The sequence below is a fragment of the Archocentrus centrarchus genome, chromosome 21 (genome assembly GCF_007364275.1).
Source record: "Archocentrus centrarchus isolate MPI-CPG fArcCen1 chromosome 21, fArcCen1, whole genome shotgun sequence".
Lineage (NCBI taxonomy): Eukaryota > Metazoa > Chordata > Actinopteri > Cichliformes > Cichlidae > Archocentrus > Archocentrus centrarchus.
The window spans coordinates 32,466,087-32,610,265 of NC_044366.1; the positions used below are offsets into that span (position 1 = coordinate 32,466,087).

A 144,179-nucleotide genomic window follows, 5' to 3' on the forward strand; every position below is an offset into this window, starting at 1 on the left:
TAACAAATTTGGAGCATTTATAGCAGGCATTTAGTTAGCATTTATTTAGTTTATAGTTCTCAGCAGTCTGCTGTGTTATATTGTGGTTGTGATTATGTGTCATACTGTAATGGGCAGTGTGGCAGGCAGAGAGTGGACCCAACTGCCGTGAACTCACAAATACAGCTTTATTGCTGATTTCCCACAAAACATACAGAAGCAAGGGGAGCTTCTACAAGACCTAACAAACTGGTAGACTCAGGAAACTAGACCAAAACCACACTACCGTGAGGGAGGACATGACACAGAACAAAAAATAAAAAAACTGAGGGCTTAAATATACACAGGAGGTGATTAGAGAGAAAGGAAACAGCTGGAGAAAACGGGGCACAGGTGAACAGAATCTGACTAATTATACCCTCCTGAGACCCTGCATCCTCATATGGAGACACTACATTTGACTTTGCTGCACCTTCAGTGTTTTATACTTTAAGCCATGTTGACTGTGTTGTGCTGTGCTGTAAAATAATCTCATTGTCCCCATCTGAGGACTTTTTTTTTTTTTTTTTTTTTACAAAAGTATGTAATAACCATGTAACAAAATAAACTTCCTGCTTGAAGAGGAAACTTAGTTTCTATACATATTGGGTCCATCTAATCACAAATATCTAGGAGAAATTAACAATGCATGGCAAACAAAGGCTCAGGTCTCTGGGGGATACAAGGGAAGCAAAACCAAACAATGCACGCAGGACATCAGCTTAATAACAAAAATTGGGAGACATTAATTAACATTTTTCTCTGATTTTGTAATGAAATCAAAGTGCTGCATCTGGACTCTACAATGGTTTTAATAAGGAGAAGTGAATATCCTTTTGTTTCCTTTTGTCTTATGTATGGGAATTAATACAAGGCTATCTTTTGAAAGTCCTGTAATCTTCAATTATGATGACACGGGTAGTTGAGATTTTAGAATTTTTTTTTACATAGCAAAATAGTCAAAACTATTACAGTACCAGTCAAAAGGTTGGACACACTCACCATTCATATCAACGGGTGTCCAAACTTTTGACTTGCACTGTACTTCCACAAGTTCTTTCTGACTAGTGAAAATAAATTTTTCAAATACATCTTTTTCTACATATTTTTAGTTGTTCACTGTTATCAAATTAAGTGTCTTCAGTAAGACAATACCTTATCTACATCTCTGTTTTTGGGACTCTGTATAAAATGTAAATAAAATTATAATGAATCTCATAATCCCATATTATATTCACAATAGAACCTAGAAAACATAAATGAGAAATTGTGGCATAAAGATTGAATTTTGAACATTTTGAATTTCATGGCAACAACATGTCTCAATAAAGTTGGGACAAGGCCATGTTCATCAATCCGTAGCACCCCCTCTCCTTTTAACAATAGTCCGTAAACCTCTGGGAACTGAGGAAACCAGTTGCTGGACCTTCAGGAGTGGGTTGTTGTCCCACTCTTGTGTGATTCTAGCTAATGAGCCAAATCATTTGTCAGCAGGCAGGGTACTTCAGCATCCAGATTCTTCTACTATGAAGCCATACCCTTGCAATAGATGCAGTATGTGGTTTAGCATTGGCCATCCATCCATTCACTTCCGCTTATCGCGGGGGGGCTGGAGCCTATCTCAGCTGTCATAGGGAGAGAGGTAGGGCCAACACAGACAGACAAACAACCTTTCACACTCACATTCATGCTCTCATTCACACCTATGGGCAATTTAGAGTAGCCCATTAACCTAACCCCAGTAAGTGCATGTCTTTGGAATGGGGGAGGAAACCCACGCAAGCACAGGGAGAACATGCAAACTCCACACAGAGAGAGGGAGACGCCTGGACCAAGGTGGAATCGAACCCAGGCCTTCCAGATGGTGCTAACCACTGCGCCACCATGCTGCCCAGTTTAGCATTGCCTTGCTGAAATATGCAAGGCCTTTCTTGAAAAAGACATCATATGGATGGGATAATAGTTTTCCACTTTGCCTCAGTCTGTTTTACATGTTTTACAGCTGTTTTAAAAAAGCTTTTTTACAGCTTCGGTTTAGCTTTGATCATGTTCACACATGGCTTCTTAGCTCAACAGAGCTGTAACTGGTATTTTTGAATGCCAGGGTGAACTGTGTTCACAAACACTGATTTCTGGAACTGTTCCTGACCCCTGGCAGTGATTTCCATGACAGAATCTTGTCTGGGTTTTCTGTTTGTTTGTTTTTTATGTAGTGCTGAGGGCTCAAAAATCATGACCATGCAATATTTCAGCCTTGTTCCTGTCATGTTGAGATTTCTGCAGATTCTCAGAATTTCAGTGGATATTATGTATTACAGTATATAGATATTCAAAGTCTGTGTTGAGGAACATCATCCTGAAATTCATCCAAAAATTGGTTAGCCTCTGCCCATCTTTACTTTTGAGAAACTTCTTTAAGATGTTACTGACCTGTTGCCAATTAATCTAATTAGTTGCCTCCAGTTTCGTCCAGCTGTTTCTTGAGTTCCACTTACTTTTCCAGCCTTTTGTTTCCTCTGAATCAGTTTTTTCAAGCCTTGTTGCCATCAAATTAAACGAGGTCATATTTTTCATGAAATAGTAAAATGTGTCAGTTTAAACAAGTCTCAAAGTGAATTCTGTTTCTATTTACTTTTTACATGGTTTCCTAGACTCTTACTATTACTCGGGGGGGGGGGGGGGGGGGGGGGGGGGGCTTTACACCCTCATTATCAAGTACATTTCTTGACAAACACACAAAACATTGTATGTTTGTTTGTAAAAATGTATGAAAAAGTATGTTTTTTTCTCTTTGTACTATTAGCTTTTTGACTGTATTTATTTGCAGCAGTTGTGACCTGTTGTGGTCATTCTCTTTTTTATCTTTATTTACACAATACCTGCATTAACGTGAATAATGGAAAAAAAAAAATTAAAAAGAAATTGACTAACAAGAGTTTATAGAGCTCCTCCTTTCAAAGCAAATGTGTTTCACACAGCAGGACATTCAGTGAAGGATTCTACTTGCTAAAGATGCCGGACAGCACAGGTTTAAAAAAGTCAGTTTTGTTGAGATACCTTTACAGGCTGAGGTATTTCTTTTTTTTAATATAAAAGTGTACAGAACTTTGGACATAAAAGAAGTTTATGAAGGTGAAGCTTGATAATGGGAGAACACTACATCAACCCCTGTGACTGCTGTTAGGGTAGACGGGCCATTTCTAGGAAAACACATTCTCTGATTTTCTAATGCTCCATTACATTACTGCTCCATTACTGGCCTCTACTGGACAGGACACCACACTGAAACAGAATTCAACAGAAAAAAATGAACAACATGAATACACTATATTGTTTATTTTCCTTGGAGTTCTTCCTGTGTGGAGTGCTGTCATTAAAATAAATTAGTGTACCATTTACAATATGCCACACTTTTATCTTTCATTTTATGTAATTACTGTTTAACCTAAAAGGAGTAAGAGTAAGCCAGATAGGGAGATAGAAAGGGAGAGTGAGAGAGTGAGAGAGGGATGACTGCATAAACAATAATGACAAGCTACAGTAGTGTTACAAGTCAGTGAGTTAATGAGTACAGATTTTTTGCATTCACACCTGACTCATATTTAAAGTTGTACACATTTGCACAATAATTGATAAATATGCAAATTTGCAACTTTTGACCACAGTAACTGCAGACCATAATCCTTCTTATAATAATTTTACATTCTATCCACTGTGACCTCAGGAGCTTTTGAGTGTCAACATTTTATCAACTAATTTCTTCCTAACAGCTGTTTGAGTTGTTTTTGTTCTACATAACCGAGGGCTTGCTGGGTTAATTGCCATGGACCCCACGGCCTAGTATCTACTGTTCCTTTTTTTTTTTTAAACCTTTATTTATACAGGTAGTCCCAATGAGACTCAGCATCTCATTTGCAAGAGAGACCTGTTTCCAAAACATAATAAATTTACTACAGTAAAACAATACAATAAATAGTAAGTAAAATAACAAATGTTTACATAGTCATATTAACAAGAACAAGGTCCCAGTGATGATGTAACAAAATTGTTTATAAGTATTTTAAAGTCAGTGGGTGAGATCCTTTGCGAGAGCTCCAAGTCCATCTGTAATGTGCTCCATGAAGATGGAGCAGAAAAGGAGAAAGCCCTTTTTCCAAGCTCTGTACGAACTGATGGAACAACGAAGGTAATAAGTTTCTGAGAATGCAGATTTTGACTACTTTGTTTACATAGCATGTATTTTGATAAATAGGAAAGGACTAAACCAAAAACAGATTTATAGATAAAATAAAACCAATGAACCATCCTGTGTGAGGTCAATGAGGACCAGTTGACCAGTGAATATAAGGTACAGTGGTGTGTAAGGGGTTTACAACCAGTTATGAATCTTAATGCCCCATGATAAACTGAGTCCAGCTGGCGGAGAGAATGAGCAGGGGCATTCATATAAATTATATCACCATAGTCCAGGTGGGGTAAAAAAGTGGCAGCAACATCTTTTCCTTGCAGCAAAAGGGAAACATGATCTGTTTCTAAACAAGAACCCCAGTTTCAGCCTCATTTTCTTTAACAGGCGGTCAGTATGTGATTTGAAGCAAAGACTATTATCAATCACAATACCTAAGTATTTATATGAGGTCACGGCTTCAATAATAGTACCCTGCAATGATACGAGAGAGGGAAGTACTGCTGGCACCCTGTTTGAAAACAACATGACCTTGGTTTTCTCTGTGTTTAAAACCATCCTGAGGTGAAAGAGCTCAGCATTTAGATTTTGTCCCACACCATTGAGATAAATGGTAAATAATGTAGGCCCTAAGATGGAACCCTGCGGAACCCCATTTGTGACATTTAAAAATCCAGAAGAGGAACCATTAAACTGTACACACTATTTACGATCAGAAAGGTAATTAGAAAATCAACCAACTGTTTGGTCTGAAACAGTGTTAATTTCGTTGACGAAATATTTTCGTCATCGTTTTCATCGATGAATCTTTTTTTCATAACAATAACGAGACGATAACTAAAAAAAAACTACCTAAAATGATAAAAACGATAAAGAAATTAATTGACACTTTCGTCAAGGAACGAAAACGAGACGAAACTGCTTGGCGGGGACGAAATCCAATCAGAACTTATTTAATTTTGTGAACGGGTGGGACAAGTTAGAAAAACATCCAATCAGAACTAATTTAATGTGTGACCGGGCGGGACAAGTTAGGAAAGCATCCAATCAAACACACAGATGCACAAATTTGCTCTAAACCCAGGAAGGACAAACTAGCCTGTGATCTGTCGTTCCTTCTGATAGAACTAAGTTATGTAAACAATGTCATCAGGGAGAGAGAGAAGAGCCGATGTATGGACACGTTTGTCCTTTGATACATGACAAACAAAACGATGTGTAAACCATGTGGGGCGACTATCTCGGGTAAAAACATGACAAATCTGAAACGACATTTGCAAACCAGTCACCCAGATCTCCATGCAAAGGTAAGCATTTTAATGTCATGCAGGGGAAAGTGTTTTTCCCAGTTTAGTGTTTGTGCTACACTGCCCTGTACCTTTCAGAGCGTGTCCTGCTGTAAAACGCTCGTATTATCTCGTTAAGGTGGTGTTAATGATCAGGTGTGTGGGAAGCAGGTGAAACACTATTGTTAATATTATTAATAATATTGCATAACTTTAAAAAAAATGTTTAATTTTGTGTAAGTGTGTATCATGACTAATTCAAGGGAACTGAAGAAAAAGCATTTACATTTTACACCCTTTATATCTTAGTCGACTAAATCGACTGTAGATTTTTATGCGACTATATTCTTATCATAATTTCGTCGACTAAAACTAGACTAAAACTAAAACTATTCAGATGACTAAATCATGACTAAACTAAATTACATTTTCGTCAAAAGACTATGACTAAAACTAAATCAAAATTTGCTGTCAAAATGAACACTGGTCTGAAAGACCTATTTCCAACAACCTCTGACATAGCATGCCATGGTCAATAGTGTCAAAGGCTTTTGATAGATCAATAAAAAGAGCAGCACAGTATTCTTTTGCATCCAGTGCTTCATAAATGTCGTTGAGAACTTTTAATGAAACAGTTACAGTACTGTGCATTTTCCGAAAACCGGATTGAAAGGGTGAGAAAATATTATTTTGATCCAAATAGCTCTTAAGTTGGTTATTCACCAACTTTTCCAGAACCTTGGCTAAAATACAGTTTTGAGATTGGTCTGTAATTATTGACCACTGAGGAATCACCACCTTTCAGCAGGGGCGCACTTTCAAATCTCTAGTAAAACATTCTGTTGTGGTGCCTGGGTGGCTTAGTGGTGAAGCCGGCGACCACATGCATATACCGCGTTGCGGTGTGGGTGGCGCAGGTTCGCGTCCCGGCCTGTCGCCAATTTGCCCGCGTGTCTTCCCCTGTACCTTTCCCCCATTTCCTGTCTCTCTCCACTGCCAACAAAAGCTGCTGTGGCCAAAAACGCAAAAAAAAAAAACATTCTGTTGTATTGACAGATTAAAAACGCAAGACACTGGCTCTGCAATGATATTTGCAGCCAGGCGCAAGAAGACGGGACACAGATTGTCCAGTCCTGCCAACTTTGTCCAGGCTTTTTAAAGCCTTACAGACCTCTCCCACCGTGAAAAGTCTGAAAGAAAAAGCATTAATAACCGAGGGACTATTAACAGAGTTGTATGCAAAAGGTTTACCATCAGATACTGTGTCGAACAAAGAACAGGAAGTGGCAAAATGTTTGTTAAAACAATTAAGCATTTCGGTTTTGTCTGTCACAGGAGTAGAGTCAATAATTAAATGGGGTGGTTGTTCAGAGGAATGTGAGCTGGCAGAAAGAGAATTTATAGTTTGCCAAAACCTCCTAGGGTCTTTCAGACTGACTGAGGTTGAGGCCAAAAAGTAATCGTGTTTCGCCTTCCTAACAGACGCAGTGAATCGATTACGCAACTGACGAAAACGTAGCCAGTCAGTATCAGAGTTGGACTTCCTCACGGCTACCCAGGCCTGGTTCCTCTCATGTAGGAGACCTGCCAGATCAGAACTGAACCAGGGGCTGTCCCGACCTTTCGCTCTGATCTGTCGAAAAGGAGCATGTTTGTCCACAAGGTATATAAAACTCTCATAAAAATATTCCCAAGCTAAAGCAACATTGTCACACAGTAACACGACCCCAGTTATAATCCATCAAATCATAAAGAAATGCTTGCTCACTAAAAAGCTTTAGGTTTCTTTTTATGACAATGCGGGGCTTAAAGTGTGAAAGTTTTGTGTTCCTCACAGCACCAACCACGCAGTGATCACTCATATCATTGGCAAAAACTGCTGATGTGGAAAATTTATGTGGCATATTGGTTAAAAAAAGATCAATAAGAGTTGATTTATCTGGGGATTTGGGATTCAGGCGGGTTGTACTTTTAATAATTTGGGTTAGATTAACAAGACCTGAACAGCCCGATAAGCCTTCACATAAACTGCCATTCCTGGGGCGGTCTGAGTGATAAATGTTAAATCCTTCAATTGTCATATCTTTGTCCAGTACAGATGCAGCCACCTAAAGTCGCCGCATCCAGCCAGACGTCGGCCAGCTGAAGTCCAGCCCACAGCTGGCCGACGTCCGGCTGTCGTAGGGCTGGAAGTCCCCCTCCTTCTCCTGGGTGTATCTACTTTCCAGCATGAACACACCCCTTTCCCTCAATTGTAGACTGTCACCAAAAGGTGGCGCCTTCTTAACAAAAACATTGAGTTCTGTGATTCACAAATGTTTTGGTGACGTTTTGAAGACCTAAAATAGATGCATAAATTTTTTGTCAGTATGACCTTTCACACATTTCCATTGTGAATCACCAAAAGATTCCTTTGTTTCACTTCATCTTTTAACTAAATAAGTAAATAAATACAGTAGGTTAAAAAAGAAGCGGTGCTGCGCTGAGCCAACCCGGTCTCACGGCAATAGTCACGAAATTTAATCTATTGATTCGTGCTCATGAACTCGAATTCCCTCTTTTTTTAATGTTACTCGGCACGACTTCTAACCTGCCTGAAATGCGGTGGGATAAAATTCGTGCCTCTGAGCACGACTTCTAAGCTACAGTATAAGCCAAATTTTTTTTTTTTTTTTTTGCCCCTGTCCCCCTTTTCTTTTGAACTGGAAGCTCAGACGCTGAATTATGCCTTTAATTGCGATCCTTAACCGCCACTTTTCCTTTTGACATGAATTTCTCCTTGTTTCATTTAATCTGGGGTGCTTATTATGGTTGTAATGACGACATTTGTGGGACTTTTTAGGTCTAAATTTATATTTTCGTGTTTATGGTTAGTGCTATATTCGGTGTCCAATTTTTCTGTGAGTTCGGTGAAGCCATTTTTTCCTCTGTGTTAAATGCATGAACTAACGATGAATAAATAAATGAACTACAGTACCCATGACCCCCATCGGCCGTGACCATGGTCACGCGTATTCCCGTTACTGTCCAGGTAAATTGCATGACTGCCAGTTCACCCGCTTCGGATGTTATCAGGTAATTACTGACTTTATTAGCAGTTTTCAGGCCTGTAGATAGGCCAGCAAGGCCAGCAAGGGCCGTCTCCACCTCATAGTCAGTCAAGAAGGTAGTTATCGTTCTAACGGAGGATCACTGACAGAGGGATGAAGGACTACAGAAGCCATGCTCGCTGACTTCCGGCGAATGCTGCAGTGTTCAGGTAAGAGGATTTCAATGGACAGCGTATATATAGTGGTATTATTAAGACAGTGAGTGTTAATAAGCACTTGAAATTAGATTAATGTGGTGTAAGAGAGCACTGATATCCCAAGACATTACCACCATTTTCCCCAAATGCTGCTTAGGGGCGTTCCCACCAGTGGCCGGAATGACTACGTCATTAGCGGGGGATCACGTTTAGGCCAAGGTGCAGCCACGAATCGGCCAAGGTCCCGTTACGGATCGGCCGGCCATTTTCGTTGGCTGCATCTGTACCATGAACCAATACAGCCTGGTTTGCTGGTAGCATGTCCAGTACATCCGGAGGCAAAACAGAGGGCTACAAACAAAAGCCTGGCAACAGCCGGAAAGGGAATCAGCCCCCTTAATGAACATGGTGTCAGGCTTCACAGCAAAAAACAGCAGCCCTTTGGCGCGAACCCCAACGGAACTAACGACACCCGGCACAAACTCCGGAACAACTGACAGCTGAATGGATGGTGACAGTTCGCCTCCCAGTCACTGATGTTTGTAGGTCTGGCAGCAGTGCAGTGGCGCAGCTGTTGCTCTTCCTTGCCATGGTCAGGAGCGTCGCGGGCTCACCTGGATGTTGTTGTAGCTGCTGCAGGGCCTGGTGTTAGCTGCTACTATTCTGTTATTGTTAAAATAAATGTGCTACCATTTTGTGTCATTGTGGTTGTGCTGTGTGAATCTATGTAGAAATCTTTTTATTATATTTATATTTTATTATCTAATATTTGGGCCTTTTGTCTTCATTCACACTGGGCAGAGGACAGAGTGAAGATTTAGCTGGGAGGTAAATTACTAAGTTTACATTTTTAAAGCAAAGGCACCTCACCACTGCCTGCAAAATGAAATTACTGAACATTATCATAAGATCCAAAAAAACATGTTCTTTTAAAAGAAAAGTGTCCAGGCAGATTTAGAGGGGTTTTGCATCTGAACTCTTCATGTTCCTATATTCATTTTTTAAATCAACAAGAAAAATGCCTTCGGAAAAGTAGATTGCGTATAGATAAACTCAGTGCTCTCATTTAACATTTTATTGTTTCCCATGCTCATGGCCCACTGTTGGCCCACACAGGGCCAACAGCAGTTCTGCACTTTTGGGCACCTATATGGGTTTTCTAGGGGTAAATGGGCTTACCCACAGAAAACCCACGTGGACCCTGTGAAGGCTAGTCCATGTGAGTAACATACATTTGGCTTGTTTACAGAAAAAATATGTGGGGCCTATAGTAGTTTTGCCTTTTGGGTCCCTGTGAGGGACCTGTGCAACAAAGAGTGCACAGAAAACCCACATTGTGCCCCTGTGGGTTAGCACATGCAAGTACCACAGTAGTTTTAACCCGTGTGGCCCCCGTCATCAGTATTCAGTTCTCAATTTTACTAAAGGAAAAAATAATGGATATATTGGCCCAGAGGAATGGAAGGGGGGAATCAATGTCCAACAGACTGAGAGAAAGGCAAGGGGAGGAGTTAAGAGAAGGAGTGAGTATCTGTTATATAATTAATTCTGTTTATTATGCTGCCAGAGCTGCAGCTCTCTGCAGGTCTGTGAAGATGGATACACAGGATGGAGCAGAGCTCTGCTTTCCACAACTCTTCAACACCTCCTGCAAGAAGCCTACAACTCTTTTGTCTCAAGTCTTGCTCCCTTACATTGTGGTGTTCTCAATCTGTCTGCTCACTGTGGCTCTCAACCTGCTCGTCATCATCGCAGTCTCCCACTTCAGGCAGAGTTTCAGTTTTTTTAAGACCTACTGTAGTTTCATAAGTCTGAGTCAGTTAATGTTTAATGATTATTCTCCTGGGTACACCAGACTTACATTTTAATTGGGAGATTATTTTTGCACAGTGATGGGCAACTCCCAACTTTGACACCTGAGACTTGATACCAAATTCTTTCTCCTACCAATGACCTTTACCTTCTAAGTGTCTACACTTGCACATATGACACCCATAACTACTTTTATATGTAACAGCTCTTTTTCTTTTTTATTTCAGGCAGCTCCACACACCCACTAACATCCTCCTCCTCTCTCTGGCTGTCTCGGACTTTCTTGTTGGTCTGTTGTTGATGCCTGCAGAAATCCTACGAGATACAGCCTGTTGGTTTCTTGGTCAGCTCACATGTTTTCTGTATAGTTATGTATCCTTCACTGTTACCTCTGCCTCAGTGGGTGTTATGGTGCTGATATCAGTCGACCTCTATGTGGCTATTTGTCACCCTCTGCATTACCCCACCAGAATCACTGACAAAAGAGTTAAACTCTGTGTCTGTCTGTGTTGGCTCTGCTCTGTTTTCTACAATATTCTTCTCATAAAGCATGACCTGCTTCAACCAATCCAACGTAATTCCTGCTATGGAGAATGTATATATGTCACTGACCTCATTGCAGGGACTACTGATCTCATTTTAACCTTTATTGTTCCAGTTTCTGTCATCATAGTTCTGTATATGAGAGTGTTTGTAGTGGCCGTGTCTCAGGCCCGGGCCATGCGCTCTCATGTTACAGCTGTCACACTGCAGCTCTCAGTGAGTCGAACACCAAAGAAATCTGAGTTAAAAGCAGCCAGGACTCTTGGTGTTCTTGTTCTTGTGTTTCTGATATGTTTCTGCCCTTATTACTGTGTTTCTCTTTTAGGAGAGGAGTTGGCCAATAGTGCAACTGCATCCATTGTTGTCCATTTATTTTTTTTTAACTCCTGTTTAAACCCTGTGATCTATGCTATGTTCTACCCCTGGTTTAGAAAAGCTGTGAAACTAATTGTCACTCTGCAGATACTGCAGCCTGGCTCCTGTGAGGTCAGCATGCTGTAGAAGAAAGAAATCTGCTCTAATCTGCTGTTCGTGATCACAACTGAAAATGCAGAAGTGAAAATCATTCAGTCTCTTTAAGGAAACATTGCATTGTGCTGTGTTTCACCCATATTATAAAGATTGCAATTATTACATATATTTATGGTTAACCAGGTCAGTGACTATTTTCCTCAGTTTTTTTAAGTAATTGTGTGTTTTTCGATGATTTTTGTAATGAAATAACAGTTTTACTCAGAAGGCCAGGATAGCTCAGGGCATGCACAGGCGCTCCTATATGCCACTTGGCTGTGCGGGCAGCGCAGGTTCAAGCCCCGACCTGTTTCCATTTGCTGCATGTCTAAACTTTAGTTGATTGAATTTTAATGACCATATTTGCATTCAGCACCCCCAAATCACCCAAATTATTGCTAAATTGTGTTCAATTTCAAAATTAGAAAATCTTACACTTGTGTGAGAAGCGCCAGTACAGCAATATATTAGCTAAATATTGACATGTGCATAACTCAAGAACCTGATGTGCTATAGAAATTCTGATTATAGATTTGGAATCAGCAAACGTGAAAAGCCTTATATCAGGTATTTTTCTCCAGGTAGCAAAATCATTGTTGACTAGTGTTATTGATGATAGAGAAAGGAAAGTAAAAAGTAAAAAATTTCTTATATTATTTAATTGGTCAGTAATTTAAGAAAAACGTCAAGTGGGTCATGTGTTTTTTTTAAATAATACTGTCTGTTAAACTATTTTCTTTACATATTGCCAGAAATATTCAAGAATGTGGCAGCAGGAGGGACTCTGCCTGGGTTGAATATAGCACCAGATTCTTCAAATCAAACTGTCTTTTTCTACTTTTACTACTTGTGTAAAAATTAAGTTTTAGGTAATATTTCTTCCAGAAATCTAGAAAAGATTTACAGATACAACAGATAAATTAGAAACAAAAGCAACAGATAAAAAAAATGCTGCCTTCTCCCAAAGCAGAAAAAATTATATATATTTTTAATAGATTAATATTTTTAATTGTTATATAAACTGTGTTACATTTGATTTGTGGGGTATAATATTAACCTAGTTAAAATCAAACATGTTAGACTTGATTATAAATGGTCTTCAAACTACAACATAAATGCAACGAATTCAGTTTTATCTGTGACCACAACATCAAAAGAGTTTGATTTCATCTATTAGTGCTACAAACTTTCTATTAAAAAATAATAACAAAAAAACTCAGTTTTGCCTAATTTTATTTCAATGCAACATTGTAACGTTTTAATGTTTAAAGCTTCAGAAAGATATTAATGGTAAGATAAAACACAACTGCAGCAGATATTGGGATAGAGCACAAACGTCATACTCTGAAAACCTTGGCCACTGGGAGATTGAACAGTTGGCCCCACAATATGAACGTTAGGGTTAGAATTAACACAAGAGTACTTGTTTTATGCTTAGAGTTTACTATGTGAAAGTAAATTTTTAGCAACTTCTGAATAGTAAGGCGTTACATATGTGTTGGCAAGCAACAGTTAACTAAGGCACATGCAAAAGAAATGTGACACAGCTTTCTGAAAAATTCACATTCCTCTATTAGACAAGTCACACGCTGCTCAGCTTATATAATGATGATGATACTTTATTGATCCCACAATGGGGAAATTATAGTTAATAGAACACCCATCCAAGAAAACACAAACAACCAGACAAACATAGGGAGATGTTTGTCTGACCTCACTGTGATGGCTTTGTTGCCATCACAGAGAGGTGCTGCCGTTACAAGATAAGAGGGAAACAAAGCATACACAATAGGATAGGTGAGGATAAAAAAGCCGGAGACATTTTTTTAAACGCACTTTCGTCTACGACCACTAGATGTTGCTTTTTTCCCCTTCCAAAACGTAAATATTGGTCATAATTCGAAATGATAAATACCTACATTTTCACTCTGAGGACAGGCTGAAAAAATACAATTTTACAAATTTTTTGGTTCATTCCCTCGCTGTGCAGAAACAGATACGTCTCCAAGATCTAATTCCTTCCAATTCAGCTCCAGATATAATGAGTCTGAGCAGTGTTAATTTCGTTGACGAAATATTTTCGTCATAGTTTTTGTCAACGACCCTTTTTTTTCATGACGATAACGATGTCATCAGGGAGAGAGAGAAGAGCCGATGTATGGACACGTTTGTCCTTTGATACCATGACAAACAAAACGATGTGTAAACCATGTGGGGCGACTATCTCGGGTAAAAACATGACAAATCTGAAACGACATCTGCAAACCAGTCACCCAGATCTCCATGCAAAGGTAAGCATTTTAATGTCATGCAGGGTAAAGTGTTTTTCCCAGTTTAGCGTTTGTGTTTAGAGAAAATCTCCACACCGCGGTGGATTAGCCTTTCCTAATCGTAGTCCTGAACACTGCCCCATACCTTTTAGAGCATGTCTCGCTGTAAAACGCTTGTATTATCTCAGTAAGGTGGTGTTAATGATCAGGTGTGTGGGAAGCAGGTGAATTGCTAATATTAATAATATTCCATAACTTTTAATAAATGTTTAATTTTGTGTAAGTGGGTATAATTACTAATTCAAGGGAACTGAAGAAAAAGCATTTACATTTTACACCCTTTATATTTTAGTTGAATAAATCGACTGTAGATTTAGTTGACTATATTCTTAGGATAATTTCGTCGACTAAAACTAAATTACATTTTCGTCAAAGGACTTTGACTAAAACTAAATCAAAATTTGCTGTCAAAATTAACACTGAGTCTGAGTTTGGGTCTGTCCTGTTCTGCATTCCCGTCACAAGCAGCCTTACCAAGGCCCAAACAGCTGCCCAGACTTGCCGAATTTCACGATAAGCCAGGTATCCCCAAGTCCAATCAGGAGAAATCCTGGTATCAATAAGCCAAATATATATGCCATGTCCTCAATCGATAGTACAGCCAGGCACGTCATCTTCCACCCTCCACAGGAATCCATAACGTAGCTAGCCAGGTATGTCAATCAGATAAGATGAAAGAGAGTTCTCCTTTCCCCAGTCAATTCATGGTGAAAATTTGATAAATCAATAGGGTTGAGACCAGCTGACCAGATCCAGAATTTTAATTTCCAGTTCGGAGCATGTGTGAAGAGAGGCTCTAAAGCAGAAAAGCAGGGTAAAAAGGAACCATTGGGGAGAGAAGAAAAATCAGGGTTTCCGCGGGGTAGTAAAAGGTAGTAAATTAAATGAGGTCAAATTAAGGCTAGTAAAAGGTAGTAAAAGGTAGTAAACAGAATTTGACTTGGTAGTAAATTTTTCATCACCCCTTCAATATTTTTTGACTTTTCCATTGATGCAAACTTTTTGTTTTAAGTTCGTTTAACTATAAGATCTGTATCGAAATATAACTACTCAGCAGGACCTGAGCTGATGTTGATAGACGAGCGGTTCCACTGTCCGATCTGCTGTGCGCATGCGCGGAGTCATTTTGCGCCTCGTCATGGGAAAATGTCTTTTTCACAACTTTGGCTTGATGACCCGGCAAAGACTGGCTTAACCATCCGGAGTGCACGGACGCGCTGGCGCGTCAAAATGACATCACCGATTTTAGATGACGTAGCATCGGGACGCTGATGCCATGAATCGAAAGTGCAGACTTCAAACTATGTACCAGTTTTTTTACGTTGACAGGCCAAGTAAAACCAGAGTTATGCCCAATAATTTACGCCATACTTTTTCCTGTATATTGTCCTCACCTTTGATGCGCATTTTGTGCAGAAAGAAACTGCGAAAATGTGAGTTTCACTAACAGGAAGTGCTTGCTAATAAAAACAACAAAACAAAATTCCCGACAACCCCTTTCCTATTGGTGGGAAAATCAACCAATCAGAAAATTATGCGGTAACATGATGCATTTGGGTGCATTTGACTGCTGAGGAGCAGGTGAAAAAGTGGTAAAAGAGACAACATTAATGGCAAGTTTTGCCTGTGATGGGCCCCTCAGTCTTGTGGAGGACAGAAACTGTTTTTTGAGGTGGCATAAATAATTTGTGTAGCATCTTAATGTGAGTCCTGATTGCTCTGCCAATAGTTGTACACAAAAACGCCTGAGGCCTTTCCTGCATTTTAATGTGAATAGTTGTATTTAACTTTATTTACTATATTTTTACACAAGTTTTGCAAATTTACAAATTATATTTGCATTTTAATTGTAAAAATAATTCATTAAGCATGTTTGTGATTTTTAACTTTTTTCTACTCTGATTTTATGTTTTTATGTGATTGTAAGTCCAATGTCTTAATACAGTATGTCAAAATGAAAGAATAACTATACAGTCACACACATGAGGTTGTGCTGAAAAAAAAAATGATACCAGACAAGGCAAGGTAAACAGATTCTAAGGTCAACTATGAAGCTAAAAACAAAACAACAAACAAAAAAAGTCAAAAATGGCCAAATATACCCCGGACCCCAGAGGGTTAAGCCGGTCATGGGGAATGATCAAGAGGCGTTTTCTAAAGTGTGCAGAAAAAATATAAATTTGACCTGAAACGGTGTGACGGTGATCAAATCACACCGAGCATCCACCATTCACCAGCAGTGGATTTGTGCGCGTGTTGAGCAGATCCCTATTTTGTTTTTTGGTGCTACACAAAGCACTGCGACTGCAACCTCAAGGTCAGCTACGAGCACAAGTATTGCTGTCACACCTCAGCAGCAAACCAGTATTTCAAGATTTTATTGAAAAATAAATAATCGGCTTGTGAAACTTGAATTTCATTGCATTTTGTTTATATTCTTAAAAAAACAAATTTAGATAGACAGATTCAACTCATTGTCATTGTGCGCCACGATGAAATGATTGTTCCAGATCACTCATCCAGAGACGAGCATCTGCGGTCATGCACTACCTTTAGGCAATGTGGTTTAAGTGTCTTGCCCAAGGACACAACGCAGCACAGGGACTCAAACCGGCAACCCACTGGCTGCAAGACAGGCGCCTATCTACTGCGCCACTTTTTGAAATGTGTTCAGAATATTAATGTGTATAAGGTCTTAGTCAAGACAAGGTCACAGTTACACCTTCAAGTAAGTGGGATAAAGTTTTATCTTTGGTGAGAGATGGGCGATCATCTTACATGGCTTAGTGCTGTGAATCCACCGCTACCCCAAAAAAGTCTGCTGCTCGATTTCGTCCTGGTAGTAAAAATATTTTAGAGGTAGTAAAAACAGGTAGTAAAAGGTAGTAAATTTAACTCTAGGATTCCTGTATTAACCCTGAAAATGCGTCCGTCTCTGCTGAGAGCAAGAGAGAAATAATTTTCTCTGGGATGATGGCGCTTATCCCAGCTATTATAGGGTGAGAGGAGGGTGTCAAGTGAGTTGAGATCTTGGTTACCTGATAGCCTAAGCCCAGTACTATGTGTACAATCATAATTCAGATTTATGGAATTGTTAAAGGTGATTTAGATGGTGTAGAATAAAATAATAAGAGTGTGCGTAACACAGAGATGATCTGTATGCAATAAGGAAATTGTGAACTCACTGAGCTGAGGGTAAAATGAGGAACTTGAAATTGTTGCCTGGGGATAAGTAGGAGCAAAGGGGGGAAAAAACAAGCTGAAAATAGTCTTAAATGGAAAGTACCTAACAAACCCATGTATTAACGAGATGTCTAATGTCTAAGCCAATGTCTAAGCCAAACACCATAATTGGAAATGGACAGTGGAGTGATAGTTTGTCATGATGATGTATGAAAACTAGGTTGTGTCCTAGACTTAAACTATAAAAGACGGTGCACCGAAGCATCAAACAAGAATTTCAGGAGCTTCTTCCCCACGCCAGGACTACTCTGCAGAGGAGACAAGCCCAACCCTTCTGTGGAATACCATTTCGACTTTGAGCAGTTCTGTGTGCTTTCTCCCTGCCAATTCTGGTGAAGATTTGAGGTACTTTTGCTGCATATTTCCATCTGTTGGACTTTGTATCAAGTCGCAGTGGATTTCTGAGGAACAGCAGAGATTGTAAAAGGGACAGTTAACAGAAGGACAGAATATCTTCCCTTTTGGACTTCTCTTTTTTCCCCGTTTCACTGAGGCAGTAACGGACTAGACTTTGGGTGTGGTCGCTTCTAGCCAGGCACCCGCTCGAAGTCTTTTCTTCCAAAAAGGATTAATGGACAATTGGACATTTCCATTTCCCCCCTTCTTCAATAACCCAGCTCATAAGTATGCCATCATGACGGTGATCTAGTAATCTTGAGAATTATACTCTATGATTGACTTATATTGATTTTGAGTTCTGAATTTTAAGAATTGTCTGAGAATTGATTTTGAGCTAATTGCAAACTGCTTGAGCTGAAACCTGCAAAATAAAATTGACTCTACAAAGTCAGTATAGTTCTTTTGAGAATTATTTCCTCTATTAACGGTACACTCATGATAGTAAAACACTAGGCAAGTAGCTTCAACACCTAGCTCTGTTTTGATCACACTAGTCTATCTAGTCTAAACTATAGATAGATTTACTTATGTCCCTAGGGCTTCCGGCCTAGCCTTTAAATAATTCCTGGCACGTACCAAATGCACAGATCGATAAGGGGTTAGCCACTAAAACTAACGGGACTGTACTTCTGGGTCAGCTGTGTAAGCCTTCCTGACTGGCGGCATCGGAGTGCAGAGAAGCCAGGCGAGTCACCCCGCTACAGCTTTAAGTAACGCCACATGGTATCAGTCGGGGTAATACTCCGCTGACTTGTGCGGCCAGGACCCTATGAAACGGAGAAGCTGTCACAGATATACCTGTGGGATCTAACACAGGGTATACCCTGCACAGTTCACCAGCCAGTTGCAGGGCTAACACAGAGACAGACAACCATTCACATTCACACCTATGGGCAATTAATTACCAATTAACCTAACCCCACTAATTGCATGTCTTTGGATTGTGGGAGGAAACTGGAAAACCTGGATAAACCCATGCAAACTCCACACAGAAAGGCCCTAGCCTAGGTGGATTCGAACCCAGAACTCGCTGTGAGGCAACAGTGCTAACCACTTTTTTTTCTGTCTGTTTTTTCACAGCACATTGAATTGACAAAGAGGCTCATGCACAAAGTTACTTGAGTATGAATTATCTTCCCCTCTGGTGTGGACAGGACCTAAATGTGTTCTGCCTCTATAGGGAAAACAATCTCTGCAAGTGTTAAAAAGATACTTGAGACGTTCTATCCCATCAGCAATTTTTTAAACAGCAAGTCTTATCAGAAGCTTTTATTTTCTACACTGCTGTCCTTAGAGTACTAACAGAGACTTTATAAGAGACAGACATGAAATCCAAAGACTCCTACAGGGAAAACGATCCAACCATAAAGATAGCAGAAGTATAAAGGGAAAAAGAGCAATTCATCCATGCATTTTTCTTGCAGGCCACCTTCTTTCAATATGGAGGAGTGGCTCTGCTCTGAGCTCTTCCAAAATGACTGGACTCCTACCCACCCTTTTCAGAAAACATATTTCCACCACTTGTATATGTGATCTCATTTTTTCAGTCACTTCACAAAGCTTGTGGCCATAGGTGAGCATAGGGACGTAGATCAACTATGTTATGTATGCGTTTTCTGCTTGGTCCTCCCATGGGAGTGTGTGGGCGTGTGTTGGCTGTGATTGTTGGAGCCTGTGGATTGGCCGGGCTAAGGAAGTGCATGCTGATTGGATGGACAGTTGCCTCATATGCTCCAGCTGACAGCCACCTCACCCATCTCCTTTGTCTCCTTCAGGCCCAACAACAGCCAGCACTGTGTCAGTGTTTAGAGTAAGAGCAGGGGTCATCAACTACATTTGTCCAAGGGACAGAATTTTTCTCTGCACACACTGTGAGGGCCAGTTGGCCGCATAAAATTAATATTGTATCCTAAGTAATATATTATCATTTGATATATCAATTTTTCTTTCAAATTTATATTATTTTTAATGATATGATGTGGAAGTCTTGCACTTACATGCGCTTCTCTGTTGATGGTTGTTGTTCTCATTATAGATATAATGAGCACGGGAAATTGTAAAATGTTACATGAGAGCAACGAGTTTATCTATGGGCAATAGGAAGTGGTGTTTAGTCTGAATCATCAAAAGTCTCCAGTCAGAGACAGGTATTTAACAGGTTATGATGCGACAACAATTCCACATGATGTCCTGTCATTTAGGAATCACCAAGACCTACAATCCTGTCCTCCATTACTTTTTCTTGCTTGGTCTTAACTCTGAGGTGGTTAAATAATGTCGCTCGTGCCATACATGCCAGATCGCAGTTAAACCAAATCAGGTGATTCCAATTGCTCCCCTAAATCCCAACCCAGTTATTGATGAGCCCCTCAAGCATGTTATTGACTATGTAGGTCTGCTTCAAAAAACTCGAAAATTGATGACTTTGTTTTCGCGCTGAGCTCTCTTGACCATAATGAATGGTGCAGCATCCACATCACTGCAGATGTGGCCCCAATCCGTCTGTCAATATCCCACTCTCCTCACTCACTCATAAACAAGACCCCAACATACTTAAGCTCCTCAACTGGGGCAACAACTCGTCCCTGGCATGCTGAGAACCATGGTCTCAGACTTGGTAATTCTCATTCCTGCTGTGCTGTCCACTGCAAGCTGGCGGCCAAAACCTGATGAAGCCAACAGAACCATGTCAACCGCAAAAAAGCAGCCCTGGGAATAAGTCCGACCAAGCTCTCTCAATGGTTGTACAGGGACCAACGGACAAACTCTTGTAGTACTCTGACACAGACCCTTCCAAAGGGGGCTGAGTAGTGTGATCCCCATATAGTTTGAGCACACTCTCCAGTCCCACTTCTTAAAGATGGGCACCCTTCACCTCCAGTGTCTACCATCTTGTTCAGGGGTTACCACCACAGACACCAACCATGTTGCAGCCACAGCTCAGTACAGCAGCCTTATCAATGGAGGTGTGGAACATGGTCCATTTGGATTCGGTGTTCCTCACAATGCTGCCAAAGTTCTGCTAGAGGTGACAGTTAAAGATCAAGAGGATCAGAGCCTCTTCTAGATGCTCCCTCACTATACATTTAGGTGTACCAGGCCTGTTCAGCAACCTCCCTCGCCACCTGATCCAACTTACCACCAGGTGGTGATCAATTGACAGATCAGGTCAGAAATTTATGTTGGGAATATTTTATAAGAAATCCATAATGCCAATAATATTCTCAGTCAAATAAAATTGTGCACAAAGGAGTGCCACAGGTGTTACTGATCATGAAGTAGGACTATGTGGTATAAACTGTAGATAATCCAGCATTTGGTACCACATCATTCCTTGGGTTGTCCATCATATTATCTGCATATAAAAATACTGTTAAAGAGATTTGTAATTTTGTCACTACTTTCTCTCAGTGAGGTTTTTAAAGGGAAAGGTGTTGAGCCAACGCAGCTGGGTTGGGCTCACCTCACTCCTTTGGAGAGACAATAATTTGGGGGTAGAACAACGCTTCCTTGACCAAGGTGTGGCAGAGGAACTACACCTTCCACTGGAACAGCTGCCATAATCAATCCAGGTTTCGGCTTTCGATGGATCTCAATTATCAGATATCAGAACTCACAGAACTCATCCAGTCACGATTTCTCTCTCAGGTAACCACACAGAACTCATTCAACTTTACATTTTCAAAGCTCTAAGCACTCATCTGGTTCTGTAGTACCCTTGGCTTAGTCAAAACAATTCAGACATCAACTGGAATCAGACCAGTGTTACTGCCTGAAATGTGTTTTGTAATCAGAACTGTTTAAAATCAGCAATCAATAAATTTAAGTCAACTGCTAAATCTGCGGAAACCCCCAATTTGTCTTCCATTCCTGAAGTGACCTATCTGAGGTTTTTCATGAAGTTCTGGCCCTGTCTCTCCCCCAGGACCATCCCTATAACTGTGCTATTGATCTGTTGCCCGGCACTCCACTCCCCAAAAGTAATTTATACAGTCTCACCCAACCAGACTGAAACCCAAAGGAAAAGTGCATCACACAATCACTAGATGCAGGAATCATTCAGCCCTCCTCTTCACCTCCTGGTACTGGGTTTATTTTTCATTAAGAAAAAAGATAAGACCCTCAGACTTTGCATTGACTTCCAGGGATTTTAATCCTACACTTCAATAACTGTCAAAAATAAATATTCTTTGCCTCTCTTGTCTTCCACTTTCGAGTAATTACAGGGAGCCACTATCTTTAGTAAGCTGTACCTGCACAACACCTACCATCTGGTTCACATTAGGAACAGAGATGAATGGAACATGGCTTTCAACAAGCACCTCGGACATTTTGAGTATCTGGTTATGCCATTTGGTCTTACCAACGCTCCAGCAGTATTCCAAGCTCTGGTCAACCATGTCCTTTCATTCCTAGGTTATATTATCCAAAAAGATCAGATTAAAGCAGACCCAGCCATGGTGTAAGCAGTGGTGGATTGGCCCATTCCCTCCACTCAGAAATATCTCCAGCACTTTGGATATGTTGGATACAGGGGATGGTCTTGTTGAAGTGCACCATACTGAAAGACTATATGTTGAAATCCCTGTGAGCAACACAACCAAACATGACATTATTCTGGGTAGCCGCACAGCATTGGGCAGCATACAACCCATTGATAGAATAGTTGAATCGGCACAAATAAACAGTGTGCAAGTAAATGAAGTTGGGACATCCTACCCCACCAATGAGGGTAACAAAGCAAATCCAGAAATGCTATGGCATCCACCAGTAAACATTAGTCACCTGGGTGAGAAAGAGCAAGCGGTAGTGAAACAGCTACTGTATTAAGAGTCTAATGCCTTTGCTCGTGACAATGACGACCTTGGCTGCATACCAAATCTTCAAATGACCATCACAGTGAAGTATGACATCCCTATGCAACATTCCTATGCAGCCATACCCAAACCGCTTTATAAGGAGGTGAAGGAATATATTCAAGACTTGCTTGCCAGAAAGTGGATAGTGAAATCCAAGTCATCTTATGCTGCCCTGGTGGTATGCGTACGTAAAAAGGATGGGACTTTGAGGCTCTGTATTGATTACCGGCTCTTAAATCGCAAAACCGTCCCAGACAGGCACCCACTCCCATGCATCCAGGACCTCATGAACATGCTTTGAGGGTATCGCTGGTTCTCCATATTGGACCAAGGGAAAGCATACCACCAAGGTTACATTGCAGAGGGATCCAGACATCTTACAACATTCATCACCCCCTGGGGCCTGTATTAGTGGGTCCACATCCCCTTTGGCCTTTCAAATGCCCCAGCCGCATTCCAGAGATGTATGGAGGAAATGTTGGATTCCCTGCGAGATGAATACTGCATTGCTTACCTTGATGATATACTCTGCTATGCTAAGACATTTGAGGACCATGTTGAGGGTTTGAGGTGGGTCTTGAGGGCTCTTCAATATCATGGCATCAAACTCAGGCCCACCAAGTGTGAGCTGTTCAGGGAGGTAGTGCGCTATGTTGGGAGGCCTGTCTCAACAGATGGAGTCCGTGTCAACACCAAAGACATAGCAGCTATCCAGGCATTGAGGGATAGAATCCCAAACACTGCTGGTGACATCAGAAGACTGCTGGGATTTCTAAGCTACTACAGGGCTCATGTGCAGGACTTCACAGAACTGCAAATCCACTCTATGACCTCCTGCAAGTCAAAAGCAACCCTGCAGTACCCTCTCAGATCAAAAGTAGTAAGGAAAAAAAAAGGCCAGCTGTCCTCAAGAGCTTCAATAGAGTGGACGCAGGAACATCAAGGAGTCCTTGACTGACTAATAAACATCTTGTCTAGCCCACCAGTGTTGGCCTACCTCAACTTTGACCTACCATTTGTGTTGCACACCAATGCATCAGCAAAAGGCCTTGGAGCGGTGTTGTTCGGATGCCAGGAGGGAAAACTAAGGGTTATTGCCTATGGATCAAGGACGCTGTCACCTGCAGAGAAGAATTATCACATGCACTCAGGAAAGCTAGAGTTCCTAGCTCTAAAGTGGGCTGTGTGTGAGAAATTTCGGGACTGTCTGTACTATGCCCCCCATTTTACAGTGTATACAGATAACAACCCCCTGATTTATGTAATGAGCACTGCCAAACTAAATGCAGTGGGCCACAGGTAGGTGGGAGAGTTGGCAGACTTTCATTTTGACATCAGGTACAGGCCTGGTAAAGCCAACCCTGATGCCGACACCCTTTCCAGACTGCCACTTGATATCACTGAGTATGTTACTGCCTGCACAGAGGAACTTTCAAAAGACACAATCAAGGCAACATGGGAAGGTAGCCAGGCTGCCAAGGAGAATGCCCATGTTGCTGTCTTAAACTTGGCACAGGAAAGCTCTACGCTCTGTGCACACTGACCACTGTCAACTCTAAGCCATGAAGAGCTTGAGCAAGCACAGAGAGATGATGTGGTAACAAGTGAAGTAATTAGACTAAAGAAAAAAAATACACCAGCCTAACAAGTCAAATCTGAAAAAGTGCCAGCAGCCCTGTGAGGAGACTCCTGCATGAGTGGGAAAGGCTTCAGCTTGAGAACGGACTACTTTACAGAAAAACAATGCAGAGACGACAACTAGTCTTGCCCGAAAGGTTCGGATCTGTTGTGCTGAAGTATCTTCATGATGACATGGATCATGTAGGCACAGAGAGGGTCATCAGTTTGGCTCGAGATAGATTCTATTGGCCTATGTGACCGGGAAATATTTGTGTATCAAGCACAAGAAACCTGTGTCTCCCATGGAGTCTTTTACCACCACAGCACCCCTTGAACTGGTTTTGATTGATTATATGCATTTGGAGCCAAGCGCAGGTTTTGAGTATATCTTGGTTGTTGTGGACCATTTTACTCGGTTTGCCCAAGCCTATCCCACCAGGAATAAATCAGGGAAAACAGCTGCAGAGAAGCTGTTGGATGATTTTATTCCCCAGTTTGGCTACCCAAAGAAACTTCATCACGACCAGGACCATGAGTTTGAAAATAGCCTTTTCCGGACCTTATAACAACTCTCTGGAGTTGGACACTCCCGAACCATACCCTACCATCCTCAGGAAAACCCAGCAGAAAGGCTCAATAGAACCATCTTGCAACTACTTTGAACCCTGATGGATAAGGAAAAGAGAAAGTGGAAAAAGCACTTGCCCCAGATGGTCCATGCCTACAATTGTACAAGGTATGAGGCAATGGGGTATTTACCATTCTACTTACTGTATGGATGCCATCCTCGGTTGCCTGTAGAGCTACTATTTGACTTGGCAGAGGAGGAAGAACCCATGTCTCCAAGGGGATATGTGGAAAAGTGGGCAGCAAGGATGAAAGAGGCATATAAGCTTGCTTCTGAGAACAGCTGTCATTCAAGCGCTAGAGGAAAACAATACTACAATCGTCATGTGAAAGGAGTTAATCTTCAGCCAGGTGACCATGTGCTAGTCCGTAACCTGAGTGAGAGGGGAAGCCCAGGAAAACTAAGGTCTTATTGGGAAGACACTGTCTACATCGTTAAGGAGCAGGTGAATAATGGACCCGTGTACAAAGTGTGTCGAGAAAGTGGTGATAGCAGAACCCGCACCCTACATTGAAACCTGTTACATCTAGATAACAACTTACCTGTCGACTTACCTGCAAAGAAAGGAAACCTCCCTCTCAACTCGCCTGCACCAACTGACATCAGTTTACCTGGAAAGGGGAAAAAACAAGGCAGAAACAGTCAAACAATGGTCATCAGACTGAGTTGTTTGCAGACAGCGATTCGTCAGGAACGGATGATGATGGATACTGGTTCCAGGTCAGGAGAGGCTCCATCCATGATCCCCTAAGACCAGAGCCCGAGGAAGAGCCATTCATTGCCCTACAGGACGACCCAGAGGACTTAGCATATGGCCCCGTGCCAGTGCCTGTGATAGAGTCTGCCTCAGAATTTGAGGAAATGGAGTTGCTGGAGGAGGATAGGCCTCTTTTGCCCTCATCACCTAGTAACCAGGCAGGGTATATGCCTAGTCCTGTAGCACTTCAGACAGAAAGTATCCTGCCAGGTCATCAGGCTGGGATCCAGCAGACAGTCAAACCCAGTAGTGCAACCAGAAAATCCAGTCGTGAGAGGAAACCTGCTCAAATGTTAACATATGAGTCTTTAGGCGAACCCTCTTATCAGCCAGAAACCACAGTGAATACTATAGGGGCCTATGGGGTAGTGCACACGCCAGTATGGGGAATACAACCACTTCAGTTTCACCCAAACTTGATCCTATATCAATCACCCCATTTTGCTTTACCATACCAGTATTGCCCTGTGTTCCCTGTATGCTGCATGTAACCCCTACACAGGTGTATTGAGGGGAATGTAAACTGTTTTATTTAGTGTTTATGCATCAGCTGAGTGTCAAATGTTAACAAGTATGGAATTGGTTATGTGCAATGTCAGGAGCCATTTTTCATTGAGGGAGTATGTGACACACAAAAGATGTAGCCCCATATTTTTTCATGTCATTACATACCATAAGGGTCAATAGTTTCAGGATAATTATTCCAGCTCTTGCTGATATATGTATATATTAAAAAACCTTAAGGGACTTTAGTCTTTATGGACTTTTCTCTGGGACAATACCCAAAACCTTGAGTAGGTGGCAGCTGGGCATCAGGCAGCTGTCTGATACACTGTTTTGCTTTTGTGCTATTCTGCTAGGAGAGAGCAATGCAGCAACAGCCAAATGTTGTCCTGTCTGCTCATTTCTTCCTTTGTATCAGGTTTGTACAATGTTTAACCAGGTAAAACACAGAGGAATGAATTGTGAGAACATATGAATGTAGTTGTAGGGGTCTGTGAGTAAGTTCAGTCACCTTTTGATTACTTTTTTGTCTCTGGATTGTAAATGTTAGACCCACCGAGCTTGCTAGCAAGGTAGCTTAGCATGTTGATATTGTGTATACCTGTAAAGTCAAATGTTCTGATACCCAAACTCACATTGCATATTAAGTTGAATACAAACATGCACAGATATAGTTATTTTACACCCCGTCTGCTGATGCTTGAGATGTTCATAGGATAGTATTTAAACGGTTAACTGTATTTGTTGTTCTGGCTACTATAGTTGCTAAAGAAAATTATTCCAACAGATGGTTTAATATTGTTGATCTGGTTAAAAGAACAATTGTGTGACTGTCTGAAGTATGAAAATATGTAAGTAAAATTCAACAACAGCCAAATGTTGTCCTGTCTGCTCATTTCTTCCTTTGTATCAGATAACTGTGGTCGCATGCCTGGGACCTGCAACACCTCTTATAAAGTTCAATGTCTGTGTTACGGTGCATATGGCATGTTCTGTCTTCAGGACTTGGCTGCGCAGCATTTCCTGCTGTGTGACGCAGTGATGCACTGTCAGCTCACCTGCACAGGTCTCCCTCTGCATCTTCTCCCACATGTGTTCCACCAATCCAGTTTACCTCCGATGTCAGCGATCAGGTCCTCTGACTCCCACCTGTTTGGAAAATCCCTGTTTTCCACTTTTCATTTGGACATTTTTGGGGGGTCAGACTAGCTTAAATGTCACTGTAAAAAGAGCTGACTGCTGTTTTTATCTGCTGATAACTGATCAATGTATCATTGGCAACGTGGAAAAAGGGTTGGAGCACAAGTCATGGCCTTCGCGGCAGCTGTTGCAGCACATTGTGGGATTTGTAGAATAAGTGGTGGAGTGCTATATCTATTAATAATAGCTATATGAAATCATATAAAGCCATATAAAATTATATGGCGGGCCGGATGTTCCCAGCGGGCCTTGAGTGTGACACATGTTCTTTAATCACGGATGGACCAAGGCAGATGCTGGACGTTGCACGAAGTTTATTTAAAGTTTAATTTAAGAAAGTTTGTGGTGAACCAAGATTTGATTTCAGACAAACAGGTGGTGAGGGAGGAGGGTGGGAATGACAAGTTAGGTTTGGTGGATAAATAGAGCTGGGTGTCATCTGAGAAGCAATAAAAATTAGAACTAAATTTACAAAGGATATTGCCAAAGGGAATAAGATAAGTAATAAAGAGGAGCGGACCCAGGACAGGAACCTTGAGGCACACCTGTGGTAACAGGGGAGGGGTGGGATTTGAAAGATTTAAGTTGGATGAACTGAGTACGGCTTGTGAGATAACATTGAAACCGGTCAAGAGGGGTGTGGGTGATGCCAGTGGAAGATAATCTATTGAGGAGGATATTGTGGGAGATGGTGTCAAAGGCCGCACTCAGATCAAGGAGGATGAGGATGGAGATTCTTATGGCAGAATCAGCTGCCATAAGAAGGTCATTGGTGATTTTTAGTAGAGCAGTTTCTGTGCTATGGTGGGGGCGGAAACCAGACTGGTATTGTTCATTGAGACTGTTTTGGGTTAAATGGGAGTGACCTTGAATAACAATGTTTTTTTCAAGTATTTTGGAAATGAAAGTTAGATTAGAAATGGGGTGAAAATTATTGTAATTATCTGGATCAGAATCAGGCTTTTTCAGAATTGGAGTACAGCTGCAGTTTTGAAAAGAGTGGGAATGATTCCAGTGGTAAGAGAAGAGTGAATAATGGCAGATATGAAGAGGAGGAGAGAGGGGAGGCAGGATTTGTAGCTGTGGGAGCTGTAGGAAGAGGATCAAGGAGACGTGGAAGGCTTGGATTTACAGATGTGGTCAGTGACTTCAGAGGAAGTTGGTAGTTGAAAACTGGAAAATGACTGACGGGGGGGAGAATTCAGGAAATAAGGTGAGAATAGTAGACAGATTTGGTGATAGATTGAGTCCTTATATAGTAGTACATGAGATAAATACATGTCTTTGTGGATAGTGAGACCAGTTTTTAAAATTTTATTATATTATTTTTTATAGAGATGCTCCAATCGTCGCCCTTTAGCTTTCATGGACTGTTCAGGGGGAAACGAGGGGGAAGGATTTGTGAAGGAAACAGACTGTGTTTTTCACTGGGGTGGGACATCAGGGGTGGAAGAATGATCAGGAATCAGACGGCGGGCAATATTTACAGACAGAATATCCAAATCAATATCCTCAGTGTTCCTGAATGTAATAGACCGTGACGCTTTAGTTTGAGAATGATAGAGTAACACATCAAAGGAAATAAAAAGATGGTCTGTAAAAGGAAGTTCATCTGTGGAGCAGCTGGCAGGGGTGAGGCCAGAACAACAAAATAAGTCCAAAGTGTGTCCTTTGATGTGAGTAGGGGAAATTGGATAACTGATGAAAACCGAAACTCTCAAGGCAAGATGAAACGTCCTTGGTGAGAGTAACACCCTCCATGTTAATATTGATGTCCCCCAGTTAGGCGAAGATAAGAGAGGAAAGCAGCAAAATCATCCAGGAAATCCCTGTGTGGCTTTGGGGGGGGTGAAACTGTGGCAATGATGGTGGGAGTGGGTCCCGACAGTTTACACACGATGCACTCGAACAAGCTGATGGTGGGTATTGACACAGGCAGGACTTTCCACTTCTCACAATGACCACCACCGTGACCTGAGCCATGGAGTTGACAGACGTAAACAAAGCCAGGTGGAACTGTTAAGTTGTGAAAAGTCCATGGGTTGTTGCCAGGTTTCAGTCAAACACAGAAAATCAAGCTTATGGTCAGTGAGGAGATCCTGAGTGAGATGTCAGCAGACCGGATGGCATTCTTGTGAGGCTAACGAGTGGGGGACCAGATGGAGTTGATGGGTTTTGGCCTGTCGAGCTGGAAGTTTTGGCGAGACTTGCGGTTAATTATATCTCCAGCAAGGCAGGAGAGTGATGTCTGGGTGGAGACACAGCGTCACTGGTGGAGGTACGGACAGGTGCCAGTGGAGTCGAAAGAGCTATGCAGCTCTAAATTGGAGGATACCTGACACTGGTTGAGTGAAGAGCTGTTGCTTGCCTGACTGAAAACTGAACTGATGAGTAACGGAGAACAGGATAGCTCATATATACAAAAAAAAAAAAAATTCCAATCGGCCAAATGAACACAAATCTTAAACACATTAGGCAAGTAGCAGCTGCAAAACATGCCAGCGTGCACTCAACTGGAAGTCCAGCTCCCAATGAATAATGAATTGTAATGCATCAAGGAAGGTTTGTCCCTTTTGATTTGTTGTTAAAATGCAGGGATGTCTTAAAGACGTAAATACCTGGATAACTTCTAATTTCCTGCTTCTAAATTCAGAGTCATGGGGCAAAAGCAACCGGGGAAAAAATTCATGTGGAACTAATATTTAACATCAGAATAATTTTCACGGCAGAACAAAGAAATTCACTTCTTTTTTCTGGCGTGTTAGCGGCAGAACAAAGGGGGCAGAACGGGGGGGGTTGGGGGGGATAGCAGTGACTACCCCCACTTCCCCCCGGGGGTCATGACTCTCCAGCTTTTGTAGCTGTCCAGTGGAGTATATTAGAAAGTAAAATGTTTTTTTCTTAAATCACAAAATAGTCAGGTTAAATTTCCTAAAAAGTATTTTTCCATAGTTGTAGGGTATAATGTGAAAAGTAGTTTAACCCTTTAATAGCCAGCTGTCAAAGCCGACATGCCCCAAACCGCCTAGAAGTTGCGCTCACAGCCAACATAGGGTTATTACGGCACTGTTGCAGGAAGCCTGCAAATGGCAGGCCCGTGCTGAATAAAGGGTTAAGGCAGTTTAAAACAAACAAATATCAGTTTAAGCTAACTGTATTTCTACAGAAGATCCTTTAAACACCACATCATTGTTTTACACAAGTTTTGTCTAATGCAGCACTTCTCAATTTTTTGCTGTGACTATAAATAGTCATGCTCTACGCTGTGAGTAGGCAAAAAAAAGTACACCATAGAGCTGTTACTTACTGCGCACACTGTGACAGTGAGAGCGCCACTGCCACCTACTGTAGTGGATGTGCAATTACACTTGATTCTAGTGCTGCAAAAAAAAAAAAAAAAAAAAAAAAGCATGTTTCCCGGGGTCAGACGTGCTCCCCGGTAGCGCACCGCGCCCCCACTATTTGAGAAGCACCAGTCTAATGCAGCATTGTGACACTTCAAAGATGCAGTAGAGTATGAAAGCATCAACAGACATAGTTATCGTAAGCTGCAGCAGGTATAGCGGCAGAATATGACAATATGTCTTCATCCCACAAGAAACATCTGAGTGTTAGAGTGCAAAAAAACCCCCAAAAAATACCTGCAGCTGGAAACAAATACTAGCTTTTATGTTGTCAAAGCAAAACTGGCACCCTGCTATAGTTAACTAACGTGGTTGAGGACATAATTTTGCTCCCAGCTTTCTAAAATGATCTGCATTCCTCTAATAAACAAGTCAATATATACAAGAATTGGTGCATCTCAATTCAGAAACTTCTTTTATAAGAGAGAAAAATTTTATAAATCTTTCCTTAGATTTCCTATAGAATAAAGGGTTTTAGAACTATACTTTGGGACAAAGTAAGCTAACCTTTAAAGTCTTTTATTATGTTTGCTTTTTGTTTGTTTTGTTTTTCTCAGATTTGACTGGTTGTTGTACACAAATAATTATTGTGCCTCAGCAACCATTGGAATTGCACATAGGGGATCATCAGATCATTGGCTCTTGGGGGTTCTTGCTATAATATTGTAGGAGCTTTACCCTACATATAAAATGACTTAGGGCAATTGCTGTTGTGAAATAGTGTTCAGTAAAGCCCCAGTCGACACAGGTCTGGAGACTGGTTGACCACCCCCTGGCAACCTAGCAAAAAATGTATAATTTGTATTCCCTAACAAGTGGTTGCTGACTATAAAACTGGTCATAAACAGGGTGCTGCACCAAAAACCTCCTTGTGATTGTGTTGGTCATCGACAGATTGTTGTGGCGACCCATATGGAAGACTCCAACTTGTCTGCAAACACTAACTAACCACCAAGTGAAACTTGAAAGAGTGTTTGCCTTCAACATAAAAATTGTGTCATACTGCAGAAACCATCACATTTCAAGAAGCACAACTTATAGTGAAGGACAGCATTCTTCATTTTCATGTTGTGGTGCACTTTTTATTGCTTCGCAAGTAGTTGGTGAGTGTTAGCATCCTCATGCAAATTACAGGCTACTGTGAAAATCTGTTAGTTACCAAATAAATTGCAAGGAGGTTTTTGGTGCAGCTCCAAATACCTTGTTGCAAACAATTTAACCTAGCAACTGTCAACAACCTCCTGCAAACACTCAACAGTCTTTTTTTTTTCTAGTGCCCAGTGGTTGCCAGGCAGTTGCCAATCAGTCTCTAGGCCTGTGTTACTGAGGCCTTAATTTAATATAGTAATTTATTATTTATTAATTTAAATTTAATTTATTTTCTTAGGGATTCTTTTGAGCGGAGTGGAGTCAATGAAATAAACAAAGGTACCCATTTCTGACCTAAAAAAGTATAGAAATTGAGAAATTGAGATATAATAAAAGAACTACAGGTATACCAGAAATGGAGGTAGACAAAGAAAAAACATGAGGTAGACTGCAGGAAAGCATAATGAACATATTTGTCCAGAGGAAGTGAAGGAGGGAATCCGTGTCCAACAGTCATGGAAAGATGATGGGAGGAGTTAGGAGAAGGTGTGAGCATCCATTATATAACTAATTTTCTTTATTGCGCTGTCAGAGCTGTAGCTCTCTGCAGGTCTGTGAAGATGGATACACAGCATGGAGCAGAGCTCTGCTTTCCACAACTCTTCAACACCTCCTGCAAGAAGCCGGCAGCTCCTCTGTCTCAAATTTGGCTGTTTCAAATTCTGATGCCACCAGTTTCTCTGCTCACTGTGGTTCTCAACTTGCTAGTCATCATATCAATCTCCCACTTCAGGCAGAGTTTCACTTTCTCTTTTTAACTACTTCACAAGTCTGAGTCGGTTTGAGCCAATAATTAATGACTTTGCTGCTAGAAATTAATCATATTTTAACTTGTATACTGTTGCACAATGATGGAAAAATGTCAGAACAGAAACCACAAATTGTATTTCTCCTACCAAAATCATCTTCATATTATTTCGACTGCAACCTCAGTAGCACTTAGGTACTTAAGTAATTCAATTCAATTTAATTTTAATTCAATTTTGGTTATATAATACCAGATCACAAGAGTTGCCTTTAGGCACTTTAAAATATTGCACATTTTCTTTGTAATAGTTGCTTCAATATTTTTGTTTGGGTGATTTTTGGATGAATTAAATTCTCCTTTTTCTTTGCAGGCAGCTTCACACCCCCACTAACATCCTCCTCCTCTCTCTGGCGGTCACAGACTTCCTTGTTGGGTTCATGTTTATGCCAGGAGAAATCCTCCGAAACACAGCCTGCTGGTTTCTCGGTCAGCTCACATGTTCTCTGTATAATTATGTATCCTTCACTGTTACCTTTGTCTCAGTGGGAGACGTAGTGCTGATATCATTCGACCGCTATGTGGCTATTTGTGACCCTCTGCATTACCCCACCAGAATCACTGACAGAAGAGTTAAACTCTGTGTCTGTCTGTGTTGGCTCTGCTCTGTTTTCTACTGCTATTTCATAGTAGGAAATGATCTGATTCAACCAGGTAGCTATTATTCCTGCTATGGAGAATGTATAATTTTTGTTGGCTTCATTGCAGGAGTTGTTGATCTTGTTTTATCCTTTATTGTTCCAGTTTCTGTCATCATAGTTCTGTATATGAGAGTGTTTGTGGTGGCTGTGTCTCAGGCCCGGGCCATGCGCTCTCATGTTACAGCTGTCACACTGCAGCTCTCAGTGAGTCGAACACCAAAGAAATCTGAGTTAAAAGCAGCCAGGACTCTTGGTGTTCTTGTAGCTGTGTTTCTGATATGTTTCTGCCCTTATTACTGTGTTTCTCTTTTAGGGGAAGAGTTGCTCAATAGTGCATCTGCATCTATTGTATTCTGTCTGTTTTATTTTAACTCCTTTCTCAACCCATTGATCTATGCTATGTTCTACCCCTGGTTTAGAAAAGCAGTGAAACTAATTGTCACTCTGCAGATACTGCAGCCTGGCTCCTGTGAGGTCAGCATGCTGTAAAACCATCTGTTCTAAAAAGGATTTAAACTTCAACACTGAACACGTAGATGTGATCATCCTTTTGGTCTCTATAAATAAAGTTGAAGGGATTGGCTGTGTGTTTTGTGAGTAAAATCATGTTCCCCACAATTGTTGCATTTCCTTATTTTATTTATTTATTTTTTTGGCCCACAGCATATTTTGCTGTTTTTTAATGCCTTGTGTAGTGAGAAATTCACAGTGGGAAAAATTTTATAAGCAACATCCATAATGTCAATGATATTCTCAATCAAGGAGAGGATAAGGATGTGGCACAAGTGAGGGCCACTGCAGCTTCTGTTACTGATCATGAACTGTAGTTAGTGGAGCATTTACTGCCACATCGTACATTTTAGGTTCATGTTAAAGAGACTTTAGTCGCTGCTTCCTGTCAGTGAGGAGGTTTTTAAGAGAAATAAGAATGTGGCACAACAGGGACCTCTGCTGGGGCTGTGTAAGTCAGGAGCTTCTTCTAATTGGCTTGTATTTTTCTGCTTTTATGACTTCTGGCAAAAATCCTATTCTGGATAACAGAGTTGTATAGGTATATCCTTCTTAGTCATAATTAAAAAATAAATGGGCTAGACTACATGGGTCTCAAGTTTACCTGTCTCACATTAAACATGAAAACTTGCACCCCAAACTTGCAACATCTGACTGCAATTGTTGCCTCTGACCACACAGTACAAAATTATACTGAAGCAAAAGTGACAATTTAACATGTGTACACCATAAACAACACCACAGCATCTGTAATAGTTTTATCTGCAATACCTAAATAAAATCAGGCCCCATTAGCTAGAGCCCATGGCAATGTGTCCTGCTTCAATAATTCAATGAATACAAGATGGTTGTCACAAGTACAACATCTGTTCCTTGCACAGCACTTCATGTAACTGTATTTTATAGTTTGAACCACTTGTTGACTCAAAATGGCAAGTGTAAGTTTGGCAGTACGTGATTTGAGACATAACTTCAGTGTCAGCATGACATTTTCCCCATCCTCCCTGGTGATGCGTCCTGTCTCATTGCAGCTATCCCCTTTTTATCCAGAAAGGCTCCATTTTTCAGTTCAAAACTTCATAAAAACATAATTAAGGGTTTAGTCTGTTGACAGGATACCCCACCACAAAACATTTAGTCAGTTTTTCAATTTTTGGATAACAAATGGAACTGACAAGCATGCAACTTCATGAAGTATAGAGATGCATTAAATTATTATTTCTATTGAAAAATTAACAAGACAGTGATATGTAATGTTGAAAGTGGTTGAGAATGAGCTTCACATTTCCAGATGCTTAAGTATAATTAGACAACTGAATATATGGGACGTGTTCATAATCTTTCAAGCTGCCCAGTGGAGAATATTAGAAAGTAAAATATTTTTCTCACATCACAAAAAAAAAGAAGTTTAATTTCCTAAATTTGACTTTGCCCGCAGTACTTTAGTTAAATTCAGTTTTATTTATATAGCAGCAAATCACAACAAACAGTTGTTACGCCCCAGTCTAGGGGAAAGGGGCGCAACACGAGGTACGGAAAGGTGTCCCCGCCCCAGCCCCCAGAACCACAAACGCAATCTCACTAGGCAAGGCCAAGCCAGTTTTATTACCACCTTTGCACATGTGGTGGATCATGGACACCAAACAGGGAACAAAAAGAAGAAAAAACTAGAAGCTTAGGCTTCGGGGTGAGCCAAGGCCAAAACAAGAAATAAAACGGCCAAAATAAAGCACCTCAAGGCGCACCTCTGATGCAACATTGTGACACTTTGAAGACACAGTAGGGTATGAAAGCATCAATAGGCTATTTTATAATAAGTTGCAGCACATATAGCAGCAGAATATGACAATATGTATTCATCCCACAACAAATATCCAAGTGTTTGAACACTGGAAAAAAAAAAAAAAAAGTTAGGTTTTACAATGTCAAAGCAAAACGTTAGTCCCCTCTGAACACTTAGCTGTTAGCTCATGAGCCTGCAAACAATCCTTCTAATATACAATTTGGACACTGAAAAATGCTTTAGCTCATCTTACTGTAATATAGTAGCTTAAAACTAGCATTTAGAATTTTGACTGGTTTGTCTCAATTCAGAGCAGCACATCAGAGCAGCTGCCAGCTGCTCCAGGGATCTGTAAAATGCTTCTGCATCCTAAACCCTGCTGACGATGCTGTAACAGCCAAATTCTCTTTTTATTTTTGTGGGTTAGTCCAGTCTGAGATAAAATGAATCCATCCATCCTCTTATCCTGTTGAGGGTCACTGGAGCCTATCCCAGCTGACATAGGGTGAGAGGCAGGGTACACCCTGTACAGGTCGCCAGCCTGTCGCAGGGCCAATACAGAGAGACAGACACGCCTATTCACACTCACACCATTCACACTCACACCTATGGGCAATTTAGAGTGACCAATTAACCTAACCCCAGTAACTGTGGGAGGAAACCCACACGGACATGGGGAGAACACGCAAACTCCACACTTCTAGATGTCATTCTAGCTGTGAGGCAGCAGCACCACCATGCTGCTGATAAAATTAATGGTTAATTAAATTTTGTATTGCTTTCTCATTTTTGCTGTGGGCTTGTACAAATATTAAATAATGGATGTAACCTATAATTAAAATATATATATATATATATATATATATATATATATATATATATATATATTGCTGATTGTTGGAGACACTGAAATGAGCACTCTGTTGGTTAGTAAATACACTACTCAAAAAATCAATAAATAAAGGAACACTTTGAAAACACATCAAATCTCAATGTGGAAAAAAAATCTTGCTGATATCTATACTGATATGGACTGGGTAATGTGTTAGGAATGAAAGGATGCCACATCGATTGATGGAAATGAAAATGATGCAGCAGGCTAGTCAATTTTGCCACAATTTCATTGCAGCAACTCAAAAATGGTACTCAGTAGTTTGGATGGCCCCCATGTGCTTGTATACATGCCTGACAGTGTTGGGGCATGTTTCTAATGAGATGCCAGATAGTATCCTGGGGCATCTCCTCCCAGATCTGGACCAGAGTATCACTGAGCTCCTGGACACCCTGAGGTGCAACCTGGCAGTATTGGACCAAAATATAATGAGGTGTTCTATTGGATTTAGGTTAGACGAGCATGGGGGCCAGTCAATGGTATCAGTTCCTTCATTCTCCAGGAACTGTCTGCATACTCTGAGTGGAGATGTGTGCAGGCGGGCTTAGAATGGAGGGAGAAAAGGGACTCCAGTGGTGGAGGAGGTGAATAGGGCTCCAGGGGTGGTGTGGAGAGCAGGCAGAGAGGTGGGCATTGGGGGGGTGAGACTGGGCTGCGGTCTCCACAAACACTTCCACTCGACGGGGAGCGCAAAGAAGACACAGGTAAGTCAAGGCGGAGATAACAACAGAGACTGACGAAAGGTGGCCGAAATAAACTGGTTCACAGTCAACAATCCAGCGACGGTTGAAAGCCGACTGCCAGCTTAAGAAGAGCAGGATGACGAGCTGCTCAGAACCAGGTGTGGAAACAGCTTCTACGAAGGCCGGCCCAGGAGGGAGGAGACTCACAACCACCGCTCCAGAGAGACGCGCCCACCAACACACACACACACACACACACACCACTGGAGATAACCGCCACATTTTTCCAACTCACCAGAGAAGACTTCGGGTGTAGGCAAGGGTCTTTCAGTGGTGTCTGGGGGTGCCAGGAGGGCAGCAGCTCCAGGCTGTGACTCTGACGCTGGAGGAGACAGGGGAGAGAGATGGGGTGGCGTAGGGGATGTGGTGGCTTCCAGCATACCTTTCAGATCCGCAAGTTGCTGTGTGGTGGCTCCCAACTGGCTGGTAATCAGTCGGAGCATATGGTTGTGTCGTTGAAGCATATCCTCCTGAATCACCAATGTCTGCCTCAAGGGATCGGTGTCTGCCGAGTCCATGTTGGTGGCTGGATCGTTCCATCAAGGTTTAGGTGCTGTGGTCTCAAAGCAGACACAGAGTAATAGGTTCAGTACAAGGTGTAAATGTGGGTTAAACCTAAACGCACTCTGACTCTATGGGGGGAAAAAAATCCCAAAAAGTGCTAAAATCAAAAGACTCTTGAAATATTCTGTATCATCACTCACTTTAAACACAATATATTACTTTACAGTACAATCTGAACAGTGCTAAGAGAAACATAGACTAGAGAGAGACATAGCAAGCAAAGAATTCTGAATTAAAAGTGATATAAAAGAAAAAAGGCTTTTGTAATAATTTATTTTGGGGCATCTGTGTCTACAAACTTTGACTTTGGGGGAGGGCATTTGTTATTCAAAAAGAAACACAAAACACAACAGGGGGGGCTACATACAGTGATAGTGGCCTAGAAGAAGGAAAAGGGGGCACAATGACCAACAGACACTGGGAGAAAGTCAAGGGGGAGGAGTTAAGAGCAGGAGTGAGCATCAGTTATATAATTAATTCTATTTATTATGCTGCCAGAGCTGCAGCTCTCTGCAGGTCTGTGAAGATGGATACACAGGATGGAGCAGAGCTCTGCTTTCCACAACTCTTCAACACCTCCTGCAAGAAGCCTACAACTCTTCTGTCTCAAGTCTTGCTCCCTTACATTGTGGTGTTCTCAATCTGTCTGCTCACTGTGGCTCTCAACCTGCTCGTCATCATCGCAGTCTCCCACTTCAGGCAGAGTTTCAGTTTTTTTAAGACCTACTGTAGTTTCACAAGTCTGAGTCAGTTAATGTTTAATGATTTTTCTCCTCTGTGCACCAGACTTACATTTCAATTGGGAGATGATTTTTGCACAATGATGGGCAACTCTCAACTTTATTTGTAACAACTATTTTTCCTGTCTTCTTTCAGGCAGCTCCACACACCCACTAACATCCTCCTCCTCTCTCTGGCTGTCTCGGACTTTCTTGTTGGTCTGTTGTTGATGCCTGCAAAAATCCTACGAGATACAGCCTGTTGGTTTGTTGGTCAGCTCACATGTTTTCTGTATAATTATGTATGCTTCATTGTTACCTCTGCCTCAGTAGGAAACATGGTGCTGATATCAGTTGACCGCTATGTGGCTATTTGTGACCCTCTGCATTACCCCACCAGAATCACTGACAGAAGAATTAAACTCTGTGTCTGTCTGTGTTGGCTCTGCTCTTTGTTCTACAACATTCTGCTCATAAAGCATGACCTGCTTCAACCAATCCAACATAACTCCTGTTATGGAGAATGTATATTTGCCACTGACCTCATTGCAGGAACCACTGATCTCATTTTAACTTTTATTGTTCCAGTTTCTGTCATTGTAGTTCTGTATCTGAGAGTGTTTGTGGTGGCTGTGTCTCAGGCCCGGGCCATGCGCTCTCATGTTACAGCTGTCACACTGCAGCTCTCAGTGAGCCGAACACCAAAGAAATCTGAGTTAAAAGCAGCCAGGACTCTTGGTGTTCTTGTTCTTGTGTTTCTAACATGTTTCTGCCCTTATTACTGTGTTTCTCTTTTAGGAGATGAATTGTTCAATAGCTCATCTGCATCCATTGTTGTCTATCTATTCTATTTTAACTCCTGTTTAAACCCTGTGATCTATGCTATGTTCTACCCCTGGTTTAGAAAAGCTGTGAAACTAATTGTCACTCTGCAGATACTGCAGCCTGCTTCCTGTGAGGTCAGCATGCTGTAGAAAAAAAGAAATCTGCTCTAATCTGCTGTTCGTGATCAAAACTGAAAATGCAGAAGTAAAAATCATTCAGTGTCTTTAAGGAAACATTGCACTGTGCTGTGTTTCACCCATATTATAAAGATTGCAAATGATTACATATATTTATGGTTAACCAGGTCAATAACTATTTTCCTCCTCAGTTTTTTTAGTAATTGTGTGTTTTCTCTGATTTTGTAATGAAATAACAATCCTCCTTAGAGGGCATCTTTAGTGCTAAGCAACAGAACATACATGAGATAAACACCTGATCACATCTGCACATTAACAGTGGAGGGCAATATTATTGATGGTAAAGGAAAGGAAGTTTAGTTTTTTGTTTTTTTTTTTATTTTCATATATTATTTAATTGGCATATTAAGAAAAGGGTGGGTCATGTGTTTTTATAATAACATCATTGTCTGTTAAACTCTTTGCCTCACATATTGCCAGAAATATTAAGGATAAGAATGTGGCAGCCTGGGTTGTGTAAATCAGCAGCTTTTTCTGATCAAGTCTTTTTCTACTTTTACTACTTGTGTGAAATAGCAACAGGTAAGACAATAATACTGACCTCTCCGACAGCAGGAAAAAACAAAGATTTTAAAAAGATTAATATTTTTAATTGCTGTAATCCAACAATATATATATAACCTCAGTTTTGCCTGATTTTATTTGAATGCGACATTGTAACATTTTAAAGTTGAAAGAATCAGAAGAATATTAATGGCATGTCACACTCTGAAAACCTTGGTCACTGGGAGGTTAAACAGTTTGCCCCACAATATGAAACTCAGAGTTATAGAATCATAACAAAAAGTTTGGTTTAAAATCTTAGATTTTACTATGTGAAAGGAAATTTTAGCAACCTCTGAATCATAAAGTGTTACATATGTGTTGACAAGCTACAGTTAGCTTAGGCACATGCAAAAGAAATATGGGCAAGCACACTTTGCATTACCATAAATACACAACTTGTCCCTTTTGAAAAATCCAAATGGTTCCTGAAAGCTGAGAAGTTGCGCTCACAGCCAACATATAGTAGGGTTATTACAGCACTGTTGCAGGAATCCTGCGAATGGCAGGCCTGTGCTAAATAAAGGGTTAAAGCAGTTTAAAACAAACAAATATCAGTTTAAGCTAACTGTATTTCTACAGAAGATCCTTTAAACACCACATAATTGTTTTACCCAAGTTTTGGCTTATGCAACATTGTGACACTTTAAAGATGCAGTAGAGTATGAAAGCATCAACAGACTAATCATCGTAAGCTGCAGCAGGTAAAGTGGCAGAATATGACAATATGTATTCATCCCACAACAAACATCTGAGTGTTAGAGTGCTAAAAAAAAAAATACCTGAAGCTGGAAAAAAATTCTAGCTTTTATGATGTCAAAGCAAAACCTTAGCTGTTAGCTCTGTGTTGGCACCCTGCTATACTTAACTAATGCGGTTGAGGACATAATTTTGCTCCCAGCTTTCTAAATGATCTGCATCCCTCTAATATACAAGTCAATATATACAAGAAATTTGACTGGTGCGTCTCAATTCAGAAACTTTTTTTATAAGAGAGAGAAATGTGATAAATCTTCCCATAGATTTCCTATAGAATAAAGGGTTTTAGCACTATACTTTAGGACAAAGTCAGCAAACCTTTAAAGACTTTTATTTTGTTTGTTTGCTGTTTGCTGTTTTTTTCTCAGATTTGACTCCTTGTTCTATACATGTAATTATTCCCTGGTGACCATTCAAATTGCACATAGAAGATAATTAGCTCTTGGAATTTTTGCTCTAATATTGAAGGAGCCTGACCCCATATATGACGCACCTTAGGGCAAGTGTTGCTGTGAAACAGGGCTCAGTAAGGCCTTAGTCGACACAGTTCTGGAGACTGATTGACCACCCCCCCCAGAAGCCTATCAAAAAATGTATAATGTGTATTCCCTAACAAGTGGTTGCTGACTATAAAACTGGTCACACACAGGGTGCTGCACCAAAACAGACACAGTCCAACAGACACAGAAAAGATGAGGGGAGGAGTTAAGAGAAAACATGAGCATCAGTTTTGTAATTAATTCTGTTAATTTCAGTGGCAGAGCTGTAGGTCTCTGCAGGTCAGTGAAGATGGATACACAGCATGGAGCAGAGCTCTGCTTTCCACAACTCTTCAACACCTCCTGCAAGAAACCGGCAGCTCCTCTGTTTCAAGTTTGGCTGCTTCGAATTCTGATGCCACCAGTTTCTCTGCTCACTGTGGTTCTCAACTTGCTAGTCATCATATCAATCTCCCACTTCAGGCAGAGTTTCACTTTCTCTTTTTAACTACTTAACAAGTCTGAGTCAGTTTGAGCCAATAATTAATGATCATATTTTAACTTGTATACTGTTGCACAATGATGGACAAATGTCAGACCAGAAACCACAAATTGTATTGTTTCTCCTACCAAAAATCTTCAGATTCTTTCAACTGCAACCTCAGTAACACTTAAGTACTTAATTAATTCAATTTTGTTTATTTAACACCAAATCACAACTGTTGACTGAAGGCAATTTAAAAGTTTGCATATCTTCTTTGTAATGCTTGCTTGAATATTTTTGTTTGGGTGATTTTTGGATTAATTACATTCTATTTCTTTCCAGGCAGCTCCACACACCCACTAACATCCTCCTCCTCTCTCTGGCTGTCTCGGACTTTCTTGTTGGTCTGTTGTTGATGCCTGCAAAAATCCTACGAGATACAGCCTGTTGGTTTCTTGGTCAGCTCACGTGTTTTCTGTACAATTATGTATGCTTCATTGTTACCTCTGCCTCAGTGGGTGTTATGATGCTGATATCAGTCGACCGCTATGTGGCTATTTGTGACCCTCTGCATTACCCCACCAGAATCACTGACAGAAGAATTAAACTCTGTGTCTGTCTGTGTTGGCTCTGCTCTGTTTTCTATAACATTCTGCTCATAAAGAATGACCTGCTTCAACCATTCCAACATAATTCCTGTTATGGAGAATGTATATATGTCACTGACCTCATTGCAGGAACTACTGATATCGTTCTAACTTTTATTGTTCCAGTTTTTGTCATCATAGTTCTGTATATGAGAGTGTTTGTGGTGGCTGTGTCTCAGGCCCGGGCCATGCGCTCTCATGTTACAGCTGTCACACTGCAGCTCTCAGTAACACCAAAGAAATCTGAGTTAAAAGCAGCCAGGACTCTTGGTGTTCTTGTTCTTGTGTTTCTAACATGTTTCTGCCCTTATTACTGTGTTTCTCTTTTAGGAGACGAATTGTTCAATAGTTCATCTGCATCTTTTGTGTTCTATCTATTCTATTTTAACTCCTGTCTAAACCCTGTGATCTATGCTATGTTCTACCCCTGGTTTAGAAAAGCTGTGAAACTAATTGTCACTCTGCAGATACTGCAGCCTGGCTCCTGTGAGGTCAGCATGCTGTAGAAGAAAGAAATCTGCTCTAAAAACATGTTCATGATCAAAATTGAAAATGCAAAAAAAAATTTGTCTCTTTAAGTGAACTTTGAATTGTGCTGTTTTTCATTCATATATCTGTTTAAGGTTAACCTGGTCAATATTATTACTATTTTCCTCATCAGTTTTTTTTATGTACATTAAATAGACACCTCGTCACATCTGCGCATTAACATTCATGCGCTTGTGGACGGCAATATTATTGATGACAGAAAAAGGAAAGTTTTTTTTTTTTTAATTTTTACATATTTAATTGGTCAGTGTTTTAAAACAAAGCTCCAGTGGGTCGTGTGTTTTTTTTTTAACAATATCATTGTCTGTTAAAATACTTTTCTCACATATTGCCAGAAATATTCTCAATCATAGTCAAAGGATAAGAATGTGGCAACAGTAACAGGACTGAGTAAATCAGCAGCTTCTTCTAATATAGGTGTCTTTTTCTACTTTTAGTACTTCTGTGAAAATTGTGTTTTACGCCATATTTCTTCAAATACAATAGGTAAGAAAGAATACTGCCCTCTCCCAAAGCACAAAAAAACATGCAATATTTTTGTGTTACATTTAATTTGTTGGGTATAATATTAACCTAGTTAAAATCAAACAGGTTAAACTACAACATAAATGCGAATTGAACAGATAACTGAACAAATTCAGTTTCTGTGACCACAACATCAAAGCAGTTTGATTTTATTTATTAGTGCTACAAACCTTCCATTAAAAAAAAAAGCGTCATTGTAACATTTTAAAGTTGAAGGCATCAGAAGGAATTAATGGTAACATAAAACACAACTGCAGCAGGTATTGGGATATTGCACAAACATGTCATATTATGAAACCTTGGCCAACTTAGAGTTAGAATTATAACAAATGCTTGGTTTAAAATCTTGGATTTTACTATGTGAGAGGAAATTTTTAACAACTTCTGAATAGTAAAGTGTGTGTTGGCAAGCTTCAGTTAGCTAAGGCACTCGCAAAAGAAATTTGACTCAAAGCTCTCTGAAAGATCACATTTGTCTTTTAGACAAGTTGCAGAGTCCTCTTATCTGGAGCTGGGTTGCAGGGGCAATGAAGCCCAGACTTCCATTTCCCCAGCCAGCTCCTCCAGCTCATCTGGGGGACCACCAAGGAGTTCCCAGGCCAGCCGAGAAATCTAATCTCCCTAGCTTGTTCTGGGTCTTACCCGGGGCCTCCTCCAAGTAGGACATGCCTGAAACATCTCACCCAGGAGGCATCCTTGTCAGATGCCTGCACCACCTCAGCAAGCCACCTCCTTTTGATATGGAGCAGTGACTCTATTCTGAGCTCTTCCCAAATGACTGAACTCCAACTGATTCTAGGGAGAAAGCTCATTTCCACCGCTTGTATCTGTGCTCTCATTCTTTCAGTCACTACCCAAAGCTTGTGACCATAGGTGAGCATAGGGATGTAGATCGACCAGTAAATTGCTAACTTTGCTTTCATGCTAAGTCCTCTTGACCACGATGGACCGGTGCAGCGTCCATCACTGCAGATGCAGCCCCCATCCGTCTGTCAAGATCCTACTCTCCTCAACAACTCGTCCCTGGAACACTGAGAACCACGGCCTCAGACTTGCTAATTTTCATTCCTGTTGCTTCACACCCATCTGCAAACTACTCTAGTGCAAACTGGAGGCCAAAGCCCGATGAAGCCAAAGAACCATGTCATCTGCAAAAAGCAGAGATGAGATCTTCAGACCACCACAGTTGAAGCCTTCTGCCACTTGGCTCTGTTTAAAAATTCTGCCCATAAAAAATATGAACAAGGGCATCATGGTGGCTCAGTGGATGAGTAGGCAACCATGTATGTCTCTCTACACTGCTTACTATCAAAAATAAAGCTGTAAAAAAGGTCAAAAAATATAATAAAAATAAATAAATAAAACTATGAACAGAATCACTAACAAATGACAGCCCTTGTAGGTCCAACGCCTGCTGAGAACAAGTAAATGGTAAATGGACTAGTTCTTATATACCGCTTTTCTACTCTGAGCACTCAAAGCCCTTGTACAACACATTTATATTTACCCATTCATGCAAGCTCTTCCATGTGTAACTAAGTTCTTTTTATTGCCTAACATTCACACACATTCATACTTCAATTCTTGCATTGGAGAGCAGCTTGGGGTTCTGTATCTTGCCCAAGGACACTTTGGCATGCAGCCTGGAGCAGCCAGGAATCAAGCCACCAACCTTTCGTTTAGTAGATGACCTTCTCTATCTCCTGAGCTACAGCCACCCCAAGGGTCTGAGGTGCTCTCTGGAGCTCTCGCAACAGTTGTACAGGGACCAGATAGCTCACAGCAATGACCCTGATAGCCCATACTCCTGAAGCACCTCTCACAGTACACCACCAAGGGATGTGATCTAATGCTTTCTCCGAGACAACAAAATACATGTAGGCTGGATGGGCAAACTCCCATGGACTCTTGAATATCTTAGAGAGGATAAAGAGCTGGTCCAGCATTCTGCAACTAGGGCGAAAACCGTATTGTTCCTTCTGAATCCAAGCTTTGACTAGCGTACAAACTCTTCTTTTGAGTACCCTGGAGTAGTGTGATCCCCATATATTTAGAGCACACCCTCCAGACCCCCTTCTTAAAAAAGGGGCACACTTCACCTCCAGTGTCTACCACCTAGTTAAAGAAATTTTTAATTTTGTCACTACTTCCTCTCAGTGAGGTTTTTAAAGGAAAGGTGTCAAGCCAATGCAGCAAGGGAAATTTTTATTAGAATCTGTCTGTGAAAGCCAAAAGACGGGGCCCAGCAGTAAGGGTGGGGATACTGGTGGACCATATAATAAATTCTTCTCTACCAAGATTATTATGCAAGATGGCTTTCAACATCACCTAAGGTTCCTTTCAGATCGGATGTTGCCACTAATTGTGCTTTCAGTACTCTTAAAGACCAGTTTGCATCTGCATCTGTCCTTATTCAACCAGACAACAGTTTATGGTTGAAATGGATCCCGCAGACACTGGAGTGGGTGCCATCCTGTCACAACAAAAAGAGGGTAAGCTACATCCTTGTGCTTACTATTCTCGTTGGCTCTCTTCCACAGAAAGGAACAATAACATCGGGGATCTGGAGCTCTTAGCTGTCAAACTCTCACTAGAAGAATTGAGACACTGCCTGGAAGGAGCAGAACATCCGTTCATTGTCTGGATAGACCATAAAAACTTCCCTCCGCACTGCTTAACAGCTGAATGCTCATCAGTCCAGTCAGGCATTGTTTTTCTCTCGTTTCAACTTTGTTATATAGGCCCAGTTCCAGTGAATTTTAAGCCAGCTGCTCTCTCCCTGCAATTTATTACTTCTGAGTCAGCCGCTGAAGACATTCCCATCATGCCTCCCACATGCATCACTGGCTCCCCCACGTGGGAGATTGAATCCAGTATCCACAGTGCTCAGCAGGATGAACCTGATCTTCGGGGAGGTCCGCCCAACCACCTGTTTGTCCCTTCTAGCAATTCACTGGGTTCACTCAGACAAGTTCACCTGCCACCCTGAAATAAATAAAACTAACACTTTTCTGCAAGGCTTGTTTAGGTGGCCCACTCTTGATAAAGATGTGCATGATTATGTATCTGCCTGTCCAATATGTGCCCAAAACAAGTCGGTTAGTTCACCCCCTGCAGGACTTCTAAGACCCCTCCCCACACCTGGATGTCCATAGTCCCACATAGCCCTGGACTTCGTTACTGAATTACCCCCATCTTCAGGTAACACAGTCATATTAATAACCATAATAGACCATTTCTCTAAGGCAGCTCACTTTGTGGCCTTACCCAAGCTTCCAACAGCCCTGGAGACCATTCACTTGTTAAAGGGGCATGTTTTCTGATTACATGGCATACCTCTGGATGTGTTCTTAGATCAGGGGCCACAGTTCACATTGCATGCATGGAAGGAGATCCTCTGTGGGACCTCAGGCTAGTCTCTCTTCTGGTTTTCACCCCCAAACCAATGGCCAAAGAGCTGACTAACCAGGAGCAGAAAGCTGCACCATTGCCAGTATTTTTAGAGGGCTACATGAACAGCCCTCTTCAGGACCAATGAAAAAAATTTAGTGTTGTGTGCAGCAGCAATCCAACCTCGTCATCAGTCCACACAAAGCTTCTCACACTGACCCTTTTGTAAATAATGAACAAATCTTTGCCGTGCATCCCACTGAGTCCCTTCAGGCATGCGTGTGTTGTGTAAACAGGCTTTGCAAAAAAACACACCACCACATTGTGGCCTGGCAATGGGAACTACAGCATTTTCATCGTTTGTGCCGTCCTCGTGTAAACAAGGTTTTTCTGAGTGATCCTGTTTCTCCTACCTGATATGACCTGCCCTGTTTTGTTCTTCTAATTGCACTGATGGATGAAGAGTTCATATATGTCTGTGCAGGTTGTTTATGGAGCCTGCTCGATATGAAATTTTAAATTTGCAGTCTACTTTGCCTGTCTATCAAATTAAAGTGTGTCCAAACTTTACTACGTTTTCTGTCACTTACTTTAACAATCCGGTCTTTAAGTCCGACGTCATTTCTGGGAGCAAATGCACCTAAATAAACAGAAATGAAAGAACCAGTGACTGTTCACTATTAACCTGTTAACTGGCAGAACCAAAATCACTTGAAAAAACTACATAACGCCCTCTGGTTATTATTTGCTCTGGAAAACCAATTTTGTAGCCTATTAAGTGCCTGTATGAATGGGTGTGCATGGGTAAATGTAAACATGCTGTATAAGCGCTTTGAGTGCTCAGACTGAGTAGAAAAGCACTATATAAGAACTAGTCCATTTACCATTTATTTTATATGGCAGGCTAGATCCTCCCATTTTCACTGACACCTCATTCGGCCAATCATGTTAAGAAATGGGTTTCACAGAGCCAATAATAACCAGAGGGTGTCATGTAGTTAAGGGGTTAGAGAAGATTGTAGCATACCTTATCAACTGCAGCTATTTCCTCCTCTCTTTCTCATCTTTAAAAATCACAGCTTTTTTTTTTTTTTTTTGAGGCAAATTGGTTAAAACAACCAGGGACACAGCACTGCAGCATATCGATCACGTGACAGTTTGGACCCGGAAATGGAAGCCTACGTCATCACTTAACAACCAGATAATAGAATAGTAGATACTAGGCCGCAGGGTTCGTGACAACAGAGGGATGGGATGCATTCGGGGGGCTGTGTACACGCCGAGCCACCTGCCCTCTGGTCCCCCCCCCCCCCCCCCCCCCCCCCCCCCCCCCCCACAGGAGACAGGAGCCCCCTGCAGGTCTGGGAGTATGGGAGAAGTACCTGGGAGCAGCCAGTAATGATCCTTCTGCAGGTTCACCGACAGAAATCTTGTTACGACTTTTACTTTCTTTAGTTAGACAAGTTTGATCGCTGAACATTTTTTCTACACAAAACAAGGTCACAATCTGATCACCACCAACAGAAGTTCCTCAGTGCAGCCAGAAAATGTTTGAAGTCACATGGTCTGATCTTGCATTCTGATTGGTTCTATGGACACTGAGACATTTATGGGTAATAGGAAATCACGCCTGAAGGCTTATGATAATTCAAACTAGTCAGAGACTGGTATTTAATACTGAAGCTAATGAAAGGCAGATCAAAGATTTTTAGTTTTCTACAGAGTGCTTGTTTTAGCTCCAGCCATAGGCTAACAAGTTTGATTTAATCTATTTGGAAACATAAAATCAATCTGTTGGCTAAGAAGTAGTGAGAAAAGTTCCATAGTTCTAAACCACCATTGTGTTTTGGCTTTTGTAGAGTTCTTAGAGTAGTTTATTAATATTATACAGTAATGTTTTGTAAATAAAACACTGTGTTTGGAACTTTTACTTGGAGTCCTGCATTTGAGTAGAAATAACTTATTTACTTATGCCATGTAAACTACACCCATTTGGAAAAATCCAATGGTATCTCTCAGGAAATTGAAATACTGAATTTAGAAACAAACAAAAAAATTAGAAAACAAAGTTAGAACATGCTGTTTAAGATAGAACCATTATTTCATTCCAAGAGCTTACACTGCTTGGACACACTCACCCATTAGTGTGTCCAAACAGTGCCAGGCAGTGAGTGCAGGGCACACTGGAGGACATCAGGCCCACCACCCTCATGAAGTCTGTTGCTGATGGTTTTTTCAGACATTCACTCCAGTGTCCGGCTGGAGGTCATTTTGTAGTTCTGGCAATGCTCATCCTGTTCCTCCTTGCACAAAGGAGCAGATACTGATCCTGCTGATGGGTTAAGGACCTTTCACAGCACTGACCAGCTCTCCTAGGGTGACCATTACAGAAGCACAGAAAAGCTGGACTATAAGAACTCTAAACAACAAATACTAGAAAACCATAATCAAACATCCATCCATTTTCTTCCACTTATCCAAATTAGAGTTGTGGGAGGGGGTAGGCATTTATCCCAGCTGTTGTAGACTGAGAGGCAGGGTACACCCTGGACAAGTTGCCAATATGTCACATAATTGAAGAGAAAATTTTTAATAATAACCCAGAATTCAATGTCAGAACAAACTATAAGTTAGGTTTCAAAACTCCTTGACCTTAATAAGGGAAGTGCTTTAGCAAGAGAGTTAGCCGCTGGATGAATCCTTCACCTCAGATTTTGGAAATTGATTAGAATTTTGCTCTGGCTTGTCGGGCAAAGTAACATTTTAATTTGATTTCCTATTCAAAAAGAACCACAAAGGGGCGCCTGGGTGGCTTAGTGGTGAAGCCGGCAACCACATACATATGCCGCGTTGTGGTGCGGGCGGCGCGGGTTCGCGTCCCGGCCTGTCGCCAATTTGCCTGCGTGTCTTCCCCTGTATCTTTCCCCCATTTCCTGTCTCTCTCCACTGCTAACAAAAGCTGCTGTGGCCAAAAACGCAAAAAAAAAAAAAAAAACACGAAACACCCCAAAAGGGGGCTGCATACAGTGATGTTAGTGTTAACCATCCTGGCACTTTACCTTCAACAGGTGGCCAGGCTGAATCCATCAGTAATCAGTGCACACTCAGAGGATCAGTTCTTCGTTTCACTGCAGGAAATGAATAACAAATATATTAGCCCAGAGGAGGGGAAGGGGCAAGTCAATGTCCAACAGACTCAGAGAGAAAGGCAAGGGGAGGAGTTAAGAAAAGGAGCATCAGTTATATAATTAATTCTGTTTATTATGCTGCCAGAGTTGCAGCTCTCTTCAGGTCTGTGAAGATGGATACACAAGACAGAGCAGAGCTCTGCTTTCCACAACTCTTCAACACCTCCTGCAAGAAGCCTACAACTCTTCTGTCTCAAGTCTTGCTCCCTTACATTGTGGTGTTCTCAATCTGTCTGCTCACTGTGGCTCTCAACCTGCTCGTCATCATCGCAGTCTCCCACTTCAGGCAGAGTTTCAGTTTTTTTTCAGACCTACTATAGTTTCACAAGTCTGAGTCAGTATAAGTTTATGTTTAATGATTGTTCTCCTGGGTGCACAAGATTTATCTTTTAATTGGGAGATTACTTTTGTACATGGGCAACTCAACTTTGACACCTGAGACTTGATACCAAATTCTTTCTCCTACCAATAACCGTTACCTTCTAAATGTCTACACTTGCACATATGACACCCATAACTATTTTATCTGTAACACCTGTTTGAATTATTTCATTCTAGAGACAATGTTGACTTGTTGGTTTAAAAAATGTTTTTTTCTTTTTTATTTCAGGCAGCTCCACACACCCACTAACATCCTCCTCCTCTCTCTGGCTGTCTCGGACTTTCTTGTTGGTCTGTTGTTGATGCCTACAAAAATCCTACGAGATACAGCCTGTTGGTTTCTTGGTCCGCTCATATGTTTTCTGTATAATTATGTATGCTTCATTGTTACCTCTGCCTCAGTAGGAAACATGGTGCTGATATCAGTCGACCGTTACGTGGCTATTTGTCACCCTCTGCATTACCCCACCAGAATCACTGACAGAAGAATTAAACTCTGTGTCTGTCTGTGTTGGCTCTGCTCTGTTTTCTACAACATTCTGCTCATAAAGAATGACCTGCTTCAACCAATCCAACATAATTCCTGCTATGGAGAATGTATATTTGCCACTGACCTCATTGCAGGAACTACTGATCTCATTTTAACTTTTATTGTTCCAGTTTCTGTCATCATAGTTCTGTATATGAGAGTGTTTGTGGTGGCTGTGTCTCAGGCTCGAGCCATGCGTTCTCATGTTACAGCTGTCACACTGCAGCTCTCAGTAACACCAAAGAAGTCTGAGTTAAAAGCAGCCAGGACTCTTGGTGTTCTTGTTCTTGTGTTTCTGATATGTTTCTGCCCTTATTACTGTGTTTCTCTTTTAGGGGAAGAGTTGCTCAATAGTTCATCTGCATCCATTGTATTCTATCTATTTTTTTTTAACTCCTGTCTAAACCCTGTGATCTATGCTATGTTCTACCCCTGGTTTAGAAAAGCCACGGAACTAATTGTCACTCTGCAGATACTGCAGCCTGGCTCCTGTGAGGTCAGCATGCTGTAGAAGGAAGAAATCTGCTCTAAAAACATGTTCATGATCAAAAAGGAACATGCAGAAAAGAATTTCTGTCTCTTTGCATTGTGCTGTTTTCACCCATACTATACAGATTACAAATTATTACATATATTTATGGTTAACCAGGCCAATAACTATTTTCCACATCAGTTTTTAAGTAATTGTGTGTTTTTCTCTGCATTTTCTAAAGAGATAACAGTCCTCCTCAGAGGGTAGGTGGTGTATCATAAATATTAGTGCTAAGCAAGAACACATACATGAAATATACATCTGGTCACATCTGCACATTAACATTCATGACCCTGTAGAGGGCATTATTATTGATGACAGAGGAAGGAAAGTAATTTTTTTTTCATATACAATTTAATTGGTCAGTATTTTAAGATAAAGCTCAAGTGGGTCATGTCTTTATTAAATAATGTCATTGTTAAACTATCTCGCCCTTTGTCAGCTGGGATAGGCTCCAGCCCCCTCACGACTGAATGGACTGAATTTTTTTTTTTTTTTTTTAGCCTGTCATGTTTGGCAGATCTTGGAAACAGAACTGTGATCTGAATGTATTGTTGTGCCAAACATATTTGCTATTTCAAGATGAGCTCTATAGGTTCTCTATATATATATATATCTATATATATAATTATTTTTAACATGTTATTTGACAAATTGTGTTGGAGCTGACAGGCTTAGAAAAAAGAAAAGAGAAAGGGAAAGAAGAAGTAGAAAAAAGAAAGAAAAAAAAGAGAGAGAAAATAGAACAAAGAAACAGGAAAGAGTGCAAGTAGGTAAGCCAAATAGTTCATCACTTATAAAACATAAGATATTGTCAATATTTGCAATTATAAACTGTGTGGGAAAAACAAAATAAAAGAAGCATGGTTACACAAACCAACCATTTTGTGTTATTACGTGGGTGTTTGTGTCATGAAATGTATTTACTAATGAGGGGAGAACGCCACAGCTCCGCCCATCAGAAGCTAGAGGCGGGCAAAGAAAGCCCCAGAAAGCCCAGGCCAGCAGCAGCCCATCGAGACCTACGAAGACCCGAGGCCACTCATTCCTAGGAGAACCGCACACCCACCCCAGCAGACGGGAGAGAGAGGGCCCAGACAGAGGCCCCCCCCCACACCAAGCCGAGGAGCACGGGCCTCAGAGAACCCGAGGCGATGAGAAGCACCCCCTCCAGTGGCCAGCCCCCCGTACAGGCCGGAACCCCCAGCACCCAAGGACCGCCGACCTACCACAGAGCCCCCCCCCCCACGCCGGAGAAGCCACCGCAGCCCTGCGCCGCAACCCCCAGGGGAGCAGGTCAACTCCCACGCCAGAATATCCAGTCCCACCCAGGAACCCCGAGATACCCACACCCCAGGGGGGCAGGAAGGGAGAAACCAACCAGCAGGGAGCGGCCAGGAGGCAAGGCACAGGCCCAGACCCAGGTCCAGCCATACATACAAACACACGCACACCTGCAAGCACACCCATGTACGCATTTATATACAAATACACATACATGCACATACACACTGACCCACATACATATAAACATATATACACTGTACGCACACATTCACTCATTCACCCATACTCACGAAGACTGACAAATACACAAAGACACACATTCATCCATAGCTACCCACCATCTGAAGATGGGGCGAGTGGAAACCATCCCAGGGCCAACAGCGACCCCAAGACGCCGCCAGCCCGGGCCCCAAGGAACAACCCGACCCCCACCCCGGTCCAGGTGTAAGAAATCGGGGTGTGAGATGACCCATCCACCCCTCCTCCTCCCCAACTTGTAAGTGTATGTGTTTATGTTTGTGAATGAATGTGGTGTATAGGGTGCAGTTAAAATTGAGGGGACAGTTGTGCCACAAGCACCAACTGCTGGTTGTCAGTGCTTGCCCACACTGCCCCCCCAAAACCCTCCATGTCTAAAGTGCAAATAAAATTTGGGGACAGACAGTGACGAGGATCCGAGTGGGGCCACCTTAGGTGCCCCATCTCATCAATCTCTGGGTAACATGCCTGCCCCAAAGGTCCTGTGTGTATTAAGTGCGGCTCTGTACATGGCCTCTCCACCCTACATTTGTGAGTGATGTGTATTCTGTGTGTGTGGGGGGGGGGGGCATATGACCAGGAAGCCAAAAGGCAACCTGGAGGAAGAGAGCCAGCTGTCCACTGGCTTAATAGGCACCCCGACCTCCCACACCCCAGCACAGGGCAGGGAGGGGTGAGCCCGGGGCCGTGGCGACAGCATCCCAGAGCACTGCAGCACCTGAGACTGGCGCCATCGCACCCATCGCAGAGGGCGGGCCGCTAACACTAGACGCCCATAATTCGACAATAGACACAAACGAACAACAGGACATACTGGCCTGAGTTGGAAATACTGTCCCTCCCCAACCACCCCACCGCTGCCCCCACCTCCCGCCCCACCCCCCCGCAATGCAGGCACCCCAGGGCCCCAAAAGCGCAGACCGGACACCCCGACGCAGGCCAGGTCAACCCACCCCGCCCGGAGGTGCGCCCGGGACAGCAGAGACCCCCCCCAGCGCCAGGGGTGACCCACTGGGAGGCAGGGCGGCCCCAGGGCCCGGGCCCCGGGCCCCAGACCCCAGCCCCCGAGCCACACAGGGAAGACCAGCCAACCGACCGAGGGCCGGCACCCACCCCCCCCAAGCACCCCAGCCCACACTCCAGGACCGTAAGTCAGCACCATCCAAGCCCCCACCACCATCAACCAGTACAGGTACACAAACATCACCAGAAGGTCACCTCAGGACTCCAGTCTCAGGAGGCTACCAGCTACACAGGCCCCCGGTGTCCTCCCCCGACCGCCTACAAAGCACATCAGGTGCGGAGCCCACCGCCAACCACCCCCACTAAGTAATGGAGCTGATCAGTGGGAACCAAAGAGAGTCAAATTCCTCCAATTGGTTTTTAGAAGAAGCAGACATTCTCTCTAAACTAACATGGTCAATTAATAAATTTTTGTATAGAGTAATACAGTTTATTTTTTGACTTCCAATTCATGAGGATAGTTTTCTTAGCGACGCACAAAGCAGTAAGAACTATGTGTGATGTATTTGACTCCATAACTAATTCACTGACGTCACCTAAAATGCATAGTCTGGGGGAAGTTGGGACACGACAGCTAAACCATGTGGATAGGTCTTCACATATCCTCTGCCAAAATCTCTGAACAGGTACACAAGACCACAGAGCATGTAGATGATTATCCTCTGAATTGCTTGTACAGTGGGTGCATATGTTTGAGTGTGTAAGACCCATTTGGAACATCCTTTGTCCAGTATAGTGTGTTCTATGGAGAATTTTATATTGTACAAGTTGTACTTGGGGTCTTTTAGTCATTTTGAAGATATTTAAACATATTTCTGTCCATAAATTTTGATCCAGGTTGACAGAAAGATCACGCTCCCATTTTGCAATTGGGAGGGAAACTGAGTCATCAGTTTTTAGTAATAATTTATATAATTTTGACAACAATTTTGGGGTACAGAGGTTAAGAAATTCTGTTACCCATACCCATTTTCCTCACATTCTTAATTGTTATATAAACTGTGTTACATTTCATTTGTGGGGTATAATATTAACCTAGTTAAAATTAAACAGGTTAAACTACAACCTAAATGCAACAAATTCAGTTTATCTGTGACCACAGCATCAAAAGAATTTGATTTCATTTATCAGTGTTACAAATTTTCCATTAAAGCGACCTCAGTTTTCCCAGTTTATTAGAACGCAAAATCGTAACACTTTTAAAGTTGAAAGCATCAGAAGGATATTAATGGTAAGATAAAACACACCTGCAGCAGGTATTGGGATAGAGCACAAACATGCCATATTCTGAAAACCTTGGCCACTGAGAGGTTAAATAATATGAAACTTAGGGCTAGAATTATAACAAAATGCTGGTTTGGTTTAAAATCTTGGATTTTACTATGTGAAAGTCCAGGTGCTGGTCATAAAATTAGAATATCATGAAAAAGTTGATTTATTTCAGTAAAAGTGAAACTTGTATATTATATTCATTTATTACACACAGACTGATATATTTCGTTTATTTCTTTTAATTTTGATGATTATAACAGACAACTAATGAAAATGCTAATTAACAGAGAGGCGAAGGGAAGGAAAAGATGTGTTAGACAAAAGTGTACAAACAATAGGGATAACTGCACCCTGGAGAGGATTGTGAAACAAAACCCATTCAAAAACGTGGGGGAGATTCACAAAGAGTGGACTGCAGCTGGAGTCAGTGCTTCAAGAACCACCACGCACAGACGTATGCAGATATGGGTTTCAGCTGTCACAGTCCTTGTGTCAAGACACTCTTGAAAGAGAGACGGCGTCAGAAGCATCTCGCTTGGGCTAAAGACAAAAAGGACTGGACCGCTGCTGAGTGCTCCAAAGTTATGTTCTCTGATCAAAGTCAATGTTGCATTTCCTTTGGAAATCAAGGTCCCAGAGTCTGGAGGAAGAGAGGAGAGGCACAGAATCCACCCTGATTGAGGTCCAGTGTAAAGTTTCCACAGTCAGTGATGGTTTGGGGTGCCGTGTCATCTGCTGGTGTTGGTCCAACGTGTTTTCTGAGGTCCAAGGTCAACGCAGCCGTCTACCAGGAGGTTTTAGAGCACTTCATGCTTCCTGGTGCTGACCAACTTTATGGAGATGCAGATTTCATTTTCCAACAGGACTTGGCACCTGCACACAGTGCCAAAGCTACCAGTACCTGGTTTAAGGACCATGGTATCCCTGTTCTTAACTGGCCAGCAAACTCACCTGACCTTAACCCCATAGAAAATCTATGGGGTATTGTGAAGAGGAAGATGTGATACGCCAGACCCAACAATTCAGAAGAGCTGAAGGCCACTATCAGAGCAACCTGGGCTCTCATAACACCTGAGCAGTGCCACAGACTGATCGACTCCATGCCATGCTGCAGTAATCCAGGCAAAAGGAGCCCCAACTAAGCATTGAGTGCTGAACATGCTCATACTTTTCATGTTGGCCAACATTAACTGTTGTATCACTTTATACAAAGTATTTCAGCCTTTAGCAGGCTGTCTGTATGGTATTGGTTTAATAATTTCTTTTCTTAGGGATTCTTCTGTCTGGACTGGAGTCAATGAAATAAATCAGTGTGCCCATTTCTGAGAGCGGTTAGGATATAATAAAATAAACACAGGTAGAGGATACCAGAAAGGGTGGTAGAAAAGGGAAACAATAGGAGAGGTGGTATTGTAAGAAAGAATAATGAAAATATTGGCCCAGAGGAAGGGAAGGGGATATCAGTGTCCAACAAACAGAGAGAAAGATGAGGGGAGGAGTTACGAGAAGGTGTGAGCATCAGTTATGTAACTAATTCTGTTTATTATTCTGTCAGAGCTGCAGCTCACTGCAAGTCTGTGAAGATGGATACACAGGATGGAGCAGAGCTCTGCTTTCCACAACTATTCAACACCTCCTGCAAGAAGCCTACAAATCCTCTGTCTCAAGTTGTGCTCTTTCACATTCTGATGCCACCAGTTTCTCTGCTCACTGTGGCTCTCAACCTGCTCGTCATCATCGCAGTCTCTCACTTCAGGCAGAGATTTCCCTTTTTTTTTTAACTGCTGCTGTAGCTTTACAAGGCTGAGTTTCAGCCAGTTAATGGTTTTGCTGCTAGAAATGACTCTTTTATTTTAACTTGTATACTGTTGTACAATGATGGGCAAATGTCAGACCAAAAACCACAAATTGTATTCTGTCTCCAAACAATAATCTTCAGATTCTTTCCACTGCAACCCCAGTATCTTTTAAGTGTCTACACATAAGTATATGGTGCCTAAAATATCTTTCTCTGTAATAGTTACTTAAATATTTTTGTTTGGGTGATTTTTGGATTAATTACATTCTCCTATCTCTTTCCAGGCAGCTTCACACCCCCACTAACATCCTCCTCCTCTCTCTGGCGGTCACAGACTTTCTTGTTGGGTTCATGTTTATGCCAGGAGAAATCCTCCGAAACACAGCCTGCTGGTTTCTCGGTCAGCTCACATGTTCTCTGTATAATTATGTATCCTTCATTGTTACCTGTGTCTCAGTGGGAAACGTGGTGCTGATATCATTCGACCGCTATGTGGCTATTTGTGACCCTCTGCATTACCCCACCAGAATCACTGACAGAAGAGTTAAACTCTGTGTCTGTCTGTGTTGGCTCTGCTCTGTTTTTTACTGCTATTTAATAGTAGGAAATGATCTGATTCAACCAGGCGTGCATAATTCCTGTTATGGAGAATGTATACTTTTCCTTGACTTCATTGCAGGAGTTGTTGATCTTGCTTTATCCTTTATTGTTCCAGTTACTGTCATTGTAGTTCTGTATATGAGAGTGTTTGTAGTGGCTGTGTCTCAGGCCCGGGCCATGCGCTCTCATGTTACAGCTGTCACACTGCAGCTCTCAGTGAGTCAAACGCCAAAGAAATCTGAGTTAAAAGCAGCCAGGACTCTTGGTGTTCTTGTAGCTGTGTTTCTGATATGTTTCTCCCCGTATTACTGTGTTTCTCTTTTAGGGGAAGAGTTGCTCAATAGTGCATCTGCATCTATTGTATTCTATCTATTTTATTTTAACTCCTTTCTTAACCCTTTGATCTATGCTATGTTCTACCCCTGGTTTAGAAAAGCAGGGACACTAATTGTCACTCTGCAGATACTGCAGCCTGGCTCCTGTGAGGTCAGCATGCTGTAGAAGGAAGAAATCTGCTCTAATCTGCTGTTCATGATCACAACTGAGTCAGCAGATGTTATAACACATTTTGTCTCTTAAAGACAACTTTGGATTGTGTTCCTTATTGTGTCTATTAGAAAGAATGGAAATTATTACACATTTAGGATATTTATAGTAACTTGGTTCAATTTTCATCTTATCAGATTTTTTTAAGCAGTTGTGTGTTTCCCTCTCCATTTTTCTCTGATGCAGTAAAAGTCCTCCTCCGAGAGAAGGTGCTGCATCCTGAATCTTAGTGCTAAGCAACAACACATACATGAAATATACACCTGGTCATAAACACAGCTGCAGCACGTACTGAGATCGAGAAAAAACATGTCATACTGTGAAAACCTTGGTCACTGGGAGGGTAAACTGTTAGTCCCTCAGCATTAAATGAAGAATTATAGGATTATAACAAAATGCTTTCTTTAAAATATTGGATTTTACTCTGTGAAAGGAAATTTTAGAAACCTGAATAGTAAGGTGTTACAGGTAGCTACGACCCTTCCAAAAGAAATGTGACTCACAGCTTTCTGAAAAATTCACATTTCTTTATTAGACAGGTTGCACACTGCTTCAGCTTATCTTCGAGGAATACAGTAGACTGAAACTACATTTATATTATTGACTTATTAATGACAAAGTGCTGGTTTCACATGCAGACATACTAAAGACATGACAAGTTATGCACTGGCAATGACTATTACAAGATCTGAGTGTTTGTTGCCTCTGACCACACAAGGTAAAAATCTCCTAAATGAAGGTGACAGTTCTATACACACTAAAACGTTTTACCTGCAATAACTGGATAAAATCAGGTTCTGTTAGTCAGCTCATGGCAGTGTGTCATGCTTCTACTAACTAAAAATGATATTTCAAAATGTGTAACACTTGTGCTCTCATAATTACAAGTATCAGTAAGGAATATGATGCTCAGCTGGAGGGTCAGGATGCCATATTTTCCATCCTGCCTGCTGATGACCTTTCACTATCCTGAAATGATCAGTTTTCTGGTTCAGAAGGTCATAAAAACTGAGTTAAGGGTCTTAGTCTGGTAGCACATACCACCACAAAGCCCTTGCAGCTTTTTTGATAACAGAAGTGACTGGAGGCCTCTTCTCTGCTTTCTGATTTTTTTTTTATTTTTTTTTTGTATTTTCAAAACAGGCTTGTTACCCTCCAGTGGCCAAAAGTGGCCAATGGCATGCCGCTTCCAGAGGAGTGGAATATGCTGATGCTGCAGCGGTCAGTCTCTGTTCTGAGACAGTAAGCTGCTGCGCTCAGAGCGTCGGCCTCATTAGCTACCACCTCTCTGTTAGCAGTTTGTACACAGGAAACAAGTTTACGTAAGCTTTTGTCTCACTCTGCACACACAAATCTCCAAGGATGACTCACTAAACAATCTGTTTTTACACTGCATGATTTAGGGCCACACAAAATACTCTGATTTCATTATATTAATAAAGGACAGTGAAAGCCATGGTGAGTAAGAACAAAGCAGCATCATGAAATGTTGAGAGAACTTCAGCTGTCCACATAGTTTGTGCTTTATTAGCACTGAGTAAATAAACAAACTGTTGACATCGTAATTCTGGATTTTAATGAACAAGAAGGAAACCTTGATGGTCCTGATTCCTGATAGAAAGCGATACTGAATCATGCACAGTGCAAAAACAAATCTTTTACTGCCACCTCCTGGCAGATTTGCATACATGCAGAGTGAGAAAAAATGTTGGACAGTTCATTTCCCCAAGGGCCTAGACGAGAAACTAGGAATGCACCAATAAACTGAACTTTGTTCTGTACAATATTAATTTCATCTCTTCATAAACTGCTACTGGTAAGAGCAGATTTTACAATTTGACAGTTAAATTATGAAATAAAACCCCAACATTTTATTACTGTGTAATCAACATTGACCAAACACTATTGTGAACAAAAATGTTCATGCTTCTGCAAAATTACAAAGATTTGCAAAATGTTTTTCCCACTGAAAACGCAAAATCCTGTTTCTTTACTGTGTAAATGGTAAATGGACTGGTTCTTATACAGGGGTGAAAATAGTTCTAAATTCTTGTCTGTACTATGAGAAAAACTATATATTAGCATTCAGCTGTAAATAAGTTTATGTCTTGATGCATGCTCAGTAATCCAGGTTAGGAAATCCCAGAAAATTGATTGTGTTCATCAGGATTTTGCATTTTCAGTGGGATAAACATTTTGCAAATCTTACATATAGTAATCAAGTTGTGCTGTGTTGTTGAAACTGAACAGAATAACATGGAACACAATTAGGTAATCTCTGTTTGCTTTTAATTGGCAGATTTTGTATTGAGCAGGCAGACATTAACCTGTTAACTGGCTGCACCAAAATCACCTGAAAAACATACATGACGCCCTCTGGTTATTATTGGCTCTGGAAAACCCCTTTCGTAGCCTGTTAACTGGCCACGTCCTGTCTGCGGGACATATGCAGTGCATTTTATATTGCAGGCTAGACCATAAACAATCATGTTAAGAAATGGGTTTTCCAGAGCCAATAATAACCAGAGGGCATCATGTATGTTTTTCAGGTGATTTTGGTGCAGCCAGTTACATGATTGGCTGAATGAGGTGTCAATCAAATGGGAGGGTCTAGCCTGCCATATAAAATGCACTACATATGTCCCACTGGCCAGTTAACAGGCTAAACCGAGCGAAGAAAAGCTAGAGAATTGAGGCTCCAGCATAGCATGAACAGTTTAGAAACAATTTGAAATGAGAAAAACAAGCTATTTATTAACTGATTAAGTCCTGTTTTAGACTTCTTATTGCTAGCAGATCTATCCTGACCAAAAGTGCAGCCGTGACTGGTACTGAATGACGGCTTTACAGCAGACAGCTGCTCCCCTCTTCCCGGTACTGCATATCGGCGCAGAATCTTTTAGTGGTACACAGTACTGGACCATACAGGCTAACTTTCACCTGTGTTCTTATATACAGTAGCACTTTTCTACTCTTGGATTTTGAATAAATTGCCAACAGTGTCACCACCAAAGCACCCCATACATCACACTTCATCCTCCATAATTCATGGTGGGAACTTCACATGTAGGAAGCATCTGCTCAACTTTTCTGCGTCTTCCAAAGACATGGAGTTTGGAACCAAAAATCCCACATTTGATCTCCTCAGACCAAAGGACAGATTTCAGCTGGCCTAATGTCCATTCCTTGTGTTCCTTAGCCCAAGCCATTCTATTGCTCTTGTTGTTTTTCTTTAGAAATGGCTTCGTTGCAACAATTCAACCATAAAGTCCAGATTCATGCAGTCTTCTCTGAACAGTTGATGGCGAGATGTGTGTGCTACTTGAACTCTGTGAAGCATTAAAGTGGGCCCTTATCTGGGGTGCTGTTAACTTGTGGTTTCTGAGGCTGGTAACTCTGATAAACTTATCCTGTGCAACAGACTTAACTTGGGCTTCCTTTCCTGGGGTGGTCCCAATGAGAGCCAGTTTCATTATTACGTTTGATGGTCTTTGCAACTGCATTTGAAGATATTTCCAAAGGTCTTGAAATTTTTTGGATTAACTGACCTTCATTTCTTAAAGTAATGATGGACTGTCCAGGAGGGAGGGGAATAGGACATCAATGATCTTTTCAGCAGCCTTCACTATGCGCTGCAGGGTCTTCCGTTCAAAAGGTGTGCAGCTTCCGAACCACACAGTAATGCAGACACCCTCAACAGTGCCCCTGTAAAAAGTGACCGTGATGGGTGCTGGAGCTCTCACTCTCCTCAGTTTGTGGAGGAAGTAGAGGTGTTGTTGGGCATTCTTGGATAGTGAAGCAGAGTTGGTGGTCCAGGAGAGATCATCTGAGATGTGCACACCAAGAAATTTGGTGCTACTCACCAAATGTATGGCTGCATGGCAGGCAGGGTTGGACCCAAATGCAGGATGTGTGAAGCAGCTTAACTTAAAAGCTTTACAAAAAAAACAAAAACAAAAAACGTTTTGTCCAAAAAATACAAATACAAAAAAAAATACAAAATGCAAAACCCAAACCCAAATCAGGACAGGAGTCAATAATACAAACAATCTTGGGGGACAAAAGGGGAAAATGAGGAACAAAAATAGATACACAGCTTGAGGGAAACACACACAACAATGTGACAAAGTACAAGGGAAAATGCAGACAATATATACACAAGGGGTAATGAGGACAAGTGGAAACAGCTGGGAAAGGCAGGTGGACAGAATGGCACTAATGAGACAAGAGGAAGCAAAACTGAAAACAACACACACGAAACCAGAAACTGGCAAAATAAAACAAGAAGTGTGGAAACAGAAACACAGGCTTGACACACTGGAAGTAAAACTAAATACAGAACACATGAGACAAGGGACCAGAACACAGAGAGCTATAACAGACTCCGGAAGACAGGGACATGGGAATGACAAGGAGAACAAAGGGAAACAGGAATTGGATACAAAAAACTATAACTAAGAACAAGACTCAGAAAACTATAACGAACTAAAAATCTAAACTGTAGGCAACCTCAGAAACACAGAAGACATACAACAATAACAGAACCTCAGAGAACAGAAACACAAAACACTGGGCAAAAGGCTCAGGACTATGACCGAATGAGCATCCCAGGAGGTAATAGCAGAGTCGACCGTCCACCAGATGGCCAAGCATTCTTTCTCCATCGTGCTCTAGCAAGCCTCATGCTCCAACAGCTTATTGCTGAGATAGACAATCGGGCAGTCCACCTCTCCTATTTGCTGAGACAGAATGTCTCCCAGCCCTCTGCTCAAAGCATTGGTCTGCAGCACAATAGGGAGGGAAAAGTTGGGAGTGTGGAGCAGGGGTTCTCCACAGGGAGCCCTTGTCAAATGCCACCTTGCATTGCCCTGTCCACAGGATGCAAGGTGGACCTGCCCACATCCCAAGTGGTACTCCAGATACTGCAGCTCCCTCCACCCAAGTGAACGCTTCTTTGGGTTGGCCATTATTCACCTTGCAACAGTTAACACAGAACCGTATAGACCCATCTTTCTTCACTACAAGAACTATGGGGATACACCATGCGCTGTGTGACCATTTCCAGGTAACCTGTAGGGCCATGAACACACCCTCACTCCTGGGAGTGTCTCAAAGTAGTGTTGTATTAGAGTGGTGTGACTGAGCAGGGGGGAGAACACATTTGCAAACCACTATTGCAGTGCAGCATCCTCTGCTCTCTGGGCCTGTGTGAGATGGTCATCACAATGGAGGAAGGTGGGAATGATTGATTTTTGCATCTCGGGCCCCTACTCATCTTTATCATTCACCAGGCTCACCTGAGAGACAGATTCCACCTCTCTTCATGCTTTCAAGAGGTTGAGGTGGTAAATCTGAGTTGCTCCACCCCTGTCCAACCACACCACTTCATACTCGTTGTCCCCCACTTGTCGTGTGAACACAAAGGGCCCTTGCCATTTTGCGAGTAGTTGGATGATGAGATTAATACAAGGACTTTGTTATACAGGAGCTGCTGATGTTCCTGGGCCTGGAGCAAATTCTACCCAGTGTGTCCAGAATGTATCGAATCCCATTCCTATTCTGGCTTGGGCCTTCCTTACAGTTTACTTTAAGCAGGTCCACCACCCCCCAGGGTTTCCTGCCAAACAGCATTTCAATGGGAGAAAATCTCGTGGAGGCCTGGGGCACCTCCCACACTGCAAACAACAGAGGGTCTAACCAGCAATCCCAATTAGGCTCATCCTCATCCAAGGAACACAATCCAAAGTTCTCTTTAAGAGGCAAGAGAGGGCTAATTGGTGACTTCCCATGTGGTTTATTCTGGAGGAGGGGCTTAGGTTTTATAAGCCTGGGTCAATGCTCTGAGAGTTAGATGGTGGCATTGCATGCATAGAGTGTTGGCTAGGGCCCAATAGCCATGGGCCTGGCCTTTGGGGTTTTTGGTTTACCGTATTTTGCGGACCATAAGGCGCACCGCATTATAAGGCGCAATATCAATGAGCGGTCTATTTTCATACATAAGGTACACCGGGTTATAAGGCACATGATAAAACATATGTAGAGCAAAACAAAACCGTGAGGTGAGTCTAACTTTATTCAACTCATTCACAATAACTCAGAATATTGTTCAGTTGTAACAAATACAGAGAAATACACTCACATTTTAAATTATTCATCTTCCACAAATCCATCAAATTCCTCATCTTCAGTGTGTGAGTTGAACAGTTGGGGGATTTCGGCATCAAGCATGCCGGGTTCCCTCTTGTTATTATCCAGGTCAGTCACGTTGTTGTTACTGTTTTGTTTTGGTTGCGGCACACAGCAACCATTTAATTGTTAATAAAATGACAACTTTTGCTGGCAATCTCTCGCCATCTTCTTCAACGTCGTAACAGATGCTACAATATATTCTTTATTAATGAGGGTGAGAACAAGTCATTTCTTCATTTTATATATAAGCCCTTCATAAATCCTGTGTAGAAGTATATTTACTGATATAAGCAAAGAAAAAAACATAAAAAAAAACATTAAAAAAAAAAAGAAAATCCCTTTTTGGCTCAACACCGGAAACCTGAAAACTCCGCTGTCACCGTGTTTTGTGTACATACAGCGCTCGTACTTCGTCCCTTCATACGCTGTGGCATTGCCCGGACCTCTCTTCGGCACCGAGGAGGACAGCACACACCCCCCCCCCGATCTCGATTCATCCTTTAGCAACTTCTAGCGATTTTTGAGACAGCCAACAGCGAATTTTGTTGCACAAAAGTTGGCAACAGTGCCGATCGCCAGATTACGCACAAATATACGGGCCAGCATAGATGAAAACAGGCCAGGAACATGTAGAATAAAATCTATCATCGTTTTCTGTGGTTTTCAGCGTATGGTTTCCATTTTTGGAACAATACTTCCACTTCTTGTTGAATTTATCTCTGGCGGCTTTGGCTACTTTCCACACCTGCTGCACAGCACTCACAGCTTGTTCCTGTCTAATATCGTCAGTAGAGTCATTTTGGGAATTGATGATGGCCTATTTTAGAGAATTCAATGAAGTCTTTGAACTGATCCACCTGACCAGAGGTCATATCACTGCATACCACACAATGGTGCAGCGGTGTGGATACCTCGGCCATCAGCAGTCAGACAGCAGCGCTCAAATTACAGACAGACCGAGATTTTCTAACTATTTGAAAAGCGTATGCTGGGTGTTACCCTCCTCCCCCCTGTCTTGCGCATTGTACACTCTGGAAAATCTCAATATTTGTGAAGCGTCCCATACCAAAGTCGCACTAAAACATGTTGACAGATTTTTGAGCGCAGTGTACCACATAAAATTGGTTCAAGGTCAGTAAGCACAACAAGAATTCATACATAAGGCGCACCCAATTATAAGGCGCACCGCCAATTTTTGAGAAAAATTAAGGATTTTTGAGAAAAATTAAGGATTTTTGAGAAAAATTACGGATTTTAAGTGCACCTTATAGTCCGAAAAATACGGTTGTTGATTTTTCAGTGGGTTTTTTGAACAGTTTTAAGTTTGTTTTTGTATAATTTTTGTATCTTTTGTTGGTCATATCACCAGCCTGACCTACCTTGTAATCAGCACCTGTAAATAAATTGCACATCTGATGAAAAGAATTTCTGCCTCCAAGTGTGTTTTCTGTGGTATTACTACAGCTACAGATACAATTTTTAATTTATAGTTATTAATTTTTCTTTTAATATTAATTAGGGATGGCACGATACCACTTTTTTAGGTCCGATACCGATATTTTATCTGCCGATACCGATACAAATCTGATCTTTTTTTAAAAAAAACAAAAAACAATTGATTTCTAATGCCTGGATATATTTTACATATGTCAACAGTCTCACACACAACAAAATCTAAATCTTTTAGTTGTCCCACATACAAGACTAAGAACCAAGGAGGGGCAGACCTTTTCAGGCAGTGGCACCAAAGCTCTGGAACTGTTTACCACTCCAGCTCCATTTAGCTGACTCTGTGGAGTCTTAAAAAACAGTTGAAAACCTTTCTGTTTAACCAGGCTTTCTGTTGACTTTATTTTTTATTCTTTTTCTTTTAATATGGTAATGTTAATATGTTTTTAACATGGTGTTTTATCTGGGTTTTTCTGATATTGTGTTTTAATTATTCTACAGTGCTTTGTGACTTTTTGTCTGTGAAAAGCACTACATAAATTAAATTTACTTACAACAATCACTCTATCACCTGAATCCTGTTGCTCCTATGTGAGAAGGTGATGCATTGGCATATGGTATTGGCAAATTTCAGTAGGGCTGCAACGTTTAATTTAGTGATCGAGTATTCAATCAATTATACCATCAAGTACCCGAGTAACTGGATAAGAAATACTTTTTTCAGATTAACAGTTCATCTGCATATTTTAACTTCCAGCCTTGGCTAGCCGCCTGAAGAGAGATAGAAGCCAGGAAAATGAACCGGATGTTCTCCACCAAACCATCCAAGGTATACTCTCAGTGGCAGGGGAACAATATGAGAACAGCACCCCCACCAAGGGTAGAGATAGAGCAATACTGGAAGAGCATATGGGAGAAGGGTGCGTCACACAGCACCAATGCTCAGTGGCTAGTGGATCTAAGAGCAGGCTTAGGGTTAGGGTTGGGCTGGGTTGGGCTGGTCCTCCTCCCCTTGGGCAGAGTCTCATTCCTTGCAGCCAGCTGTCACACCTGGATCCAATGAGCTCATCAACGATCTGGTATTTGAGGATCAGTAGTGACCTCCACTCCTTGCCTGAGAGCCTACTACCTTCTCGCAGACTGAATCTACATTTTTGTACCGCCTGCATGCCCTCTCTTACTCTCTCTGGGAGCTGCAGAATTTCATCAGCATGCTGACCTGTTAACCCTCCTGGACTAGCACCCCACATAGTGTTAACATCTTGTTAACGTTAACGTTAGGTCTCCATTGTTTCCCCTGCCATTAGTTATTCCTTGGCTTTCGATTCTCTCATTGATTCACTTCTCTTTCATCTCAGGATTCACCTGGACCCCCTTTTATGCAAGTGTCTAGTGGTTACATGGATGACCGGCCCCGTAAATCACAAAACCCTGCCACAAGACTTTTGTTCACCCCTTTCGAGTCACTGTTGCTTGTTTGTGCTTTTTTGCAATAAACATTGTTGAACCTTACATGCTGTTCGTTTTAGGTTTCACACTTGAGTCCTCTTTCACGGAGTACAGCACGTGCCACGTAACAGCTTACATTTGAAGGTAGGAACAAATTAATGATGTTGTTTGGATTGGAGGAAAAAATAGTTTAAACAGTTTAAAACAAACAAATATCAGTTCAAGCTAATTGTATTCCTAAAGAAGATCCTGTAAACACCACATAATTGTTTTACCCATTTTTCATCTAATGCAATGTTCCCAAAGTCAAGAATGCTCTGGCACCCTTAAAAAACAGTCAACACAGGTCTAGAGACCAGTTGACAACCCCGTGGCAACCTAGCAAAAAATGTGTAATGTTTATTCCATGACTGTAAAACTGGTCACAGGGTGCTGCACCAAAAACCTCCTTGTGATTGTGTTGGTCATCAAGAGATTGTTGTGGCCACCCTTATGTAAGACTCCAACTTGTCTGCAAACACTGACTAACAAACCACCAAGCGGTAGTGAAACTTGAAAAAGTGCGACACAAACAGGAAACAGCTGTTTCAACATAAAAATTGTGTCTTACTGCAGAAACCACCACATGTCAAAAGGCTCAACTTGTACTTTGAAGGGCAACATTCTCCATTTCCAGTTTGTGTTGCATTTTTTTACTGCTCTGCAAGTAGTTGGTGAGTGTTAGCAGACAATTCAGTATCTTTCATACATAGCACAGGCTTTTTCTTAGGAAATGCAACTGTCAACAACCTAGTAACTGGTGGTTACCAGGCAGTTACCAGCCAGTCTCTAGGCCTAAAAGATTGAACTAAGAACCCCCAAAACATTAATTACCAAAAAATATCAAATAAATATAATAAATCTAAAAATTTAATAATCAGTAGACATTATCACTTCATCAAAATATTGTCTGAAAATAGACGCTGTCATATTCGTATGTCAGTTCTGCATAGCAGTTTTGTTTATCTTTTAACTGTTGCATCACTTTATAAAAAGTCTTTCAGCCTTTAGCAGGCTGCCTTTATGGTATTGGTTAGGCTGTCAGTATGGTATTGGTTTAATAATTTCTTTTCTTAGGGAGTCTTCAGTGCAGAGTGGAGTCAATGAAATAAATGAGTGTACCCATTTCTGAGAGCAGTTAGGATATAATAAAATAAACACAGGTAGAGGATACCAGAAAGGGAGGTAGAAAAGGGAAACAATGGGAGAGGTAGGACTGTAGGAAAGAATAATGAAAATATTGGCCCAGAGGAAGGGAAGGGGATATCAGTGTCCAACAAACAGAGAGAAAGATGAGGGGAGGAGTTAAGAGAAGATGTGAGCATCAGTTATGTAACTAATTATGTTTATTCTGTCAGAGCTGCAGCTCACTGCAAGTCTGTGAAGATGGATACACAGGATGGAGCAGAGCTCTGCTTTCCACACCTCTTCAACACCTCCTGCAAGAAGCCTACAAATCCTCTGTCTCAAGTTGTGCTCTTTCACATTCTGATGCCACCAACTTCTCTGCTCACTGTGGCTCTCAACTTGCTCATCATCATCGCAGTCTGTCACTTCAGGCAGAGATTTCCCTTTTTTTTTAACTGCTGCTGAGTTTCAGCCAATAATTAATGGTTTTGCTGCTAGAAATGACTCTTCTATTTTAACATGTATACTGTTGTACAATGATGGGCAAATGTCAGACCAAAAACCACAAATTGTATTCTGTCTCCAAACAATAATCTTTATATTCTTTCCACTGCAACCTCAGTATCTTTTAAGTGTCTACACAGAAGTATATGGTGCCTAAAATATCTTCTTTGTAATAGTTGCTTAAATATTTTTGTTTGGGTGATTTTTGGATTAATTAAATTCTCCTATCTCTTTCCAGGCAGCTTCACACCCCCACTAACATCCTCCTCCTCTCTCTGGCGGTCACAGACTTTCTTGTTGGGTTCATGTTTATGCCAGGAGAAATCCTCCGAAACACAGCCTGCTGGTTTCTCGGTCAGCTCACATGTTCTCTGTATAATTATGTATCCTTCATTGTTACCTGTGTCTCAGTGGGAAACGTGGTGCTGATATCATTCGACCGCTATGTGGCTATTTGTGACCCTCTGCATTACCCCACCAGAATCACTGACAGAAGAGTTAAACTCTGTGTCTGTCTGTGTTGGCTCTGCTCTGTTTTTTACTGCTATTTCATAGTAGGAAATGATCTGATTCAACCAGGCGTGCATAATTCCTGTTATGGAGAATGTATACTTTTCCTTGACTTCATTGCAGGAGTTGTTGATCTTGCTTTGTCCTTTATTGTTCCAGTTACTGTCATTGTAGTTCTGTATATGAGAGTGTTTGTGGTGGCTGTGTCTCAGGCCCGGGCCATGCGCTCTCATGTTACAGCTGTCACACTGCAGCTCTCAGTGAGTCAAACGCCAAAGAAATCTGAGTTAAAAGCAGCCAGGACTCTTGGTGTTCTTGTTCTTGTGTTTCTGATATGTTTCTCCCCGTATTACTGTGTTTCTATTTTAGGGGAAGAGTTGCTCAATAGTGCATCTGCATCTATTGTATTCTATCTGTTTCTTTTAAACTCCTTTCTTAACCCTTTGATCTATGCTATGTTCTACCCCTGGTTTAGAAAAGCTGTGACACTAATTGTCACTCTGCAGATACTGCAGCCTGGCTCCTGTGAGGTCAGCATGCTGTAGAAAAAAAGAAATCTGCTCTAAGCTGCTGTTCATGATCGAGAACAAATATTGTTCAGCAACATTAAATGAAGAATGCTTTCTTTAAAATATTGGATTTTACTCTGTGAAAGGAAATTTTAGAAACCTGAATAGTAAGGTGTTACAGGTAGCTACGACCCTTCCAAAAGAAATGTGACTCACAGCTTTCTGAAAAATTCACATTTCTTTATTAGACAGGTTGCACACTGCTTCAGCTTATCTTCAAGGAATACAGTAGACTGAAACTACATTTATATTATTGGTTTATTAATGACAAAGTGCTGGTTTCACATGCAGACATACTAAAGACATGACAAGTTATGCACTGGCAATGACTATTACAAGATCTGACTATTTGTTGCCTCTGACCACACAAGGTAAAAATCTAAATGAAGGTGACAGTTCTATATGCACTAAAACGTTTTACCTGCAATAACTGGATAAAATCAGGTTCTGTTAGTTAGCTCATGGCAGTGTGTCATGCTTCTACTAACTAAAAATGATTGATCCTTTCCTTTACACTACTCCATAAATGCTGCCATGAATGCATCTTTTTTTTTTTTTTAACTGTACTTCATGTAGCCATACTTCAAAGTGTGTAACACTTGTGCTCTCATAATTACAAGTATCAGTAAGGAATATGATACTCAACTGGAGTGTCAGGATGCCATATTTTCCATCCTGCCTGCTGATGACCTTTCACTATCCTGAAATGCTCAGTTTTCTGGTTCAGAAGTTCATAAAAACTGAGTTAAGGGTCTTAGTCTGGTAGGACATACCACCACAAAGCCCTTGCAGCTTTTTTGATAACAGAAGTGACTAGTGTTGTAGTCAAGACCACCTAACCTGAGACCGAGACAAGACCAAGACCAGAGTGTATCGAGACCGAGACAAGACCAAGACTTTTAGGGTCCAAGACCAGTCAAGACCGAGACCGAGGGAGGGCGAGCCCGAGACAAGACCAAGACCAGTGTCTGATGCTACATGACCCAATAAAATGTGAAGCATGATCAAAATCACTTCTCAAATTGATCTCAAAGATCCACATTCCCATAAAATCATCCTAATATTAAACACTCACAGCTCAAATAAATATAACCATCTTTATTTAATACTCCTGGGTGACTTCCATCATTTATCACAGAATGTAAAACAATTATTCATAGTTCATCACAATAGTCTTAACTTTTCTCTGCCTTTCATAAACAATTCATAAAGTTGTGTTGTTTTTAAACCAACAACCTTTGTAAAAATGGGTGCTTTTTCAAAACCACATAGCTAAATGTGTAAAACTGAAAAAATGGCAAACACTCATCAACAGTAAGAACTAAAGCCTTTAATCTTATACAGATTAAAGCTGCAGGATGTAACTTTTATAAAAAATCAGGTTTTTACATATTTGTTAAAACTGTCACGACAGTAAGAGACCGATAATCTGCGAAAAAGTCAAAAACAACCAATCGGAGCCAGGAGGAGGGTCAATCACTGTCAATCACTCCTCGTGTATGCTGCTCAATGTAGTTATGTGCAATACTTCAAGATTTGGTATCGATCCTATGCCAAGTAAACACAGGGCCATTATCACCGATACTGATACCAATACTTTTTAATAATTATGAAGAATTTCCATGAAGTTTAACTGGTTTGAGATTTTTTTCCTTTGGATCATTAATTAGTTAAAACCCAGGATAGAACTGTGCAAAGTTTATATGTAAGTAGAAAATACTTTATCAAAATAAAAGTTATTGTTCTGAAAGAATAGAACATTAACAAAACAATTTTCCCCATACATTGTATGGGGAAATCGTAGCCGGGGACTTTAACAGTGCAAACTTGAAAAAGCTGATACCGGAGTTTATTCAACACATCGACTGCCCCACCAGAGGAGAGAGGACCCTAGACCACTGCTACTCTCCATTCAAAGAGGGCTACAAAGCAAAGCCTCTTCCGCCTTTTGGGAAGTCTGACCATACCGCTGTCCTTCTCATGCCGAAATACAAACAACGGCTCAGGCAGGAACCCCCTGCTGTGAGAGAAGTGACACGGTGGTCTGATCAAACAGAGGCCGCTCTGCAGGGTGCGTTGGATTCAACCAACTGGGACAGTTGTATTGGGAAAGTTGTTGATGACACTTCACTTAGGAGGACCATCAGGACTTTTCCCAACCAGAAGCCGTGGGTGGATAAATCTGTCCGCGACGCCCTGAGGTCCCGCACCGTTGCCTACAACTCCGGCCTCGCCTCTGGGAACATGGAGGACTACAAGGTTGCATCATACAACGTCCGCAGAGCGGTGAAAGAGGCTAAACATCGCTACAGCCGCAGACTGGAACAGCAACTACAACAGTCTGACCCCAGGGGACTGTGGCAGGGACTACGCACCATCACGGACTACAAAGCACCACACACACACCCGGTGAGTGCCGACGCTTCTCTGGCTGATGAACTCAACATCTTCTTTGCGCGCTTTGAGTCGGGAAGCCGACAGCCCGCTGCGCTCCCGGCCGGAGGGGCGGAGACACTCACTGTGACGGAGCGCGACGTGAGGAGGGCGTTTAGACGTGTAAACACTAGGAAAGCGGCTGGACCAGACGGTATTAGTGGACGTGTCCTTAAGACCTGCGCTGACCAGCTGGCACCTGTGTTTACACTGATATTCAACCTCTCACTGAAACTGTGTGTGATTCCCACCTGCTTTAAGAAGTCCATCATAGTCCCTGTCCCAAAGAAACCACACCCCAGCAGCCCCAATGACTTCAGGCCCATAGCACTCACCTCTGTGGTGATGAAGTGTTTTGAGAGACTCATCAAGACATTCATCACCTCCCCACTGCCCACCACCCTCGACCCACTACAGTTTGCATACCGGCCAGACAGATCCACAGATGACGCCATATCCTTCCTCCTCCACAAGACCCTTTCACACATAGACACTGGTAAGGGGAACTATGTGAGAGTGCTGTTTGTAGATTACAGCTCAGCATTCAACACCATAGTTCCCTCCAGGCTGGTCTCTAAGCTGCTGGACCTGGGCCTGGGCCCATCCCTGTGCAGGTGGGTTCACAGCTTCCTGACCAGCAGACCACAGGTGGTACGAGTGGGTCACCTCACCTCATCCTCCCTCACCCTCAACACTGGATCCCCCCAAGGCTGTGTGCTCAGCCCTCTGCTGTACTCACTGTACACCCATGACTGCGAGGCCACGTCATCATCAAGTTTGCTGACGACACTGCTGTTGTGGGACTAATCTCTCATAATGAGGAGACAGCCTACAGGAGAGAGGTCTCCCGCCTGGAGAACTGGTGCCAGGAGAACCACCTCCTGCTCAACGTCAGCAAAACGAAGGAACTGATCGTGGACTTCAGCAGGAAGCAGCAGAGGGACTACCATCCACTTGTCATCAGTGGTGCTGAGGTGGAAAGAGTGGACACCTTCAAATACCTGGGAGTGACTATCTCACAGGACCTGTCCTGGACTCATCACATAAACATCACTGTGAAGAAGGCCAGACAGCGTCTCTACCTCCTCAGGCGGCTGAGAGACTTCAAGCTCCCACTCAAGGTGCTCAGGAACTTTTACACCTGCACCATTGAGAGCATCATGCGTGGGAGCATCACCACCTGGATGGGAAACTGCACCAAGCAGGACTTCATGGCCCTAAAAAGGGTGGTTCGTTCAGCTGAACGGACCATCAGAACCACCCTCCCCAACCTGCAGGACATTTACACCAAGCAGTGCAGGCTGAGGGCCATGAAGATCCTAAAACAGCCCAGCCACCCCGGACACTCTCTCTTCTCTCTGCTCCCATCAGGCCGGCATTACCGCTGCCTGAGGGCTAAGACTGAAAGGTTGAAGAAGAGTTTTTACCCACAAGCCATCCGTCTGCTCAACTCTGAGCCCTAACTGGACCATTATTGCACAATGTAAATATTATAATTTATAAAAGTGTGTATAGTGTATAGTATATAGAGTATAGTGTATAGTGTGAATTACTTTTTTTATTTTTATTCTTCTTATTTATATGTGTGTGTGTATATATGGTTGCAGGTACAAAATACATTTCACTGTGCATTGTACTGTGTATAACTGTGCACGTGACAAATAAAACACTATCTTAATCTTAATCTAACACTGATGTCTGGAATTTTTTTTTTTTCATAAATGAAGTGTACAAACTTTTTTTCCAGTATAATAAGAAAAATTAATAAAAAATGTTCCTTCGTTCATTAATTTTCTACAAATTTAAATTTAAATTTGATTTAAATGTTTCATACCAAAATCCTTTTTTTTTCCCCAAATTAAATATGTTATGTGTCACGTGCCAGTATAACAAAACACTGTGGGGAGGGGAGGAGCAAAGTGCTCTGTGCTGTGACAGGAGCGACACTTAGACAGTCAGCCTGCATCTTTGATGAAACTGCAGCACTGCATACAGGAGAGAAACTGAAGCCAAAGTATCGATCTCATTACACTGATACCCAATACTTCCGGCGCCGCGCGAGCAGGCAGCCAGTTTCAGCAGCTCCGCACTAATTCCGTGTTTTTTCTCATTTTGTTTAGTATTAGATGTGTTTTTGTGTTTCTGTATCTTCTGCTCTTTTTCCTCATGATGGAGCAGACTTTTTTCTGGAAAACTTTGTTTTTATTTACCCTTTTTATGGTGTTTATGTTTGGAGACTGCGAGAGTGGCCACGCTCCTATTGTTTACTCTCGGGACCAGCTGATCTCCATCGGGCGCTCCGCTGTGCCTACTCCTGCTGAACGACTCGATATTCCCCGCGAACTGAGAAGGAAGAGACGCGGGAGACGTGCGGGCATAGGTCGTCGTTGCCAGGGGAGAAGGTACAGGCCCGTCATCCCGTCCATCATCATGGGAAACGTGAGATCTCTTCCCAACAAAGTGGACGAGCTGGCGGCGCTAACGCGACATCAAAGGAGCTACCGGGAGAGCAGCCTCATGTGCCTGACGGAGACGTGGCTAACCGAGCTAACCCCGGACTCACACATAAACATGGACGGCTTTCATTTGATCTGTGCCGACAGAACCAAGGAGAGTGGTAAGAAGAGGGGCGGGGGTCTGGCTGTGTTTGTAAACGATAGATGGTGCAACTCCAGACATCTAACCATCAAAGAGACGCTCTGCAGTAAGGACATTGAACTGCTCGCTGTTGGTATGAGACCGCACTATCTTCCTCGGGAGTTTTCACATGTTATTGTGATAACTGTGTATGTGCCGCCCTCTGCTAACGCTGCTGCAGCCTGCGATGTCCTCCATGCTACTACCAGCAGACTCCAAACACAGCACCCACAGGCCCTCTTTCTGATCTCAGGGGACTTTAACCACGTCTCCCTGTCCTCCACTCTCCCCACCTTCACCCAGTATGTCACCTGCCACACCAGGAATACCAACACACTGGATCTACTGTATGCCAACATCAAGGAGGCATACAGCTCATCACCTCTGCCTCCCCTGGGGGGCTCAGATCACAACCTGGTTCATCTCCAGCCTGTGTACAAACCCTTGGTACACAGAGAACCAGTTGTGACACACACAGTGAAGAAATGGTCTGAGGAGACTGAAGAAGCTCTGAGAGACTGCTTTAGCTCCACTGTGTGGGAAGAGCTTTGTGCCCCTCATGGGGAGGACATCGACAGCATCACGGACTGCATCACTGATTACATCAATTTCTGCGTGGAAAACACTGTGCCCACCAGGAGGGTACGGTGTTTTTCAAACAACAAACCCTGGATCAACTCTGAAATAAAGGCTCTCCTGAAGGAGAAGAAGAGAGCCTTTAGATCAGGAAATAAGGAGGAGCTGAGAGCCGTGCAGAAGGATCTGAGAAGGAAAATCAGGGATGGAAAAAACATCTACAGGAAGAAGATGGAGGACCAGCTACAGCAGAGCAACATCAGTGGGGTTTGGAGGAGTTTGAACTCAATTTCAGGCCACAAACCAAGCCCTAGGGTTGTGGGAGACTTAGAGTGGGTTAACAACCTGAACCAGTTCTTTAACAGGTTTGACCAGCCACCCACCCCTCCCCCAGCCCAGTCCCCCCTGCTGTCAGCCCCACCATCTTTAATGACTGCCAACCTTTCGTCTTCTTGGGACCTCACACCTCTCAGCTCTCAGCCATCACCCACCCCCTTCACTTCTGAGGACTCCATCTCACAACCCCCATCCCCCACCTCCATCTTGTCCCTCTCAACTCATCATGTGAGGAAGGAGCTACGTAAGATCAAGGTGCGAAAGGCTGCTGGTCCAGACGGCATCAGCTCCAGGCTCCTGAGGTGCTGCGCAGATCAGCTGTGTGGCATCATGGGATACATGTTCAACCTGAGCTTGAAGCTGGGGAAAGTACCACAACTGTGGAAGACCTCCTGTGTGGTACCGGTACCAAAGACCAAACATCCAAAGGATCTTAGCAGCTACAGGCCGGTAGCCCTGACATCGCATCTAATGAAGACCCTCGAGAGGCTGGTCCTCAACCATCTACGCCTCATGGTGTCGTCTTCGTTGGACCCGCTGCAGTTCGCCTACCGGCCTGGCATCGGGGTGGATGACGCCATCATCTACCTCCTGCACCGAGCTCTGACCCACCTGGAGAAGCCTGGAAGCACTGTGAGGATCATGTTCTTTGATTTCTCCAGTGCTTTTAACACCATCCAGCCAGGACTTCTGAGAGACAAGCTGGAACTGTCAGGAGTGGACCACCACATCTCCGAGTGGATACTGGACTACCTCACTGACCACCCACAGTACGTGAGGACACAGGGCTGTGTCTCTGACAGGCTGGTCTGCAGTACGGGGGCCCCACAGGGAACTGTGCTGGCACCGTTCCTCTTCACCCTCTACACTGCAGACTTCTCCATCAACTCCCCACGCTGCCATCTGCAGAAGTTCTCTGACGACTCTGCCATAGTTGGCCTCATCACAGGTGAGGATGACTCAGAGTACAGACAGTGGACTCAGGACTTTGTGGACTGGTGCCAGCGGAACCACCTCCTGATCAACGCCGCTAAAACCAAGGAGCTGGTGGTGGATTTCCGCAGGCGCAGACCCACCACACGGACACCGGTGAACATCCAGGGAGTGGACATTGAGATAGTGGACTCTTATAAGTACCTGGGTGTTCACCTAAACAATAAACTGGACTGGACTCATAACACTGATGCGCTCTACAGGAAGGGTCAGAGCAGACTCTACCTGCTGAGAAGGCTGAGGTCTTTTGGAGTGCAGGGGACACTCCTGAAGACCTTCTATGACTCTGTGGTGGCATCAGCCATCTTCTATGCAGCAGTATGTTGGAGCAGCAGCTTGTCTACAGCTGAGAGGAAGAGGATAGACAAGCTCATCAGGAAAGCCAGCTCTGTCCTAGGATGTCCTCTCGACTCAGTGCAGGTGGTGGGAGACAGAATAACATCACTGATGGACAAGGTCTCCCATCCCATGCATGAAACTGTTGCTGAGCTGGAGAGCTCCTTCAGTGACAGACTGCTGCATCCTAAATGCACAAAGGAGCGTTACCGCAGATCCTTCCTCCCAGCAGCTGTAAGACTTTATAACCATCACTGCTCCCAACAAAAACCACAATAACCTACACAATGTAGGATAATATATAATATACTGTAAATAGTCCGGCACATCATGCACATTGTATATAGTGTTATTATTATTAGTAGTATTAAGGTTAATATTGTTTGTTGATTTTATATATATTCTTTTCTTAATAGTGTGAATTATTATATCTTTATTTATATTTATAATAACTGCGGCTGCTGTTACACCCAAATTTCCCCTCTGTGGGACAATAAAGGCTGTTTCTTCTTCTTCTTCTTCTTCTGATATTGATCAATACCAATACCAACGTTGGCATCCATATTATCGATATTAGGATCGATCTGCCCGCCACTAGCTCAATGTACTAACAGCAGAGAAACAACTTACTTCTCTGCCGTTACCATTGGTGGTGGCCATGGTAACACTAATGCTAATTAGTAAGCTAATGCTAACCGCTAAATGCCGCTCCCACTTGTTAATTGAGTGATGGGGCCTAAGATGTAACTGGAAAGCAGTAATCAGGTTTTTTGGATGTGTAGTTACATTTCTCGAGGTGCATGTCAGGTTTGGTTCAGAGAGGATTTTCAGTTATACACAAAGGACCAATGCAGAACTCTAAATCAGGCTTTATCGATAGAATGATAATTTTTGCATATAATCCAGAAAAGTTACTTTTATATATCAAGCATTTAATGTGTCCCAGAGTGCCGTTTCCTTCCACTGTGTTTGCAGAAATCACATAAAAAAACATACACAACAAAAACATAATCCAGATTCCTCGGCTGCTAAAAGCATTTCCTACATTTGAATATCAGCCACCATGTTGTGAGCATAAACTATCACGTTTTTAATGCAACAATAGGAAGTGACATCATCTTGCTGGGAACTGTAGTTATTTTATTCTTGAAGGCCTCTCATAGCTCTACTGGTGCTGAAAACTAATGTTTGACTATGGCTTTCTGAATACAAGTAGGGCTGCAACTATCAGTTATTTTAGTAATCAAGTATTCTATTGATTACTCTGTCAATTAATCAAGTAATTGGATAAGAAATAATTTTTCATTTTAACAATTCATCAGCATATTTTAACTTCCGTACTGCAGATGTTTCTCTGTGTGAAACAAACAGGGTGGATGGAGCAGCTACAAAGTTCTGTAGCTGCTCCGTGGCTGTAGCTCAGTAGGTAGAGCAGCTCACCTACTGATCAGAAGGTCAGCGGTTCGAATCCTGGCTACTCCAGGCTACATGCCAATGTATTCTTGGGCAAGATACTTAACCCTAAGTTGCTCTCTGACCGTTCTGTCGGAGTATGAATGCGTGTGAATGCTAGTTAATTAAAAAAGCACTTAGCTTAATTAATGATGGAAGTGCTTGTATGAATGGGAGTGCATGGGTGAATGCAAACAGGTTGTATAAGTGCTTTGAGTGCTCTGATTGAGTAGAAAAGCGCTATATAAGAACTAGTCCATTTACCATTCTCTGTTCTTCATGTTGCTGATCAGGTGGTTGATAAAAAACATTTTGACGGATCCCCTCTGTACTGAAGGGGGGGGGCACCGAACGATTGCTAGTGCTAATGGCAGCCCCCCTTTCCCCAGTACACTGTGGTTATAGGTCTGTTCTGGTGGCTACAGCTGACATCCCCTGCACAACACACGCGCGCACATTCAAACATGCACTCACAGCACAGAGAAGTGGGGGCGTGGAGAAACATCTCAGCGATCCACTCGTGTTAAAGGGTCGTTTTTGGTTTTTTTTGTTTTCCAAATGACGGAAATCTGTTACAGCGATGGAGAATTAATGTGGAGGAAATGCTCCGCTTGAATCGGAAGCCTGAAATTTTCCTTTGATCTTCATTTTCCCTCTTACTTCTCTTCGTGTTCATGCCGGTTGTTATTTTGATTTATGCAGCACACGCATGACCATAGTGAGACCAAACGTACACATTGTGAATGAAACTGTCCGTGCTCTGTGGTAGATCGCAAACTGCGGTGAAATGATACAGGCGTAAGCAGCGATAATAGCAGCGACCTAGCCGGGGCGGAGTCTACGAGGTGTGCTCCTTTGAGAGGCAGAGGAGCGCAATCTTTGTTGGATTTGAATCAGTACGTTTTGCATCCAATAAAAGCAAAGATGTTAACAAAGAAATTGGACAGTAATCTGGCTCTCTTCCACAGCATGTCTTTCTCTCCCCTCAGCCCAACTGGTCGCGGCAGATGACTGCCCCTCCCTGAGCCTGGTTCTGCTGGAGGTTTCTTCCTGTTAAAAGGGAGTTTTTCCTTTCCACTGTCACCAAGTGCTGCTCATAGGTGGTCGTTTTGACTGTTGGGTTTTCTCTGTATTATTGTAGGGTCTTTACCCACAATACAAAGCGCCTTGAGGCGACAGTTTGTTGTGATTTGGCGCTATATAAATAAAATTGAATTGAATTGAATTTAGTGATATTTCCACAGCTGTGGTCTTGACTGGTCGTAAACTTGTTTCTTGTATACAAACAAACTGCTAACAGAGAGGTGGTCGCTAATGAGGCCGACCCTCTGAGCGCAGCAGCTTACTGTCTCAGAACAGAGACTGACCGCTGCAGCATCAGCATATTCCACTCCTCTGGGAGCATCATGCCATTGGCCACTTTTGGCCACTGGAGGGTAACAAGCCTGTTTTGAAAATACAAAAAAAAAAAAAAAGAAGCAGAAAGCAGAGATATTTGTGTTAAAATGTAGGAAGTAAAAGCAAAAAGTTTTACTTCCTACAAGAAAAACAGATACTCAAGTATAGATACCTGAAAATTCTACTTAAGTACAGCAGCAAAGTATTTTTACTTTGTTTCCTCCCATCTCTGCTAGTGACTTTGTACTGTTTGAAGAGGCCTCCAGTCACTTCTAGTGTTGTAGTACTCGAGATCGGTGTTGGTCTCGAGACCGCTTTTTGATGGTCTCGGTCTTGTCATGGACTCGGACCTTGTGGACTCTGGATTTTATTTCAAGACCAGTCAAGACCACAGCTGTGGAAATATCACTAAATTCAATTCAATTCAATTTTATTTATATAGCGCCAAATCACAACAAACTGTCGCCTCAAGGCGCTTTGTATTGTGGGTAAAGACCCTACAATAATACAGAGAAAACCCAACAGTCAAAACGACCCCCTATGAGCAGCACTTGGAGACAGTGGAAAGGAAAAACTCCCTTTTAACAGGAAGAAACCTCCAGCAGAACCAGGCTCAGGGAGGGGGGGTCATCTGCCGTGACCGGTTGGGCTGAGGGGAGAGAAAGACATGCTGTGGAAGAGAGCCAGAGATTAATATCAATTAATGATTAAATGCAGAGTGGAGTATAAACAAAGTAAATACGGTGAATGACAAACAGTGCATTATGTGAACCCCCCAGCAGACTAGGCCTATAGCAGCATAACTAAGGGATGGTTCAGGGTCACCTGATCCAGCCCTAACTATAAGCTTTATCATAAAGGAAAGTTTTAAGCCTAATCTTAAAAATAGAGAGGGTGTCTGTCTCCCGAATCCAAGCTGGAAGCTGGTTCCACAGAAGAGGCGCCTGAAAGCTGAAGGCTCTGCCTCCCATTCTACTCTTAAGTATCCTAGGAACCACAAGTAAGCCAGCAGTCTGAGAGAGAAGTGCTCTATTGGGGTGATATGGTACTACGAGGTCTTTGAGATAAGATGGTGCCTGATTATATAAGACCTTGTATGTGAGGAGAAGAATTTTAAATTCTATTCTAGATTTAACAGGGAGCCAATGAAGAGAAGCCAATATGGGAGAAATCTGCTCTCTCTTTCTAGTCCCTGTCAGTACTCTAGCTGCAGCATTTTGGATCAGCTGAAGGCTTTTCAGGGAGCTTTTAGGACAGGCTGATAATAATGAATTACAATAATCCAGCCTAGAAGTAATAAATGCATGAATGAGCTTTTCAGCATCACTCTGAGAAAGGATGTTTCTAATTTTAGAAATATTGCGCAAATGCAAAAAAGCGGTCCTACATATTTGTTTAATATGTGCATTGAAGGACATATCCTGGTCAAAAATGACTCCAAGATTTCTCACAGTGTTACTGGAGGCCAAAGTAATGCCATCCAGAGTAAGTATCTGGTTAGACACCATGTTTCTAAGATTTGTGGGGACGAGAACAAGAATTTCAGTTTTATCTGAATTTAGAAGCAGGAAATTAGAGGTCATCCAGGCCTTAATGTCTTTAAGACATTCCTGCAGTTTAACTAATTGATGTGTGTCATCTGGCTTCATTGATAGGTAAAGCTGGGTATCATCTGCATAACAATGAAAATTGATGCAGTACTTTCTAATAATACTGCCTAAGCAAAGCATGTATAATGTAAATAAAATTGGTCCTAGCACAGAACCCTGTGGAACTCCATAATTAACCTTAGTGTGTGAAGAAGACTCCCCATTTACATGAACAAATTGGAGTCTATGAGATAAATATGATTCAAACCACTGCAGTGCAGTACCTTTAATACCTATAGCAAGCTCTAATCTCTGTAATAAAATGTTATGGTCAACAGTATCAAAAGCGGCACTGAGGTCCAACAGGACAAGTACAGAGATGAGTCCACTGTCAGAGGCTCTAAGAAGATCCTTTGTAACCTTCACTAATGCTGTTTCTGTACTGTGATGAATTCTGAAACCTGACTGAAACTCTTCAAATAAACCGTTCCTCTGCAGATGATCAGTTAGCTGTTTTACAACTACTCTTTCAAGAATCTTTGAGAGAAAAGGAAGGTTGGAGATTGGCCTATAATTAGCTAAGACAGCTGGGTCAGTGATGGCTTTTTAAGCAGAGGTTTAATTACAGCCACCTTGAAGGCCTGTGGTACATAGCCAACTAATAAAGACTGATTGATAATTTTTAAGATTGAAGCATCAATAATTGGAAAGACTTCTTTGAACAGTCTAGTAGGAATGGGATCTAACAAACATGTTGCTGGTTTGGAGGAAGTAACTATTGAAGTTAACTCTGAAAGATCAACTGGAGCAAAAGAGTCTAAACAAATACCAGCAGTGCTGAAAGCAGCCGAACATGAAGAATAATCTTTGAGATGGTTATGAATAATTTTTTCTCGAATGTCTAAAATTTTATTTGTAAAGAAATCCATGAAGTCACTACTACTTAACGTGAAAGGAATACTCGGCTCTACAGAGCTCTGACTCTTTGTCAGCCTGGCTACAGTGCTGAAAAGAAACCTGAGGTTGTTCTTATTTTCTTCAATTAATGATGAGTAGTAAGATGTCCTAGCTTTACGGAGGGCTTTTTTATAGAGCAACAAACTCTTTTTCCAGGCTAAATGAGCATCTTCTAATTTAGTGAGACGCCATTCCCTCTCCAGCTTTCGGGTTATCTGCTTTAAGCTGTGCGTTTGTGAATTATACCACGGAGTCAGGCACTTCTGATTTGAAGCTTTCCTTTTCAGAGGAGCCACAGTATCCAAAGTTATACGCAGTGAGGATGTAAAACTATTGACGAGATAATCGACCTCACTGGGAGCAGAGTTTAGGTAGCTGCTCTGCACTGTGTTGGCACATGGCACTGAAGAGCACAACAATGAAGGAATTAGATCCTTAAACTTAGTTACAGCACTTTCAGAAAGACTTCTACTGTAATAAAACTTATTCCCCACTGCTGTGTAATCCATTAAAGTAAATGTAAATGTTACTAAGAAATGATCAGACAGGAGGGGGCTTTCAGGGAATACTGTTAAGTCTTCAGTTTCTATGCCATATGTTAGGACAAGATCTAGAGTATGATTAAAGTGGTGGGTGGGCTCCTTTACATTTTGAGAGAAGCCAATTGAATCTAACAATAGATGAAATGCAGTGTTGAGGCTGTCATTCTCAGCATCTACATGGATGTTAAAATCACCCACTATAATTATTTTATCTGAACTGAGCACTAAATCAGATAAAAAGTCAGAGAAATCAGACAGAAACTCTGAGTAAGGACCAAGTGGACGATAGATAATAACAAATTAAACATGTTTTTGATTTTCCCAATTAGGATGGACAAGACTAAGAGTCAGGCTTTCAAAAGAATGAAAACTTTGTCTGGGTCTTTGATTAATTAATAAGCTGGAATTGAAGATTGCAGCTAATCCTCCTCCTCGACCTGTGCTTCGAGCATTCTGACAGTTACTGTGACTCGGGGGTGTTGATTCATTTAAACTAACATATTCATCCTGCTGTAACCAGGTTTCTGTAAGGCAGAATAAATCAATACGTTGATCAATTATTAAATCATTTACTAACAGGGACTTGGAAGAGAGAGACCTAATGTTTAACAATCCACATTTAATTGTTTTATTTTTTGGTGCAGTTGATGAAGCTGTATTATTTATTGTTTTTGAATTTTTATGCTTAAATAGTTTTTTGCTGATTTTAGCTTTGGATTTTGGTGGTCTGGGAGCAGGCACCGACTCTATGGGGATGGGGTTTTGGGGGGATGGCAGGAGGAGAGAAGCTGCAGAGAGGCGTGTAAGACTGCAACTCTGCTTCCTGGTCTCAACCCTGGGTAGTCAGTTTTTAGGAGGGTTAATAAATTTGGCCAGATTTCTAGAAATGAGAGCTGCTCCATCCAAAGTGGGATGGATGCCGTCTCTCCTAACAAGACCAGGTTTTCCCCAGAAACTTTGCCAATTATCTATGAAGCCCACGTCATTTTTTGGACACCACTCAGACAGCCAGCGATTCAAGGAGAACATGCGGCTAAACATGCCGCTCCTGGTCTGATTGGGGAGGGGCCCAGAGAAAACTACAGAGTCCGACATCGTTCTTGCAAAGTTACACACCGAGTCAATATTAATTTTAGTGACCTCCGATTGGCGTAACCGGGTGTCATTACTGCCGACGTGAATAACGATCTTACCAAATCTACGATTAGCCTTAGCCAGCAGTTTCAAATTTCCATGAATGTCGCCTGCTCTGGCCCCTGGAAGACATTTGACTATGGTCGCCGGTGTCTCTAGCTTCACGTTTCTCAAAACAGAGTCGCCAATAACCAGAGTTTGTTCCTCGGCGGGTGTGTCGCCGAGTGGAGAAAAACGGTTAGAGACGTGAACAGGTTGGTGGTGTACCCGGGGCTTCTGCTTAGGACTACGCTTCCTCCTCACCGTCACCCCGCTGGCCTGTTTTCCCTGCTGCTCGGGATCTGCTGGGGGGGAGCTAACGGCGGCTAAGCTACCATGGTCCGCACCCGCTACAGGGGCCTGGCTAGATACAGGATTTTCCAGGGTGCGGAGCCGAGTCTCCAGTTCAGAAAGCCTGGCCTCCAGAGCTACAAACAGACTACATTTATTGATGGAAAGATCTCGCTCCCATTTTGCAGTTGGGAGGGATATTGTATCATTAATTTTTAATAATAGCTTATGTATTTTTGATGACAATTTAGGGGTATAAAGATTTAGAAAATCTGTTACCAATACTGGGATTTCTAATTAGATTATTCTGAAGGGTGAACCAAATTCAAATTTCTGTAGAACTGCTAATAAATACTTCCAGTTAACCCAGTCAAATGCCTTCTCTGCATCTAAAGAGACAACTGTGGTTTCTATTTATTAGTCTGTGTGTATTATTGGTGGAGTGTCGACCCTTGATAAAACCTGTTTGATCAGGATGTATTATGAGTGGAGTAATATTTTCTAATCTTCTGGCAAAGACTTTTCAAATTATTTTAAGGTCTACATTAATGAGAGCGATTGGACGGTAGCTGGATGGGAGTGTGGGGTCTTTGCCTGGTTTAAGAAGCAGGCTAATGTTGGCAGAGTTTATATTTGGAGATAGTGTGTGATCATTCTGAATCTGAGTCACGATTCTGAAAAAAGTGGGTGCTAGCTCAGACCAAAATTCGTTATAAAACTCAGCTGGAAAACCATGTGGACCTGGGGCGTTTTCTTATTTGGGAGAAGCTGTAGGGCTTCTTGGAATTCAGCCAGTGAAAGAGGTGAGTCCAGAGCTGCAACCTCTTCATCATTTAGTTTTGGTAAATTTATACTGTTAAGAAATTCCTCAATAGCAGTATCAGATGGATTAATCTGTGATTAGTATAAAGCTTCATAAAAGTCTTTGTTGTGGGTCGTGAGTAATGTTACCAGTTGCATCTTTAACAGAAAGAATAGCTGGTTTTTCTTTATTTAGTTTTAACTGGTTGAGGAGCAGACCAGGAATTTTCCAGATTTGTTGATGCCAGGGAGAAGTTTCCTCACTGGGGCTGGAGTTGGCCAGTTTCCTGCCATCTGTTGGGAACACACCAGTGGCTCCTCTGAGTGTGCCACACGCTGGTTTTCTGTGAGTGTCACAGCTGCCTCCAGGCTCACTAGTCTGTGGTAGCGTACTCATTCTGTAATCCTCACCGGGAGCCCCTCTATGAACTGCTCAAGCACCACCAGTTGCATTAGTCAGCTTTCCACATCGGATGGCTCCGACTGCAGCCACCTGGCTGCCACATTCCCGAGCCGATGGGCGTAGGCAAAGGGATGATCTCCTGCCTCCATCTGGGAGCCCCGGAATCGACGCTGGTGCTCCTCTGGTGACAACCCCAACTGGTCCAACACCGCCACACGGATGTGCTTGAAGCTGCCCCACACAGCCGGGGGTAGACTCAGCACCGCTGTCTTGGCTTCTTCAGACAGCAGGGAAAGCAGCGCACCACCCAATCAGCCTCCAGCCTCTTGCATGCCTCGACTGTTGCCTCAAATATGTCCAGGAAGGACCGGGGATCAACAGCCTTCCACATTTTATGAAGTGTGATGGAGGAGATCGTGGTGACTGGGTGCAGTTGAACCCCAGACTCAGGCCAAGCCACCAGATTTTCCAGCACCTTAGTGTGCCGCTCAGCCTGGGCCTGCAGTATCTCCAGCTGCTGTTACTACACAACTTAGGTCTCCTTCTCCTCCCTCTCCATCCCGGTGTGCTACTGTGCATGCATAGGGAGCAACAGAATTAGTTGATGCTAGCCAGCTGAGTGAGACAACCTCTCTGCCACCACCCCACTGAACCCACTGCACCACCCATGCCACTACAGTGGTTTATTGGGAGAGAAATTTAATGTGATTTTGTGTTTCCCTGTTTGCTGCTTCATTAATTTCCTTTCATTTTTGAAACATATGTTTGGAATGAATAAAAAACGTGCAATCAAGCTGAGGTGGACAGCATCTTCTGTGGGATCCAAGCCAGTTCAGCTGGCACTGAAGCAGGAAAAAAACTGTTTAAAGAAGTCAACATGCAGTATATCAGGAAAATGGAAGATTGTGAGAGAGGTAGGATTGTAGGAAAATTAATGAACATATTGATACAGAGGAATGGGGGGGAGGGGGTATCAGTGTCCAAAAGACATCGAGAGCAAGATGAGGGGAGGAGTTAAGAGAAGGTGTGAGCATCAGAGCATCAGTTACGTTACTAATTCTGTTTATTGCACTGCCCGAGCTGTAGCTCTCTGCAGGTCTGTGAATATGGATACACAGGGTGGAGCAGAGCTCTGCTTTCCACAACTCTTCAACACCTCTTGCAAGAAGCCTACAATTCCTCTGTCTCAAGTTGTGCTCTTTCAAATTCTGATGCCATTAATTTCTCTGCTCACTGTGGCTCTCAACCTGCTCGTCATCATCGCAGTCTCTCACTTCAGGCAGAGATTCATCTTTTTTTAAACTGCTGCTGTAACTTTACAAGGCTGACTCAGTTTGAGCCAATAATTAATGGTCTTGCTGCTCTTACATTTTAACATGTATACTGTTGCACAGTGATGGGCAAATGTCAGACCAGAAACCGCAAATTGTATTCTTTCTCCTATATTAATCTTCAGATTCTTTCCGCTGCAACCTCAGTATCTTTTAAGTGTCTATGGTGCCGAAAATATCTCCTTTGTAATAGTTGCTTGAATATTTTCATTTTGGTGATTTTTGGATTAATTACATTCTCCTATCTCTTTCCAGGCAGCTTCACACCCCCACTAACATCCTCCTCCTCTCTCTGGCGGTCACAGACTTTCTTGTTGGTTTCCTGTCTATGCCAGGAGATATCCTCCGAAACACAGCCTGCTGGTTTTCCAGTCAGCTCACATGTTCTCTGTATAATTATCTATCCTTCTTTTTTCCCTCTGTTTCAGTGGGAAACATGGTGCTGATATCAGTCGACCGCTATGTGGCTATTTGTGACCCTCTGCATTACCCCACCAGAATCACTGACAGAAGAGTTAAACTCTGTGTCTGTCTGTGTTGGCTCTGCTCTGTTTTTTACTGCTATTTAATAGTAGGAAATAATCTGATTCAACCAGGCGTGCATAATTCCTGTTATGGAGAATGTATAATTTTCCTTGACTTCATTGCAGGAGTTGTTGATCTTGCTTTGTCCTTTATTGTTCCAGTTACTGTCATTGTAGTTCTGTATATGAGAGTGTTTGTGGTGGCCGTGTCTCAGGCCAGGGCCATGCGCTCTCATGTTACAGCTGTCACACTGCAGCTCTCAGTGAGTCGAACACCAAAGAAATCTGAGTTAAAAGCAGCCAGGACTCTTGGTGTTCTTGTTCTTGTGTTTCTGATATGTTTCTGCCCTTATTACTGTGTTTCTCTTTTAGGGGAAGAGTTGCTCAATAGTGTATCTGCATCTATTGTGTTCTATCTGTTTGATTTTCACTCCTTTCTTAACCCTTTGATCTATGCTATGTTCTACCCCTGGTTTAGAAAAGCTGTGAAACTAATTGTCACTCTGCAGGTACTGCAGCCTGGCTCCTGTGAGGTCAGCATGCTGTAGAAGCTCTAATCTGCTGTTCATGATCACAACTGAGTCAGCAGATGTTATAATACATTTTGCCTCTTAAAGAGAACTTTGGATTGTGTTCCTTATTGTGTATATTATAAAGAATGGAAATTATTACATATTTAGGGCATAGTAACTTCACAGTTCAATAACTATTTTCATCTTGTCAGATTTTTTATAGTAATTGTGTGTTTTCCTCCGCATTTGTCTCTTATTTTGTAATGCAATAAAAGTCCTCCTCTGAGGGAAGGTGCTACACCTTGAATCATAGCGCTAAGCAACAACACATATATGAAATGTACACCTGGTCACATCTGCACATCAACATTCATGCCCCTGTTGTTGCATGTGGCGTCACTGTTATTGATACCAGAGAAAGGAAAGGAATTATGAGGAGAGAAGAGAAGTGCACTGAATTATCGTTTATACCAATAAACTGATACGCAAGTTACATTTACTGTTGGAGCTGCTCCAGATGGAAGAGTTTTTATCATTTTTTTTCATATATTTTTTGATTTATTAGTACTTTAAGAAAAAGGTTAAATGGGGTTTTTTTTCAGTAATATCATTATAAACTATTTTCCTCACATATTGCAAGAAATATTCTCAGTCAGAGTCAAAGGATAAGAATGTGGCAGCAGGAGAGACAACAGATAAGCTCAGAACAAAAGTAATAAGTTTAAAAAAGCAATATTTTTTAAAAGATTAATAGTTGTAATCTTATTTTTAATTGTTATATAAAACTGCATCACATTTGAGTTGGTGGGGATAATATTAACCTAGTAAATATAGTTAGCTCATTGGTGTGTGTTATACAGAAGCATACTAACTAAAAATGTTTGATCCTTTTCTTTACACTGCTCCATAAACGCTGCCATGAATGCATCTTGTTTTTTGTTTTTTTACTGTACTTCATGTAGCCATACTTCAAATTGTGTATCACTTGTGCTCTCAGAATTACAAGTATCAGTAAGGAATATGAGACTCAACTGGAGTGTCAGGATGTCATATTTTCCATCCTGCCTGCTGATGATCAGTTTTCTGGTTTAGAAGGTCATAAAAACTGAGTTAAGCGTCTTAGTCTGGTAGCACATACCACCACAAAGCCCTTGCAGCTTTTTTGATAACAGACAGAACTGACTGGAGGCCCCTTCAAACAGCACAAAGTCACTAGCAGAGATGGGAGAAAACAAAGTAAAAATACTTTGCTGCTGTACTTAAGTAGAATTATCAGGTATCTATACTTGAGTATCTGTTTTTCTGACAACTTTTTACTTTTACTTCCTACATTTTAAGACAAATATCTTTTCAAAACAGGCTTGTTACTTTAACACATCTCCCAGTGGCCAAATGTGGCCAATGGTATGCCGCTCCCAGAGGAGTGGAACATGCTGATGCTGCAGCAGTCAGTCTGTTCTGAGGGAGTAAGCTGCTGTGCTCAGAGGGTCGGCCTCATTAGCTACTACCTACAAGTTTATGTAAGCTTTTGTCTCACTCTGCACACACAAATCTGCATGTATGCAAATCTCCAAGGACAGCTCACTAAACAGTGTCTTTTTTACACTGCATGATTTAGGGCCACACAAAATAATACACAAAATAATCTAAGCTTGGCCAACAGAAATCAAATCTTAGGTCACGTGAGATTTGACTTGAATCCAACTGAACCCTTTGAGTATTAAAGAAAAAGAAAGTGAAAACAGAAGAACAGCTGAATGTGAACAGCAGAATCAAATCTGCTATCAAAATAAAGCAAGCATACAAAATATGAAAAATGCAAGAAACATTCATTTCTTTCAGATAAAGGTTTTACATCTGGACCTGCACATGTAATCTGTCTAACCTGTTTTCTATACAGTTAATTACTATTGTACTTTGGAGTCAAATGAAGCTTAATACAATCATTATCTTTGTGTTTCTGTCAGCAGTGAATGTATTGATGCCTCTAGCTTTGTTCCCTCTCCAATCTTGTCAGAAGATGGCGCTCCTGACTAAATTTTGCAGTGCCAGAAAAAGAGATCAATACTGAAGTGAAGGCTGAATAAATGGGGCACTTAAACTGCAAGAGTTACTGTTTAGAAATCCTTACACTCTTATGTATTTACAATATGATAAGGCTGTTCAGATTATTTTTCTTAAATATCTGTAAATAATGATCACAGTTGCTGGCTCATACAGTGGAGGCAGCAACCGTTCAATCCACAAGAGGTCTCTCTTTGTCTGTCTCTGCACAATGCGTGCCACATTGAACATAACCCACTCCTTTATTTTCTTGAAGTCCTGTGCTGACTCGTTTTTAGTCAGTGTCTCATCTGCAGGTGAAAGGACACACTTCTTGGTCAGATGTTTGCCTCCTGTCTGAGCAAGGCTGAAGAGAGCAGCAGCTCCTGTGTTAACGATGTGTCTACAGTGAATTCTGTCTGCGTACAACAAAAAAAATGTAGGTTTGATAGAAACTTGATAGAAATATTGATAAAATATAGTTCTTGGTCTTTGAGTACTAGGGCTTCAGAGTGTTTTGATTTGTGTTGATTTTAGGTGAAAGGAATCTGAAGGGGATCTTGTTTGTGTGTGTGGTGTGTGTGTGTGTGTGTGTGTGTGTGTGTGTGTGTGTGTGTGTGTGTGTGTGTGTGTGTGTGTGCGCATAGATACACACGGATAAACTGAATTCTGGAACAAAGAAAAATTTTCATCCATTTTCTTCATATCTCTGCTCAACTTAAATGCCATTTTAATGCATTTGAATTAAGTTGATTCAGTTCATGTAGTGCTGTTTGTTGATGAAAGGCAGTTTAACGTTGGCTTGATATTCGTCACATAAACTTGCTTAAAAATGCAGATTGTGATTAAGATTCATGGAAGTCGAGTCAATTCAACATTTGGAACCAAATTTGAGGAAAACAGCATGAGCTCTGTAAGCCTCAAGATCAAGTGCTGCGTTCGTAGAAAGATAAGTCCATCTTCATGGTCTGGTTATGGATTTATGCATGGGCAGATGGGAGCCTATGGAATCTGCAAAAGGGTTTCATGACTTTTAATCTCTGATCACAATTTTTATATTATAAGTTTTGCTGTGGAACAGCAATCTGGGGGGGGGGGGGGGGGGGTCAAATCAACAAGCTGCTGCTGTTGTGGCCACAACCAGGCATTATGCCAAATTTTGTAGCAGCAAGCTCTATAACTATAACTCCTTTCTAATCACGTAGTCCATCATTTTCAGTGCTCAAAGCAGTCATACACTTTATTGTAGTGAAACCAGCAATGCATTAACATAAAATTACCATTGCAATGAAAATCTTCCAAGTATCACAGCAGAAGCAATGTACAAGCAGTTGACTGGTTCAAAACTTAAAGGTCACTACAAAAATTGTAGTGATACACAGTGTAGCTCTTGTTCTGACATACTCCAGCATTTGTCTTATATAAGGGAAAAAAATATTAAATATTTCCCCTGAAACAGTTATTTAACATGACAGGTTTATAAGTACTTTTGTAGTAGGAGCCTCAGGCTAATGACCTTCTCTTAATTTCTATTAGACCAGTGGTCTTGGAAAGCGCTGGTCTAACATTATACTGCAGGAATATATATATAATTTAAAATCTTACTTTCTAAAATAATTAGTAATTTGCACAGTACTGAGGTTTAAATTTATCCCTCTGAAATGCAGTGAAGTTAAAATAAAGACATAATGTAAGTACCTCAACATCGTACTGTACTTCACTGTACATTTCTTTATGAGCTGGTATCAAATTTGCTACAGTCAGCTATAAATTGTTCAGGGGCACATGTTTAACACACATCATGGCTCTGAAACAATGCTGAATAACAACGAGTTTGTCCCCAACGAGCCAATCAACAATTGTAGAGACCCTTTCAAACTTATTTTTCTCATTTTAATCAGATTTGACTGGTGATTCTTTATGTGTACTTTTATGGCCTGACTTCTAAAGTTATGGCTCTCTCCCCACTGATTTTGAAAATGAAAATAACTGCCTGGAAGCAACATCTGGATGGATGTTAAGTGACGAGACTTGCTTCTAGAAGTGCTTTGTTAAACCTGCAGTAGAAATCTGAAAGAAATCAATCACAGAGTTCTGTAATTTGTGCCCTTCTTGATTTCTTAAACATGTTCTGAAACACTTTTCAGATCATCAAACAAGTTTTAATTAGACAAAGATAACCTGAGTAAATACAAAATGAGTCTATGGAGGAATTTTGGTGCGCTCTTCTTTGTAGAATTGTTTAAATTCAGCCACATCGGAGGGTTTGCGAGCATGAACGGCTTGTTTAAGGTCATGCACAGATTTTGACTCGGCCACTCCAAAACATTTATTTTGCTTTGTTTTTTATCCAGAGGTGGACCTGCTGGTCTGTTTTGGATTAATGTCCTGCTGCATAACTTGAGTGTGCTTAAACTTCAGGTCACAAACTGATGGCCAGACATTCTCCTTCAGGATTTTCTGGTCGAGAGCATAATTCACGATTCCTTAAATTACACCAAGTCGTCCGGGGACCGAAGCAGCAAATCAGCCCCACACCATCACACCACCACCACCATGTTTGACTGTTGCTCTGATCTTTTTATGAAATGCTGTGTTAGTTTTCTGCAGACGTAACAGGACTCAAACCTTCCAAAAATTCATCTTTTGTCTCGTCAGAAGTCTCAAAAGTCTTTTGTTTTTTGGCAAAAGTGAGACAAGCCTTTGTGTTCTTTTGGGTCAGCAGTGGTTTTCCACTTGGAACTTTCCCATAGATGCCATTTTTGCCCAGTCTCTTTATTATTGTTGAATCATGAATGCTGAGCCATGGGTGAGATTTTCTAAAGCCTGAAAAGAGAGCCCAGAGGAGGTGCAGGACTCTAGTTTCAGCAGACCACTTGAGTGCAGATATTTTTTTTTTTTTTGTCCAGTTGTAACAATATGTGTTTCTTTCCCACCTATCAAAGAAACACAGTTGTCTTGGTGAAGCAGTGAACATTATATGAAACAACCAAAAACATTTTCAAAGCAGTAAACTGACCAGCCTTCACACTAATGAGCTATAGCGATTATTACACCCCTTTTTTTTATTGTTAAGCTTGAGCAAGGCACCATAGAAACTCACTCACTTGACATGCCTATGTGGTTGTGTTTAGCTCAACATGTCTGGAGCTGTTGTTGCACATTCCTCTGTCAGCCAGCGTGACACCCACTGCCATTCAGAGGGTCCGGCTCTCAACATGCAGGAGGTTCAGCTGGCGAATCACAGTCATGTGATGCTTAGAAAACATTTCCTTTTCTTTATACTGTTAAAAGGCTGTAAGGCTATTGACATGCCATTGCTGTAGTGCTACATTATTGCCCATCCCCTCTACAAAGGAACAAAAATGCAGACTTTAACAATAATGGTCATTTGTTCTCTCAGAAAACATGACTATTATATAACTTTTTATATTCTTGTTGAAATTCGTATTGCTTATGCTTTTTTTGTGTCTTAATTACATCAAAGTTGATTCACTACCTGGCAAAGACAAAACATCCTAATATATGAATTCAGTTCATATTCCCATAAAATATGTGCTAACAGGAATTTTGATACCAAAGACACTAAAGCGTCATCAGTTTCAGCTGCTTTGGTGTTAATGAAATTAACAGCAGGTGCACTAGAGGGGCAACAATGAGACAAAAACAAAGCAGGAATGTTTTTACAGGTGGAGGCCACTCACATTTTCCCTCCTTGTCTTTTCCGACTGTTTTTCACTAGTTTTGCATTTGGCTAGGGTCAGTGTCACTGAGGCTGCACAGGTAGTCCAACTCCTCCAGGATGGCACATCAATGCGTGCCTTTGCCAGAAGGTGTGCTGTGTCTCTCAGCACAGTCTCAAGAGCATGGAGGAGATTCCAGGAGACAGACAGTTACTCTAGGAGAGCTGAACAGGGATGTAGAAGGTCCTTAACCCATCGGCAGGCCTGATACCTGCTCCACTGTGCAAGGAGGAACAGGATGAGCACTGCCAGAACTACAGAATGACCTTCAGCAGCCACTGGTGTGAATGTCTGTGAAAAATCAAAAACAGACTTTGTGAGGTCCATATCAGTATAGATACCCAACAGGATTTTTTTTTCTCCCTTTGGGATCGGATGTGTTTTCAAAGTGTTACTTTTTTCAGTGTAGGTTTTTTGTTTTGTTTTGTTTTTTTAAGGAAACCTAGATTTGATTTAAAAGGGTTGAAATGAAGTGAACTTACTGTTCTCTGGAACTACTGTAGCACTGCTGTCAGGCAAATACCCAAAGGACTGCAAAGCTGATTGTCGTGCATTCCTTCCAGGTGGATGTTTCACATGTTACTGTGGACACGGTCACACTCTGGCCAATCTGGTCATTTAACCTAAAGTGTGATACATATAAGTTATTGTGCATAAAGTAGAGCCTGTAATGTTTCTCAGTCACTGTGGACAACCACAGCTGGTACAGAGATGAAGGAAGCAATATGAGAGAGGGGACAATCATAACTGTAATGTCAGACTTCCTGAGAGCAGCTGTATGAGCCGGGAGAATAAATGGCAGAGCAGGAACGCCGTGGAATAATCTGGATTTGTGGTTGAAGGTTGTCTTAGCATATTATGCTGGCACAGTGGTCTCTGCTCCAAATTGGAAACTGTCTGGTTTTACAAGAGGCTACCTGGATTTCAGGTGCATAAAGGGTAATTACTACCCATGTTGCCATAGTTACTGGTTATAAAACACATTTTTTACCATCACTAAAATGAACAGTGGTTCGTATCTTCTCTCTCTCTCTCTCTTTTAAGTTTAATTACATTTATTGGTTTTAATGATTTTCAGCAGTGGCATTAAGAAAAACTAGTGGCCTTTTTTTCCTCTGTAGTTTGTATGATCGCACCGGTACGAGAACCAACCAACCAAGAAATTGTGTCCAAACAAACAAATAAATGGACAAAACAAACAAACAAACAAAAAACAATTTTGATTTGTGGCTTTAAAACTGACACAAAGGAAATTAAAATGCTGTAAAAATCTGATTCCTCAGCTTTTACCAGCCTCTGTCTGTCCTCACCTCTCCCAGCTTCTTATAATAAGACCAAACATGTGAATCCAGGACTTCATTTCCATTTTAAAGGAGAGATGAGGAAAGACTAGGGAGGGGTGACAGTGTGTCAGACTGATGCTTCACTGTGTTTTATTTATTGCAGGGGGTGTCTGCAAACACACACACACACACACACACACACACACACACACACAATACATCTTGTTTACAATACTTCAGAGGACATTGTACATTATATTATCATAAGCACTTCATGTGTAAACTAACTTATTGGGATTTTTACTAATTTTTTAAGTATTCCTAGGATGTGATTTTATAAATTAGTTCATGCCCAAACATTCACACACACACATACACACACACACACACACACCACCACCACCACCACCACCTCTTCCTCTAATGAGAGTTGACGTTCCTGTGGGCGAAGCCATCTCTGACCTTGTCTCCTTCAGCAAAGACAGAGTCCATTTTTAAATGAAATACTATCAGTGACTCAGATTATATCCTGTTCTTACTGTGACTGTTTCATTCATTCATTCAACATTCATCTCTCTTCATAGCCACATGATGCCCTTAGACATATTTTTTGGCCACACCAGTGAGAAATACCACTTTTGTTTATATTAATTTTGAAATTCTGTTAATTGAGTTTGTGTACTGTGGGTGAGTGCCTTTCCTTTAAAAATAAATATGTGCAGTATTGATGTTTTTGTAAACACTTTACTAATGAGGCGCAGTGACAGTTTTGGGGCTGAAAGTCATGAACACAGTTGTGTTTGCAGCTAAGCTTGTTTCATGTGTGTTTGTAAATCCCAGAGCTTAGAGTATTTAAATGAATCATATAAACACGACTTACTATGATTTATGACAGACAGCTTGTGGTAAAACACAAGACAAATTGTGATAAAATGCTAAAAAAAAAGCCTCAAAAATAGTCTTGCTTTCCCCTCGATGTGGCCGTGATAGTTGCAGTGTTCATATGTTTCAGGGAGAGATGCTAAGCTCCACTTTTTACAGTGAGCAATGAGCTTCAGACTTTTACACATTTCTTCACAGAGATCAGCTCATTCTGAAAACGACAGAGAGCACAAAAGGCCTTTGCATGTCTTTACTGAGCAGCACACACACATACAGAGCTCCAAATACTAAAATATATCATTCAGGTGTCACTGTTTGCAGTGTAGCATAAACTGTCACAGTTGGCTGTCACGCAGAATCAAATGGCATGCAGGGAAAAATAAATAAAAGAAGATAAAAAAAAAAGATTGACTAATTAATTAATTTTTTAAAAGTGCTCACACAGTATAATTTTTTTGCCCCTAAAGAACCAACAAATTGAGCCCCAAACCACCACAACAGCCACTGCTGCAGAACAGCACTGCACTTCCATTAGCTAATGGCCTCACAGTAACGCCCTCTGACCCATCAGTCCAGACGGGCCAGAACAACTGTAACACAAGCTGGTAGTATACATTCATAGCAACCAGTAAGTGTCATAGACAGCTGCTTAAGTTGTGACACTGGAAATGAGTGGTGGATATAACCCAGATCATGTAATACACAAGGGGCAGTGTTCAAATCAATTTCACAGGAAAGCTGATGAGACCTGGTTTATTCATCCACCAATCACAGAACCTGATCAGCTGCCACATGAAAACAGGTTTGCTGGCTGAGAAGTGCCGAGTTTGTGCCACTTCAAACTAAAAGCAGTTGCTCCCTTCAGCTGAAGCTAACGTAAAAGTAAATGCAGCACATATCAAAAATGTAAACGTAGTGTGGTGTTGCACTAACTGTGGCATTAACTCTAAAGGCTGCCATTAAAGAACCTTTTGTCCTTTTCCCCCATCAAGTGTATTTGTACTTAATGAAAACATTTCACCCTCTCTCCCCTTTACTTTGAAATACCGACCTTTGAAGTATGAGTATTAGCCAGCGCATTAAATCAGCAGGACACTCCAATTATGAACCCCTCCTGCTGGGTTACAGGAACTTGAAGTTTCTCTCATGTAGTCCGACCTGTGTCACACAAACCTTTCCTCTGCAGCTGTGTGGAGGCCAAAGGTCACAGTGGACCCCGGAGCCTTGTTGGCACATTTACATTTAATTTAGAAAAGGTGAAAACAGTGTGTGTGTGTGTGTGTGTGTGTGTGTGTGTGTGTGTGTGTGTGTGTGTGTGTGTGTGTGTGATAAGATGCCACTTTACAGGAAAATTTACAGTATCTTTATGTAGTCTTTTTCTCCTGGACGTGCTTTATCTGAGTTTTCTCATACTTTAAATTCAGCGTCTGAATCCTTCCCCTCATCTTAGCTCCACTGCTCCGTGCTGTATTTCTCCTCTGTTTTGGTTTTGGGGGTAGGCAAAACAAGTCAGAGTGTCTAATCTCCAACTAAGAAGATGATTTATTTCTGGGAAGACAAAGGAAAGGCTGTTGTGAGCAGGAAAATTTCCTCTGGGTAGGATCTAAGCATAGTGGGTGAAATGCATTGACAGACAAGGCAAGCTTGTGTGGCTTAATCCTACACACATACAACATGTGTGAGATTAAAAAAAAAGCGGGGGGGGGGGGGGGGGGGGGGGGGGGGGTATAAAGCCTTCCATTTAGGTAAAGGATCACATCTGAGGTGAGGTGATTTCTTGTTTTGTTCCTTAAATGTTCAAGGTGTGTCTTTCTCTGGATATCTTTACTGAAGTTCATTTTATCCAAGTATTAGTGGCAGCAGGCAGCCTGACACGCAGTGCCGGGGGACCATCTCTAGATCCAGGTCAAGGGCACAGTGAAAGGAGAAACATGCAACCTCCAGAGGTCTGCCCTGGCCTGAGTTTTGAACTCAAAATCCTGTTGCTTAGCTACTCTTCTCATCTGACAGCTGTTCAGACATCATCGCCAGGAGTTTATGTGGAAGTTTTCATGCTGAATATTTTGGTAGATGGACTAGTTCTTATATAGCACCGTTCTACTCTAGCTGTGCACTCAAAGCACTTCATACAGCACATTTGCATTCACTCACACATTCATGCAAGCACTGTTTTGCACTTTCTATCTAACATTCACACACACTCACTCTCCTACGGCTGCACCGGAAAGCAACTTGGGGTTCAGTATCTTGCCCAAGGATACTTTGGCATGCAGACCGGAGCAGCCAGGAATCAAACCACCAACCTTCCCATTAGTGAATGACCTGCTCTTCCTACTGAGCCACAGCCACTCCAGTTTTCCCCCATTCCACTACATACACATTATCTTACCAAGCAGGCTGTTGGTGCCCCACTGCAACAGTTTATTGTAGTTGATCAGAGAGGAAAAGATCAGCGAAATTTTCAAATCAAGACTTCTCACTCCTCATCATCAATATGATATCATATATGATTTTCACTTCAGGATTACTGCAGTCAAAAAAATCATGAGAATGATATTATCATAATATATAAATCTGTCTATCTAATCTATCAAATCCATCTAGAGCTGTGATATTTTAAGAGTTATTAGTTATTATTAACATTGGGTGCCAATGTGGTGCAGTGGTTAGCACTGCAGTAATAATACTGACATAAAATTGATGTTTTATTTTTAAACATCATGGTTGTTGGTAACATGTGAGTTGATTCAGTTTTGATTGCAAAATTGGAATATTCCGTTAACCTGTCTCGAATATCCACTTTTTATTTATTTCTATTTATTATTATTATTTTTTTAATTATTATTCTTTTTTTTAGAACATATTTTTCTTCTTTATTGTACAAATTTTTGGTGGGTTACATAACATTTATCTATATGCACCATCTTCATGTATAGTGAATCAAACTAGTTTCATACTTCATAGAGGAGAAGAGTTCCTCCTGAAGGTGAAAAGTTTATGACTATCCACATGTCCATCCATCTTTCATTTATTCATTCATGTCAGTAGGTACAGTATCTGGTGAGGATTGCCAGCATAGACCTGTTTTTGCTTTACCTGCTGCTTCTGGTGTAATCTCTTTAACCTCTTAGCCTCTCCTGGTTTTTCTGCAACAAGCCAGGCATCTGTGTGATGTTTGTTCTCAGGTGGCAGATCTACAACCCTTCTACTCTCCATTAACATTTTCTGCTCTACTTCCACCTCTGTCCCCACAGGGCGCAAACAACCCTGGCAACAAGCAGCGGCATCGAAAGGGGACTGGATGGTTGCCTCTGTGACTTCACGGTGAGTGACTCATCTGATTGGCCAACCAGCTGCAACCGATAACTTGCAATGAGAGTTAATGTCCCAAAGGAGAACTGTTCAAGTTCCATAAAGCTTCCAGTGAACTCCTCCACCTGCACATTGTCTCTGCAGGAGATTCCTATGCTCATGTTATCATGTTAACAGGATAACTAGGACAGAGGGTCATACCCCCTCCCTATCACCCCCAACCTTCTGACCTCATATTCTAAAACAGGCTTACTTTGAAGTAAGCGTCTTACAGTCTCATGCTCTGCTGTTTCTTTCTTTCTTTCTTTCTTTTTTTTTTTTGGTTACACCTTTAGGCTTATGTCTTTGAACGCCCACCTTCCTCTTTGAACTTTTCAGCCTTCAAAATAATCCAATTAGTTTCAGCAATTGTGACGCCTGAATATGAACCATACAAAATGGTTGGGTGCTCCGAGCACCGTTGGAAGAAAAGCTGTTGAATCTTTGATCACTTCAACTCAGGCAGAGAGTGGAACCAGGTCACCTTCAGTTCATGCACTCTGTCACTGTCAGGGTGCTTCTGTGGTGATTCCTCTCACACCTCATTCATTTACTCCATATGTTTTATATTTCTTTTGCAACATGGAGTAAATAAAACATCTTGTTAAGCAGATCTGATCCAAGAGAGACCAGAAAGACTATGGGCCAGATTTATTTACAATCTGCACAAAAAATTTTTTTTAAAATTGTTATATATTATATACATATATATAATACATATATATGTATTGTTATATACTGAGAAACTACTGTGTTTTACTGCCAAACAGATATGCTAAAGTGAGACAGATACAGTAATTTTTGTGGATGGCCTAATTGCGTATGTATTGCTGAAAGCAGTGGTTTCCCTTTTGGAAGGAAAATATTTCAAAGAATCATAAGTTACAGAAGTTTGTGAGGTGCACCGAGGAAGAAGCACCATGTTTGGTTTGGCAGATGACGTAATCCCAAATCCCCTTTGGGGGTTACATCACAATATGGACGCACTCGTGCATTTTACTGCAAATTGCGCCAAATTTAATGGAAAAAACTAAAAAACCTCTATAGTACCTCATGCAGCTGTGATACTTGTGTGCTTTTATTTGGAATGCCAGGAAAAGATGGTAACAACAGAACAAACAGAAGTATTTCAGATTAATGTCTGAATCTTGCAGCATGCAACCCCACAAATCACACAGACAAAACAAACAATGTTCAGTTTTATAAGGTTTGTAATAACAACCCTTACATGCTTACGCCCTTACACTTTTAAAACAAAGCTGGTGACTCAGATTGGATCTAAACTTAAAGTAGTCATTAGTGCCAAAACTTAAACTACAAGTAAAATTGGCAGTAACAAAGAAACAAATCAAGCAAATCAGCCATTGTAATAAAAAGTGCAAAACACAAAGCTGTCAAACAGGACAAAAACCACAACTGATACAACTGGCTGACAAACTTCAGGCTCACTCAATCGCCACACCTGCAGCCTCCTAATGTGCAGGATGTGATCGTGATCATCATCCTGTGTTGACATGTTAAAGGTGCTCTGTGGTTCCATTTGGTCTTACAGTCAAACCTTCCTCTGTACAAATAACTGCTGCTGGATTATGTTTTAATATCTTGCAGTTTAAATGAGGAAAAATGTTTAGCAAGTCACAAACATATTATTAATGAATGTAACAGTAATATGTTTACATTAATATGGCATCTATAGAGATTACAATATTCTTTTGGATAACTTGGTTAAGATAGAGATTCACTGCAGTTTGATGTAACCAAAAATTAGTTTGTTGTTTGCTTGATGCAAGCACATAACAAATGAGGGAGTGACTGAACTACTCGTGGAGCTTTTGCGGAATGAATGGACAGTAAAATAATCGGGTCCAGATGTCTCAGAGGGGCCCTGTCTGGAGCACCGCTAATAAAAATGTGGCACTTGACTCTCTTTGTTTTTTTGTATGGATTGGAATAATTTCCGTGACTCTCCACTAAAATTATTAATACGAATGATCATATAAAACAAAGGCTTTGCCCCCTCTGAACATTGGTCTTCTTTTGTGGATCTGTGCCCACAATTTGGCCACATATTTATGCTTCTCACAAATTTCTGCATGTCCTAAATTTACGCATTGTAAGTAGATGCAAAATAATCTATTTAATTGATATTTTAATTATGTGATTTTAGAGCAGCTGGCAGATTTACTGTACCTTTGGCCAGAGGAAATTTTAGGAAAATCCCTGCAGCAAGATATCAGAGACAGTAGGCTCTTCAACACTTGGTATTTTTACCATGAATGTACTATACTGTAGGATGGCTTAATAATACATTACAAACTCTTGTACAGCAGAACTGGAACATATGGAGGCGGCTGAGCTGATTCTGAATGTGAATCAGCTTTGAAGAATTCCTGCCAACGGTGAGAAGAGATCCTGATGGATGTCGACATGTCTCCTGCCTCCTGGACTGAACCATCTCTGCCTCAGAGATCAAACGCTCTTTGAAACCAGTGAAGCTGAATCTCTCACCAGTTTAGACAATAAGAAATGCTTAATGCAGCTCACTGAGTAAGAAACGCCCACCCCTCAAAACCTCTTTATACTTACATGTTCATCAGGCTCAACATCAAAGCTCACGATGGGTAGCTTCCAGGCAAACAGGATTTTTAGATTATTCGAGGAAGTCAGGGTACAGTAACAGTGTGAGACATTTACAAAAGAAGTCCAGTGTTTGTGGTCAGTTTGTGCCACCTTTAATTTGAGTTATTTAAGCAGTGACACCAGTGAAGTAAATGTTAGCTAAGCAACTCAGTGGGCTAACATCTATGAATGAGTACAAACTCAAATGCTAATGTTGCTGCGTCTACTTACTTTTTGTGTGTGCAGTACAGAGGAGGTTCACATCGCTCATTTATCTCATACTGGTGAAGTACCCGGTGCGTGCATTGTCACTGGGGCTGGGACATTTGGTGGCATATACACCCCATAAAAAATTATAGGCTTGACAATACTGAAGGAACTGACCAAAGAATGATTATACTCAGGTGCCTCTATTTTTGTTTATTAATACTTTTGTAGATTTCACTTACCTTGACTGGGGAATTTGTGGGTCAAAAATACCTTTAAAATCACCATCCCCAACTAAAAACATGTACTTATACATAAATTCCCCATTCACACATATTTCAAAACCATACACACGGGCGATCTCAGGAATGTGACAAAAAATATGACCGTTCTTTCTTATAGTATAGACTTACCTGATATCTGTGCATGATGTAAATTCTGCTCCTCCTACATAATAACCAGTCAGTGCACAGTGGTGAACAGTTTATATCTCCGTGTGTGGTTCATGAAGAGTGTGTCTGTTACTCCCAGAGTTGGGTGCAACACGTTCCTTTCTAACTTTGTGTTAGCATGCTGTCTGTGCGGATGCTTGAGCCAGTGTTGTGTTAGCAACATCGTGTTACTTTGTAGTGCACTACACCTGGTGTTCCCCCCCGTGTCCCCCCCCCCCCCCCCCCCCCCCCCCCCCCCCTGTGCACATTTAGCTTCTTAAGTAAAATTCAAAGTTCTACTTCATTCATTTTTGTGTATGTCACTTTAATGTTACTGCTGTAGATAATAAACTTAGTACTGCTTGGTAGGTTTATGTATAATAAATATACAATCTATAATATTATGAGGTAAAATATATTGATTCTTATTTTAAAATTACAAATAAAAGTAACCAAAGCTTTAAAATAAATGGTATGAAGCACCAAGTACAATTTTTACATCCAAAATAGAATTGAGTGGAAACAGAAAGTAGAACTAAAGAAAACTACTTAAAGTATACAATAAAAATGATCTTCATTAAAGTACTTGAGAGAATGCAATAAGTTACGTTCTACTAATTCACGCTCTCCTCTGATGGTGTGCGATCCCATGGAAATGCCTCTGGTGATTACATCAACACGAAATGATCAGAAATCATGGATTAGATCAAACGCTGTCACACTCATTATCAGAAAAGCAGAAAACTCAAACCTGTCTGAATAACATCCATTTTACTCTCACCTGCTCCTTTGCAGTAAACTCAGTGACTGTGAACTTAAGCCTTACTGATTTGAGGTCAGTCTTTAAATTTTTACTATGAAAAGTGATGAAGTGTCTGATTCACACTGTTTTAAACACAAAATCATTCAGGCAAGGGAATGAAAAGATAATCCCCATGTAATATGCAAAAACATATTTTCTGTACTTAAGAGTAAGAAAGCTTAAAAAATACTAATCCCCTTGATGCTGTGCACTGTTGTTTGTTTTTTCGATATAAACCTTTAATGGATGAAAATATAAGTATTTGCCAGCTGGGATTTGTTTAGCGTCTCAGATTTGCACTGAGATGTTTTGGGGGTTTTTTTTGGTAGTACAAAAAACAAAAAGCTTCACTGTTAGATCTCAGAGAGTTGGATGAATCTGACTTCTGTTTCACGGTGAGCTCAGATGGTGTCTGCTCTGCGTGGAGTGATTAAATGAATATCTGGAAAATCCTTTCCCCCCTTTGATCAGATGAATTGCATCGAAGCCTCATCCCGCACTGCTGCTGGTCAGCTGGTGAGCAGATTGTCTTTGTGTCAGCATGGCTTAGTTTTTCCATGCCATGTTATGTTTAACACCGGTAACCCCATATGGCTGTAGCTGCAAGTTATCTTCATAAACACAACATGGTTGGGAAAATCTTTTGGGAAAACATCACTACTCAAAACATATCAAAGACAGGGTGCAACTGTTGAGCAAGTTAAGAATGTTTGTTTAAATATAGACTGTATATAAAAGATGAACAAATTAACCATGATGTCACCAGTTAGATTGTGGAGCCCTGTTTGAAGCTTGATTTTTTGGTAGCTGAAGGGACCATATGTGGATGGAATGGTGGAGTACAAAGTTATCAGACAATGCTAGCAAGCCTAGTTAGCAGCGCTGGCTACAGCCGCCTGTGGGCTACCTGCTGTTCCAAGCAGTGTTAATTTTGTTGACGAAATATTTTCGTCATAGTTTTCGTTGACGACCCTTTTTTTTAATGACGATAACGAGACGATAACTAAATAAAAACTACCTAAAATGATAAAAACGACATCAAAATTAACTGACACTTTCGTCGGGGGACATATTAGGAAAACATCCAGTCACAACTGATTTAATTTTGTGAGAGGGCGGGACAAGTTAGGAAAACATCCAATCAAACGCACAGTTGCACAAATTTGCTCTAAACCCACGAAGACCAAACTAGCCTGTGATTTGTTGTTCCTTCCGATAGAACTAAGTTATGTAAACTATGTCAGCAGGGAGAAAGAGAAGAGCCGATGTATGGACACATTTGTCCTTTGACGTTGTGACAAACTAAACGATGTGTAAACCATGTGGGGCGACTATCTCGGGTAAAAACACGACAAATCTTAAACAATATCTGCAAACCTGTCACCCAGATCTCCATTCAAAGGTAAACATTTTAATGTCATGCAGGGTAAAGTGTTTTTCCCAGTTTAGCGTTTGTGTTCAGAGAAAATCTCCACACCGCGGTGGATTAGCCTTTCCTAATCTTAGTCCTGAACACTGCCCTGCGCCTTTCAGAGTGTGTCCTGCTGTAAAGCGCTCGTATTATCCCAATAAGGTGGTGTTAATGATCAGGTGTGTGGGAAGCAGGTGAAACGCTAATGTTACATTTTACACTCTTTATATTTTAGTCGACTAAATCGACTGTAGATTTAGTCGATTATATTCTTATGATAATTTCGTCGACTAAAACTGGACTAAAACTAAAACTATTCAGATGACTAAATTATGACTAAAACTAAATCAAAATTTGCTGTCAAAATTAACACTGGTTCCAAGCCCTAAAATTTACGGATATTTTAACAGTATATGAGAACTGATTTGCTTTTTAAGCCAGCCCCATGTGGGCACTATAGGAAGTGCAGTTTTGGCACTTGCATGTTGGCTTTATTTTTCTCCTCCAGAGCTACTTGGTGATGAGTGATTGGATGAAGTTGTTGTGGGGCTATGGGCCAGATGAACTGAGCCTGTTCTAATTGATCTAGCTCAGGTGTATTATATGACATCTGGACCAGATGTGTCTGAGTCAGGGTTGGCAGGACTGCTTCTGTTCCACTTTGGAGCACCTGAAATGAGTCAGCTAAAGCAGACCAACTGGAACCAGCCAGCTGATGTTGATAATCTGTGAATAAAATCCCACTGTGTGATTTATATTTTTTACCTTCGATGTTCAAATCTGGTTGCTGTAATTCAAAGATTTCCTTAAAAATCTTTGATATTTGGCACAGTCATGACACTGATGGGAGAGGAAGACATCACAAAGCCACCATCAGGATTTTATGTTCTTACAGAGTTATTTAGTTTTACTTCTGCTTCATAATTAATCGCATTAATTGACTGCACATCAGGCAACTGTTGGTGTTTGAGTTTAATCACTTTAGGGTGTTTTAGGCCAGTGTTGGACTGGGTGTAATCATCCATTGCATCTGTGTGGACTGGGGCTAGAATTGCTTGGATCAGGTGTACTGGATTCAGTTTGGGTCCATTGTAGATTAGGTCAAAGCTTTATTTTTCTCATATTAGCAGGAACTCTTCCATTCACTTCGAACTAAAACGTGAACTTCAGAAAGCAGAGCTGTTCTTGTTGTAACTGCAGGAGGTGACTCAAATACAGATGCAAAAGATTTTCTGCATGGCAACCAAAATGCAGCAACTGACATAGTTAATTCTGATTGGTGGAGCTGTATGACTCTAAAACAGGCCACAGGGATCCCAAACTCCTCAGCAGCACTTGGTCTTCCCTGCCAGAGGTCAGAGCGGGAATCATTTTTACAGCGGACGGGCTTTTGAGTTGTTTTGCTCTGGGTTAAAACTGTAATTAATCCACTTTCAGATCGACATTCTGGAGACTGTGCACTAATATGTGACCTGTCAAGCTGCATTACCTGTAATACCAAATATAGATAAATAGTGCACGAGTTGCCAAAATGTGTTGCCACCTTACTTGTATAATTGCTTAAGTTACAGCTGAAGGATAAGTGAAGAAACTTTCACACAGCTGTGACCATTTCCTAACACAGGGCCATAGTAACGCCTCAGGCTGAGTGAGAAGCGGCAGCTTTCCTGTATGATGTTAGTAGGTCATTCAATTTATGGAACCATATGCTCAGATTTCATCTGTCACAAATATCCTCTGGGGTGAAACTCAAAAATGTTATCAACCCTGTTGCTGTGAAATCACAATTTCAGCAACAAATGCATTTAGAAGGAAACACAATACTGGTCCAAAGATTATACTCTAAACATTTTAATAATATGCTTACTGGCAATATATTGGCAAACTGCAATTTTATGTCAGGTACAGACCATACAAAATCTGCTGGGGTCTGGGTTGTAATGAAAATGGATGTTTGGAAATCAGTGCTGCATCCAGTATGCCTCACTGTGTCCCGACAGAAAGACTAGCATGTATGAATTTGTGGGGTCTCTCAGCTGTGCACAGCTTTAAAAATGGCAATGCAAAGACGTTTTGCAACGTGGAACTGTGAAAAGAAGTAGACAGCCAGTATCGTACACTCCCTACCGAGCACCTTCTTCCAGCAAGCATGATTGTTTGGGGAGCACAGAGCAGTCTCATGTTTTGCAAGCATGAACAGACAAGATGTTGTGTCTCTTTAATAACCTAATATAACACAGTAAAAAGATACTTTAGTACAGAAAAGGCACAGCCTGTTTATTCAATCAAAACCACAGTCTTTCCCTCACTTAACCAAGTGTTGCCTAAACTGAAGCACAAATGAGAGTCTGGCTGTGAACACTGGTTTGAAGCATGAGAGTCATGGGCTTTATACACCCACACCCATGACATCCACCCCAACCTCCTGGCTGATAACTGTGAGCTTCATCTATTCTGCCTTTATTTTCTTTATTTTTAAGTTAAATCTTGTAAGTAGCTGCTGGATGGTATTTCAAATCAGACTGCATTTACAAATACAATCCCATACAAGAGTCACTTTAGTTACAGTTGCCCACAAATCAATTATATCCAGCCCATCTTTTTGTTGGTTGGTTGGTTGGTGGGTTGGTGGGTTGGTTGGTTGGTTGTGTTTGGTAGTTTTAGGTTTTGCAACCTTGAAAATCCAGCATAAGCCTTCTCAAGAATATACAACATACTTAAATAAGCCAGTGGACAAATATACTTTAATGAAAATTTGTATGAAATGGTGAAATGTGCAGATAAATTAAATTCCATTAAAGGTTAAACTAGTTTATAGTAGAAGAGGGGGAAAAGCTGCCCCAACAAATTGAGTGATGAAAATTATAGATTGTCTTAAAACCACGCTTTGCAATAATTAAAAAAAAAACCTCATTAGTGAAAGAATACCTGATCCTGTAAAAGTGAAGTTTGGCATCTGTAACCCATAAAGCTGGGAGCAGCGGTGGGAGCTGATGAAATGGGCTCACCTTGTCTAGAATATTTCCTCTTTGGTTTATAGCATGTTCAGCCTTTATGTGTGGCTCTTAATGAATGCTTCCTGCTGTCAAACACGAACAGTCTTAGAAAGCAAGAAAGATCATAACAACAGAACGTGGCTATAATTAACACCATGGCTCTACACAAGAGCAGATTATTTTTCTAAAGGCTTTATTACATGCTAAGAGGATGCAAAATGGTGAATGGTTTATAAACAGACACTTAATATTTATCTTTCTTTAGTTTCGCTGCTGTGTGTTATAACTGTTTCCAAATCAACACGTATCATGTCTCTCTAAAACTACAGTATCAGTCAGGCTGGCAGATCATTCTGCAGAGGGATTTCTACATACACAGAGGTCTGCAGAGGTCATTGCCATAGTGAGGGTCACCAAGGCAGAGGTCTACTGCCACCTCATCTGGACTCTGATACAGTGTTCAAGTGTTCTCATCCCTGCACATACTTTATCAGATGCCTCCTGAATCTTGGAATCACAGCAAGGCATAAGATCAGTGTTCTGTGGTGATACGGATATCCCAGTTCTGAGCCATGTAATAATGGATATAACTTGGAAACAATATAATATAATTTAGATCTGAGGTTTATCAGGAGACGCTGCTTCGCATTCTGTTGTGTGTGTGTGTGTGTGTGTGTGTGTGTGTGTGTGTGGGGGGGGGGGGGGGGGGGGGGGGGGGGGTTGTCTCAACTTTTACTCTGACTTCCATTAGTTGGTTAGTTTTAGGCACTACAAACTTGGTTAGTTAGGTCCAGGAAAAGACACCTCTGCATAGCAGTAACTCTGCTCATCGACAGATTAGCTGGGAGTGATACATACCTGTCCCTAATGACATAACCCAGTGCGTCAGGGCACAGACATCAAAAGACACCTCGTGCGTAAATGAGCCACACCAGCAGTTATGACAAAATGGCACTCACTGACACCCTCATCTTTATGCTGTGACTCAGAAAGACTCTGCAGTGCTGACCCTGCTGCTCTGTGAGGGACCTCAGCATTCTGTTTATGAGAATATATGTGTGCATACTGTATACAACTGTATAAAGTTACGTGTGTCTGATTTATTGTATTTATTTCCCAATTTCATACAATATAATTGCTTCACACTTCTATTTTATCACACAGTGTTAGTGTGAGGCTGAATATGTCTTTCACTAGATTTCATCAGCACAGCAGCACTGCAATGCAATTAATGCAAATCTTAGACCTAAGGGTTGAAAGTGATGACAGTATGACAAAACAATCACAGCTAACATAATATTGTTATGTATTATTATAACAGGTTTAATACAAAATACAAAACATGATGGTAACACAAATGTATGACTCAGACTTCAAATAAAGGCAAAAAAGTATATGCACATTCTTTTTGGATGACTTACAAAGCTATGTGCACGCACAGGTTTCTGTGATAAATGTCAGTCATCATAAAATGATGCAGTCATGCAGGAGCCTGATTTCCACTCCCATCTCATGACACTTCATTCTTACAGCACATTCTTCCTTTATAAATACTAGTTTATCTGTAGGAAATGTTGTAGACATGGTTCTCTGTTTGGACATGAAGCCGTTGAGCAGAGAAAAAAAGCAGGAGATCAATGAAGTCGTTAGGAGACATTTTCTGGGGCCTGTGCATGTCTGTGAGGGAGATTTTACAGTGGACTTGTGAGAGGCTTTAAAGGCTGATGATGAAAAAGTATTTTTTACTTCTACTTTCTTAAAATAAAGGCAAGGAGGGAGAGAGGGTGATCCCACTGGTGTGAAACTGCACAGCTGTATGGTGCCATGATCCACGTTATGATGGGGCCACTTTTTTCACTGTGTGGGCATCGAACCACAGACTACAGCAATGAAATCCATGCAGGTATTATCTGAATGTATTCTGTAGCAGGATCATTGGCTTCAGGATCTGATTCTCTGACTGGTCACATAAACAACATTTATGGTACCAGTTGTAATGCTAATGCTAATCATTTCCTTTATTTAAGGCTTAGGGATTATGCTATGCTAGCTGTATAGTAGATGACAGTGATCTGCAGCGCTCACTGAAGACAGATGTTGCTTGTTGGCAGCAATTGTGTCAGGTTTTTGCATTTTTAAAACATCTTACAGGAAAATACATGACAATTTGTGCTTTGGGGGGCCAAGAATGTTTCAGATAAATTTCATTACAAACTTTCAGTTCCATAGAAATATTTAAGTCTAGAAATGGTAGAGTGACAGCTACTGCCATTACCAACACTAGAGCTCTCATAAATATAAATAGAGCCACAGTGCTGTACAATAAGGAATCATTAAAAAAAAAAATCATAAAACAGTTTCCAGACATTAGATCATTTAGTCCCTGATTATGCTGACCTCCATCTTTCTTTGAGTATGAATTGGTGTTGCCAGTAAGAAATACCGTACAAGTTAAACATGAAAGATCCATTTGATGTGCTTAACTGCTTCAGAAAAACACATGACATCACTTTGCTCATATTTCAGAGCCTGTCCATAATGCAGCAAATTTCTATTGATAATCAATGCCATGTGGTTCTATGGTGTTGTCTCTTGTTACAAGAAGCATTTGTAGCCATCAACCAGAAGGATCACTTTCACAACACATGCCCACTACAGGCAGATTGAATCATGTGCTCACCTTCTTTTCCAAAACCTTTTTTTGTTAAGTATTCGATTCAGAAATTAAAAAAAAAAAAAAATGCAGATCTAAAGATTATAACAAACTCTGGATTTGGAGACTGGTGGCTTATATTTTTTCTAAGAATCTATGGTGGAGCTAGAAAAGTCTGGGAGTAATTGAAATGTAAACAGTTCCTCCTCCAGAGATCAAACGTGTGATCTGGAAATTTGAGTGATCTCAGAATGAATATCTCACATTGCTTAAATCAGTTTTATCACAGATGTTGGATGAAGAAATTCTCGTGCTTGGGTCAGTGTCAATCATATCAGCCCACCTAAATGATGAAAGCTGCTGGGACCAGAAACAACTGATCACTGTATATAATTTGATGGAAAATGGCTCAAACAAATCAAGTACCTCACAACATAGCAGTTATGGTCCCGCACATGTGCACTACACATGTGTCTGATTGAGAATAAATCCCAGAAGGTTCAACTTTTTAGAAATACCTGCTCAATAATCATGGTTAAGTATAATGCAAGTATCTAATCCATTCCAAACTATAATACCATTATTTTCTGAGGCATTCAAAGTCATATATCATACATAATGTTGAAAATAAAGGAACATTGCCACTGATAAACTTAACATTCAGAGTCCATCCATCCATCCATCCATTTTCTTCCGCTTATCCGGGGCCGGGTCGCGGGGGCAGAAGCCTAAGCAGAGAAGCCCAAGCTTCCCTCTCCCCAGCCACCTCCTCCAGCTCATCCGGAGGGACCCCAAGGCGTTCCCAGGCCAGCCGAGATACATAATCTCTCCAGCCTGTCCTGGGTCTACCACGGGGCCTCTTCCCGTGTCTAATAATATAAAACTATATGTGAAAATAATTCAAAGATGATTTTTAAATAATATTTCACGTTTACAAAGCAGTGGTTGATTGTTTCATTGATATGCTCTCATCTGACCAGCTGCACTTAACATGTTGTTGAGCTTCAATATTCAATATTTCTCATCCTGACCAAGCTGCCATAACTGAGCTGGATGTCAAATCAATCTGAATAAAGTCAGTGACATAACAAGAAAAAATATGTATTGCATTCCTTGTGTGTATCTTTTTGTCTTCTTGTCAGACTGAACGGCCTTTGTTGTAAAATTAGTTGTAAAATTGTTCCATAGCGCCTCCAGTGGTCAGAAATATAACTGGGCACCTTTAATATACAGAATGTTAGAGGAGCATCGGTATTGCTTCTGTACAGTCGAGTTGAACCTGCCCAACAACAAACTGACTCTTCTGGTTTGTTACTTGTTGAAGGAGTGGATTACAGACATTCCAATAAACCTTAATGGATTTAAAAAGAAAACAGTTTCTCTGGAAATATTATCTATCCTTCAAGAGCAGGTGAATGTGTTTATAACCAGACCCTTCAGGAATATGAACTCTTTGTTATTGGAAGTGTAAGTACTACCATAGAAACAAAGTAATTTTGCATAAACACAGAGTCCATAAACCCAGGCGAAATCACTCAACCGGTTCTCAGTTAACAGAATCTGCTGAATGAGAGTTCATGTCCAGCAAACACTGCTGAAATGCCACAATGATTATAAAAGATTATTATTAATTTCTTAAGACTATTCTGAAATGAAACAATATGAGAAGCCCTTCATTCATGCAGGTTTACATAAATTATACAACAAAATGGAGATGCAGGTGGCCTCTTTTTCTGCATTCTGGGTGAGAGTGTCTGTGGTTCACATTTTCAACATATTTTGCTTAAATGATCAGATTATCCTGTGATAGCCTGGTGACCTGTCCGGGGTGTACTTTACATCTAGCCCAATGACAGCTGGGATAGGCTCCAGACCCCACCTATGATCCTGAACTGGCTATGTGGTTAAGAAGGACGGACGATTAGGTCTGATATGCAAATTCATCACCAATAAACACTCGATCACTTTATCATGGTGTGGAATGACTATGTGAGAAAATGAATTAAATCCTGCTTACATGATCAGTATATTCTAGTTTATGTAACAGGTGCAGAGTTAAAACATTTCTTGTTGTCCCATCTGTGGGTTTGTAGTTTAGCCTAGCTTGCCGCAGGAACTGGATTTGTGTTGAAAGCAGATTTCTTAATTGATGGTTGGTGAGAACCAAGCAGCAGCCTCCGGGGCTGAAAAATAAGTCCACTTATGTGCCAAAAACATGCAGTCCTACTATTGGGCACTTGTCAAGCCCTATACTCAACCCCCTGTTAAAATGCTAACGTTTAACAGCACCAAAAAGCATGTGGACAGCCTGGTACAGAAAATGGTTTTGGGCTCTATGGATAATTTTAACACCTGTACACCTGTGGATTTTTTTTTATAACTCTTTCATTTGAATTTTTTCAAGGCTTAAAGTTGGGGTGTGGCTGCTTTGATTAACAGGTACAAGCAGCTAATAGTTGTCTGCTAGGTTTCACCTATGCTAACTCGAGTCACTGAGCTGGATATCTCAGCCATGTTTGTGGTGACTCTGGAATATTTTAATGGAATTCCTAGATGAATATGTCTTTCTGTGTAGTACAGCCTGTCCAAGAAGTTTGTGCTTCAGTTTTGGTGGGTGAAATTGTAGTATTTTATTACTCTGTTACTTAAAAACACTTATTAGCAGGTATGCATCTGTCTGTATTTTGCTTCCATGAAGCTTTCTAACCAAGCTTAGCATTGGCAGATAGCTTAGCCTGTCCACACATGGTAACTTCTGTCTCAGAAAAACCAACATGATGATAGTCAGACTGCTCACATTTTATCCAGAAACTAAGAGGTCAAGTAACAGTAACTAGTTCCACCTTCTAACATAACATAACATAACATAACATAACATAACATAACATAACATAACATAACATAACATAACATGAATGAGCCGGTCAAGAAATATTTGAGGTAAAGGGAATCAAACTACTATCAAACCAGTCTGTAATTAAATTACAGACTGACTTGGTTTTTCACTCCACTGTGGGAATATGTCAAGATAACGGAGATGCTGGTGACACTTCAAGCTGATCAAACGTAAAATCTACACCATAATGACACAAACAGAGAAAGATCACACATGTGAAAACACTGCACATGTCCCAAATCATCATACTAGAGACATTTCTGACAGCAGTTAAAGTCAAGTGCAATAACAAGGCCAGAGGTGCACACGTAGCTTCCAATCACAAATAACTCGTTCAGTGGTTATTATTTTAAACTTGTACTATGAAAATCATTAATCACACGTTGTTGTGCTAGAAATCATCTTTTTGCCCCAATAGAGATAAATAAATACAGCTAAATTAAACCTGAAAAAAGACAGGTTTGCAAGACGATCAATTCCCTGCAGCATTCTCAGACCAAAGTGTTAACTTTGCACAATAATAATAATAATAATCAACAGTCAGGCTGTCATAAAACTTACTGTTCCACAGAAGATTTTAATAACCATAATATCTGAATGTTTTTGGTGGAGATGTGAAAATGGATGCAATTACCATTGCAGCCTCATGATGATGCTGGTGAGGCTCAGCCTTCACTAACACAGAAGAACCTGCAACAACTGACATAAAATAAATAAAAGATTTTCTATTCATCATAATTCTTTTCTATACATTTCAATACATGTATCAATACACGTATATTCTAAGAGATGCAATACAGGTATCTTTTATAGGAAGAAGGAAATTTTAGGCGGCATGGCACACACATGGCATACTGTAAACACACAGTATGCTACTGTGTGTCAAGATTACACAATCCACACAGAAACCTGAGTGGCAGGTCAAACTAGAACTCAACCAAAGCGTGTAAAATAACGAATTTCTGGTGTTTACTGAGATGTACATTTCTGGGTACAATACCAATCTCAAATACCCTCCGGCACTTTGAAATCCTGCACTGCAACAACGTAAACAGCCACTGGATTCTGATTTATGCTCCTCTAAATAGACTCTGGGGCCTCCACATTAGGAATTCTGCCTGGAATACAAAATGAGCATCTGCTGCTGAGATACAGGTAAACACATCACATACAAACATGCACACCTCCAGCTCTGCACTGAGAGATAAATCAAAATAGAAATTCAGTTCATACTTAACATGCAAATTCTCAGTGAGGCTTTAAATCTTCCCACCTGCATGGGTTCTGCATGTGCATGTATACACATACCATAAAATCTGCATCTTCTGTTGGATTACCAGGCTGCTGGTTGAACAGACGTGGTTGCCTGGCAACGCAGAGTGCATGCGAGGCAGCGAGTGATGGGATCAGAGCGCGTTCGGTCAGGAAAGACCAGAGCAGGAGAGAGAGGAAGAGGGGAAATCCTGAGTTCAGGCTGGCTGCAGATATGAACACATAAGCTGAGAAATCCAACTGTACTGACAAGCATGAGACAAGCAGACAGTCTTTCTATGCTGACATGTAATCATTATGCACAGGACAGACTTTTATGTGCACAGAACAAAAATGCAATTACACTGGAACAACCATCTGCCAGTCAGAGTGCTTGCCATGAAGTGCTGGAAGGGGAACATTTTTAAACTACAACTACATAAATACAGAATGTTGAACGCTATGTGTTGTGTGTGTTTTTTACAATGTATGTGTAACTGAAAAGTGATAACCACAGTTCCTCTGCTATTTTAATGACTTGAGATTCCCTATATAGTGATACTCTGCCCAGACTTGATGGGCCAGAAAACACGGAGCCATGTGCAGCTGTGGTGAGAAGTTTACATCCGTTCATCACGGCATGAATCTCGGGGCAGTTTGGGGGCTTTTTATGATTTCTTTGAACTGTTCTTTTTCCAGGGTGATTGATTGTAATGACTTCACAAAACAAGAATCGAATTTTGGAATTTCTCTAATCCACACAGGGTCAAAGTATACAAACAGGCAACAATATATACACATCAAATCTTTTAATAACATTTTGTTAGTGATCATGATTCACACCAACTTGTAGTTTCTCTTCACCAGCATAAAAAGGACTCATTTGGCAGCATTCATTGGATTGACCAACACTCAGAGCAGTGGGAACAGTGGGAACAGTGGGAAAGTCAAACCGCTTTGCTAAGATATGGAAGAAGATCCAAACTGTCCACCTCAGGTGACAGGAAATTGATTAGGAACAACCCAGGAGCCCAACTGTCATCATCAATGCACAACTTGTCACATTCAATTTGAGACAAAACTACCTTGTTGAAATGTACATATGACACAAGTACATAACACGCAGAACATACTAAATGAAAGTGTGCTAATATCAGTAGCCCAAATGAGACACACAGCTGACTTGATTGCAGTCCACTGGTGATATAGTTAAAACACACACACACACACACACACACACACAAGGTCCCACAACTTATGCTGCATATCCTGACAAAGGCCCGGCCATAAAGTTCAAGAAACTCTCTGCAGATCTGTGTGATAAAACTGTTTTACACCACAGATGAGGGTGAGTTATGAAAACATTTTTCAAGCTGTGGGCACTTCCAGAAGCACGTTTACTTGTAAAATCAAACAGATTTATTTATTTATTTTTATTTTATTTTTCAGGAAAACCTTGAGAAAACTGGAGGAATGTCACCATTTATTTTGCCCATTCCTACAAACGTGTTTTGACCTGGTGTTCGTCATCGTTCCAGGAATAAATCAGACTGAGTTCTGTTAACTTCTGTTAACTTCTCCTGTCGAACTTTGCACAATTCTAAAAATACGACACTCAGTATGACTCCAAACTGCTGAACTCTAAGCACAATTCCATCGAGCTTGCTCATCATCTTAAATCACAATCAAATGAACACAAATTGCATCATTTAACACACTTCCTAGAAACACTGGCCAAAAAAACTGCAACCAGACAGTGTCATGTAAGTTGTGCTTGTTCAAACTCAACTGGAAAAACAGTTCAGTCATGTGTCAGAGTACAAGTGACGCACACAGGTGTTAGGCAAGAAGATGGTGCAGCAAGAACACAGAGTAAGAGTACAGGTAGGAGAAGACCTGAGAGGCAGCAGAGGACAAAATGAAATGTTTTTTTTTTTTTTTTTTTGGATTGCATTTGTTATTTTTTTCTGTTGATTATGTTGTAAACAAGTTTTTATGAAGTTTCATGAGGTTCGTGGTATATGTTTGTCTTTACTAAATGTACATTTACTTCCCTGAGAAATTTGTCTGGAAAATAACATAACTGATTAAAATACACAAGTACATAATGTTTGGCTTCAGATAAGAACAGTTCATTCTGGGTATGTCGCTCTCACTAACAGAATATTAATAACAGATGCCAGGACTCTGTCGGGTCAGCCTGACGGAGACCAAACAAACGATAAAGAGAAACTCAGAGGTCATGTCAAGATGCAGCTGCTGTCTTGCACATTTCTTGTTTTGTATAATGATGTAACCAAGACTGATATGCTGTGACTATATGAAACTGTAAGCTGAATTAGAATGTGCCAGTACTTCATGCCATCTCACACGGGCACGGCATGCAGTCTGGTCCAGATATCTGTAAACTGTTTGAAATGGCTTAATTAAATTTAATAATTTAATTAAGCCATTAAGGAGACAATACTCCTTATTCTGTTGTATTGTCTCATTCCTGTTTGATAAACGAACATGCTGGAACCAGAGGGGATAAGCTGTTTTTTTTAGGTTCCTTCAATTATTATTATTACTATTTATTGTGCAAAGTTAACACTTTGGCCTGAGAATGCTGCAGGGAAATTATCGTCTTGCAAACCTGTCTTGTTTCAGGTTTAATTTAGCTGTATTTATTTATCTGAGTGGTTCTTATACAGCACTTTTCTACTCAGCACTCAAAGCACTTCATACAGCATGTCTCATTCACACACATTCATACAAGCACTTTTTCTACATCTAGCATTCACACGCTGATGAACACATTGGGGGCAGCTTGAAGGTTTAGGATCTTGTGCAATGATTTGGCATGCAGATTGGAGCAGCTGGGTATCAAACCGCCAACCTTCTGATTAGTAGATGACCTGCTCTGCCTCCTGAGCCACAGCAACCCAATGAAATAAGTGATATGGTTGCACAGTATACATGCAGTACTGTAAAAGCTGCAAGACAAAAAGCTCTGCATCTCACCAAAATGAGAAAAAGAAAACTGGTTTCCACTTGAATATGTAACATATTTAAAACCAAAACATGATGAATATTCTTACTTTTTCACTGTTTATTTGATGCTCTGTGAGACATAAGCATATAACAGATGTGTGTATAGTTTTGAGAAGGGAGAAAATGTTAGCTGTGTTTGATTATGCAGGAGATGTGTGGAGTTTTGACAAAGCAGTTAACACTTTTGAATTTTGTGTTTAGACTTGGAGCCACAGCTTCTGGAAACGTGTTCAAACATTCAAGAAAAACTGTAAGCGCAACATTCAGCACTGATTTCATGACTTGGGTTTTGCACCACAAACTAACAAACAGTGAGTGTGCAAGCTTTTCAAAGATTAAACTAACCTTCTTTTGTTATTCATTTTGTGTTTTTGAGATTCATGGCCCTCCAAAGCAATGATCACATAGGACAGATTTAATTCAATAGCTATAGCTTCATTATCCATGTTTGGGGTTAGCATGAAGTTACTCCCCTGAGATACACAACTTCAGCCTTCATTGGCAGCAAAACTCCTGCTCTAATCAAAACGAGACAAAGGTAAAGCAAGGATGGAGAACAACAGAGATAGCCTATGGGGAGGCGGAGGTATTGTTGTGCTAACAATGTGGGGATGTGGGAGAGAATTACCCAGGCTTATGTAAGTGACAAAAAGGGGAACTCCTACCGTGTTCATCACCCTCCCTACCACAACTGCAGTTACCTCCCTCAGAGCTGGCAGGGTGGTGGGAGCTGGGAAATTGGGGGGGCTGGATGTGGAGCTGAATAGATTGAGACATTGTGGGAAACCCGAGCACTCACAACACCCACTGAATCTGCGACAATAAGCTCACAGACCTCAGCACAGGGAAACACGGCACACACATTCAACATTTCCAAAGGTTTTCATCAAATGCAACTCTAAAAGAAGGCAACCAGTTAAGTCACCTGATGTTTAAGTTACACTGGAAATGTAAGTCTGTAGCAGTGGTGATTGGATAAAGGTCCGGGTATCACTTCCTTTGCGCTGGGCTGCTCAAGGGAAGGTTCATCGTTTGTGGAACAGGAATACACATCATTTTCCAAATTACCAACTTGACTGGAAACATTTGCAGACTGTGAGACAATGAGCCCATATGCGCAGACGTAACACCACACCACCAACACCACTGTGGAGTCATCATTTAGTCTCTTTTACATGTTTTTCTCTCTCTGCCTCTCAGTTTCTTGCTTCCCTTTGCAATCACTTTGCATCAGTTTTTGTCTTGTTTCATCTCCTTTGGTCAGTAAGTGCCTCTCAGTTCCTGTTTTTGCCTCTTTGTGTTCATATTTTATCTTTCAGTAGTTTTATTCTCTTTGTAGTGATTCGGATGGACTTCTTATCAGGAAATGTCAAAAATGAAATCAAACTGGGACTCCGAGGCAGCACCACCACCCTGACCTTTTGAGCAGCATCAAATACACTTCTTGAACCTGAGACTGGTTTCACTACCTTTTTTTTCAAGACAAGCTCGGCTGCTATGAAAAGCTGATATGGTGCACTTTTTTATTAGAAACTTGAGGGGTTAAGTTAGGATATTTACAGTTTATATTCGTATGTCAGCGTTCAGCTGCTTTTCCCCGATTCACAACGAAATCTGCTGAAATTCTAAGGAAACTAAAAATAAAACAGCACCCACTGCTCATGCCTGAGAGACTGTCATGCACAGCTTGATCCAGCTGGTTCCTTCAGGCAGGTACACATAAGCCCTATGTTTACACACCTGGAGAGCCTGCTGGTTCAGAGATAAACATGTAGAAACATGCAGGGATGCAGAGAAATCCAACTGTTTGTGCTCTCACTGAACTGCTTTACACTTCTCACCAAACGGACACCCACAGCGAGTCTTCAAACAAACACATCGTCTTATTCATTTATAAAGGCTTTAACTTCCATATGCAAACTTTACCTGATTTTTTTTTTCATCATCATAAATATTTCTTTTCATTCTTGCTCTTCTTAGGATTCTTGGTTTTTTATTGTAGGCTATTTTTGGTTACCTGTACAGTTTTTGTTGTAAGTTTCTGAGGGCTTCAGTCACTATGTTCTTTATGGATTCAAATCTTAATAACAAAAGTTAAAATGTGATTATAAAATATGATTGCCTCTATGCCCAGTAGCATATGTAATCAGAGTGGCAATCTACAGTTGAGTCCATGTTTGTGTATTGTATAATGTAAAACACCAAGACTTATTGAAGGGTTTGGTTGAGTAAAGTTCTAGTGTTATATTTATACGGTACTTTGCCCTAATTTGCAGGTTCCTGTCCATGTGATGCACCCAAACAGTTACAAGCAATTTGCTAACCAAGCTTGCCAAAATGGCTGTAAACTATATAGTTTGAAGCATCAAACTGAATTCATAAATCAGTGAGCAATGTTACAATAGCCATATTTATCTCTGTATAGACACTATAAGCAAACCCATGTCATGAAGCTCCCGGTGCACCATTTTTTAATGCTAATTTTAATGCCAGAAGAAGTCTGGACCTCTGCAGTTATTGAGTCAGCAGAGCATTGGTGACTTTCAGGTACCGTGCTCCTCAACACTCAGCAACACAACCCTGTAATATGGTCTGTCACTTCCACTTTGCAATAATACCAGTTTCAGATAATCAGAGAATATCTAGGAGGGAAGAAATATCATAAACTGACTTATTGCAAAGGTTGCATCCTGTTACAGTACCACGCTCAAATTCAGTGAGCTCTTCAGAAAGACCCACGTCTTTCACAAATGCTTGATTTTATACACCTGTGGCATCTTAATCAACAATTAAAATGTGGTCCAATGCTTCTGTTCGTATAGTGGGAGAAATGATTAGTTGATGAACTGCTGTTCCTCACATTTGTGTGCTGAAAAGTGCACTATAGTGACGGCTCCACGTGTAAGCCATGCAGCTACTGCAGTGCACGTTTATCCTTTAGGCAGCACTCCTCCCCACGCAGAGCACAGTTTTACCAGGTTACTGTGCTGCCAGGGAGGAGGTGTAGCCTCAAAGGCTAAAGTCAGAAAGCAAAAACTGTGTCTCGTTAATAACACGTTACATAAGACTGCAGCACGTCTGAGTACAGCACTAACGTAAATCTGTGGCTAAATAAAAAGTGAATCTTACGATAAATAAAGAGTAAAACTTTAAAATCTAAGAATAACATTAATATTTTACCTAATTTCTTTTTCTATCTCAACAGACAGACTGTCCCTTTCTGCATCTCAAACTCTAGAAGAAACAGTGCAAATATGTACTTTTTAATGCTTGGAAACATATGATCCTTTTCAACTCATGAAAAGTAATAGAGGACAGATTTATGTGGACTCCGCTTGGGGACACAGACTTTTGGAGCACCACTATTTCTGAGAATACATATGTCATGCACTGTCATGACACTTGAAGGGTTTTTTTCTTCTGAGGTCAGCAGTTTCATATATTATACCTAGTTTACACTGTCATGAGTTTCGGTTTCCGTGCCTGTGTGAAGATTTCCCAGCAGTGTCAGCTTCAACACGAGTTTCCTCTGTGTGATTTATGATGTGATAATGCTGCATATGATATTCATGAGACTCTTTGTGATGTTACAATGCAACTTATCACTGTAAACCATCATCATTTCTTCCCATTCACTGAAGTTCTAAACAAAATAAAAACAACTTGTTTGTTCTTGCACAAGTCGCCACATATCGCACATGTAAATCTGTGATGAAGTGAGGAGGGAAGAGAGCGCTAACACCAAAGTGAAGGATTTGGAGGAGGCTGGCAGTCGGCTCAGCTCTTCATGTTTGACACAGTTCAACCATCCAAGCGGTGGGATTTCCAGCTCTGCAGCTGTTCTGTGTCCCCAGGAGGCTGTGGAGAGTTTGGAAGGAAATCAAACATTACTGCCAGTGATTCATGTAACACCAGCCGTCCCCCAAATCCTCCCCTGTCATGCTGCTTCTGTCTTTTTTCCTGCCATCAACCTCTTGACCTCTGTCTCCATCCTGCCCTCTTTCCTTGGCCTAGCCTCACTGTAATCCACTGCAATGATGGATTTTGGTTTTAGGTTACCATGGAGTTTGGTTACATTCATGTTACTTATTCAGTTTGGCTTTGACTTTATTTAGGCCTGGTACACATCTAGTTTTTGTAGGGTTTAGAATACAACGGTGGCAAATCAGTTTTTACACCTCATATGAGCGGACCTTGTGAGCTAGAACACATTGAATATACTATTAAATTTCTACCCATGCAGACAGGTATGGTTTTATTTGTTGCTAAGGTTTTGAAATATTAATTTGATTTGCTCGTAAGACCTGACTGTCCTTATGGTGCTTTGTCTGCTTGCATAGGTATTTGCCTATGCAGAGACTGCATAGAAAGGTACACAACCTATGCAAATGTTGACACACTGTGTGTGATTGATTGAAACGTGGGGCACAGCAGTAAAGGGGCGATAGTGGAGTTGGTAACAATAGCACACCAAGGATAAAAACGGCTGGCTGACTGACCAACAACAGCACAAGCAAGAGTAGTGATAGGACACAGCTACAACATGTAGATAACGGTCTGCAAAGCTATAGAACCGATGCAAAAGCACGAAAAGCATTAACCGAGGTGAATGTGAGAACAGCACAGCCAACTAGCACAGCATTCACCACTAACTAGCCTGTTTTTTTTTCACAACTAAAAAAAGTGAATGTATTAAAATGTCTTTTATCTTGACTTAGAATTTAACATGTCTCCATCAACTACACTCCAGACTTTTTCTTTACTAGAGAATTCACACTGATTTGTCTTATTTAACTGGACCTTTGCCTTGAATTTGTCTTAATAAAACTTGAGACATGACCTGGTTTTGTTTTGAGTAACAGATTTGATTTGGAATTGTTCTGATTAACTTGAGACTTGGACTGGACCACTTACCTTAACCCTCTGAGGTTTAAGCCAACACAAACCCTAATCTTAACTCTGTGTTTCAGAGACAAACAAACAAACAAAAAAAATCTCTTAACATTTTTGAATAAAAGAAATCAACAGTTTTTAATCCATGTCCAACTGACTTTTCCTTTTTATTTATTTATTTATTTTTTGTCCCTTGACTGCCAACTGGGAAACATTACATTTTAAGGTTAACGATTGCCGCAGCCTCAGGCAGTTAAGGGCCCCCTCCTGATGGTAGTTTTTATCTGCTGATGTTTCCAGTTAGCAAGAAATGCTACGAGATTTACAACAGCTCTGCCTCCATACTGAGCTAATTAGTATCTGGTATTCAAAGGCTGACAGAGTTTTGACTCACCTCAACAGGATGTACATGTATTATGCATTCATACAGGTTTTTACTGTATGTCACATCCTGCCTTATATATCACCTGTGTCAGATGTGACATGTTGTTTGATACACAGCCTGAAATGTTCAATCAAATCAAAGACGTGTCTGATGTGATTATTAACCCTTCCTTGAGTCTGGACATGCAATGCATCCTGGGACAGCAGATACAGTCTCAGCAGAGCAGACGTGTGATTGGTGGCGACAGGAGCCTTGGTGTGGAAGAAAATGAGGGCTGGCAGCGCGAGTAGTAGCTCTTTTTTTCATCTCGGTGCTATGTTCCTCGCTCTGCTCAGTGCTTATTATACAGATGTCCTAAGCAGCCAGTGTGCTGTGCATGCAGAAAAATCACACTGCAGTCATTAAAATCAACATTTTTGCAACACCGTGAGGAGAAATGCAGGTAAGCAGGTCATAGGAGAAAAACAAACAAAAGGGAATAAAACAGTGAGAATAATTATGCCAACATGAAATATCTTTTATTGGAAACTGTAAATATATAACAACAAATTAATCAAAACTGTAGCGTTAAGAGAAATAATGAGTTAAGTTTACTTGAGAAATAAAGAACAAAATGACAGAACTACTAACAGGATGTTGTGGTTTCTACTCCTAAATGTGGGGTGGGGGGGTGGGGGGTGTTAGTAGCTAATTTCAGTATTAAAGTTCATAAAGTGAACTTCATAATTCATTGATTCAAGTCTTTTTTACACTTAAGATTTATTTTATTAGAAGCATATTTTGAGTGGCAGGTGGGTGCTGGCAGTCTGTTGGGCTTCACTTGCACCAATATGAGTCACTGAACTGAACCTCTCAGCTGTGTTTGTGGTATTGTTACCTTTTTTAGGCATTTTGATGCATCCATCTGACAAATAGCCTAAACAAGAATTGCTCCAGTTTGTGTGAGTGAAATTCTAGTATTTGATTAGAGTCTTACTTAGCACTGATTTGCAGGTATCTGATAATTTAGCACTCCACACTCATGTCTAAATCTGGATGGATGGATGGATGGATGGATGGATGGATGGATGGACCACTGTGATGTTAGGAACCTTCAGAACAGCCTACACATTGTGAGATTTCATCGCAGTCTTTGTGAAGTGGTTTACAGACAGCTTTTAGAAAGGAAAATGGAATTATTACTCATATGAAAAGGGATCAATGGAAGGAAGAATGTGGTATTTATTAGCTTCTCTCTTTCCATTGTAAAGCTGTATCAAGAACTGAATCAATTTTGTATCTGTGAAGCCGGCGCACTGACAGCCCGAGCTATCAAAGGAACATGTGTTTTCACTTCTGTTCTTTCTTTGTTCTTGTTTTCCTCAGCTGTAGCTGATTTGTCTGGGAGCACAACTTCACTGTATCCTGGTAACACAAAAGCATTAAAACAGTCTTGTTTTGAAATGGAAATTACATTACATATCAAAGTATCACGATCCGAGTTTATAACGTGATAACCGTTTAAGTTGGACCTAATGAAAGAAAGAGATGATGGTTTAATGATGATCATGTGTAAGTTGGGGGAGTGTGCTCGTTATTAGATGCCCAATTTAGTTTCAGTAACTAAAAACATGGGGCTGGAGACATGAGCTTCTGGCTTCAATATTCAGTTGCTCTGATACAAATACTACAAAAATGAGTCAGCTCCTCTGACTGAGTCTAAGAGCTTATGGAAGCTTTGTTGGTGCTTTAAATATATATGTCGTTTCTCCTCTGGGCATGATTCATGCTAATAAGTTTAACTGTCATGGTCCCCAGGCAACAAATTATCACATTCCACGTTGTGTTTTGGTGACAGCAAAACATAAGTCTATCATTGTTCCCTATAGCGAGCTCAGTCTAACACTGAGTGCTGTACTTCATTGTGCTTCTGAGCTGGACTCTGAGACTGTTTGTTATGCATCTTTGCAGCCCTCCTCTAAGACTGTTTACATTTCCCTGCCTGCATTCCCCGTGTCTGTTAGTGGAGGCCCCTCCACAGTTATGGTTTACTGCCTGCACCTTCTGTGTTGTTTTACCTGAGGCCTTCCCTGTGCCTGAGCACCCTGCACCCAAACTTGCTCCTCGGGTGGGAGGAGCTAATGCCCAGCCTGGCGCTGCACCTGTTCCTCTTCCCAGGGTGAGGACAGTCAGACCCTAGCTTCAGCCTCAGGAGTCAGCAGTGGGTCCTGCTGAGCAGCTCCCATCACCTGAGCTGTCAGAGTCACTGGAGGAGACGGCTGAGCAGTCGCCTGAGTCTTCAGAACCATCTGAGCTACCTGAACATTGTGAGTCTTCTAAATATCCTGAGTCTTCAGTCTGTGCCCGAGTCCAAAGGTCCACCTGTGTCAGAGGTGTCTTGTCACCTCCATCGTCATTGACCCCCAGAGTGTCTCTGTCTACACCACTGGTGACCCGCCTGGCCTTAGAGTGTCTCCTGAACTGTTTGGCCTCTGTTCTGCTTCATCCCCAGTATCCTACCTTGGACTATTTTTCCCAGCCTTGTGCTTTGTTTTGGTTCTGGCTCCATGCTTTAGTTTTGTTGTTGGTCTTTTCTTTTGTTGTTAGGTTGTTCCCTTTTGTGTTTCCATTCAGTCCTGGTCTCATCTCTGTGTTTTGTCCTCTGCCTCTCTTAGTCAGTCTCTTCTCCGTATTGTTTATCTTCTGTCTCAGTCAATGCCAGTCTTGGTTCCTGTTTCTTAAAGGAAATGCTGAGACAATTCACTGGATACATGTAAACAGGGGGGCTGCTGGTGGTCTGGAGAAAGTGAAAATTATTAGGCTTCATCCTATGGAGACTGCAAATGTCCTTCCAAATTTTAAGGGAATAAGCATTGTGATATTTAAATTGGGTCCAGTGTGATGAACAGTTTGATACAGTCATCTGCACGCGTGGCTAAAAACCTGTAGAGGAATGAGTTGTGGGTTTCTGTAGTTCTCTTTTTGGAAACACTGAGCTTAAATGCTTCAGATATCCGTCCTTTCCGTCATGTTGGTTGTAGAAAGACGGCTGCCCCTAAAGGATGTCTTTGCAGCTAACACAAAATCATGAGGGCAGCAGCCTTCAAGTCAGTCCTTGAATGTTAATAACATGCGCTTTGTTGTCAGCATCAAACAATAAACAGACCAGGTTTGGTTTTATGTTTCAGTATCTAGTTCAGTTCCCTGAGGACACAAAGAGAAGAAAACCCCCTTCTGGAATTTACAGACAAAACTGTGGCCACGGAGTATAGATGCCTTTTGACTGCATCAATATTTGCTTTGTTTTTTGTTTAAAAAAAGAAATGCAGCTTTTACACATGGTTAAATATGTTTAAGTAATTCTTGACTCAAAAGAGTAAGTCTTCTCTTCTGATTTTTGTGGCAAAAAAAATGTATATATGATGTATATATGGTATATGATGTATTATTTTCAGTGGACAGTATCAGGAATAGACTGTATTTTGCATGCAAGCCTGAGGCTTATGTGCCTGTTTTAAACATCCAAAGTGTTCTTGCAATTTCTCTGCTCTAAACCTCCACATTAGTCTATCTATAGGCTAAGAGGAATATTTCAGGCATGTAAAGTATAGCGAGCATGTCTGGCCTCTTGAGTATGTGCTTGTCCATCATCACGGCGACCTCCCCTCTCCCATCCCAAATCAAAACATCACACGACAGCTGGCAACAGCCGCCGGTGCATCTGTCAAGGCTGCTCCCTCGAGAAGGGTGTTTCTTTCAGACAGTGATGGTTGCTGATTTTAGAGGGTAAGAAGGGTGAGACGACCCTGCGTTGCTTCAGTCCAAAAGTCAAAGCGTGTGTTGCCATCTGTCTGACTTTGTTTCATCATTTCTTTTTGAATCCAAGATGGGCCCTGATTCAGGGCACGAGTCCCAGGATACAGAAGCAGGCTAGTCCTGGATTAGGAATTAGACCAGTGGATCTCTGTTATCCTGTCAGTGATGAGCCACAGCAGCACAGCCCGTCCTTAGGCTGCACAGGACTGCTGACCATGGCAGCTAATACTAATTCTGCCCCACCATATCTCCATATCTTTTCCTTCCATGCAAGTGTAAAACTCACTTTTAAGAGCAGCTCTCAGATTAAATGCATTTGCTCACAGAAGGAGCCACTAGTGATATTGATTAATCCCATAATGGACATGTGGTTAAAAAAAACTTATCTACAGATTGAATAGTGGCACAATTAAAATTTGTATTTCAAATTAATAAAGTTTTATTTATTTTGTGAAATATTTATAACAATGGGGATAATTAACAATGGGACTGAATTAAAATGTAATATACTCTATTATTAATGCATAAATATAAGTTACAAGGCATTCTATTAGAGTATGAGATGAATCAAAGGGTTCAGTTACTTTGCTAAAGTTCAGTTTAATTCAAATTGGTTTTGCCTTCAAGATCATCTCCTTTTGCAGCTCTGGCCGAGCTCCCGTCAGCTCTGTACTGAGCATGTGCGCATTTGTGATGAATGCAGAGTTTCCTCTGTTTTGTCTCTCAACTTGAATTTCATTTTGGAGATGACACAATCACAGAGAAATTTGGCAAGAAGGACAGCAGATGGTGTCTTTTTGGCCAGAAACTCATGCGCTTTCACTGCTTGCCTTTTCACTACGAGCAGTGCAACATGGCACGAGTCACAAGTCAGAGGAATTCATTGTCATAGGTCTGTTTTTGTTTTGGTGTTTAACCCTCTCTGTGTATAGGTTGGCTTGGGCAGATTGTGGACCTGCCTCTCTTGGTTCCCAGCTCACCTGCTGCTCATCGACCTCATGGACAGCCAATATTTCAGGACGAGCTCCAGCACTCGCACTCTGACAGCTTGTTTTCCTCTCTTGAGTGGTAATCAGGCTCCTTTATGGCTCTCCTGCGTTCATGTAGACCCTCAGCTCTAACATTCTTGTTTACCGGTGTTCCCTGTGTGCTGGAGAGCAGTTCACTTACCAGAATCACTGACCTGTTTCTGTCAAGCTGGTCTGTTGCTTCTGGAATCCTCCCTTGGTGCACACACCTACCTGCCCCCCCATCTATGACCCCCAGTACATCCTCCTTGGTAAACAACCTCTCCTGCATTGTTAAACAAACCTTGGAACATCTTTTTGAAATCGCTGCTACTTGCCTGGATTTACCCACCTCCCCTCTCTCCCAGAGAAACCACTCCCAGTGACCGGATGTTGCAGCCTCCTTGCTGCAGTCCTTCCCTGTGCAGATTTCACCTGTGCCAATAAATCTGATAAACTGAAACAGTCTGCTTTGGGTCTCGGTCACCTTCCATCATCACCTTCTCTGCCTTTAACATTCATGTTGCTAAACATGGTGAGTGTCAAAGAAAGCAGTGAACTTGCTGCTGTTCCTGACCTGATGCACCACATTCAGGCTCAGTGACTGTTCCTCTGAAGACTGCAGGCTGTCATCCAGCTGCCATCACGTCCTCTCTCTGCTCAAACTGCACAAGCACACATTACAACAGCTTTGATATTAGCTACTGAAAAACAAAACCTTCCACTCTGAAGATACCGCTCCCAAGATGAATGAGTTGTCGTTGTCATGTCAGAGCATGTCTGAATAATGAGGGAATGATGAAATAGCCATGGCATGCAATATTTCAAGTAGCTGCTTATGATCTAAATGGACTCTTCCTGGGTGCAAATATAAGCACTGGGGTGGAGAATTTTTTATTATCATCAGTAAAACATAAACATGGCTTCAGAATACTTTCTCACTGTGAAATATGAAGAAATGGAAATTAAGGGTGGAAAGTGCAAATTATCTTACAGATTATCTCATCTACATTTTTCTGCCTTTCTAATATCATAAAGATACAGAAATTAGACATGTCGAAAACTTTAAAGAATCACCCATAAAAATGTATCTCTTGTGCCCCAAACTTTTTTAACAACAATCAGAGCAAGACAAAAAAAAAGTTTTAATAGTTCGCTGCAGCTACCTCAAAAATAACAGGGAACAGCTGGCTTGTTTGAAAGCAGGGCTTCACTGTCATTTTGTGGTTGCTCCTTCCAGTAAGCAGTGCAGACGTGTAAGGCAGGAAGCAGTGAGCTGTTACGTGTGGGCTGCGAGACTGAGGGCTCAAGAACAGACCTAGTTTCTCTTGTACACATCACTGTGACAGCTCCCTTCCCAGATCTTAAATCACACCCTCTTTCCCAAACATTCTGGAGAAAAAACATTTAATGGACTCAGTAAGAACTGAGTCTTGACTGACAAACAAGTCGGGACTGGAGCGAGTTCCAGCACACGTGTGCACACCCCTCACATGACGAGGCTGCAGCCTCACACAGCTCACCCCTGCGTCATCACTCCTTCCTTCCTGTATTACTCGACTGTGTCGCAATTACTGCTTTTCTGCAACTCCATCAACCTCAGAATACCTGTGAAGAAAAAGTCAAACAGAAGTCCTCCTGCTGTGAATATCAAAAAATATCGCAAAACCCAATTTCCAACAAGCTGCCACAAAAGGGAAAACCTGGTGTAAGTGACTGGAAGCTGTACATGCGCAGGCTGAAATGCATAAACCACTGTTGTTGTTCAGTCTTATTGAAAGGGTACTTAGGTCACTGTACATGACATCAACATAGAAATTAGCTAAACACCAACCTGTTTGTGTTGCTGAAGTAACAGACTGCAAAATGACTGTACTGTAAATTACCAAAACAAGTACTGGTTGATCCCAACAAAAGTTTATTTAGTGGTGGAAACACTATGACCTGATATTATCCTGTCCTCTTGGTAAAGCATTAATCTCGTGCTCTTGCTCCATTTTAGGAGACGTACTGAGAGACGTTCTGGGCACGTTTCAATTCTGCTGTCAGTGAAACAGCTGTCCTAAAAGTTACAATGTTACTATTATAATGATATTCAATTTCCACTGCTGTGACTGCTGAAATCCAGAGTCAATGAAGTTATGTTTACATGTAAATGATCCCACTTCTACTGGCCATAGTAACTATAATGGGAGAAAAGGAGGGAGGCAGGTCACACTGAGCCACGAAGTTGACAATGGATTTATTCAACAGTCAGTTTTGTTTCATGCCTGTTTCATGTCTTTATTTGGTTATTCATTATTTAAACCATGATTATGAAGGTTATCTATCCTTAACAACCCGACTACTTATTTTTTTAAACAAAATATCTTTTTCAAAACACACCAAAGTTTTTTTTGTGCCCTAGTAAATTTTTTTATGCATATATCATCCATTCTCCTATGGGTGACAAGTTGAGGGTAAAAGATAAATTAACTATACAATTAGGACTTGTTGTTTTCAGTAGAAAAATGCTCCTTCTTTACCGATAATAAGCTTTTTATGTGCTTGTAATAATAACATTAAGTAACATCCTTAATGATGACAAAGGGTTTCCCTAAATGTGCTGAGTCTAAATCTTTCTGTTAAAGGAAAAAGGCATCAGCCGTCCGCGGCTGGTTTAGTCAGGCTGTGAATTTATAGCCTCCATCTGGAGACAGCTCCTCCTCCCACCTCCTTCCTCCCTCTCCCTGAGCTCTCTTGACCCCTCCACAGCCACGCCACAAAGGGAGGGGACTCTCTTATCTCAGCCCTGGGTCTGAATAGTAATGCTTTCCTGGGAAACCTCCACTCCAGTGGGAAAGGACAACAGATCTTTTGTGTTGTTTCTCTTCCACTGTTCAACCCTTCAACTAAGCCCCCTGTAATGTCAGGCCTACAGGGACCACTGCCATTAGTCGTCTCTTCAGCCTGTCTCATTATCTGTTGTCTTAAAATTCCTCCATCTTCCACCTGTAGTGGCCACTGATCCAACAGGCTGATGATGTGACTGTATACTTGATGAACTGTATTCGAATCCAGAGTGAACCAGCCTCTGCAAAAACCCACCCCCACCCCCCCCCATCCCTATTCTTGTGTGGGAAACAAAGACGGGTCCACCTGTCCCAGTTCCTACAATAGCTGAAAGAAGCAACCTCATAGCAAAGCATGTTTGTTCAGCAGGTCTACTGTAACGCTAGCTGCCCCACATTTAACCATACCCTAAATTACTCACACAGTCCAAAGTAGATCCTGACCTAGAAACACAGGTTTAGCTTTGTGATATTTATTTACAAATCAGTTTCATAGCCTCAGTTATAAAGAGAGACTAAATTTACTCACCACAAATAACTTCGACCTAAAGCAGTTCACAAAATAACACAAAAATGTCATTTTGCCTGCTATCAGGAAGGAATAAATGTTGAATTTAAAAACTTTCAAACTTGTATGACATTCACTTTGATACTGCATCCCAGATGGAAAATTCTCAACAAATAATGGATAGATAACTTTAACAGTATATGCAAATATTCATGGTCCCCAGAGGATGATGAGAGTGATACTAACTTTAGAGGTGCTTTGGCCTATCTCTAGTGTCACCTCAAAGTTAACATTTGCATTTCTACTAAATACCTCGTATTTGGACTGAAGTTAATTCTTGTTCATTCAGTCATCGTTTTCACCTGCAAAACTAACAACATTTTTAGTGTTTTGGGCACTGTCATATTGGTTTTATGGAGCCAGAAGTTATCATGTGTACCGTATTTTTCGGACTATACGTCGCTCCGGAGTATAGGTCGCACCAGCCAAAAAATGCATAATAAAGAAGAAAAAAACATATATAGGTCGCACTGGACTATAAGTTGCACTTTTTTTGGGGGGGGGGGGGGGTTGATAGAATCCGAGACCCAGAGCAGAAATTCCATCTTGAACGGCAATTTAAAATAATAATGGATTCCGTACCTGCCTCTGGCTTCTGATGGGTGGAGCTGCAGCGTTTTGCCCTCATTGGTAAGTACGTTCCATCCCAGATAGCAAAATGACTCCGCCCCCGATCCGCCCCGGATGTGCCACTGACTCCGTAACGGACCCGCAAAACCGGTCCGTATCGGAGTCCACTTGCACAGCGGGACGGATCAGTAACGGATCAGGATCACGGTTGAGGAACAGATCAGGACCGGATACAAATCGGACCCGTCCACGTTTCAGGTTATCCAAAACGGATCCTTTACGGAGCCGTCTGTGGAAAAACTGATCCGACACGGATCCGTTTTGAATCCGTTCATATAACAGCTTATTTTGGCCAGAATATTTTCAGGATCCCTTATTAAAAATTGCTGTAGCCATGCTAGCTACAGTTAAAGCTAAAATATCTATTTGGACATGAAGACTGATTTTAGGGAAAATGAAAAATCTTTAACAATTACGGCATCCTTATCTAAAGCCTAATTTTCCATTTGAATAACAAGATGAGCATATGAGTATTACAAAAATAATGGGATCATAAATGTATCAAGAATACTGTTTATTTACTATAAATCCTTTAACACTTCTTTATTCTTTAACAAAATGCAGTAAAGGAAAAAGTAAAATGGCAAAGAAAGGAAATACTATCACAAATTAATTAAGCAGGTGATGCATTGATTCATTACTGTACTTCATTAAAACATTAACAGACAAATAACTGAAAGATAACCATTTCTGGAACAATAACAGTAACAATAACAAACTGAAGTCCTCAGCATTGATTCGGGATGGTAACAGGAGGACGCCGCCTTCTTCCTCTGTCTGCTGCCAGATTGAACCATCGTATGGCATGTTTCCGAATCTCCTCTTCTGTGGCAGCACGGGACACGTGGGTCTTTCTTACTGCATCTATACACACAAGGTATATGTTATATGAAAGCTTTGAAATCTTTCCAGCAGCTTGTTGAATCTATACCATGAAGAATTAAGGCAGTTCAGAAGGCAAAAGGGGGCTCAACCTAGTGCTGGCATCATGTACCTAATAAAGTGGCCAGCAAGTGTAGCATGTTGATTGTAAGCTTTGGACATAGTGGGGAAAAAACTCCAAAAATTTACAACTCATCTTTAATATTTAACAGCATCAGTTATTGCCAATCAATGCAGTCATGTCTGGGTATCCAACTATGTACCACAGAGGAACATCACAGATCTCAAAGGGGAGTTTTTCATTTGAAAGAGTGCTGTGATCAGTGAGTGGAATAAAGGTACACCTGAAAACTGTCCTCCAAAGCCCATAACTGGCATTATCAATGAAATGATACAATACGACTCTCAGAGTTAAAAGATTTGTGCTTCATTAAACCATGACAATCAAATCATTTGCAAAATCTATTACAATTACTTACCCAAGAGTACTGTTTTTGATGCCATCTGGGAGAAACCTCCCTTTCCATTGGCCCCTGTCCAATTTATCTTCTGTCCAATGTCACTGTGGAACATGCGGGAAAGAATGTTCCATGTGATACTTCTTGCATCAGCCCCCCGATGGCTGCCAGTGAAGAAATCTAAAAATGGAGAGGAAATAATGGGAAAAGTTTAAACACATTTCACAAAAAATAAGTTGCAGGCAATTAAACACAACAACAAAAGACAGCTTCATTTGTATTTGAGTTATCAAAAAGGTCCCGTGTGCCAGCTCAAATGTGGGTATATAGAAAAATTAAAAAATAATCATTTTACATTTTTCCTGAAAGGGCTATTCATTTTGCAATTCTTACTACTTATCCCTGGTCAAAATGGTAATATGAAAGTACGGAGTCTGCATAAAAGCACTTTGTGCTGCTGGATGGTCTTCCTCACTTTTATGACAGGTGCTTTAATTAATTTTACCAGTGCACATAAAACAGTTTAATACTTTTATTAAACATAACTGATTGTTGTCAGTGTGATTAAATATAAATTCACTTCAGCTGCACAGCCAACACACATAAATGCAAACATACTTTGTAAATTTATTTACACGTATTTCTCACATTTCATTTTAAAAAGTTAGGAATGCCATTTGAGTTAAGTGGAACATTTCCTTATTCACAAAGAAGCATTTCCAGTCTTTCAGTGAGAGATACAGATTATCAATTGAACACGGGTATTGGCAAATAACCACATCTTATCCGGACTGTAAAAACCTGGATCTGGCTGTTCGTAATATTTAACATTCAGCTTTTCATTATAAACAGCATCATTCGTATTATACAAAACCATGACATTGACAAAAATGGGATTTCTTTGTGTTGAATGTCAAGTAGAATGGTAATCAGATGAAAACTCACCACACTCTGCTTCAGGTGAGAGTTAGCAGGATCTTTGAGCCATTTCTCAAAATTCTCCACTTCCTCCATTGATTGTAGTGGAAACTGTACAGGGTCAGGTATTTCTCTTTCTTGGACAGTTGAGTTCAGCTTGTTGGTCAGATAGTTTACTTTGGTGGTTAATTGGTCTTGTTGGTGTTTAATGTACTCCAGTAAGCTCAATATTTGAACTTCTGCAGCTGTTGGAAGAAGAAATGAGACAAATTTGCTGTAATCTTTTCCAATAACTGGATTACATGGCAAATGGCTATAGTGTAGTATTCATATTTACAAAGAATACAATATACCGATTATTCAAGCTTTACTGTATACACTTTTGGAAAAATCAGTGTACATTCAGGAAGAAATGCATTGTTGCATTCGATGAGTTTATTTTCACTTGGATGTTACACTGAGAATAACTGAATTTGTGATGTAATTATCAGTCATTGAAAGGTGAATACTAGCTGTTTAAGAGATTGCTTACCAGAGCAGGTAATTGTGTCTGAGCCATACCGTCCCCCTTTCCAAGTAGGCCTGTAGACATGGCTTGAAGAAGGAGTTGGCTCATCTCTTGGTCTATTTTCCATCTGGGCAAGCAGTGGTGGTGATGGAGTTTTTGCAGAAGAAGCAATTGTGTGGATGCTAGCTCCAGTGAAAGGTGGAGGTTGGATAACTGGAGCAGGTGGTTGTAGTGGGCGTCTTACTGCAGCTCTGGCTTTCCTTTTCAGGTAAACTTCTTCTGTGTCACTGTCAGAGTCCCCAAAGAAATGACTGTCAAGCAGAATAGAAAAATAAAAATACTTAATACTTCATTTGTCATTATTAAAACGTGTATTTTTTTACTTTACTCAAGCTGTACACTACTCTAATTGCTTTCGAATTCTGTGATTTGAATACCATCCATTCTCTTCTGCTTATCCTGTTCAGGGTCACTAAAACCAGCACCGGTTTCAGTGTCTAGACAGTGTGGATTATCAGTTCCAGTGTGACTTTCATGAAAATGCTCTTCACTGATGTGTCCATGGTCAAGGTTCCTCTCTGTTGTCATCTGAAAGTCAATTAAATTTGTGGCGTCATCCCGCATTTGTTTAAGTCGGTTTTCTACGTCTACACGGGCCCTCCTTCTTAAGGTGGAGTTGGAGACAGGTAGAGTCTTTCTATTCATTTTATCTAAAAATAAAAATTTTAGAAACACATTTTTGTTATTATTCTGAGACCAGACAGGATTTTAAAGCAGGCAAACAAGCCTCAACCTAGACCACAGGACAAAACATTGAAATGACAGAACTTACACATTATAACAGAGAAGAAGCTGTTATAGCCACTTATACTGGCAATAACAGCTATTTTTTTTAAATGAAGAATATATTATAACAGTCAAAGCTTAACGTCCATTACAGTTGCTTTTTAAGTACAGATGTGCGTGTGCAAGATTTCTGATAGCATATTACAAGCTCAGGTTTCCCTCCCCTTGTAACACACACATAATATTTCTGGCAGAAATTATTTGCAGTTTTAGAAAAAGTGTCTAAATGAACTCTAAGATTGAATTTTGGCTTACTTCAGTGAGGTAGCAGACAAGGTGGAGGGGGGAAGGCAGGCTGAATTGATCTGTAACAGAAGACATAAATAAAATTAATGATTATAATGATGAAACTACAGAAAATCTTTCTTTTTGTGGCATGTTGGATATTAAACTTTGGTAATTTAAAGTATTTTAATTGTATCAATAGGGACTTTCAGTAAGTCAGAGTCCAAATATGCATTGTGGAAAAGTTTAAGGTCAAGCAAAGACAATAAATAGGGTTCATACACTTTCAACGCACAGGAGTTGTTGAATTTACTCGCGAGAAGTGAATACCTACACTTGGGGAATTTGCAAGGATTGTTTTCTTCTGACTTAATTATAATTCCATACTGGTCTTATCCATTACTGGAATTTGCGGTTTTCTAGCCAACCAGCCAACAATAATTAAAGCCCCAGTCTGGCCGGTTAAAAAAATGTGACCTCCTAAAGGTCCGCTCACTCTCTCACAGACTGTCTTCTGGGGAGATGCTCATATGCAGACGTGCAGGTTCGTTTCCATCTCATAAGATAACTATTCAGATATTTTTAAGGCAGTTACAGTTTTAAGCACTTTCAAGCACTGTGCCCCAAAATCAAGCACTTTTCAATCCTTGAAAGGACAATTTTAAAATGGAAGCATTTTCAAGGATAAGAAAAAAAGAATTACATTTGAATCAAAAAGTCTTAGCAGAGACATAACTAAATCCATTTCTAAAGCTTATTAAATACTTTACAGCAACACCTGAAATCGTGAGACCCACTTTAACCTGATGGATGCTCTCAGATTAAATTTGGAGAACAATAGGCTGTGTTAGCTTAACTTTACCTGCAGTCAGTCCTGGAGAGGCTCAATAAAATCCTTCATGTGCTGAGTCTGCTGTAACATCAGCTACCTGGACAGTTAACCAAATCACATCGCCTTCCCCACCGAAATAAATCCCGGAGGAGCTTTTTTTTTTTCTTTTAACCTCACAGCTTCCCGCTGTGTTAGCTAATAGGCCAGTAGCTAATGTGCTATAAGCTAACTCCGCTGCCACAATCTCACATTTCTGAATAAAAAATAAATAAAACCTTAATTATCTCCTACCAGGATAACTTTACTGTACAGGTAAAGCCATGAATGAAGAATATTTAACAGAACAGCTTACAGTTCTTACCTTAGAGAAGCTCTGCTCCTGCGCTCCTTATGACAGCAGTCGTTGACTTTTGAAAAAGAAAAAAAGACGGGGGTGGGGAAAGGCGCGAGTTTGCTGAAGGGCTCCGCCGTGGAGCCGTGGCGGAGCCGCGTTTTGATAATCCGCTGTCAGTAGGTGGGGCGGGCCCAGTCCGGAGAGCAAGAAGGGTGGGGCGGATCGGCTGACTTGAAGGCGGATCCGCCCCGAAGTGTTTTGCTATCTGGGATGACACAGACACAAACATGACACAGACACAAACGCCCACTCAATCACAACTCAACAAAATTGTTGGTGTGCGTAACATGCTTTGTTAGTTTTGTTTTTCACACACAAATTTATTTTTGCAAGTACTGATAGTATTTTTTTATATGTTAAAGTGATGAAGTATCTGATTAATAGACTTGTGCTCTTTCCCCTTTCTCTCTCCCTTTTTCTTCTCTTTATTTTCCTCTTCTTCAGCCTGTCAGCTCTGGCTGTTACATAGTATGTGGAAAAATAACTCAGATAAATAAAATAAAGGGTTAAAACATCAACAAGAAGAGCCTATTGAGAACCTATAGAGCTCATCTTGAAATAGCAAATATGTTTGGCACAACAACGCATTCAGATCACAGTTCTGCTTGCAAGATCTACCAGACATGACAGGCTTTAAAAAAAATAAATAAATAAATAAAATAATAATGGATTAAAGAACAGGACGAACACGGTTACGCCTACGTTATGCTAACGTAGCACATTCAGCTACATGACGCACAACGAACACGTGTTCGGTATGTTAACGTAACATTAAGTTATTCAGATAACCATAGCATAAAGAACATACTAACAAGTTAACCAAACCATCAATCCATTGAATTCTTCATCCTCGGTGTCACTTCTAAACAATTCCGTACACTCCGTAGACGAAGCGCCGCTTCCTCTTCTGTGTCGCGTTAGTCAGACTCGTCGTCAGCTGCAGTTCCAATTATTCCAGCCTTTCTGAATCCCAACAGGATGGTTTGTCACTGAAGCCCATGTTTTCTTGATCCATCCAATGACTTCCAGGAAAGTTGGGTGGCGCATTCTCCCAGTTGCCGTTAAGCTGTGCTCTCCGTCCATCATCCACTGCGCCCACAGGTTACGCAAGACTGCCTTAAAGCTGCAGTTCACGGAGATGTCAAGTGGCTGGAGTATTTTGGTTCATGTGTTATAAATGTCACATATATGTCGCTCTGGAGTATAGGTCGCACCCCCAGCCAAACTATGAAAAAAAGTGCGACTTATACTCCAGAAAATACGGTATGCATGAGACAGAGAAATGCTTATTTATGTGCTAAGGCTAGCAGCAAGCATTCATAAACATACACCGAGCCACATGGTAGTTAGTGCTAAGTGACAGACTAATTAAATACTCCTTGGATGGTTTACATCACACAGGATGTCACATTGTCATATTGGATTAATCCTCAAGGCAGAACAAGGAAATTACATTAGCATATGTTAGCAGGTAGCGACTAGCAAAATTCTGTTCATAATTTTTATGGACATAATTTCTAGGCGTAGCCAAGTGGCGGAAGGCTTCCACCTTGGTGGCCTCCGAATGTCATCTCTGCTTTTTGCAGATGATCTGGTTCTCTTAGATTCATCAGGTGGTGGCCTCCAGCTAGCAGTGGAATGGATCACAGCTGAGTGTGAAGCAGCTGGCATGAGAATTAGCACCTCCAAGAGATGAGGTGAAGAGTGCAGTCATTCTAGAGGGACCACTACTCCTTTAAATTAAGGCCCTGTTTACACAACACCGTTTCAAAATGAAAACGGCACCGTTTTGATGCGTTTCGGCCTTCCGTTTACACGACAATGGAGTGAAAACGATGTGTTTTGGAAACGGGATCCAGAGTGGAGCGTTTCAGAAACACACCGGCTTGCATTCTCGTGTAAACGCTTGAAACCGGGGTGATTTGTAAACGGGTGACTCGCACATGCGCACTATGGTTGCGACAGCCACAGTTTTCCACGCATGCGCAAATTGATAAACAGCACTCGTGGATTCACGAGTGCTTCTTGTGTTTTTACCGTTTTGTAATTCAGCGTTGTGTGCACCAGCGATCCAACCTCATCGTTAGTCCACACAAAACAATTTGCCGCGCTTCCTACTGTGTCCCTCTACGCATGCGCGTCTTGCGTAAACAAGCTTTGCAAAGAGAAAACCAACGCCAACTTGTGGCCTGGCATGGGAACTACATCGTTTTCATAGTTTCATGTGTCATCGTGTAAACGCAGATCGTTTCTGAAACGCTGTCGTGTAAACGGAAGGCTGAAACGCATCAAAACTAACGGGGCCTAAGTGGAGCCAGTTGAATTGCTCTTACCTGGTCTTACCTGGAAGAGATCCAGGGTAGACCCAAGACACACTGGAGAGATTGTATCTTTCGGCTTGCCTGGGAAGCCTCGGCATTCCCCCGGATAAGCTGGCAGAGGTGGCTAGAAAGAGGCAAGTCTGGGTTTCTCTTATAAGGCTACTGCCCTCATTACCCAGCCACATAAGCAGAAGAAAATGGATGGATGGACAATTTTACCACCAACCAGGACATTTAGTTAGGAATATTTCTTGTTCAAACATAAATAATTTCCCCTTTGGCACAGCAACTCAAGCATAAATTTCACAAAGCTAAATGCAGCAAAATTACCAAACACTGACATCCTCACGACACATCGCAGTACAAAACCAGTTCTTTGGTGATGGCTGTGGCTTCCTGATTTCAAGCTGTCATTTGGTGCAAAGGACTCTCAAAAATGTACTAAAAATAAACATTAGATTTATTGGTACCATTATATCTGAACACCTGAAAACAAAAAGGGACTGTGTATAAAAAATGGTTCAGTGTCCTCAGCAGTTAATGCAATATGCGTCTTCAACTGGACAAATTATAATTAGAAGTCTGCATTTCAAACCCAAGGTTATGACGTATAACTTTAATATATTTTGGTATATAGCTAAGATGATAAAACGCATATCCAAAAATATGGATCTAACTATTTAATTTAGTCAGGGAACACTTTAGGCTCTCAAACCCATCTACAAACTATTTGGACAAAGTTAAAATAAACCATGAACCAAAATAAGTGCAACATTTCAGAGATTTCCACGTGACGAGCAGTCACTCCATAAAATGCTACACAGGGAGAATGTGCCATCAAAGGGTCATCCCCATGTTAATGTTTATTGCTCTCCATCTCCTCTGTCACTTCAGGTTATATTTAGCTCATGGAGAGTTTACCCATTTGGGTCACTACTGTATCTGAGGCTGGAGCGCTTGTGCCTAAGCTTTTTGCTCTCAGACTGCAGGCATCACGTGAATTTTAGGGTCTTCAAAGTGCTCTTCCATTTATCTAATGGCTACTAGAGTTCACTCAATGTGCAACAGAGCGTGACACCACCACTTTTTTAAAGGAGCGCATCATTTTTTCAAAGCTAAGAGAGGTATAGAAGAAATGGCCCTACTATTATTGGTCTTATTGTAATCTTCAAACAGAAAAATGAATTTGAACTTGAAATACATGTTTAAGATGGGCTCACATTGTGCTTCACCAGATTGGTTCGAAGTTTCAAACATTTATACAACAGTTAAAAAGAAACTTTGATGGTGGAAGTTCAATTTTAGTTGAACTTTGGGTTCTACTGCACACTACATCCACAGAAATGCATGCTGGGATTGCTAAAAAAAATTATATCCAAATTGCAATGGGAAAGTGAAGCATCCCCATTGGAAATATTTAGGTCAGTTTTCCTACACAGTGTCAGCAAGAAGTCTTAATCCTCTTGTTAAAGGAACTGAACCACGACACATCTAATATCCTGTTTGAGCAGAAGTAAAACCTCAAATTACTGATCGTGCATGATTATTTTGTCAGTTATACAAAGAACTGTCAGGCTCAGAGCTTGCTTATATAGAGTGTTAGTAAATTATTCTGCAAGACACCATTTACATCCAGTGGCCTTTTATTAACTTTGGCATTCACTGAACTTTCAGTTTTGATTTGATACGTTCTGCCATGCCCAGCATGGTAGGACTATCAATTAGCCAAACAATGCATTTCATCTAACAATTATCTCTATTATGGCAAAAAATAAATACTTTGTGTATAATAAGCACATTTTTTAATAAAGGGACTATAAAACACATCTGCGAGGTTGGGTAAATAATCAGATTAGGGATGGTTAAATGATGCAAATAGCAGGAAGAGGAAACTGAAGATTTATAATTTCACCTCATTGAATCAGAGAAGGGATTTCCAAGCATGCAAGTCACAGTTTGAATTTTTTACAGGCTCAGCCCCCCCCCCCTTACATGTTTTAATTTCCACACATAGTTGGGAGGGTAAGCAGGCTTTTCGACAGTACATTCATGGCTTGAAGGCGATCCTTGTGAAATGTCTCAGTGATTCACAGAGAACAGCTCATTCTATAATTTAGAGGTTGGAGATTTCAGTGTTAACCCAGAGGAGCCCTATTTTGAATACTTTAAACCTTTTCTCTTAACTTTTACAAAACAGTTATTTTGTGAGCATTACGAAAGTTAAATTGCTAAATACTAATGTCAATATGCTAGCATGCCTAACATTAAAAACAAAGAAATGTTCACTGGGTATAATTTTTTACCATGTTTAGTGAAACTGAATGTTTTACCACCAAAAGGACCTTTCTGAAAACTCTGTCTGAGAGCTTTCTTTGGGGTAAAATTAGTCTGGTGACATATCAAAACAGCAAAATTCTCAAATTCCTCTAAATGTCATCCTGGATTTAATTGGTTGTAAAATCCCGGTGCTCTGTTCTGATTATTGTTGGCCTCAAAGTCCAAGTAAATTGTAATTATGGCTTTTTGTAATTGTAAAAAGTGTACACGTATTTTACTGAGAGTCCATCTCTCTATTTCTTTCTGCTCACCACAATTCAGGGATGTGTGGGGGCTGGAATGTATCCCAGTTATGATGGGGTGAGAGACGGTGTACACACTGGAGAAGTTGCCAGTCTGTTAAAAAGCTAACACAGACACAAACAACCATTCACACTCACATTCACACCTACAGCCAATTTGGACTTTGGAGAGAAGCTGGAATATCCAAAGAGAACCCACGCAGGCACACGTGCTCCACACAGAGGGGCCTCAGCTGGATAGCAGATTTGACCTCAGGACTTTTTCATTATGAGGCAACAGTACTAACCACCACAACACCATGCCAACCCACATGTCAGAGTACAATGCAAGTCCCATCCAGAAAGTTCCTGAACCTTCCAAAAGTTTAGTCTCTACTAAAACAATTTTCATGGAGTAAAACTAGAAAATCAGACCCAGTTCCTCTGGTAGAAATGCAGGTAGAGAGAATTACCTTAAAAGGTTCCTGGTCTCTGGGGAAAAACTCTACAGTGGAAAAGGTATTTCAGTAGAGGACCAACAGCAGCCAATCTGCTGGCATGGCTAATGCGGAAGATTCAGTTGCTCTGTGATATCTACTGTATGCCTTTGGTAATTGCATTACACCAGGGCTCCAGGGGCACCAAGACATTCTTTATTATTCTGCTGTACTTACGCGGTGGTTACGCTTGCTTGTGGACTTACTATGACAGCTGGAGGCACCACAGGCAAGTAGTTTTTCTTGTTATACTTTTCTCCCAAGTCCATTTGGAATCTTGCAGGAAGTTGCATGTGTTGTGTAGTGTGATGTCTGTGGGGACAATTCCACACTGAGCCTCGTGTTTAACCCTTAGATGATGACATTTACTTTGCCACTGGGATTAAAATGGACCCTCGCATACTTTCAGGAGTGGAATCACAATTCACATTTATTATTTAAGGATTTAAACAGAAAAAATGCTTGATAGATAACTCTAACTCTAGATAACTAACTAGATAACTAGAGAATTTGCCACTTCTTTGTTTCATAAGATTCTAAATTGAATATTTGGGAGGTTTTGATTTAATGTTATAATTTTTTGTAATATTGTTCATGTTATAAAGAAGAAATACCTTTGTTAGTCCCATGATGCGAAAATTCAGTGAAGTTGAAGTCGACTACATGAATCACTGTCCATGTTATATGCTGCACATGCATTTAGCGAGGATGTGCAATAGATCGAATGAGATCACACCTTTTAGCTTCCCTTTGTCAGCTTACCCTGAAAGTATGTGGGTGGTTTAAAATTTCCCTGGCATATTTCTGCAACACAGCTAATGTTACACGCTCAGGACCAGCTAACAGTATCAAAGCCCAGACTAAAGTGGAGGATGAAAGTGCCAATCTGCTGGCCTCAGATCTGCTGTCCGTACCCTGTATCATTTCAGGGAATCTTTAATTTAATGTGGTTATTTAAATATGAAGGTCATGTAGCCTGAAAGTTTGTTCCTGTAATAATGTAAAGCAGCAGTAGAAAAATATGTTTGAGTAATTGCATTCTCCTCTGGGACCTGAATCGCCAGAAGTGATATTTAAACCAAGGAGACACTGAACACAACAGCTGGCATTCCCATTTCTTCTCTCAGTATCTTTCTAACATGCACATCCTATCACCATTTAAACTAATCCATATGTTCTGCTTCCAGAGGTCTGTGACTGTTTTACCATGCACAATATAATGCAGCTCCAGATTACTGTTGTTGCTTTCTAAATCCGGTTGTAGCTCGAGCTTTAGATAAACTGTTTTTGTGCTGTATCATTTTCAGAAATGAGTCAGTGTCTCAAAGCCACGACTTCAAATATAGGATCAGTTCTGACAAAGAACCTCAAACACATGACTCAGCGCATCAAAACTATATAATTTATGATTGGCTTAAATGGGATATTCTGGTACAGTAAGTCCTAAACAATTTCTGCCAGAGTGCACTGAGACTCATCTTCCTCAGCACTGCATTTTACTTCAGCCATTAACCCTTTAGTTCTGGTTAAATATTACAACTGTTTTTATTTTCACTTATACTCTACTTAACTACATGTCAGAGGGAAATCATTTTGACTTTAACACATTTATCTTTAATTATTAGTTACTCAATAAAATTAAGATTTTTATAAGCAAAACCTATGAAATGCTTTTAAAAACTCATAATTACAGTAAATCATTCCCATGTTAAATAGTCTTTAACATGACTTTTGTTGCTTTTCCT

General features: G+C 41.2%; 8 protein-coding genes and 1 long non-coding RNA gene across 9 annotated transcripts; 8 read left to right on the top strand and 1 right to left on the bottom strand.

Annotated features, from left to right (window-relative positions):
- The first annotated feature begins 10,332 nt into the window (after positions 1-10,332).
- On the top strand, positions 10,333-11,593 carry LOC115801066 (trace amine-associated receptor 13c-like). Its single transcript, XM_030758769.1, has 2 exons — positions 10,333-10,505; positions 10,777-11,593. Exons 1-2 carry the CDS (start codon positions 10,333-10,335, stop codon positions 11,591-11,593), a joined length of 990 nt encoding a protein of 329 aa, XP_030614629.1.
- Positions 11,594-32,255: 20,662 nt separating this feature from the next.
- Positions 32,256-33,630, top strand: LOC115801158 (trace amine-associated receptor 13c-like). The gene is made up of 2 exons (XM_030758885.1): positions 32,256-32,428; positions 32,814-33,630. The coding sequence occupies exons 1-2, from the start codon at positions 32,256-32,258 to the stop codon at positions 33,628-33,630; spliced, it is 990 nt and encodes a 329-aa protein (XP_030614745.1).
- Positions 33,631-38,159: 4,529 nt separating this feature from the next.
- Positions 38,160-39,326, top strand: LOC115801112 (trace amine-associated receptor 13c-like). Its single transcript, XM_030758831.1, has 2 exons — positions 38,160-38,332; positions 38,510-39,326. The coding sequence occupies exons 1-2, from the start codon at positions 38,160-38,162 to the stop codon at positions 39,324-39,326; spliced, it is 990 nt and encodes a 329-aa protein (XP_030614691.1).
- A 2,139-nt stretch (positions 39,327-41,465) lies between these two features.
- LOC115801167 (trace amine-associated receptor 13c-like) lies at positions 41,466-42,792 on the top strand. Its single transcript, XM_030758897.1, has 2 exons — positions 41,466-41,638; positions 41,982-42,792. Exons 1-2 carry the CDS (start codon positions 41,466-41,468, stop codon positions 42,790-42,792), a joined length of 984 nt encoding a protein of 327 aa, XP_030614757.1.
- Positions 42,793-50,051: 7,259 nt separating this feature from the next.
- Positions 50,052-51,359, top strand: LOC115801052 (trace amine-associated receptor 13c-like). Its single transcript, XM_030758752.1, has 2 exons — positions 50,052-50,224; positions 50,549-51,359. The coding sequence occupies exons 1-2, from the start codon at positions 50,052-50,054 to the stop codon at positions 51,357-51,359; spliced, it is 984 nt and encodes a 327-aa protein (XP_030614612.1).
- Positions 51,360-56,803: 5,444 nt separating this feature from the next.
- On the top strand, positions 56,804-58,119 carry LOC115801155 (trace amine-associated receptor 13c-like). Its single transcript, XM_030758880.1, has 2 exons — positions 56,804-56,976; positions 57,303-58,119. The coding sequence occupies exons 1-2, from the start codon at positions 56,804-56,806 to the stop codon at positions 58,117-58,119; spliced, it is 990 nt and encodes a 329-aa protein (XP_030614740.1).
- A 10,557-nt stretch (positions 58,120-68,676) lies between these two features.
- LOC115801192 (trace amine-associated receptor 13c-like) lies at positions 68,677-69,977 on the top strand. The gene is made up of 2 exons (XM_030758934.1): positions 68,677-68,849; positions 69,161-69,977. Exons 1-2 carry the CDS (start codon positions 68,677-68,679, stop codon positions 69,975-69,977), a joined length of 990 nt encoding a protein of 329 aa, XP_030614794.1.
- A 17,047-nt stretch (positions 69,978-87,024) lies between these two features.
- On the top strand, positions 87,025-88,321 carry LOC115801096 (trace amine-associated receptor 13c-like). Its single transcript, XM_030758806.1, has 2 exons — positions 87,025-87,197; positions 87,505-88,321. The coding sequence occupies exons 1-2, from the start codon at positions 87,025-87,027 to the stop codon at positions 88,319-88,321; spliced, it is 990 nt and encodes a 329-aa protein (XP_030614666.1).
- A 43,775-nt stretch (positions 88,322-132,096) lies between these two features.
- Positions 132,097-137,101, bottom strand: LOC115800890 (uncharacterized). The gene is made up of 7 exons (XR_004021702.1): positions 137,026-137,101; positions 135,863-135,912; positions 135,199-135,471; positions 134,786-135,072; positions 134,281-134,498; positions 133,357-133,515; positions 132,097-132,859 (listed from the first exon to the last, which is right to left on the bottom strand). It is a non-coding gene; the product is annotated as an uncharacterized LOC115800890 (long non-coding RNA).
- Between the last annotated feature and the right edge of the window lie 7,078 nt (positions 137,102-144,179).

Coding starts and splice junctions, on each gene's coding strand:
- LOC115801066 (XM_030758769.1), top strand. CDS start 10,333: ATGGATACACAGGATGGAGCAGAGCTCTGCTTTCCACAACTCTTCAAC. Junction 10,506..10,776: donor ATCGCAGTCTCCCACTTCAG/GCAGAGTTTCAG, acceptor TTTTTATTTCAG/GCAGCTCCACACACCCACTA.
- LOC115801158 (XM_030758885.1), top strand. CDS start 32,256: ATGGATACACAGCATGGAGCAGAGCTCTGCTTTCCACAACTCTTCAAC. Junction 32,429..32,813: donor ATATCAATCTCCCACTTCAG/GCAGAGTTTCAC, acceptor TTTTCTTTGCAG/GCAGCTTCACACCCCCACTA.
- LOC115801112 (XM_030758831.1), top strand. CDS start 38,160: ATGGATACACAGGATGGAGCAGAGCTCTGCTTTCCACAACTCTTCAAC. Junction 38,333..38,509: donor ATCGCAGTCTCCCACTTCAG/GCAGAGTTTCAG, acceptor GTCTTCTTTCAG/GCAGCTCCACACACCCACTA.
- LOC115801167 (XM_030758897.1), top strand. CDS start 41,466: ATGGATACACAGCATGGAGCAGAGCTCTGCTTTCCACAACTCTTCAAC. Junction 41,639..41,981: donor ATATCAATCTCCCACTTCAG/GCAGAGTTTCAC, acceptor ATTTCTTTCCAG/GCAGCTCCACACACCCACTA.
- LOC115801052 (XM_030758752.1), top strand. CDS start 50,052: ATGGATACACAAGACAGAGCAGAGCTCTGCTTTCCACAACTCTTCAAC. Junction 50,225..50,548: donor ATCGCAGTCTCCCACTTCAG/GCAGAGTTTCAG, acceptor TTTTTATTTCAG/GCAGCTCCACACACCCACTA.
- LOC115801155 (XM_030758880.1), top strand. CDS start 56,804: ATGGATACACAGGATGGAGCAGAGCTCTGCTTTCCACAACTATTCAAC. Junction 56,977..57,302: donor ATCGCAGTCTCTCACTTCAG/GCAGAGATTTCC, acceptor ATCTCTTTCCAG/GCAGCTTCACACCCCCACTA.
- LOC115801192 (XM_030758934.1), top strand. CDS start 68,677: ATGGATACACAGGATGGAGCAGAGCTCTGCTTTCCACACCTCTTCAAC. Junction 68,850..69,160: donor ATCGCAGTCTGTCACTTCAG/GCAGAGATTTCC, acceptor ATCTCTTTCCAG/GCAGCTTCACACCCCCACTA.
- LOC115801096 (XM_030758806.1), top strand. CDS start 87,025: ATGGATACACAGGGTGGAGCAGAGCTCTGCTTTCCACAACTCTTCAAC. Junction 87,198..87,504: donor ATCGCAGTCTCTCACTTCAG/GCAGAGATTCAT, acceptor ATCTCTTTCCAG/GCAGCTTCACACCCCCACTA.